At 36.9% G+C, this 144,179-nt stretch overlaps 1 protein-coding gene across 3 annotated transcripts; it reads left to right on the top strand.

Annotated features, from left to right (window-relative positions):
• The first annotated feature begins 14,279 nt into the window (after nt 1-14,279).
• PCDH17 (protocadherin 17) lies at nt 14,280-111,647 on the top strand. Of its 3 annotated transcripts, XM_051626475.1 has the most exons (7): nt 14,280-14,806; nt 16,536-19,592; nt 44,822-44,880; nt 45,045-45,217; nt 82,135-82,218; nt 98,569-98,643; nt 107,032-111,647. In XM_051626475.1, the coding sequence occupies exons 2-7, from the start codon at nt 16,977-16,979 to the stop codon at nt 107,712-107,714; spliced, it is 3,690 nt and encodes a 1,229-aa protein (XP_051482435.1). In that variant the 5' UTR covers nt 14,280-14,806; nt 16,536-16,976; the 3' UTR covers nt 107,715-111,647. The 3 variants fall into 3 exon arrangements, with proteins under 3 accessions (XP_051482435.1, XP_051482443.1, XP_051482450.1); XM_051626483.1 differs by lacking the exon at nt 82,135-82,218; XM_051626490.1 differs by lacking the exons at nt 82,135-82,218; nt 98,569-98,643.
• The last annotated feature ends 32,532 nt before the right edge of the window (nt 111,648-144,179 follow it).

The following is a 144,179-nucleotide window of genomic DNA, read 5'->3' on the forward strand; positions in this document are numbered from 1 at the left end:
AACATGTAGATTAGTTAATTGAGGGAAAAAATCCACTAAAATTATCTGTATCTGATACTTCTGTGGGAAAACAACCCCCCTCCCCAATTTATCAAAGTAATTGAAGCAGCAGAAGAGATAAAAAATGTGTCATCACCATAAACTGATATAGAAATTAATCTGCTTGAGAGCTCAACGTGCTATGCTGATCACTACCTAGCTAAATTCAAACATGCATTCACATTATTTGTGACATATACTCCACACATCTGAAGACCATAATGTATACCAACTCTTCATCTGTCTGCTCTAACAATATTGATAGAGGTTTGCTAATTAGTCTTTGTTTGAAATACAGCAATAAAGTTAGAAACACTGACATTTACAATTAAAACACATCTTGTTAAATTCAACCACACCTGTTAATGCCAGGTGTGGTTACACTGGTCCTAATGAAAATGTACCAGAGACTCTACTCTCCACTTTGTGGTGCTAGTGAGTCAGCATCGAAACGTCTAAATATTTTGATTGAAAGTATCTTACTTGAAAATAAAGAAATAAATCATCCACTGCAACAGACTACTTTTTCAGTATATGTCTAAACCAAATTAGAGCAATGTTTCAGTGTAGCAGCCAAGTGTATTTGCATACTTAATTTTAAATAATTTACATTACCTTTTACCGGGATACTTTTACTCTGGCTGGTACAGTAGAATTCATAAATTATTGATTGCAGATTAAATAATTGTTGTGCTCACCTGTAATAAGAAAACAAATATTCTGTTTTCAGTATCACAGTGTGCACTTTTGCTGACATGGTAGTCAATGGTAAACCTCTATCTGATTTCAGAAAGAAGGTAATTCCCCATGTTGAAATTTGCCTGTCTCCTAGACTTTCCTTTCTAATGAATTGCACGTTTATTCAAGGCAGATTACTCAGACCTGTTTATTTGACTGCAGATAAACAACATATAATTTGAAGTGAATTGTAATTTATGCTTTCACAAAGAATGTTGAATGGACAGCAGAAATGATGCAAAAAAAGCTTCTGATATTTTTATAAGAAGGGAGGGAGAAGGGAGAAAGGAAGAGAGGGAGGGAAGGAGGCAAGGAGGCAAGGGAGGAAAGAAAGGAAAAGTCTGTTTCAGGGAGGTGGCTCCATCCTTGGAGGTATTCAAAAGCTGTGTAGATTTGGTACTTCAGTACATGCTCCAGTGGCCAAGGTTGTTGTATGGTGGGGTTTTTTTTGTTTGTTTTGGTATTTTGTGTTGACAGTTGAACTCTGTGATCTTAGGGGTCCTTTCCAACCATATAAACTATAGTAGTACCTAAAAAGGTTTGACCAGATGATTCTTTAGGTCACTTCCAACTTGGCATTCTATGATTCTATGATTCTGTGATTCTGTATCACTATTTGCCTCTCTGTTTATGAATAATCTTTGTTCCCTTTATGTGATCAGGTCTGAACACTAACTATTGTTTTTCTTTTTGGTCCACTGACTGGAAGGAGAACATGTGTATTAGAATCTGTCAGAAAGCATCCACAGTGCCAACTCCAAATGAGCTTACTGAAAAATAATAATTTCAACAAACAGAGTAGAGAGATTAAATATTAATCTGAAAATGAACTTTCATTTCTTAGTAAAGGCTATATACTTTGTGTGTGTGGACATTTAGTAATGTATTGCTGGTTGGCCAGTTGTAACTTTGTATTATTTCTTATTTTAAACTCTTCAAGGTAGACAGGATAGACAACAATTTGGTCTCTTTCAGGTCTTTCAAAATCCTCCTGTGAATCTACTCTGTATTTTTTACAATTTTTCTTTTATGCACTACTGTATGATAAGTGGCTTTTCAGAAGTTTGAGCCTGATTCCCAGGGTACTGGAGCCAGTTGTTTGAGACACTTACTGTTTACTACAAGACAATAAACAATGGCCCCTGTTTGTGAACTGTTTGCCATAAGTGCTGTAAATAATAGAGTTTGGTATATGAAATGCTTAAGAATAGTCATAAGGTACAATTTTGAATTTGCCTCTCTCATTGGTTAAAAAAAACCCAAACAAACAAAAAACCTGAAAGAAGTTGTTCTTCAAATTTTATTAATTAACTAAATGAGTTCCTCTGTAACTTCAGTTGCTTGGGGACTTCTTAGATTTTTGTATCACACGGGCTAAATAATAACAAGATGATCATTCAGGTGAAGGCTTAAATCTGCCTGTGCTTCAATGTGCCTTTACTGGGAAAACTCCACAAGTGGTTACTTGGTAAAGTTCTGCAATAGAGCAGAATCAGTATTACAGCCATAATACCATCAAGGCAATTTGTCTGCTGAAGTGAACGCTACACTAACATGACCACAGCCTTTAAAGATCAGAGACAATGATCAGGAACACCACTTTGAGAAAAGAAAATAGCAAAGCAGTTTCAAATGCACTTCTTCAGCAGTTTTCTATATGATTATGTCTTGTAATAAGAGCTCAGTAGTGTCTGAATTCAGACATTTTGGTGACCTAATATATTTCTTATAGCTTAGGTCAGCGACCTAAGCTATATGACCACCTATTATCAGTGATTTTTATCTTTCTTTTGGTCCTATGTGGTCTTCTCCAATATACAGGGTTTTGATAGACATTCATCGCTGTAGCATGAAAACACCTAATATTAGTGTACCAAGCAGTACAAACGAATCTATTTTAATTTTGCTCTGCCATCCTTGCTTCAAAGAGAAAAGTGTGAGCTGTTTTGTCTTAATTAATTAAAATTACCTACATATAAATTTTGCTATATATTGCCATTAAAGCCAGCTAAGTTAAGAGAAACGCCTTGCATCTAAAGCAGAAACTTGCTGAAGTATAAAATGGTCATTGTTTCTCATGGGATTTCATTCCACTGTATAGAGTCTGTCCACTGAAGGTCCCTATCCAGACCAAATGTATTTATGGCAGACTGGTCTACTGGGACAAAAAAAGTAAAGTTGTCAAGCAGAATCGTCACAAAAGGACTCTGCCTTTGCAATACATTGAATCATTAAGCACCTTGAGATAAGGGTGAGATATTGAACTTGACTGATACACCCCGAGACAGAGTTCCTCTTCTCACACATCAGGCAGCAGCCAGACTTAGTGAGGAGTTGTACTGCATCACCCTGTCACCTTGAGTTCCCTATGCAGTCAGGGTGTATAGCTTCACAACTGTGGAAATGAGGATATAACTGGTGCTAGGTCATCAGTCACTCTAACAAAATGGCATACTCTTGAGCCTCAATGTGTTTTACATACTCTTAATTTAGCATGTAAACTAAGTAGTTCATTTAAAAGTAAATTTTACTTATTCAGTAAAAGTTTAAATGCTCCACAAAGCACTCAATTTAGGTGTAATAGGAGTTACTACATGATATTAAGAGTTATTAAGAGACATGGAAGTAAAAAAAGGATAAAAGTCAATTACATTGTTCTTACACCTGCATAAATATATTTAAAATAATGATGCTGTCGAAGGAATGTAACTGATTCATTTGCTCCAAATTAAACACCCGTAGTGTAAAACAAATCCAAATTTAAAATATTACCCATCTTAATATAGTACACCCCCCTTTACACACTATAGTGGACACATTTAGTAGAATAGGCAACTGGCAGAATTTAGCTCTTTAAATACTTAATGGTTGTGCACATTAAATAAAAACAGTGTGCAACATATATTTTGTAGTGATTTATTTGTAATTCAGATGTTATCTCTTGATGTACGTAAAGCTGTTATTTCTGCTAACAATTTATGATATTATGATAAAAGAGAACATTGTAGCAATTTATTTATCTTAATTGATAAATTCCTTAGGGAAGCAGCCATGAATACACTTTCTTACATAAAACTAAAAACTGTATTGCTCCCTAATAGATAAAACTTAACAATAGAAATTCTAACTTGGATTTATATCTGAACTGACTTGTTTTCTGTTTCCCTTTCTTTCTCCACTTCTTATGTAGGTAATCCAACAATATGTTTTGGTTTGGTTTGGTTTGAAGTGATCTTATGTACTCATAAATACAATGCCTTAAAGGACCTAATTTCCAGGACATGGATGCTATGCAATTTTAAAAATCAAGTCTCTTTAAAATGTCTTTATGAAAGACAGATAAATTAATTAAGCATTTTTGTGATCTCAAGGATACAGTACTTCACATTATAATTTTAGGATAATTTTTTGGTTTTGCAGCAGGTTAGAGGATTTGTCTAATGTTAATTTTGAACCTTGGTTTCTGAGGTTTTATAGCACTAGATTTTGACTAATCTTTTATGACAAGACTGTAAAGACAACAGTTCGCCTGCAGAAAGGGGGATGTATAGCAGTACTATCCCAGGAGCAAACAGATAAGGGAATTATGACTTTAGAAACATAATTTACTCGCTTGCTGGCCCCTGGCTCTAAGTGGGGGGAGGGTTAAAACTCCTACTGCTCTGTGCTGGCAGCCAACTGTCAGGTCAGCTCATCTCAGATGGCCTATGTGTTGGAAGGGATGAAGCCAAAGCCCTGTATATCCCTGGGTGCTGGCTGCCAATGCCCCATTAGGATGGGGACCAGTGACCCCACACAGGCTTCTGTCATCACTCTCCAACTTTCACTGTGACCTGCAGTCCCACCAGCTTATGCCAGGAAGCAAGCCCTCAAGTCTATCTTATTTTCCTGTACACTGGAGATAAGAGCATTTGACAACCCTGTTTGCCCATTGCGCCACTGAAACCAGTGTTGAGGCCTCAATTTAGTAGGCAAACAAGGCAAAACCAGGCAAAGCAATCACCTACCGCCCCATTAACCAGCTGAAGCTAGACTAGACACATCAGGCAAAGACTCTCATCTAGCAATTGCCATAAGCATTTGCAAATTCATCAGAACTGGGGCCCTCCCCAGGTTCTCGCCATCAGAAAATGAAAGGGAGCTTCATACAAATAAATGGGTTGTGCTGCATCTACAGACATGTCAAACTGAAAAGCTCATGTTCTAGACACCCATGCCTTGGTGCTAATTGGTATGTTTTTCTTTAAAAAGTGAAGATTCTAACCTTTTACTTGACAGATATGTGGGTAAAATGCCACATAACATTTTGAAAGCTTATCTATAGCCTGCTGTTTATGAGTCGTGTTTATGTTGGAGCCCACACAGGAGTATACAAATGAAAAGGGTTAGCAGGAACAAAACAGAATGGTTGGTTTCCAACAGATGTGTAAAATAGCAAAGAAAGGTTTTCACTTACAAAAAGTCTAAAGATGTTGCTCCCTTTTAAAAGCAACCATACAAATGCGACACTTGAATCAAAAGATTTTTCTAATGTCATTATTTATTCCCAGTCATGTCCCTGGATTTTTGGGGTGGAGAGTAGAGACAGTTTCATTACGTGTTTCTTTGTTTTGCAGGTTTTCCTCTCTTTTCAATTTTAGGAAATTGCAGCTCAGAGAGTGTAAATGGTATTCCATTTCTCTGTGAGATTTAGCAACAGAATTGTTTAAAGTGTTGCAATCAGTCCTGTTTAAAGTAAAGCTACTAACTGCATAACTGAATAAGGGAATACTTTGGAAACAAAAGGGCTGCATAACAGGCAAATTTAGCTTGCAGAATCTTTAGTATGCAGTGTGTGAGAAATTTCATAAACCCCAGGGAGAGTTTGCAATATTGTCGGTGGGTGCAAAACGCTAAGTTTGAAAAACTAAAATGACAAAAATATGTAAATAACTGACAATCAGGAAGCTGGCTTAATTCCTTTTTTGTTGGTGGTGGTGTTATTTTTTGTTTTGTTTCCAGTAGGAACTTTATCTCCCATAAATTTATACACACAGATTACTTTGCACTTACAGTTTAGCTTTAGTCTTTTCTGGAGACTAAGCACTGCACTTGGAAACCAGAAGTTTCAAAGATGATATCTTCATCCCTCCTGGGGAGTAACTATAAGAATACTGTCAGAAGTTAATTTATGTGACTGTAATATTTTACACCTAAGTTATTTTGGAGTCTTTCTCAATCCTCTGCTTCCGGTCACTATTTGTAGGTGGCAGCACCAGCTCTGAATTTCCACAAAGACATTGGTCTTGCCTTCACAAGCAAACTGATGACCTGTCTGACCTGATGCTACAGCCTTCAACCTCGAGAGGAAAAAATGATGCATTGAACTCTGCCACAATTTCTTGGCTACTGCAGGCAAACATTAGCTCTGAAACAGTTATAATACTGAAACACTAGAAGAGAGTGAACAATAACATCCTATCATTCCATAAGAAGCAACACCCTGATCCTTAAAATTTGAGAGAATGTTTTGAATAAGTGATTCAAACCTCCTGCAGCTTGAAGGTGTGAAATGTGGGAAGCCTGCGATGTTCCAGTTAAAAAATTTATTGCCACTGTTGTGCTAGCCAGAAATTCAGCTTGGCTCAATTATATCAGCCTGCTCTCAATGATATTGTAACTTAGAAGGTGTAACTATTTTCTTTTTAAAGGAGTTCCAGTGACATACTATATTGAGATTTCAGTGAATTCCAAATGATTAATTATTTTAATAATATTTAATATCTCTTAATATTATTAGAGATACTTCTGCCTAAGAAACATGAGAAATGTCCAGCAGCTTCCTGAGACTGTTCGCAGAATCACAGAATCCTAGGGGCTGGAAGGGACCTCTAAAGATCATCGAGTCCAACTGCCCTGACAGAGCAGGATCACCTAGGGTGCATCACACAGGAACGTGTCCAGGTAGGTTTTGAATGTCCCCAGCGAAGGAGACTCCACAAGCTCTCTGGGCAGCCTGTTCCAGTGCTCTGTCACTCTCACAGTAAAGAAGTTCTTCCTGATATTCACATGGAACCTTCTATGCTCCAGTTTGCATCCATCCCCTTGTCCTATCACTGGACATCACTGAAAAAAGCCTGGCTCCATCCCCCTGACACTCACTCTTTACATATTTGTAAATATTGATGAGGTCACCCCTCAGTCTCCTTTTCTCCAAGCTAAAGAGGCCCAGCTCCCTTAGCCTTTCCTCATAAGGGAGATGTTCCACTCCCTAAATCATCTTTGTGGCTCTGCGCTGGACTCTTTCAAGCAGTTCCCTGTCCTTCCTGAACTGAGGGGCCCAGAACTGGACACAATATTCCAGATGTGGCCTCACCAAGGCAGAATAGAGGGGGAGGCGAACCTCTCTTGACCTACTAACCACACCCTTTCTAATACACCCCAGGATGCCATTGGCCTTCTTGGCCACAAGGGCACATTGCTGGCTCATGGTCATCCTCCTGTCCACCAGGACCCCCTGGTCCCTTTCTCCTACACTGCTCTCCAGCAGGTCAGCCCCCAACCTGTACTGTTGGGTCAGTAATCTTGTTTGTTATGTCCTTCTGTCTGACTAGGTTTTTTAATGAAGAGAAAGATAAAGATTCATTCCATACCTAACCTCACTCTGCATAACTTTAAAGTCTGCTTGGTAGAGTAGCTTTCTTACAGTTCCATGCAGCACATGTGTGCACCCTTAGACTGCTCTCATGAAATACATTCATCAAGACTTTCATCAGGGCCCTAACTTTCTTTAACTTTCCTGACCTTTTGTATCATCAGATATGTTATTCTCAAAATGTTACTTCAATTTTGTCTTCCCCAAATCTGTCCTCTATCAGTACTTTTCCAGTACTTCAGACTACACAATGCATATAACTTAGTCAGATCTTTGAGATGGATCTGCTTTTACCGTTTCCTTAATGCCAAGCACTACCAGCACTCCCAGAAAAGGTTTAAGCCCCAAAGATCGTATTTTACTCCAAAACAAAGCTTCATAAAACATCCAAAGTGAGACAATAGAAACAGTGTAGATTAAAATCCCCTGGCTCATGCAGATGCAAGATGGCAGGTCTGCTTGTACATTTATACTCCTAGTTAAGCAGCTCCACAGGTTTGCAGAGGATTATGCACTGTCCCCTCCCAAAGCCCAAGAGAACATTTTCTTTCCTTCTCCTGTGAGACTTGAGCAGCAGTTCTGTTCCCTGTTTTTCTTCAGCACTTTCTAGAGTTTCTGCTCACTCTTGTTTTCTTTTTTCCCCTGCCTCCTCCTCCTTTTTTTATCCTGCGCTTCTCTGAGTTTCTTCACTTGTGCCATTCTCAGGAAAGGCACGATCTCCTCCCTTTCCAGAGTACAGCCTAATCTAGAGGTGAACATCTGTCCTATCCTGCCACATAAATTTAAAGGACACAAGAGACACTAACCCACAATAACTGCAGACAAACTAAACACCATCTACTAAACCAAGTATTTAATAAATTGTAATGACCTTTATACATTTCTAAACAAATATTTAAATAATAAGAATAATAAAGGGTGTGAGTGCTCAAATCCCTAACAAGCTTGTCAGAAATAATTCACAAAGCAGATTTTCATCTGTAAAGTACTTCAGTGAAACAAAATACATTGCTGAGCTCTGTAAGGTTTAATGCAATTTACCATTATGAAAAAAAAAACCACAACAAACCAGATTTAAGAAAAATCTATAAAATACTTGCTTCAGAAGTTTCGAAATGCTACAGAGAAAAATCTTTATTTGAAAATGCAAATATTTTCTATTATCTGTTACAAAATATTATGTTTGTATTTACAGAGTATATTCCTATCTCACTGGTAGTATCAGTGCATGAATTATGACAACATGTCAAGTTGCATCATATGATCATGTTACTGTGCTATAACATACCTCCAGGACTGGCAAAATGTTAAAATAAAATAGAAAAAAACCCAACCCAATAAATTCAATGTTCTAGGCTTTTTAAGAGGCTATGTAAGCAAACAAAGAGTCCACTTAACCATTATCTGAGTGTCTCTGTGTCATTCTGCCCAATAACTTTGTGACCTACTGGCTAATTTCAATCAAAATTTCCAAGTGGAATAGACATTTCAACAGTGATCATAGTTTAAATTTCATTTCAGTTGGTGGGTATGCATGGAAGAAAAATTGATACCCTAACAGAGAAGGAAAAATAGCCATTGTAACCTTCCAGGCAGCTGCTGCCTGGCCCAGCAGCACGTCCCTCTCAGCCAGCCATACACATCTGCAGGGTAACTGTCAGTGAAGACACAGGAGGAAGCTGGTAGTAGTGGCAGTAGGAAAATTAAAAGACACACGTGTAGGAAACCAGTTTCCATTAGTTCATTTGCTCTTAAATAAATTGCTTTTTTGTTTATTCATTAAGAAAACTTCTACTTAATCTGTTTGAAACACATGGGATTTGATCTCCAAGTGCGTCCAGTGTTTTCACTGTAATGTAAGAAAAAAGTTTCTGTATTCTGTGCTAAACAGTCATAGTCATTACATACCTGAAAAGAGATGTGAGTATCCAAGTCCTAAGCCACTTATCTGTACCTAACAAGTCACCCTTTCTGTAAGCCTAATGAATCTTCCTTGTGTGTTTGTTTGTTTCCAAAATGACACAGGTGCAACGGTAAAGGTAACACTTCACAGCTAGACAGCAGAAGTAGATATCAACTGTTCCAGTGACAACTCCAGGCTTATCTCCTACTTGCTAATTCCCTTTGCCTGAAGTCCTATTTAAAAACAGCTTTATGCCCCACCTCGCCCTGTTCTCCTTTCTCTCTCTTCTTGGCTCCTGCCCCTCCATTTGTCCACTAACATAATTTGCAGATCCTTCCCTTCTCTTGCCTTTACCTATTGTACTATGTAATTTCTTGTTCCTTTTCTCAGCAACTATCCTCTCTGCTAAGTGTCTTGCTGGTGTGGACTCACATTGAAATTGACATAAAACTGCTTACATGCAGAGAGACAAAACTAATTTTATCTATTGTTCTCTTGTTACTTTGAAACAATACTAATAAATGGAAGAAATGTCCTTTTAATCTATGCAAGTTGTGCTACTTTGCTATTATGGGATGAATTAAATCACTGGAAAGGTTTCTATTGATTTAATTGAGTTTCTGGACAGTACTTCTCTTACGTTTCTCGAGATGTCGTAGAATTTCTAATTCTAATGGCAATTTTAACTAATTTTCCTAGTAATAAAAGTAAAGCTTGTCATACTATAATTCCTTGATCACCCTTTTAGCCCTCTTAAAGGACAAATAGATTTTGTACCTTTTAATCCTCCTCACACATAGTAACCGATCTTAATGACTGCATATTTTTAACAGTTCATTTACCTCATTTTCGGATTCTGTAAGAAGGCTTGATGACTAGTATTTAGCTACATTCTTTTCACTCTTTAACAATCTCTCTGTTGACACCTCAGTATACACCCACATCTCATCTTTGTTACTAAAAAAAAAGTTGACCTGAGGAAATGTCTTAATTTGCTATGAGTACTAGAATACAGAAATATAATTTCTCTGCAATACCATTTCTTTTATAGCCAGCCAGCTAATTGGCCTGCTGGTTCTGTTGTGGCTTCCTAATATTGGTAAGGAATATATTTGGTCTTTAGCAGGTAATTCACTCTCTCATTCTCTTATATATGGATTATTTTTTCCTCAAATTCCCTCCTTGGCTTTTCTAATTTTCCTTCTTTCTATTGTTTTCAAGGTGATTGGATTAGGGCTTTCTCAATGATACATTTTAGGCTGAAATAACTTAAATATAGAACCTTGACATTTAACTATACTGATATTTTCCTTGCCTTCGTATTTTCTTTTATTTGTTTAGGGATATTTGTTCAGACTTTTGTGCTATGCTTAAATACCCTCCATGCTGAGACTAAAGATTTTCATTTCAACACTTCTGATCGAGGATATTTCTTATTTATTGCCTTCTTTTTCTTCTTTTTTTTTTTTTTTTATAAATGGAAAGGTTTACTTGTCTTTGCTGAGGACAAAATACTAAACCACTAGATTTTGTTCTGAACATTTCCCCACACAAGTCTGAACACTGTTCTAATATCTTAATGATTACAGCATTTTTTAAAAAGTTGGGTTTGAGGTATGTCCTGTTACTATCAGTTATTTTTGGTTGATATCAGACTACAGTTTCCAATAAGCAAACATTTCAAGTATCAGAAAGTAGTTTTCCAAAGCATAATTTAACTCCTCCATATACAGTTTATTGTTAGAGCTGTTATAATGGACTTTGCTCCTTTGTTGAACTTCCCCATGTGTTCTTCTCGATCTGCCAGACAGTATAAGCTTTCTATATGTCTATTCCTATTACTAAGGATTTGCATTTTATCTGTGTATTAGCCTCTCCACAGTATAGCTTTCTCACCAAGCTGTTAACAAGCATTTTTAAATTTTGTTTTTACTTTGTTTCATTTTTTTCCCCAGTAAGTATACACTGTTCATCAAATACACAGTGACATGGCACAGCACGTAAGTATTACTGGCACGTACTGGTATTCCCTTCATACGTTTGATTTCTGTCTGTTCTATGTGAAAAACACAGCAATTTCCTCATGAATGTATAGAAAATTAGGATGCCCGTCTAAGCTACCAAATATGTAATGTGTGCTACGAATTTAACAGAAAATGCATTTTATATATACTGTAAAATCATCAAACAAGTAAAATATTCACTACTTGCACAGGTAGATTAAAATCAATAAATGCCATTGTGTTGTTAGAAACTGTCTAATGTAAGAAACATTAGCCTGGCAGAGACATATATCCATATGTAGGCATAATTTTTTATCTGGCTTTTTCCAGTTAGGCACCTAAGTCTCTACTGGGTTTAAGCCACAATTTTTGTTAGGATGATACGATTTCCAATAAATTATTAGAACTGCTAATAATTAGCCATAATTGAGTATTAAAAAGTAGCTCTGTTGAAGTTAACACTAAAAACACAATTACTTGTAAAACAAGGGGTAAGTGTTTAATTTATGATCATCACCTGGTAGTCAGGCATAGGTTTGAGGATCTCATGCTAGTGAATCAGATTTTAATTTTTCACTAAGTATTCCTTGCATGTTGTTGGTATCAGTGGGATGCTGTAAGCTGCAAGATGTTGGGTTAAAAAAAGCAGACTTTATAAGCAAAGCTCCAGTTGCCTGGATAAAAGGTTATGTAGTTTTCCCCTTAATTCAGAGTTGCTACTACTCATTTTACAAACTGCAGAGTGCCCTCAAATGTATCGACTTCATTATGGAGTCAGAGTATTTACTGTGTAATGCTGAGTCATATAAAAGAGAAAGGCATTCACTAGGCTGAAGAAAAAAGTGATGGACACACCAGCCTCCTGGGGAAAAAAAAAAAAAAAAAAAAGTAACATTAATCTTGGGTTTGGGGTGTTTTTTAAACATAAGTAAGCCATGAGAAACATTACCAGAAATATATTACATAGTATTTGTCACTGTAGTAGTGAAATTATTGTTTTACCCTGGGAGTGCTCTCCTGCTCCCTCAGAAAGTAGTTACCGAACGTGTACACACCTCGGCACACAGACACGTACATACCCCAAATGCAGCAGTATCTCTAGCACACTAGAGGGAGCCATGACATAATTGCAACGACCCCTTTTTTTTTTTTTTTTTTTTTTTTTTTTCCCCAGTTACCAGAACTTGCGTAGGAAATCTGTGGACACCTCGAGAAATCCTACAGGTTTGGCACAGGCTGCCGAATAAGGAAAGGAAAGCACAGGACTCAAGTTACAGTGAAACGAGGTCTCCTGATAGCTCAGGGCTTACTCTGGTGTTTGTTCTATCTTTTTAAATTGTGCTGCTCCTATAGGGGACTTGTCCAAACAAGTGACTCAGACGAATACGCCGATTTTCATCAGCCAATCTGAAGCCCTCGTTCAGAAAGCAAAGCTCATTTTGTAAACATACCCTTTATTTCATCTTGTCTGTCGCTCTCACACAGAAAGTTGGCACGCCTGAGAGTAATGATTTCACACTGGCACTAAAGTATGTATAGTTTATTTATATGCTGCATTTTAACATAGCACTAGTTTTATCATGGTTACTAGCAGACTCGTTCTGCATCGCAAACTACCCCTATCAAATCTACAGAGGGGTCTTCAGAACGGGAAGATGGGTCTAGAAAGATTACTTTATTTGAATTCATAATTTTGTAAGGCAACTGGTATTTAGGGACATAAAGGATCAGAAAGGACTTAAGGTTGTCCCACTGCGCAAGACGAAAGAGCAGCTTCCTTAACTTAATATTTTAAGAGCCGCTCCTAAAATAATAGTCAGGAGCGTCTTGTAATTGCTCCGGAGTTGATTTCTTTTTTCTTTTTTCTTTTTCTTTTTTTTTTTCTTTATTTTCCGTCTAAATGATTCATGCTACTTACACGCTTGTCACTCACAGCTCACAAATGGCAGCTCCATTTCGATACGCGCGGGTCGGGACCGACGCTTCGGCAATCCCGAGCACTCACCTTTCCAGCTTCAGTCCTCCCTCCCCCACAGTGCCCGTCGCCCCCGGCTCCGGCTGGGAGCCTCCCGCTGCGGCGGGGGCGTGCTCCTCGCCGGGCGGGAACGGGAAGGGACGGGAAGGAAAGCGAGGGGAAGGAAAGGGCGCTGCTGCGGACCCCAGCCCGCCCCGCGGGACTGCCGCCACGCCCGCCCCGCGGTCCCGGGAGTATGCTCCCCTCGGGGAGGGTAAGACCTGCTCGGGGCGGCTCCCGCAGAGCCGGGGCGGGGGTGGCGGGGGCGGGTCCCCGTCTACCTGCTACCCCTCCCCATGCATGCCTGGGGCACCGGGCAGGGGGCTGCCCCGGGCACCCGGGCGGACTCGGGGACCGTGCGGCGGAGTAAAGTCCTCGCCCTCGCAGTACTTTGGAGTACGGGGACGCCGAGTCCCCCCGCCTTTCCCACCTGACATCACGGAAGACTTGTTAATATGTCTTAAAAATGAATAAATAAGAAGGAGCGGGTGAGGGGGGAGATATAAGTAAGGCGAAGCCGGGAGCAGTCGGGGAGGAGGGGCGGGGGCGCTGCGGTGCGGTGCGGTGCGGTGCGGTGCGGTGCGCGGCGAACCAGCCACCGCAGGCAGCCCGCCCGCCCGGCCGAGCCCTCCGCACGCCGCTGATCTCCCACCGACCCGATCTAATCAATGACACCCAGCGCCGGCCGCCGCCCCGCCCCCCGCCCGCCCGCCTCCTTCCATTGGCTGGTCCGCGCCGGGGCCGGTCGCCGCCGCCGCCGCCGATTGGCTGGCGGGGAATCCGTATCAATGTTTAAGCCGCGCCGTGAGGTGAATAGCGGCAGTCGGCGAGCGGCGCTGGGCGAGCGCGGCGCGGCGCGTCGGCCCCGCCAGTGCTGCAGTGAGGGAGGCGAGGCGGAGAAGGGGAGGGGGGCAGTGGGGAAGAGAGAGAGAGAGAGCGAGCGAGAGGCAGAGAGCGGCTCCAACTGTTGAATTTTCGCCGAATTCTCCACTTACCTGCGGGCAGCTGGTGAAATGGATCTGGTTTATCGGGAATCGGCGTTCAGTTCGCATGCTGTCTGGCTAAGACTGGCGACCGTCTGTTTGAAAGGGGCCACCCACCAATGAGGCAGAGAAGAAAATTTGTTTTTCCTTCTTTTTCTTTTGAAAGCCTCTCTACCACAGGTTGCAGAATTAACTGTGTACTTTGGGTCCGGACTCAAATAAAGGAGAAAAAAAACAGTGCAGAACTGAGACTCGGAACTAGATCTGTGAGCTATGTATTGGAAAACTATGTTTTGGGGCTTTTTTGTTGGTGTTTTTGGTTGTGTTTTTCTTTTTTTTCTTTTAATATGAAAGATCTCTGATTTATTTCACACATAACACTGAGGAAAGGTGGTTAAAAAACACTCAGCAAAGCAGGAGACAGACGCGCCTCTGTGCCAGTGAGTGGATAACAGCCTTGTTTTCCTGATCCTCAGTCTCCCGGAGAAAGAGGTATAGTAAAAGTGTAGCTGGATCCGACACCCTCCCCTCTCTCATTCTTTTTTTTTTCTTTTTTTTTTTTCTTTTTTTTTCTTTCTTTTTTTTTTTTTTTTTTTTACTTCTCTCCCCTCTTCCCCGCAAAATATAAATCTGATTAATTTTTTTTTCCTGTCTATAGAGTGAGTCAGAGCAGCGTTAGGAAGAAGCTGCAACTAATGTCTGAAGGGAGGAACATGAGGCGATAGTGAATGTGATTTGTTCTGCTGGATCTGACTCATCCGGCAGATTGAAACACCTGCATTTCTGGATGTGCCATTCATTTATTTCTAGTTGTTAAAAGAACCTGAAATAAAATTTAGTTACCCTTACCCAGTATTTGCCCTACACCGTAACGCTGGGATACATATCTCAGAGAGGGGGAACGCATCTGGCATTGCCGCTGCTACTCCCCGCCCCCCCACCCCCCTCGTACCAAGATGCCCAGAGAGACTGTTAGAGCTTGAAAAGACTGCAAAAAATGCATCACACCAAATCACGAAGCTGCATAGGTTCTATTACAACCGAATTAGTCGATTAAAAGATCTCCCACTCTATTCATCGCCAGGATTGTTTTTCCTCTTCTTCTCCCCTCCCCTAAATGAAGAGGACTAGGCGGCAGTGTCATTGGAAGGAGATGTTGAATAGAAAGAAAAGAGAGGCACTTGACAGCGCAGCCCTGTGAATACAGAGACTGTTTCCCTTTTAGCGAGAGACTAACAGAGAGAGAGAGAGAGAGTGTGGTGGTTTTTTTTTCTTTCATTCTCCATCCTCCCCCCCACCTCCTCCTGCCCTCCTTCTCTCTCTCGCTCGCTCGGTTTTTTTGAAATCTATGCGTCCAGCCATGGGTTGCCTGTTGATTTCCTCCCGGCTGAAGAGAAAAGCAAACTGGAATTAAACTGCATCGAGAAAAGTGCAGCTCCTCAGACACGCATACTCACACACACATAGATAGACGAAGAGAAAGGATGTGGTGGTGGCGGCGGCTACTGGCCTGTCTTAAAGAAACCCAAGTGTGCATCTGATTGAGCACAGGCTGCGATTTCTCTCAAAATACGTATTTACTGCTGGTGATGACAGTCAGCTAGTGGGTTTCTTAATTTTTTTTCCCCGCAAAAAAGGCTGGTAGTAGAGGGAGGGAAGGGAAACTACAAATCTGGATACTAGTTTTCACTGAGGTTGTTTTGTGTGTGTGTGTTTTATTTTCCCCTTTTGCCCTGCAATCCTCATTCCCTCGCGTTTTGATTCGGGAAGGAAAGAGTGAGGGTGTATGAGACAGAGAGGGGGGTAATACCGGTGGCAGCGAGATGCAGCTCTCCGCCGCAAGCAATGCAAGATTAGATCTCTAAATGCAGCAAAACACTCCCTGAAAACCAACAACCCCGCGGTGCAATCAGACATTTCACTGCCTCTCACTGCACACGAAGAGGGTTTCAACAACAAGCTGAGACTTTTTTTTTTCCCCCTTCTGTCTCTCTCCCACCCCTTCACTCCATCAATTGCATCACAAGCGATGAGTAGCAAATAAGATTTTCTACCCCTGCTTAGAGACCTGTGGCCACCCCCCTTCCCTATGTATATAAAATACACGTATTTAAAAAAAAAAATAATATTTTTGATCGTTTTTAGAGAAACAACTACTGCCACCGATTTTTTATTATTGTTATTATTTTTATTATCCTTTGTACATCTCCGGGGAATCAAGGATTGGGAACGCTTCGTCTGCCCAGAGGAGAAGATCTTTCAGAGATTTTCTGATTTTTGAAATCCTCCCACTACCAAAGTTGGACAGCTGAAGTAACTGCGAGGGGACTGCAAGCACGGCAAGTGCTTGCTGAAAGGCTGCTGAAGCTGCTCCCCGCTCCTCCGCCCACCCCCCCTCCATCCCCGATTGCTCCCTCCCTCTGAGCTACATGGTCCATTTGCTGCCTCTCATCCTGTGTCTCTGCAGATGTTTTAGAGCAACAGGTTCAGGAACTTAAAATACAGGGGTGGAGAAAGAGAAGGCAAAAAAAAAAAAAAAGGGAAAAAAAATATAAAGAAAAAATCCCAGCTCCGACGGAGGAGGAGGAAGAAGAAACCCAGCACGGGAGGCAGAGAAGAAGGTTGCTGCTGCAGCTGCTGCCACCTCCACCCCTGCTCGGGGATGTACCTTTCCATTTGTTGCTTCTTTCTCTGCTGGGCTCCCGCCCTGTCACTAAAGAACCTGAATTACTCGGTGCCAGAGGAGCAGGGAGCGGGCACAGTGATCGGGAATATTGGCCGCGATGCGCGACTGGCGGCAGGTGCGGCAGGAGGCGGGATGGTGCCCATGGAGCGCGGTAGCCCCGGAGGCGGCCGTGGCCCCAAATCCACCTTCCGAGTGCTGGAGAACTCGGCCCCCCACCTCCTGGATGTGGATGGGGAGAGTGGGCTGCTCTACACCAAGCAGCGCATTGACCGCGAGGCACTATGCCGGCGCAGCGCCAAGTGTCAGCTGTCCCTCGAGGTGTTCGCCAATGACCAGGAGATCTGCATGATCAAAGTAGAGATCCAGGACCTGAACGACAATGCACCAGCGTTCCCCTCTGACCAGGTGGACATGGACATCTCAGAAAACGCTGCACCAGGCACCCGCTTCCCCCTCACCAGTGCCCATGACCCAGATGCCGGGGACAATGGGCTGCGCACCTACCTGCTCACCCGTGATGACTATGGCCTCTTCTCCCTCGATGTGAAGTCCCGTGGTGATGGAACAAAATTTCCAGAGCTGGTAATCCAGAAGCCATTAGACCGTGAGGAGCAGAGCCACCACACCCTGGTGCTGACAGCACTGGATGGCGGTGACCCACCACGCTCTGGCACTGTGCAGATCAACGTGCGCCTCATTGACTCCAATGACAACAGCCCTGTCTTTGAGGCAGCCTCCTACGTGGTAGAGCTGCCAGAGAATGCACCACTGGGCACTGCTGTCATCGACCTTAATGCCACCGATGCTGATGAGGGTACCAACGGAGAGGTGCTCTACTCCTTCAGTGGCTATGCACCCGAGCGCGTCCGTGACCTGTTTAGCATCGATCCACAGAGTGGCCTCATCCGTGTCAAGGGCAATCTGGACTATGAGGAGAACGGCCTCATTGAGATCGATGTCCAGGCTCGGGACCTGGGGCCAAATCCCATCCCTGCTCACTGCAAGGTCACTGTCCGCCTCATCGACCGCAATGACAATGCACCCACCATTGGCTTTGTCTCCGTTCGCCAGGGAGCACTGAGTGAGGCTGCCCCACCGGGCACTGTCATTGCCCTGGTGCGGGTCACTGATCGTGACTCAGGCAAGAATGGACAGCTCCAGTGCCGGGTGCTGGGTGGTGGCGGCGGGCCCGGAGCCGTCCCTTTCACCCTGGAGGAGAACTATGACAACTTCTACACTGTGGTTACTGATCGGCCCCTGGACCGTGAAGCACAGGATGAGTACAATGTGACCATTGTGGCACGTGATGGGGGCAACCCCCCACTAAACTCCACCAAATCATTTTCTGTCCGGATCCTTGATGAGAATGACAACCCACCCCGCTTCAGCAAGAACCTCTACGTGTTACAAGTGCCCGAGAACAATATCCCCGGAGAGTACCTGGGCTCTGTTTTGGCCCAGGACCCTGACCTGGGCCAAAATGGGACCGTCTCTTACTCCATTCTGCCTGGGCATGTGGGTGATGTCTCCATCTACACCTATGTTTCTGTTAACCCCACCAATGGTGCTATCTACGCCCTGAGGAGCTTCAACTATGAGCAGACAAAGCACTTTGAGTTTCGTGTGCTGGCCAAAGACTCGGGTTCACCCCATCGTGAAAGCAACGCCACGGTGCGTGTCACTGTGCTTGATGTCAATGACAATGCGCCCCTTATTGTCCTGCCTGCCCTCATCAATGACACCGCTGAGCTCCAGGTGCCACGCAATGCTGGGGTGGGCTACCCTGTGGGCACCGTCCGCGCCCTGGACAGTGACTTTGGGGAGAGCGGGCGCCTCACATATGAGATCGTGGAAGGGAACGAGGAGCACCTCTTTGAGATGGACCCTACTAGTGGTGAGATACGCACCTTGCACCCCTACTGGGAAGAGCTCAGCCCTGTGGCTGAACTGGTGGTAAAAGTCAGTGACCATGGCAAGCCCAGCCTCTCTGCAGTGGCCAAGCTCATTGTCAGGGCCTTGGCAGGGCCCCTGCCTGAGGCTGGCGAGCCGCAGGTGAACGGCGAGCAGCATCGGCGACCACACTGGGACTTGTCACTGCCCCTGATCGTGACGCTGAGCACTGTCTCCATCATTTTGCTGGCTGCCATGATCACTATTGCCGTGAAGTGCAAGCGAGAAAACAAGGAGATCCGCACCTATAATTGTCGCATTGCTGAGTATAGCCACCCTCAGCTGGGAGGAGGGGGAGGCAGTGGCGGGGGAGGAGGAGGCAGTGGCAGTGGAGGGGGTAAGGGCAAGAAGAAGAAGATCAGCAAGAATGACATTATGCTGGTGCCCAGTGAGGGCGAGGACAGCCGGGGCCCCCTCAATGTCATGAACGTGGTGAGCAGCCCATCCCTGGCCACCTCACCCATGTACTTTGATTACCAGACCCGCCTGCCCCTCAGCTCTCCCAGGTCTGAGGTGATGTACCTGAAGCCCGCCTCCAACAACCTGACTGTACCCCAGGGACATGTGGGCTGCCATACCAGCTTCACAGGGCAAGGGACTAACGCCAGCGAGGCTCCCCCGAGCCGGATGTCCATAATTCAGGTAGGAGACTTTTAGAATACCCTGGACCTCACTTTAGAAGCTGATTTAACTTTACCTTTTGTCTGCAGTGAAATCTGCTGTAAGGCACCACTGAAGGGACCAACAGAAGTCACTAAGGAGAGGTGGACTTAATGAAAGTGGAGCCAGACCAGATCTGATGAGTCTGGTTCTACTGTCACACCAGTGTTTCCCATGTGATTCAAAAGTAGACACCCACCAAAGCAGGGTTATTATGCCAGTGCAAAAGAGGTGCATGTGAGAGTGCAGGTAGGCATTTAGTACATTTGGGGAATGCTAGGGTATTTTCCCAGAAGGCCTTTAGACAGAGGTGGGCACTTCCACAGGTTTCACTTCACTTTGGTTTGGGGTGGAGGTGGGGAAGGGCATTTTTGAAGCAGTCATATTACCTGCAGTAACTAACAGGACGTGGGAGAAACTCTACACACTGAGGACATCTATTGCAACAGTGTATTATAGCTCTCCAATCTTGTATGTAAATATGAGCTATCTTTCCAATATGTATGTTTTTAATTTTTTTAAATTTCCTTCTTTAGAATATATATACATAAATATTTATTTTTTGATGCAGAAGAGTAACATTGGGGCTCCGCTGCCTCCTCCTCTCCCCGTAAACAACCAGACCTTCAGTGCTGAAAATTCTGCTTAATCAAATAGAATATGTGTGTGGTGATTCCCTCCTTCCCCCAAATGTTAACAAAACTTACATCCTGTCATAAAACAGCAAAACAACTAGTCAGATTTCCAGTAGCCTGAGTCAATACTGATGATTACTTCATAGCAAAAGACTTACATGCTCTTTCTTCTACCAAAGCTGATTTAGAAATTATGGCTGAGCTGCATTCTGCTGCCAGTTATACCCACACTGTTCTCTACCGACTTCGTGACTGTGAGGAATGCTAGAATTTGGACCATTGGATACAGGGTGATAATCAAATAATGGCTTAATTTTTAGCAGTTAGTTTAAAGTCCAAACTCAGAAGATGTATTGCAGAGCAGTGAACTCATAGAGTGAAGGTGAGGGCAGAATTTGGCTCAGATTGATTTAATTTAAAGTATTACTTCATGATTAATGCAGCTTAATGTTCAAAAACTACAGGTATGTTCCAAAGTGATTTTTAACGTTTGGATTGAAAGCAGGCTCTGGATAATGGCTATTAAACATATTTGAAATGTCATATCTGTTTTATCCTGTGGTTCTCCTGATATGCTGTTCTGAGTCATAGAGGAACGAGCTGAATGTATCAGAAGTGACACAGACTCATTTTGTGTATGTGGCTAGTGGGAAAGAAGTTGCACTGTAGACACTTGATGTACCAAATGAAAATTTGTAATACCTTTCAGTTATCATACCCTGTGGTCTGTGAGCACCAAATGTTCTAGCTGCCAGTTGTATCTAATGTTTTAAACTAAACAGAAGTGACCATTGGGAACTGGTAGGTTAAGTAACCAAAATTCCAGTAACTGGTGGCCTGTAAATTGCATATTTATAATCGGGAAGAAAAAAAAAATGGAAAACAGGCAAAAAGGCTGGCTGTACAAGGTCACTGTGAACTAAACCTCAATCCACTATTGAGTTGTGTCACAGAAACAATTTCATTTTACGCCTATCATGGATTTGTGTTGCTATCAATTAAGTGAGTGGAGCAATACTTAAAATCTGAAATTGGTTTGAACAAAAAGTGACATTTCAGGAAAGAGTTTAGGTTAGGGCACAAGAGATAATTTGATTTATAGTTCATGCTTTAAAAAACAAACAGCTTTCAATGACACTTGTTTAAGTCATGTAAACTTTTTTAATGTAAAATTGAGTTGTCAGAATGCTGAAAAAAAAAGCAAGCATTTTTTTTTTCCTATTGATAAGTGTAATAGTTACTAAAAGACAGAAAATTATACTTTCCTACAATGATGTAATGTCTATATAAAGCAAATAATTAATGTATTGATGCTACTAAGTAGTAAAGATTCAATTGTAGTGTAAAATCCCTATGGAAAATATTATTCCTTTTTTTTACAGTGTTCACTGTATGATATCAATAATGATTTTTTTTTTTTTCTGAGATCTATATAAAGCTAAAAGAGGAATTTCCTCCCTTAAAAAGGTGTGTTGTGGTTTCTATAACAGTTTTCATTATGACAACTGTGGGAAATGTTAACTGTAACTTCTCATAGCACATACTGGTGTATCTAATACTGTTTTTACTTTCCCTGAACATCTGCACAGAGTGTTTTGGGATATTTAGATGGTCCAGCAGGTAGTTTAAGAAACATTAATTTTTTTCCCTAGTGAACAACCTGTTCAAACATACTTATTGATACTATATTTTGTGGTTCTATTGACAAAACAAATACGCAGTATGAAACAGAGTAGTTCGTTTCTATTTAAGAAAGGCCCAGATTTAAAGAAGCTAGATGAGAAAATCCAGTCCTCTTCACTATAATTCTGCATTACTAAAACATGCTTTGTATTCTCCATCTCCACATCCCTGGAGTAAATTTTATATAAAATTTGCATTTAGAATATAGATACTGCTTTGTGTCTGGTCCTGTACTTCTGCCACAGTTAAAAGCCAAACTGCAAACTTAGGGCGAAATGGTAAAGGATCAGAGATCTCTCTGGGTCTTTTATATCCTTGATGGCTCCAGAAAACCTGTGTCTGGAAAACTAAATTACACAGTTAGGAAGCAAAGGTATAGCTAGTGGAAAAAAGATAGAGAACCTACACAGCTTCTTTATCATCTCCTGTCATTGGTCAACTCAGAAAAGCAGTTTTCTTCCTTACCTCAGTGAGAGAAAGATAAACAATTTTGTGAGTGTTCTCTAGTGAACATTCACTTCAGTTTTTCAGATACATTACTGGGCCACAATAATCTCACACTGTATAATTCATACAACAGAGCTGCTTTTCTTCACTCTCATTTTCTTGACAAGTGTTTAATGGCAGACTTCTCTAGCAGGAGCCTGTTATTAAAACTTTATGTTTATATATGTATATATATATATACACACATATATCCATGGATATATATACACATACTAAATATTATATTATTACTTAGTATATCCAATTGAGTCTATAAATATTTAACATCAAATAAATAATTTATTTCTCAGTAAGATCCAAATTTTCTCTTATTCAAGGTGTGTAACACACCTTTTGCTTCTCAGTAAGAGCTGGTAAAATTGATATACTTCATGATTGCCTTAATTCTCATTAATAGTATTTTATTTTAAAAATAGCCCAATTTATGTCAATGAATACCTGTGGAGTAAAGTGTTACTTAGTGACTATGAGTTTCAGACTAACCTAAAATGACCAGGAGCTGAAGAAAATATTACCTGATAGGTGTAAGAGTGGTGTAATCTTACCTCTCATTTAGTGACTTCTGTTACCCGTTAGTCACACAGTTTAACAACTTGTGTTTACTCACTACTGTGTAGCATACAGCTACATGCTATGATTGCATGAGTTACCTATATGAATCAATTAACTTCTTCATTGCCATAAAATGAAATAATTTAAACATGTATGCTTATATATATGTATAAATTTTTGGATGGATAGCCAGGGATGCAGTACACTTCCACAGACCATTTGTGTTTTGATGTGCACATGAGGTTGATGTGGATGAAGAGCAGTGTTTAGCAACATACTAGGAAGCCAGAATAGACACACTTTAGCATGCTTAATTTCTTTTACCTCCAGGAATCATATTCTAAGCATACTTTAGAAACAGTGCTTTCAAATACAAGTAAGTTAAAAATATGTAAATATAGACTTATTGACAGATTCAAAATTTAATATGAGCTTTGAATCACTTAAGGTCCAAACTATGTTTTTGGAAACTCTGCATGGCTGAAAGAAGATTTCTGTTCACTATACACCTTAAAGGCTACTAGACAAATTCTGTTTGTCTTATTCTGGTGAGTAAATCAAGCTGACATACTCACCTGATGAAGAGAAACAGGATTTTGCTTTATTTTGAAGAGCAGACATTAGAGAAGTAAATACCATGTACAAACATACATATTTATTTTCATATCTCTGCTACCAAAAAGTTCTGAGTTAATCAGTTTGCCTTTCGCTGGGTGAACAAGTTGCAGTTTCTTCTTGCAGGTTTACAATAGACAGAAGATTGAATAAAGAGAAATATATAGTTTCCTTAAATAAATAGGTTCTATAAAAATTCCTCAATGTGATATAACAGTAGTGTAGAAAACTATCTCCATATGCAAGGTGCATTGATAATTCTAGAGATTATTTATTATTATACTTGTGGTGCAACTTGGAGAGCTTTGTAAATATACCAGGAATAAGATGGGAGTGAATAAAGAAAACATTGGCTGCAACTTCTGCTAAACAACAGCTAAAGAAGACTGACTGTGTTGCAGTAGGTCTCAAGCTGGGAATCACCATAGCTGCTGTACTAGGCAATCCTGTAGCATTTTAAGATAAAGCACAGATAATTCGTAATACTTCAGGCACCTGATGTTTATGATGTGTCAACAGATTACTGTCAAGTCCCAGTGCAGCTTCATTGCGAGGCATTGGGTAGTACCTAAGGAGATAGAATCTTCAGGGGAAATGAAAAACGTAAGCTATATTAGTGCCGCTCTGTCTCTAGATACACTGTTCCAGGCTTTACTTTGAGAAACTTCGGCTCAGAAATGTCAAGACTGCAGAAAGAAGTCTGCAGCTGCTGCACTATAAGGAAAAGCAGTTTGCCTCACAGAAGTTGTTTGTTCTTAGTGGTTTAAATTCCTGTCTGAAAACAGAAGTATCAGATTTTTATTTCTCTTATCTTCTACTGCAAATGAGGAGTAGTATTTTCTCTCTCACTAGAGCTAGTAGAAGTTAATATTTTGCACCAAGAGGATAATGGGGCAATTCTACATGTTTGCAGGTTTGTACTTAGTAATTCTCAACATATCACAGCTCCATATTCTAGGGCTGTGTGCAAGGACACTAAATTGTCAGCAGATGAAACTTCAAAACTGGCTAAGATGCATGATAGTAGATTTTACAGTGTTTTGATGTCTTAAAAATATCTATTGTGAATGTTTGCATTGTGTAAATATGGTCTGCAAGTTAGTATGATTTTGTGTTACATTTTTCTGTAGCTTTAGTTTTACTTATTCAGAGAAGTCAATACCATGTATTGACTCACCTGTGTAAGAATTCCAAGGCAGGATCTTTTCTATATTTTCATGAAACATTATTTAACTTTTCATCAAGATACACTGCATAGTACTTTGACACAAATTACATATATTTTAGGACCAGGTCTGGCAACATACTTCTCACTATGGCATCTGCCCTGGCTGCTGAAATACACAGAGGAAGCAGAATTGGGCTTCTGTTTTGTGTAACATCTACTCTGGTCTTGAACTCCTTGCCGGTATTGTTTATGGCAATATTATTTCAAAAGGATCATTCCTAATATATAGGTCCATCTGAGATCTAAAGAACTTTCCAAGATGAAATGCTGTAATATAAAACACTAAAAATAATTTTTAAAAAAAGGAAAATTGAAGAATCTGAAGTAGAAGCTTGATATTATGAGAAACAAACTTATATTGCCAGAATAGAAATTCTCATTAAGCAATAACTTAAGAATAATAAAATCTCCATAGAACTGACTGCTTTATAAAATACAAGAGTTACAGAATGTTGGTGTGATTAAAATAACATATGTGAAATAAATAATGCAGGATTTACTGGATCACAGCTCTCTATGGCTCTGGAATTTGTCTGAGCTAGGTGCTCACTGTCACTACCTAATCTTAAATAGGAAAATCCACACAAATTTGTGATTACCAGTGCAATTTTAATGACTGATCCTTTGAAGAGTTATCTTTTAACAGTAGATTTGTCAGGTTTCTGCTATCTTTACTCACATTGATGAATAGGCCTGTTCTTACTTGTATTTCAGTCAATAGCATAATTTTGACTTAATGATTTCAGTGTTTCAAGAGTAAATTGTGACTAAGAGCCTTACAAAGTACAGCTAGGAATAGTATGACAGGATCCTTTATTTTTAGGTTTTCAGTGTTTTGTGTTGTTTTCTTATAGCTCTTTACAAACAGGTTTTTTTTGTAAAAATATATTTTCATCTTTTCATATATTTTAGGTGTGCATTATTCTTAAAATTCAGCAAATATTGTTACATGGAAAGTTATCATTAGTACATGTGAAATATTTACAAATATCACTTGGCATTAAGAAAGCATAGATATAACCTGGCTTCTCTAAGGAGGCAAAAATGTCATTAAAAAATAAACTTCTTCCAAGTTGCCACACCTGGCTGTAAACCAGTTAGAATTTTACTTTTAAATGAAAATAATGAAATAGTAATCATTTCCCCAGCATTTTTTCTTTCCTTTCACTTTTTTCCTTCTCAGAAAAGATTAATATACTGGCTAATATTTACAGATACATTTTTAAAGATCCTGCTTGATTTATATTTCTTTCATTGTTTCTGCAAAAATTAAAATGCCTCGTCAAATTAATTATAGGTTTTGCTATGCAAGACATTTTGCATATAAAAAGTCTATGTATATGGATTGTTGTTTTCTTTCTGAAGAAAACATACAGGATCTATGGCAGAGTTCTTGAGACACTTCTTCAAGACTGAGGAGTGCCTGCATGTATAAAGAAAAGACATTTTGACAGTAGTATTAGTATTTTCCAACAGGTAAGAATTTTTTTGGTGAAAAGAACTTAAACAATGGTTTGTCGACCAGAGCAGAAACACAGCTCTGTTTTTATCATTAAAAGTATAGAAGCAATCCTTTGATGTCAGAAGGTCAGAGTAGAGCAATTGGGACAAATTTTTGCAGCAAATAGCCTGAGAGCTTTATACTTTCAGTTGTATCTGTACTTCAGCTGTAAGAAGAGTAGTGGTGAAATTAATGCTAAAAGGTTCAAAAGCATAGGAAAGAAGAGAAACTCTCACAGGACTGCAGGCTCTTACCTAATCTAGGGGAAAAAAAAAAAAATACTAAGAAGAGACTGGAAAAATTATTTTGAGGAGAAGTTCCTGGAGTTTAAGTGTTTCATTTGTTATGTTTTTAAGGGGGCAACAAGGAGATTGACTAGTGGTTGCTGCTTTTGCTGATATGATGAGATGAAATGCAGTAGTGCACAACCTGCCATAAATCTTATCCAGGGTGTACTCTAAGTTCTAGAAATGTATTTGTCATGGTCTTTTTAGCGCAACCTTTGTTTTTAGTCTGCTGTAGACATTTTTCTTTTTTTTTTTTCCACAGAAGAAGATTCTGGATTAATTACTGCAAATCCTATGAGTAAGAAAAAAATGGATAAATTATTAAGCATTTTAGATAAAATACTCAGTATTAAGTACTACATTCAAGAACAAGAAAATTCATATGAATGTCCCTGTTAATTAGGATATTAGGCAGTGCTTTAAATAACCTCCTTGAACAGTCATATATTTTCTATCTAAATCCCAAAGGCTGCTGAGACAATTCCTGCTTATTAAGGCCACATGAGAAACATTTCTTTCTTCTGAATTTCTTTCACAAGTTAATGTTGTTAACCGTGCAGAAAGGATAGCATAAGATCAGTTCATCTTTCACTTACTTGAGATGAGAAGACGGCTCCTTTTTTGGTGCTGTGTCCTCAAGAATTTGTGAGTTCCTCTACATATAAAGATATTATTGCATAGTTTCAGCCCATTATTAGTATTGGTTGTACTGAACAGCATAAAGGTCGATTTGCTTCACACTTTTGTGCAGTGAGGGGATATCTCCTCTTTCAGCCCTCAAGACAACCAGTCCTATGGTGATCTATTTTCAGTTTAGTATTCTGTAAGTGATCTAGGCAAGTAAAATATTTCAAATTAACAGTATTTTATTTTAGCCATGGACCTTTCTACTGACATTGTGATATATGTATAAGATCAGTGTTCCTCTGGTTCATAAAATACTTTTACCTGTAACAGAAAACTTTCTAATCTCATCCCATTCCCTGCTGGGTGGTTGTGTGCTGCAGTCTCCATGGCATGCCAAAGCAGGACTCAAAATGGGAAAGGAAAAGCCTTGTTACAAGATACAAATGCACAATTTCAGCTGTGTGGGTGGGACCTCTGATCGATGCATTGTAAGTTCTTGCAGTGATAGACATGCAAAATTGGTTTCAGGCAGTGTTTCAGACCATCTATTGATATATGTGTGACACGCTTGTATTTGCCTGTACTAGTTCTAGTGACACTATGATTACTGGTATTTGCAGTCCTTGCCCTGGAACACTTCCAGGCAATTTTATTGTATCGAAATGGTTCTTACAGTTCATTGAACATCCAGGATAACACTGCTGAATATGATTGGCGCGTTTGCATATATTTATTCCAAAAAAATCAGGCAGTTAAACTGCATAATTATGGGAAACCGAATCATAACAATAAAAGACCATTTAAGTTAACAAGCTTTGTGATCAAAGGATAAATACAGGTTGGATAAATGAGACTCTAGATGTGACTAATCTACACAAATAGGCTTTGGTCTGAGTAGAGGAAAATAATATATTAAAATAATCTAAAGGTACTAAAAAAGAGTTCTACTTCAGTACTTCTATAATGTCTAGTTTTATTTCATCATATTTTTAACATTTCTACTCAATAAAAGTAGCTGCGTTCAGTGATAAACTACTTTTATGTTGTTTCATGTGTTGATTAACAATGTTTATAGTGCAAAGAAAATCTAAACTATTAAGTAAACAAAAGTAACATCATAAGTTTTCATTCTAGTTCGAATGTGTCTTCTGTCAAAAACCTTAAACATATTTTAATGTCTTAATTTTAAAATTTTTAATGTTGCAATGTTTTTTGATTGATTTTTAATTAAAGAAAAACATTAAAGGGAACATTTAAAGGACAATTTCTTGTTTACTGTCTTTATCAGCAGAGAGCAGCCTTTGTAGTGTTTGAAAGCTGGTGCATTAAAAATCAATTTCAAGTCTTCAAAGCTATAAACTCTTGCTCGCTTTGTAGATATATACTGGTTTTAAGCTCACTGGAAGCACACTTGACAATTGAATTAAAAACAAAAGGTAAATAATAGCTTCATCAAAATTTGAAGGATTTTAATGTATTTTTAATAATAGCTAAAGGATTTTTTATACAGAGAAGACATGTGAATCACAATTCATAGCTTTTAAATGCGTAATTTGTTCCTAAAGACAGTTATATGTATTATTTTATTAATAGAATTTTGTTTCAGACTTCTTTTGGTGTTATTCTGTTGTTTTTAATGAATGCTGTGATTCAAACACAGAACCTGTCAGTCAGTTTCTTTACTTATTATATTTCTGTCTTATTCTTTGCTGATTGCTAAGCAACCACTTATGGTTAAGATTGTTTAGCTACAACTCAGTTTAAAAAAAAAAAGGTAAGCTGAAGTGGGTTAAATACATTTTTTATTAATTCTTAATGAAAATATTTAAATTCTATAGAATTCCAAAGGTGACAAAAAAACCCAAAAAAAGTTTTAATGATACTCCTCAGATTCAGCACTTGTGCTTTGTTCCTAGTGGTATTCATGAAAAGATTGCTTTTTCACAAATATATAAAGAGCAGGATCATGTCCTTAACTGGTACATAAGTAATTTCAAGACCTACGAAAACTAACTTATATATGTATAATTGCATTTCTTTCCAGGCACGGTCCTTAAAACATGAATTCAGTGGTTATTTTAATTTAGGTCAATAGCACCACTGAATTAAATAGATCAGTTACAGGAATGAAGTTACTGATGTGTGTAAGCATGTGCAGAATTCAGCCTAGAATCTGTGAGACTGTGTTAGCTGAACTGCTCCCTGTTTCTTCTCTCATTCACTTTAAAAACACTGCAAAGCTGCAAGGCTGTTCATTTCACTTAGCATCAAGCTGCATTCTACTACTCTGCTGAGATAGTCCTGATGTCTGAATATTTGATATTTTTGCTTTTTTGCATGGACTTGGGTAATTTGATATGTAGATTTGAAGATCATAAAAAACAATCCTGCTTTGATGATCATGGGCAAGATTACCAGCCACTGTTGTAAAGTATTAAGTCTGTTCTTTTCTGATCTCTTCATCATTTCAGTGGATCAAATGACATTAAGAATATAGTGGAATTTAGAGTGCTTGGGAAATAATGAATTTAAAGGCCTTTTAAAAATGGCAACCATGAAGCCTCAGAAACTATTTAGATTTCTAGACTGTATGTGAGAAAATATAACCACGTGTAGGAATACATTTGTGGAGATACATAGGTAAGAGAGCAGCATGGCTTCAAAATAATCATCTAGCTGGTGAAAAGGCAAAAGACTGAAGTGCATCTATTTTTTTTCTAATATTGTGTATGATCTGTAGGTACCTGTGTAACATTGTTTTGGAAGATGCTGTCAATCTGCACCTTTTGCTGCAACCTTGGAAGCGTCAAATTTAGAGACAGATGTTGTCATATTCTTTTTCCTGAGGCAAGAGTATAAGAAGGAAGAACCTCATTTTCCACTTCACAGTAAAAGTTATACATCTTAAAACTGTATCCCCCTATCAAACTTCAGGATTGAGAGTAATGATGAAAAGGAGGTGTAAGTCATGTGACACGTGAGAATAATCAGAACTCAATTGCTTCCATCAGCTGTGTTAGGTATTAAAAAGCACACCATAATTTACATCTTGTAGCTCTGAGGCAAGGAACCTATCCGTCAGCTTTGTAGCCATCAGGTGAAAAAGAGGCAAACCCAAAATCTTAAGTGTTATTTCTTTCAATGCATAGTCTTCATTTTTTCTAAATCTGTAAATGTATTTTGCCTGTTTAAACCACCTGTAGCTTCTTTTCAGGCCGAACAAGATATAGTATGGCAAGGGGCAGGAGTAACCAGGTGAATTTTAGTATCATTCATTAGCCACTATATATACAATCCTTTCCAACAGCGTATGCTTCATTATTGCAATAATGTGATAGTAAAGAAATAATAATTCCTTTGAATGTGAAATAACTATCTTAAAGACTTTCTTGTGCTCAATTATTTCAAACAAGCTTCCAGGATACTGAAGAAAACATTAATTTCAATTCATTTAAAATAAATGTAGACCATACACACTTTTCTCTTCATCCCCTGATACTGGCAAATGAACCTTAGGAACAAGTAGTTAGATTTCCAGATTTTGACCTACTTGTTAGTCTACTTGCATGGAAGCAAAGCAAGAGAAAGCTGTTTCTCTTAAGCAAATGTAAGCTTCAGGAATTTTGGCAAATATCTTTATCTAAAGATAAATTGCTCGCAGTCATGCTGGTCTTTCTGATACCAGTAAACGAAGAAATAGCCGTATAAGTTGAATAGCTATGGGAGGAGAAGAGTTTATTTAAAGGAAAGATTTTGTTCTGATTTAAATTTTTGAGCCATAAGTTTTCTACAGTATTTTATAATAAGAAAATTACATAGCAATTTGGGTTAGAATGCAAGCCCAGTTCCCCATCTCAAAACCCAATTTGTTACTACCTGTGGCTATTTCTATTAAAAAAAGAAACATAATTACTACAAGTCTCAGCAGTCTAAGAGTAAATTTTTGCAATTACAATACCTCCCTTGGGCAGATGTGTGAAAATGGCAGATTAATTCCTGCCAGTATCTGTCTACTCCTTGAACATTCTTAAGGTTGCTGGTAGCTTGGTTTATCATTATATTGGTGCTGTTTCTTATGTTGTGGTTAAGGATAAAGCAATAATCCTATTATCATTCTTTTGGAATAGAGCTCTGTACCATTACCTTGGGAAGTCTCTACACTGAAGCTTGATGCACAAGGTTCTAGCAGTAAGATGCTAATTCTACTTTCATGGAAAGTGGATGACTTGGACTTCACCAGAGCATATTTCAGAAGGGCATTTTGTATTTATTTGCTTTATGCCTGAGAAGATTTAAACAAAAACAACCAACAAACAGAAGTTTACCCATTCTTAGGAACTTGTGTTAAAGTTAATAAGGTTGCATGTGAATTGAAGGCCAGATAGTAGTCCCTTAGTGTTGTATGGCACAATAGTATGTTTATTTAGAAAGAGGCTCCTGTAAGTTAAAATGTTCCTGAAGTTATGTAAACCAATACCTTTCTATGGAAATAAGCTAATTCATCTCCTACTGAGCTTTTCTAATTGCAAACAAGTTTTGAGGGCATGTGTGTAGAAGAATTGCGTGCAAAAGCTCCACTCCTGGAGATTTCTGTCTGCAGCTAAGCACCTAACTCCATGTTGAGTTCCAGTGAAGTTGGTAGTTGGTGTGGCTTCATGTGGGCTCATGATCCACCTGCAGGGAGCAGCATTAGTCCGTGTTACACACCATCCAGTTTGAATATTCAGGAAGAGCAGTATCAACAATCACAAGTTATTTTTTTCCCTTTGCATGGGTTTTTGTTTGAAATTTCTTGTGCTGCACCTGTTGTATATTTGTTTCCCATTTTGAAAGAAGCTTCCCCTGACACACACTTCTGAATGTTGACTTGGGGACTTCTGTGATGTGGACATTATCTAGACAAGGTTGCATTTAACTCTTTTCTTTGAAAGTTCATTAATGAAAAAAAAAATAATTAAAATATATATGCATCCTTCAGTTGCCATGGCATGCATTCTATTTGCAAAATCTTCTCACATGTTGAATGAGCATGCTGCTAATTAGATATAGAGGTAAAATCATAAGTTAATCACTGAATTCTAACTAGACACTCAGTCAAATATTGACATTCATGTACAGTCTCCCTGTTCCTCGTGAAACTTAACAGCAGTGTTCTCGAAGTTGACAAACCAACACTGGTTTGGAACTTTTGAAGAAGAGTTTTCCTGATAGAGCAAACTGTAATGAGAGGGGTAATCTAGAATTTCTATGTTTTTTCCCCCCAGACTGTTGAGAATTTACAGGTCAAGGACATCCCTTAAATACCTATGAGCTCACAATTGCCCACGGAGATTCCTCGATAAGTGGGTGTTGTGTTCAATAGGAGATGATGCTATCAGGAAAGTTATTGTTTGGTTTTTTTTTTTGCTTGTTCTGAATCAACTTCATATAGAGACCTGTATGAAGTCATTGCAGTGGGTTAACACTGAAGTGACAGAGCTGTGGATGGTTATACAAAGCCCTATAACCAAAAGGCCTTTTTTTTTTTTTTTTTTTTTTTTTTTTCCCCTGCACAAGCCTACTTGACTACTGCTACTATATTCATGGTGTATTCAATCAAACTTTCTGTTTTATGAGGTACCTCATCATAGACACATGACTGTTATGACTTTAAAATATATTTAGGGATAGAACTTCTTGCTAAATTTGTGCAAGCCTAAATTATTTATCTTATGTCACAAATAATAAATCAACTCATCACCATTTTACAGCTGAAAATCTCCTTGCACAGGCATGTGAGGCCGTAAAGTTTGATGATCTACTATTCTGTCATAAATTCAGCCATTATTTTGGCAGCATATTTAGTGGCGTGTCTTTTTCTAGTGCTAAGAGGAAATAATTATGCCAAGGCATTTGTGTCAAAGTAGGGCTTTGTATTTGGTCACAAAATGTTTAGAGAATACTTTGTTGGAGATTTTTAACAAAATGTTGAAATAAATAGATAAATGACCAAAATGAGAAATTGGGCAGAAGGTCATAATGTAAGTTTTAACATCTGTGGTGTTTTTCTTAATTCCCAAGAAATGTAAAAGAATCATTGCTTTTCTGGGGAATGGTTTAGGAAGAGGAAGGTGATAAGATTGTAGCTTTAAAGAAAAGGAGGTGATCTAGATTTATCTCTGTTCTTCTGATTGTCACTAGGGAGAAAATTTCAGAGTTCCTCTTTATGTGTGTTTTCTGTGCAGGCAATGTGCCTTCAGAATCAAGTCCTGCTCTGTCTTTGTTGCAAACTTTTTTTTCACTCTGTAGGGAAGAAACATAGAACTAGAGTCTTTTACCATATACAGTGTTTGCTGCCTAGCTGATCACTGTTCCCCGTCACTGCTGTTACAAATCTGTTTAAATGCTGTCCATAGAGAAGACCGTATGCTGGGATAAAGGGATATTACATTTGCTTCTGCTTGTTTTCTATCACTATTGTAATCTTCTTCCTTTGCCTTTGCAGCATTCTTCCACATACAATACATCTATCTGTGGGAATGCAGCATGCTAGTAAAGAGTCGCTTATCCCGTAACTGAAGTAAGCAGGCTGATCCAAGGGCTATTCAAACCAATTTGAAAACATCCATTGATTACAGTGCACCTCAGGTCAATGGCTTATGGGAGTTTTATTGCTGCCTTTAGTGAGAATATGGGTTGGACAGATGAAGGTAAACATAGTGGATGTTAAGACAAACTTAAGTTTTAAAATATGTAGTGTCTCTGTTTCTCCTTATTAAATATTGTGAGTACAAAACATTTTGTCAGTGTTAAAAGGCCATAATTTGATCTCCTTCTTCACCATATAGTACTGCAGGGTATATAAGCTTTTATCTGTTCAGAAAATATTTGTGGCATGTTGCTCTCAGAAACAAGAAAGCAGCAGTGGTAAGAAAAGGACAATTTCTACAAAACTCACTGGCTTCAGTGAGAATTCTTGCTGAGTAAGAGTTTTCAGATATATCTCAAAAATTAAAATTAAAAGACAGGAGCTCTCAACTGCACTGCAGAATCTGTGTATGAAGGAGGAAGGAAGGAAGGAAGGAAGGAAGGAAGGAAGGAAGGAAGGAAGGAAGGAAGGAAGGAAGGAAGGAAGGAAGGAAGGAAGGAAGGAAGGAAGGAAGGAAGGAAGGAAGGAAGGAAGGAAGGAAGGAAGGAAGGAAGGAAGGAAGGAAGGAAGGAAGGAAGGAAGGAAGGAAGGGGGAAGAGGAGAAAGGGGGGAGGGAGGGTGAGGGGCTGGGGGGGAATGGATTATAACAAGTAAATTTATAATTACCTTACAGTTCAAGACCCTATTTTTTCCCTCTTAATTGTAATGTCTTAATTTCCAGATTCCATGTTTAAGATTGTAGATTGGAATAATAATAAAAAAAAAACCCAAACCCTAGTGCTATCAAAGATACACTCCCAAAGGTCTTGTTATTTATAGTTCATAGTATGGTATTCTTAGAATACGATGAGCATTGTGATTAGTGCAGATCTCATTCTGGATTGCTAATTGTAGTTGAGTCTGTTATGCAGTAAACATAATATTTGTTAAGAATGCTAAGGTAGACTCAACATGGTGGGAGCCATAGATAAAAGGTGCATTAAAGCATTTCAAATTCCATCATTAGGTTTCATTGCACCCACATGCTACCAGAAAATATAATTGGCAACTTGATTCATTGACCTTTAACTGTCATTTTGGACTGTGTTTTTAAAATCCATATTTTCAAGTTAAACCTAGAGAATTAATTTAATAAGGGAATGCCCAGTGCATCTTTATACAATTACTTCTTTTTTTTCTTTTTTTTTTCTTTTTTTTCTTAAACAAAAGGGTTTTTTAAATAGAATCAGATTTAATGGACTGTTGTATATTCTGCTAATCCAGTCAAAGTAGTTATTTAATATTGAATATGGTTAAAAGAAGCTAATGTTCAACTTCATTAAGGCTTCTATTAAATATAAGACTTGCTGAACTTCTACAGTTTCTTATGCATGAACTAGTACCTCTTATTAATTATTTCCAGGGGTTTCTGTTACACTAGAACTATATTTAAAAGCTTCAGTCCCATCAAGATTAAATAGTACACTATAAGGGCTAAACAAGCATTTGAAATTGTGGAATGCTTCATATTTTGTTCCTAAAATGAGTTTTTTCTTTTTGCTTTTGTTTACTGGAGCAGGTATCATCTTGTGCAGGTGGATTGGAATGCATACATCTCTTTAGTTCTCCATGTGTGGTACACAAGTAGATTGTCTTATAAAACAAGTGTTACTTAGAGCAAGTAGGAAACATAATGTGATAAATGAAGATGATTTAATGTTTTCTCAGCAATGGTAAACAATTATGCTATTCTGTCATCTGAAGTTTATGTAAAAAAAAACAACAACAAATGAAACATGATTACATGTGCTTCTTTACACAACAGGATACATATAGAGACAGTTATGCTCTACAGAAAGGATGCGGACAGGTTGGAGAGGGTCCAGAGAAGGGCCACAAGGACAATCAGAGGACTGGCCATATGAGGAGAGGCTGAGAAAACTGGGTTTGTTCAGTCTTGAGACAATAAGGCTAGGAGAAGACCTTATTACTATGTTCCAGTACTTAAAGAGTGTCTACCAAGAAGATGGAGATTCCTTATTTACAAGAAGTCACATGGAAAAGACAAGGGGTAATGGGCACAAGTTTCCGATTGGGCATGAGAGGTAAATTTTTCACCATGAGGACAGTCAACATTGGAAGAGTCTCCCAAAAGAAGTGGTAGATCCCCCCCATTGGACAGTCTCAGCTTGACAGTGATGAGTCATCTCATATAAACTATAGTAGTACCTAGAAAGACTGGACCAGATAATCCTTGAGGTCTCTTCCAACCTGGCATTCTATGGTTCTATGATTCAGTAGTAGGTAACCTGACCTTATAATCCTGTTTCACAGCTTTCCCAAATACTGGGGAGCTCGATAAATAGGAAGCTGGTTATATTGGCAGTATAACCCCATTAACAGGATTTGGATTTGCCTTATTGACAAGCCAGTACTGTTAATATGATCCAGTATATTAAATTGACAGGAAAACTGGAGCGATAGAATGTATCTGCAGCCTAATTGACAGGGAAGCTCTTTCAAAAGGTTCTTAATGTGGTTTTTATTGACAGAGGAGCTTCAGTAAGTACATATCATTTGTGAACAGTGTAAATATATTGGATGCAACTGTATTAGCAGATTCAGGTGAAGCAGTTAGTGCTCTGTTTCCCATACTTCCATCTTTACTTTGATATAAGTCGTATCAAACTCTCTCATAAGAGCTTCATTAATGCCTCTTAAAGCACCAATCTAACTGCACTGCTCACAGGCATCTGACAAGTTGTGTATTATTTTAGATTTGCTCATGATTTTAAATTAATAGAGGCAATGCAGACCAATGCAATAAGGCATCATGAATTTCATTATATTTATTATTGACACTGTGATAACAGAAGCAGAGCCATTGTATTTTAAACTTGAGCTCTTTATGCAGTGTGGTTTGGCATCTCTTCCTCCATCATGATCTTGCACCTTCTCCAAAAAGTAGGTCATTTTAAGAGCTCATATTACAATTACATTTTCCTAGTCCCATCTGACAGCTTTCCACATTGTCTTCCCAAACCATGCTAATTTCGTTAGATGCTTACATTTCATATTTCTCCAGTGCAAAATAAAATAAGGCTCAGAAAGCTGAAACCAGTGTGAAACAAAGAGCAATTTGAGTTTGGTCCAAAAAAATCTTCTTGATTCCCTTTTCAGTAGGAGGAAGCTTTTAGTTCAGCTTCCACATTTTTCCTAGTCCCATCTTTCCTAGGGAGAGAGGTCTGTCTATAAACACATGTACTGCATCTGCTCTGGCAGAGGAGTTGAAGGCTTTTACAGAAAAATCTGATCATTGTCAGGTGTCATCCATCTTTTGAGTGCCTTTCCTGTCTACTTTTTTTACCATGGTCACTTAAAAGTATGTTTCTCTATAGCGATCTTTTTAGTTTCTTTACTCTTCAGTCTTGATGCAACCATCAGAGGTGAGAGGAAGCTTGACTGGGCCTTGTGACTGCTAATCCTTGCACTGTCTTGAATTCCTGCAGTCTAGGCTTTTGTCTTCTTTTGTGCATTGTGCATTGCAGAGTAAACTCTTGTAAAAGCTTAAGAAATAATTGTGTTCATTAAGCCAGTAGCAGAAACACAGTCTAAATATCTGCAAAACCTTAATGTGAAAGCTTAAGCAATACTTTTTTCTTTTTTTTTTTTTTTTTTTGACAGTGTACGTGCTGTGACAAGATAGTACATAGACCAGGCATTTATATGGGGAGAATCTACATTCCTTCAGGAATGGAAAGCATGGTAGTTTCTGTCCCCAGACTTACACTTTTCAGAAGTCATTTGACAGAATGGCTCAGGACCTCTTTCTCTCACAGTTTTGCTTTTCTCACTCAAGAGAAAAAGAAAACAAGAGCCACCCACACTCTTCAATAAAGAGTGCAGCAGCCTGATGAACAATAATCCCTTATGGATATGATTAGTTTTCTTGCCCTGTGTTTTTAGTGTACTTTTGAAGAATGTTACATATATCATAAATTTGCATAAGCACAGTGTAGGTCTTGTAACACCAAAGTACATATTTTGCAGCAAGTGTGAAACTTACCAAATATGTACATGTCATAAAATTATGTCTCAAAAACATTTTCAAAAGAAAGAGAGTGGAGAGCACATACTAGGACAAGATTTGTTAAAGCATCCTATTTATTTTTTTCATTCAAAAAAGCAGAATAAGTTTGTAAAATTTATACTGAGTTTTGAGCTTTTGGGGTTTTTTTTGTTATTGCATTAATACATTTTCTTAGTGAAGGAAGTCTGGTGAAATCAAACCCAACTACTTTATGCTAAGTATAAACTCTCACTGGCAGTGTTCCACTGAGGAGACTGTGAAAAATTGTACTATGTTGAACACAAACTGTTCTTAACACAAAGAATACAATTACCTGCTCTTTCAAAACTAGATTTCACAGAATAGAATTCTTTTCTCTTGAAAAGTGATAGCAGTTGTATAAGATTTTTGTTTATGGGGGAAGGATGAATACTCAGAATTAAGATAATCAAGAAAATACACAGAAGATGCTAGAGTTAGATATTATGTGACAGTCTGATAAAAGGGAGAGATGTTTCATTTCATTTTTGCATTTAATGTTTAATTAAAAATAAGTTAGTATCAGCAAAGACATTTTGCTTTATTATAGTTCAGGTATGAACTATAAAAAATGGAGTTGCATTGAATAATTTCTGAAAACGTGATACTTGTTCTTGTAATTCTGAGAAAAAAATATGAATATTCTAGTAGCCTAACATTTATAAATCTGATTAATGTTTAAATCTTTTTCTTTTTTTTACATTTTAGAATACATCATTCCCATATATGACAATTATTTCTGGGCATAATTTGTCAAGAATACTTAAATATTACATTTCTCTCTCTCCTCTCTTCTTTTTCTCTCTCACTTTCCCTGTCTTTATATTTGTAGTCATATTGATTTTAAGATTTTTTTTTAAAATTTTTATTTTATTTTATTTTTCTCTGCTTCTAGTAAAACAGTATGGAATATAGAAAGGATTGATTTAAATCTTCAGAATTGTGGTGCAACAAATATTTCAATTAAAAAGAAGAAAAAAAAAGCTACAAACCTCTAATTTTTAATAGACACCCTGCTTTTTATAGGAATTCTTGAAAGCAGAAGCCTTGTGAAGTTGTCTGTCATTGTCTTACTGAGCAAGAGTAGCATGCCTGAAATCTGATTAATATGGAGATGCAGTTTTGATCCTGGCTTTAAAAAAAAAGTGTTTGTCCAGAGTCACAGTGGCATTCCTTTTTATTTATAAAAATAGCAAAATATTTCAAAGAAGTAAATACACTCACATATTCCTTATGAACATGAACTTATTAAAAAAAAAAAAAAAAAAAAAAAAGAAAAAGAGAGAGATTAATGTAATCTGTTGCTAAAAATATTCCCTAAAATTCATTGTGCAATGCTCTGCCCAGGCTCTTTCAAACTGTTTCCAGTTATGCAGTTTTCTCTTTCCCCCCCCTGCCCCCCCATGAGATTATTTAAGGTTAATTGATCCTATGACAGATTTGTTTCTGTTACTCTGTCCTCGGCCAGAATTTTTAATTTTCCTTTCTCTAAACGAAATCTTTGAAAATCATAACATTTCTAGAATTAATTAGTAGGACCTTAATTTGTGACTTTTAACCTGCTGAATGTTGTGTTGTTCTGTTGTTGTTTTTTAAAAATTTATTAAATTAGCAACAATTGTAGTTTATTTAAGCCTCTGTGTGGTTTTAGTACTCAAGCTCTAACACCTGTAATAGAATGAATGGTTTCAGAGACTGTTGACAATAGCACTTGAAGGAAGTTCTACATGTTGTTCATGCAAACATTGGTCAGTGAGTAATTCTTCAAGTCTCATTAAACTGTAGTAATTTTATTGTCACATCTGAAATCCCATACCAGTATAGGTATATTTTGCACAGTTTCAATTTGTCCATTCTTTTCCTTTCTTCCTCAATTCTCTGATGAAAAAGATAACAGTCAAACTGTAAAATATTTTCTGAAAATATTTTCTGAGAGGCAGAAACCCTATTATTTTAAATTTTGGCAGCTTTTGAAAGGTTTATATATCTGCTGGTCTCTTTCAAAATGGCATTTTTTATGAGCTTCATCCTTATGAGAAAGCTGTATTAAAAATGTGTAGAGAAATCCTCAGGACATTTCTGCAACATTGCAGTAAGGACATTGTTCCTCAAATTTCAAATTTGCTCTGAGGTCACATATGAGGACAGATAGATGGAAAAAAAGTATTTTAAGGGTGCTTGTAGCAACTATGAAAAAATGTATCTGTTTTATGGTTTAACAGCATACCCTCTTTGGAAATAAACTGGTTCCACTAATACGTGAAAATGAGCCATAAAACCAGGATCTAGTGGATCTATGGACATCACAGACTTTTTATTTCTCTGATATCTAATAGTGGCAGTTGATAATTCTTCTTTGCTTTAGTTGTAGGGACTATGTGTCCCCCTGTGTTTTCCTCCTAGTGAAGAACTTGCATCTTAGTAGTTGGTGACCTAACTTGTACTCCAGTCCTCAACCCTTAATCACAGAGACAGAAAACACACCTTTACTATTTAACTCTGGTGACTTTTAGAGATGGATTTTTTCTGGGGATTTTCTAGGGGTAGCAGAGGGCGAAGTTGGAGCCTGTTTTATTTTCTTCAAGAGGTTAACAGTGCTGGCATTTGAGTGATTTTTGGTTATTTATGAGGAGATTGTAATTCCACGTGCTTCACTCTTGATACGATGCATCTTACTTAGCTTTAGCTCTTACACCGAATGTCTTGCTTGTCATCTAGACTTCCTGATAGTTCTTGGAGAAAGTAATCTCCAAGGGGCAGTATGTGTCTAGAAGGTGCCAAAAATGGGCTCAATTATCTTGTATGTTTCTAATGCTTATAGAGGGATGTTAGCTATTTCGCTTAAGAATAAGTGACTGGTTTTTAGATGGTTATCAGCAGGTGAACTTCAACCTGTCTTAAAACTAGAGGCAAAAAGAGAGGCATGGTGTTTTTGAGTTCCTTGAAAGAGATGTGTGCCCAGAGAAGAACAATGACTTTATTTGCTATTGATAGATTTTTAATGTAGCACTCGTTTCTTAGAGTTGCAGCTATGCAGTGTAAAGAAGTATGGTTAATGCATGAGCTGAAATGTGTAATATCACTTCCATAGATATTCAAGTGTAAAAATTTTGAGTATATGACCTCTCACTTCAACTGGGGTTAACCAAAAGAAAAATAAATAAATAAATGTTTAAGGGAGTTAGACATTTATATGTCTATAATTCATTGTGAAAAGGATGCTTACCTTTCTAAGATTCCTCTAAACTTCCTAGCCTTAAATATAAATGTTTGTTTATTATCCCAATTTTTTGTATAGGCATTATTATACATGCATCAATTCTCTCTTTGCTGCCTGTGTCTCAGAATGCTCTGTTACAGCTCAACACCGGCACCACATTTTCGTAGTTCATAGGAGATTTAATGCTTTCAGAGCAGAAGGAAAAGAATTCAGCTTTATGCTCAATGGCTGTATATGGTAGTCAAGTATTTTCATTTGTTCTTTTGCAGTAATGAACTTGCTGTATTATGGCACCCAACTGTTTGTATTGCTGAAAAATACAATATGAAGGAAATAGGTCAAATTTTTATTGAGTTAAAGGTCAATAATGATTAGCATAAATACAGAATTTCTCAGAAGTAACTCTCATTTTTGGGATGGCAGCATAACTTCTATATTAAAATTTGTATCTTGGCTACTCCAGGGCATGCAAAATCATAGCATCATAGAATCATAGAACTATTCAGGTTGGAAAAGACCCTTTGGATCACCAAGTCCAACCATCATCCCTATTCTACAAAGTTCTTCCCTAAACCCTGAACCATATCTACCAACACCACATCCAAATGACCCTTAAACACATCCAGGGATGGTGACTCAACCACCTCCCTGGGCAGCCTATTCCAGTGTCTAACCACTCTTTCTGTGATGAAATTTTTCCTAATGTCCAACATAGAACTCCCCTGTTGCAGCTTGAAGCCATTCCCTCTTGTTCTGTCACTAATTACCTGTGAGAAGAGACCAGCACCAACCTCTCTACAATGACCTTTCAAGTCATTGTAGAGACTGATGAGGTCTCCCCTCAGCCTCCTCTTTCTCAAACTAAACATTCCCAGTTCCTTCAAGCATTCTTCATAAGATTGATTCTCTAGGCCCTTCACCAACTTCGTTGCCCTCCTCTGTACTCGCTCCAGCACCTCCATATCTCTCTTGAATTGAGGTGCCCAAAACTGGACACAATACTCCAGGTGCTGCCTCACCAGTGCTGAGTACAGGGGGACAATCACCTCTCTACTTCTGCTCCTCACACTATTTCTAATACAAGCCAGGGTGCTTTTTTTGCTATCAAAAAGGAGAAACTGAAAGTACAACCAGTTCTTACTGTGATCTAACTTCCAGATAAGGTCTTAGCACTACCTTTAAGGAAATGTTGTAATTAATTACAGGGCAAATGTCCGACTTTACTATAAGCTGAGAATTTATGAAAAGGCATTTTATAGTGGACATTTTGCCTGACAGTGACGTGAAGAATGAAAATGTTGATTCTAGTAACAGATGTGTTTAGGAGGAAGCAGATTTCTTATATAAGTAAAAACATAAGGTCAGCTTTCTTGAGCATCTATAGTTGGGATATTAGACCCAGAAAATACACATGAGTTCTGCAATTGTAAAGGTTTATTTGTATTGAGAAATACTGCCTCTGTGAGTGTCATAATGTTTATGGGTATACATGCGAGTTGGATTCCCTTTACACAAGAGAGATGCTAGCTTACAATTTGTGGCAAGAAAATAATAAATGGCAGAATTAAGGCTGATTCCAAAATATGATGTGCTACATTTAAGAGATTACCTGTAAGAATGATGAAATATTCATCTTTGCACCTCTGTTTCTTCCTTCTTTTTTTTTCTTCTTAGTGTTTGTTTATTGTAACTTAAAATGTGTTAAAATTTAAGACAACCTTGTAGTCTAATAGTATGTATTAAAACCAGGATCTTGTCTGGTTTTAAGCTCAAAGCACTAAACTGCTCCCAAATTGAAAAGGCCGGTTTTAAAAAAGTTTGGATACCTGTAGCTGAAACAATCAGCTTCTGAAACCATCAGCTTCTGAAACGCTAACTTGGAAAATCAGTGACACAAAACTGAGCATATTGTTTGCAGTATTAAAGAACTTTTATAAGCTTATCTTTTCATAATGCTGCTGAAGAACAAGTCTCTAGTTGGACATAAACTTCCAGATTTCCAAATTATGTGCAATTTTAATATGACAAGAAGTCACTTAGAAGTATAGGTACTTTTTGCTATACTTTGAAGACAGATGAATAAAACCTGATTTTTGTCACACAGTTTATCATAAAAGAAAATTATAAAACATCATGATTATTTTTGTAATGACCATGTCCTCCATAGCTTAAATTAGAAACAGCTTCAAATGTGAACACAATGCTTGTTATAATCCTGATTTTTGAACCAAAGGATTTAACTAGAAACAAGAAGAAAATATAGTGTAAATTGATTTCATACATAGCAAACAGAAGATAATTTTTTATCTTACATCCCTTCCCTAGATCACACAAGATATCTACAGGATATTAGCACATTTGTTTCACATGTACCTTGAGAGTGGCAGGTGGCTACCTATTTTTTATTGCAAACTGCAATGATTGTTAAATTTCAGATCTTTTCCAAGCTTCAGTATTCCAACCATGCAAGAGGTAGGAAATATTTCTAATTACCACCTACCTACGAAACCAAAACTAAAAAATGTACTGGGTATTGGCAGAGATAACAAAATATCTAAGAGTTGTGCACTTGTGCAACATGAAACCTTACCTTTGGCCTTCTGCTCCATTAACTGAGCACTGCCTGTGTTACTGATCCTGATACACTAGATCCTGTTGCAAAACTCATAGCTGCTATGAAGTATGGTGGTGTGATATGAAGTGATGCAGAAAACAGTAGAAGCTCTGTCACTAGGTCAGCTGCAAGAAGAAGTGACGTGTGTGAATGTACGGTATCAGGAGTTTTGTGAAAGATGCAGTCTTTCTTCCTCCCAAAGAACTTCAGCCGATGATACAAGGGGAATTCAGTTCCCTTTGGCAGGACTCCATGTTGGTCTGGATGCTGTAAATACTTCTGCTTCTACAGTTACTTAGCTCATGCTGCTAAAAATATACTCATGACAGGCTTAATGAAAGTATCTTCTTTTAAAAACTACTTGTCTACAACAATCATTTAATGTTCTTGCTGGCATGTGCGGTTCCCATTATTCTGACATAGCTATTAATACTGATGAAAATTAAAGAGAGAAAAGTCAAATATTTTCATACTTGCACTTTTCTAGTAGCATTAAAAAAAAAAAACACAAAAAACCAACACAGTTAATCAACCACAAAATTTCTTTATTTTTTGCAGGGGTTTTTTCAATTCAAGAGTAATATAGCAATATATGAAATTGTATTAAAGCAGTAAGGGCCTCAAGATCCCAGTAGATGATGTAGTTATGATTGAAAATTATATTATTGTATAATTCACTTTTGTAATATAAAAAATATATTTTTTTCTCATTTTCATTAACCATCAGTCTTAATATCTAACTAATGAAAAAAACATAAGCAGTGTCATCTCTCAGGTTACTAACAGAGAATGCCACTTATTGGAGTCTCATTGTTTACTTTAGCAGGTGATTTGTGGACCGGAATCATTTAATTGTTCTGAGCCCATAATTACATGCCAGCATTTTCCAATTTAATTAAAATGTACAAATCTGAAGATTAAGGGAATTTTTGAATTATTAATCATTTCTCCTCTAGGAAATCTTGTTGCTCTGCAGGAGATTTGTCCAGTGTACAACTATACGTATTTTTTTCCTTCTCTTTCACAGACAGACAATTTTCCCGCAGAGCCCAATTACATGGGCAGCAGGCAGCAGTTTGTTCAAAGGTAAGGCCTATTAAATAACTTTCTCGGCTTCCCCATTTGCGTTCTTGTCAAAATTGCTTTTCCAGAGACTACAATTCCACTTAGAACAAGTAAATACAACTCTCTTTCTCTCTCTCTCTTTTTTTTTTTTTTATTATTTTATTTTATTTTAATATGTATTTCAGTAGCTCCACGTTCAAGGATCCAGAAAGAGCCAGCTTGAGGGACAGCGGGCATGGGGACAGTGATCAGGCTGACAGTGACCAAGACACTAACAAAGGCTCCTGCTGTGACATGTCTGTTAGGGAGGCACTCAAGATGAAAACTACTTCAACTAAAAGCCAGCCACTTGAACAAGGTGAGTGAAGCCTCCAATGATTACAAAAGCATAGAGTTTAAGCCGTCATTATAAACCTATTAGTATTGCAGTTGAGGTTTATCAGAGCAGCATAGCCCAATGATAATACCATCAGAGAAAACAGTAAATCTCACAGGTAGCCCAGAGCAAACAATACTCAGTATCTTTCAGAATGAACACGAAATGAAACCTCAAGTATCCAAAAATAGACTTGGGGGGGGAAAAAAAAAAAAAAAAAAAAAAAAAAAAAGAGAGAGAGAGAGAAAATTAGTACTTTTCTAAAATGATTAGAATATACTTTATCTCCACTGGCATTGCCTGTGATATAATATATACAGTCCTTCTGCCAAAGCGTGATTTGGAAATTCAAACTAGACATGACTGCAACAGATAAAAGAACACCAGTCATTTATATTCCACATGTAGTCTGGAGAAGAAAAGAGGCTTGGGATATCAGACGAGTAAAACTGGATCAGAAGATGTTTTCATTTCATGGATATATTTTCCTATTTGTAATGTTGATTTCACAATTAATAGTAGTGTGAGAAGTGTCAAATAATAATATAATCTGATTTTCAGCGTAATTCCATTCACATCCTGTGAAGGCATCAAAAATGAGTGTCTGTGAAACAGCTAAAACAACTTATATTAGGACAATGACCACTTTCTGCAAGCATCCATTCTGACAAAGAAGCATATTTATTTCCTCAAACTCTGTGTCCAAATCATTTTTTTCCAGATGTATCTCTATAGTTTTGAGATCTTTTATTTCAAAAAAAGACACTTATTGTTTGGGGTTCTTTTTGGTGGTTCTTTTTTGGTGGGTTTTGTTGTTGTTGTTTTTTTTAAAGCATCAGACAAACTGATTATTCCAGTATTATTTGTGTTTGTTTTTAGCTTCTAAGCTATAAGAAATAAGGAAGAACAATGCTGAATTATTCTTCTATTTTTTTTTATATTTACTATATATTTTAATTTGTTGTGGAAAGATGATTCAGTGTTAAAGGCAGTTCAAATATTATAAAGTAAGTCAGCCTTAATAAGAAGCTCTATGAATAATTAAGCAGAAATACATTATAAGGTTTTATTAATTGTTGATTAATTGGACCTCGGTTTATTACCTCTTAGCCTAGTCTAATCTGTAGCACAGTCATCAGGAAATACATGTTCAACTTCATTTTTCTGTTTATGTTGAGATTGCAATATAACTTTTGTGCCATGTAGAATATTTAGAATGCTGCAGTAGAATTTATTCTGTATATATATGAAGGTTGACCTCATATATGAACTTATTTTCCAAGTAATAAATGACAGAAGGACTATTTTTTCCTGACCTTTTGCCACAGCAACTCTCTACTTGTAATTGGACATTGATCTGTATAAAGATGCAGTACTGGCTTTTTTTTTTCCTTTTCTTTTTAAGGAGTTTTTTGAGCCTGTGTCTAATTTTCTCAGTTTTATGTAAGAAAAAGACAAAATTTCAGGATTTCTATCAAGTATAGCCATGAAAAATCCTATTTACTATTCACATTAAAAACTTCTGACTTTTTTAAGAAAAGGACAGTATGTCCCAAGTTCATAGCAGCAGTTTTTCCACCAGCATCAAGCCCAATACTACGCAAAATATAAAAACTCTAGTAAGCAAATTAAGCCAACTATTCCTATTGCTTATTTTCATTGCAAGGCAAAGAGTTACATGGAGGTTTGCATGTGTGATTGGATCTAGATGAGGGACCCTATTAATCAAGAAACAACTTATTCCAGTGGCTCATAGGAATTCCTCAAATTCTTATGAAACATATGTTGAACTGTGAATGTTAAGTACTGTCAGCCACTGAACTGAAATAGCGAGTGTTTATGTGAATTTTCCTGAGGAAAAAAAAAAATAATCATTAATATAGAGAGACAGATTACTTTTTTCCCCTTTTTTCCCTTCTCCCTCCAAATATAACTACAAACAGTACAAATAGGCATTTGTTTACTTCTAAAAACCCTCTGTCTCAAATGTGTTGTAATAAACTCATTGACATATTATGAAAACTGAACCTGCAGCAAGCACCTTATGGGGTTATAGATCATTGCACTAACAAATGTGATGCAATATGGTGTTCCCAATGAAATCAATGATTGCTTGTCACTGAGCTTAGTATTATGAGGACTCTTAGCCCTTTCTCTTTTGAAAGAAGGTAAACAAAATTGCTTTCTCTAATCAGAAGGCAAGTCGAAAGAGGATGAGAAGTAAAATATGTGATTAGAATAGAAAAAGGATTGCATTTTCTTTATTTATTTTTTCCCTAGGAAAAGGAAATGGACAGCTTACTATAAACAATTGTCTATGGCAGCACTTGAAACAGTATCAGAAGTTGTAGTTCTGGCATCATTCTGGGTTGTGTATGGGGTTGGGCATTCACTACTTTGTAGTGGATTTTCAGGCTTGATTATTGTTGTTTAAAGATACTTAAAATATTTGAACTTCTGCTTTAGGAACTGTGCTAGTAATTCAATGTAGTGTTTTTGAAAAAAATGACCAGGATTAATTGTGAATTTGGGATCTTGATTTGAAACTCCTAATCTAAAAAGTTTGAGTTTGACATCCTCTATATATAATTCCAAACACTATTGTCACGGGTCCTGTTCTACCCATTACAGTAATAAGAATGCTAGTGGTGCCAGTAGTTTTGAGCAGTTTTGAGCAACTCTAGCCTAGACAGCTTGAAAATGACATGGTCATATTGAGACAAAAATTGTATCACTAGCACTTCAGCAATTGTGCTTCTATCAATAATAGGGAAGTAGGAAATTTTATGAAAAATAATTTTGCAGGCAAAATGTCTTCTTAATTCAGCATGGGTTAAGAAACAATCAAGCTTACTTTATGATTTGCATTAAAATTGTTAAAACAGAGGATGGTAAAGCTTCAGTAAGTTTACTAGTAAAATGTTTGATTTCAAGGAAGATACCTCCACATAGCAAGTATTGTCTGATGGTGATTGTAAGGAGTCCCACAAGTATAATGCAAATGACATATCTTTATGAAATGCTTACAAAAGCTCATAATTTGGCTTTAATGGAAAGTAAGGGGAAAAAAAACAACAACAAAAAACCCAACCCAGTAAAAGTTGTCACAACAGTAAATATAGTGTTAAAATAAGAAGGTCCCGTTTTAGTTATGTCACCCATTTATCCTCTTGCTGTGAATTCCAAGCCACTTTCTGCATAAAAATATCTAGCTGTCTCGTAAGCTTGCTTATGCTATCTGAATCAGCTGTCTTACTAAGCAGGTTGTTCCATATGTCTGCTACTCTTTCAACAGAATAGTTTTTCATAGGTTTCTTTTGTTTACCTCTCTTTTTCCATTTCTGTTGCTGAGACTTTAAACCTCATTAACTTGGACAGTTTGAGATCACCCTACCTAGAAGTCTTAGAAGAATTAATAGTTTTGAATACATCTGTCAAGTTACCTGTTTGTTCCACCTGACATAGCATATATTATTCACATTTAAATTTAAATAACAGAATAATCTTTTTGTTTGAAATGGCTTAAGTGTAACAGCAATAATCTGTATTTCTTGAAAAGATATCCAAAGCTGAAAAAGATACTGTAAACCATAAATTATATCTACAAGAAAGCAGTACAGCAGCAAGATATTAATTTCATACTTTTTTGGTTTTTTTACTAAATAAATGGATGTCTTTATCTTATAATCAGTAAAACTATATAAGGTTATGGACTTTCTTGTAGTTACTTGTAAATCATTGTCTTTGATAGATTTTCCCAGGAATTTTTCCTTTCTATTTATTTTGGCTTTTGCTCTCTGTGTTTCTTTGCTTTGGCATAAATCTTAATTTTCATTTAATTGTCAAAAATATCCAACAGATTAAGTATCTTCAAATTCGGTAACTTTGTCGGTAATTTTTTTTTCTCTATTACTGTGCAGTGCATCTTTCTTTTGACACATTTGTTTGTAGTTCACACCTGCATCCCACAGAGGAGATATTTCTGCATGTGCTGTTGCCTCCTTAACAGTTGCATGGATCCTGAGAATAAAGGAAAAGTGGAGGCAGCTCCTTGGGGGAAGGGTAAAAGAAAATTCCTCAGTGTTGGTGTCAGAGACTCCTCTAGGATTTGTATTGCTCTCCAGGCTTTGCTGTAGAACAGCACCATTTTATTCTCAGATATATATGACTAGTATAAAAAGACTGTAATGTATCTACAGGACAAAACCAAACGCCTAAAACTTAAAAATATAATACTTTTTTCTTTATTGTCAAAACAAAAATGCATTTGCATCATAACTGATGTAGTCCTGAGGTGCAACAGTTTTAAGAAGAAAAACTGTATCAGTGTTATAGAATCTCTATGAAAACTGATAACTCTGGAGTTTGTCCACTGAAATCATTCACAGAATGAGCCCGTAGTAAGTTGCAAATTTACATTCTCAATTTCTAAACAAGAATGATCCCTGAAATCAAGTATATGGCATTATCCATCTACAGCAGAGCAGAAATTATCAGAATTTTTTACCAAGGTTTCTTCTGAACTCTCCATTGATTTTCTTGCTATAATCTTGCTTGAGTCTGTAAGATAATTAAAATCCATTCTGTTTAACTGAGTGAGAATCAGTCTAGACTGATAAGTGCAGAAAGTTCATCAAGCGAATTTCTGCTGTCTGACATCATCACCAACACTTTCCATGCCATTGGGGATGATGGGTTCTTTTATGAGTACATCAGCTTAATGAGATAATGGAAAAAGAAGATTGTAGAAAAGTATTTCTTTTCAAAGTTCTCAGAGCTGGTGATGGCATCTGCTGAGAAACTGATGGAGGTGGGAGTCCCCCCAGAGATAACAATATTGTTCAATATTGCTTCCTCCCATAGTTTTTTCCCCCTAGACAGAAAATCTCCTGTCACATTGTCTCTGTGCCCAGAATGTGAATAACTGTCAGGAAGCACTACTTCTTCCAACACCACCTAAGAGTCTTTATGTCCAGGACTATCAGCCCTTCCAAGTCACTTTCCCCTAACATGCTCAGGTAAGACACTGACTTGCTGTTGTGTGTCAGGACTTGCACACAATACGTATTCTTCATTTTCATCTGATTAATTGTTATCTAAGCAAGCCACTTAGCTTTATTGAGAGTCTCTTTCCTTTTCTTAGTATGACTTAGCAGTAGTATCTCTTTCTAGAACTGTAAGTTCTGGAAACTGTTAGATGAAGTCCACAGAAAATGAGACGCTTTATTCTCCTTTCATTTTTTTCTTCTATATGTGTTTTTCTCCTTTTTTTTTTTTCTTCTGTGCTTTATGCAAGAACATGTGTGATGCTAGATGAAGACTAGCATAGGTCAAAGACTAACTTTTCTATTTTGTAATTGCTTCTGATTGACTAAATTTGTTATCAACACCCTGGATATATTTGATGTTGGCCTAATTTTTATGGTAGGATATTTATTTTAAAACTAAAATTGTATGTAGAACTACAGACTTTCATGAAGAGTAAGGCCATATTTGTTCAATGTCCACTCCAGTGTGTTTAACAAATTTATTATGACATATAAGCCACTGCTAGTACTTCCTCCTTACTTTTCTGCTTTGAGTACCTTATGTATGAGTCAGAAATTCTAAAGTTAAGAGAATTAGCAATATTATTATTGGTCTCATCCTTCTTATGAAGTCCTTCTTGAATAGTAATATTGAAACTTCTATTGGTATTAAACTCTTAAATTAATATATTTCACTTTTAGACAGAGTAATCATAAAAGTTTCAAATGTTCTAAGTGCCTTGATCTCAAAAACTCATTTATAGATGATCTAGGTGACACTTTTGCAAGACTTCCTTACTTAGGCTGAGCTCAGCTATGAAAATATTATGTAGTACCTTTTTTGAGAGATCAGAACTATATTCTCCCTTTGAACTTAAGTTAATCAGCTAGAGAGAGGAATACAGGTCAACTGCCTTTGCTGTGCAGATTGTCATAACCTTTCTCATGTTAATACTCCATAATCTATGATATATCTGTTGCTATATTGGGTATTGAATAAATTATATGGTGGATTTGGGCAAAACAGAGACAAAACTCTCACATCTACCAACTTTCATGACACTCAGAGTTTTAAAGATTTATTTTTCCCTTTGTTGTAGTTACATTGAATATCTTTCTCATTTCAGGTTTTATTTTCAATCACCTACTAGTCTACCATTTGATTTAAATTTACTTTTTACATTTCAGTTATTTCAATACTGAGTCTAGATTCAGGAGTGATACGGTGTGAAGGTAGTTTTAACAATAATCAGTTCTTTGAAGCAGATTTTTTGTGTGTGTGCTTTCTCATTAGGGTTGGGATTATTTCCAGGCATAGCTTCCCTCTGTAGTGTGCTCTTCTTGTAAGTGTATGTGCAGACTTGGATTTCAAGGTTATCCAGATGAAGAAGTAGAAATTGAGGAAGCAGGTGCTTGTCCTAAAAGAAATCAGAAAAGGGAGTGAAGTGGCATCTTAATGGAGAAGGGGTGGATTAGCTTACTGCCTCAACTGCTTACTGATCTGCCTTCATTGATAATAAATAGAAAAGCAGTGCAAACATTCTAGCAGCTGAAGAGACAGAGTGAATACTCTTTGCATCTTTGCTGCCTGTTATTGCCTATTATCCTACTTTTCAACTGGATTTGACTTTGGCCAAACGAGGTTTTTAATCAGGTGCATGTTTCAGCATCTGGCAGATTCTTTTCATAGTGTATCTGGTAGTAGTGAAGTTTTGTGAATATCATATCCCACATTTAACTAATGTATTTAGCCAGAAATCCAGGGGAAATTTTCTATAACTGACTTTCAAAACATGAAGAAAGAACTTTCTGTATCTGTACATACACAAAACATTTCACTGTGACACGAAAAAGGGATTATAGTCATTCAGCACAGCTTCATCTATGCACCATTTGGTTTGTTATGCTATTTTTTTTCAGGTAATTTGATTTTTCCCTACATTATTTCTACTTATTTTATAATTACAAAATAATTCAGTGGTTGAAAATTATCTATATATTTGCTCTGTATTTTATTTTCATTAGAAGCTTCACCATTTAATATATTTAGAGGCCATATTTAGACACCTTAAAAGTTTGGGACCATATTAAAAAAAAATAATGCATTTCAGAAGATCTTTGTATAATGAGGTTATATGCAAATTAATGTATAGCATGCACTTCAAGATCACAAGTCTATTACTGTAAGTCTCTGAGATGTGAGTGAAAATTCCAGTATTTGGGTGCTGTAGCTATTGGTCCTCATTTCTTCATGCTTCAGTTCAGAAGCAACAAAGCAAAATATCCCTCCCCTGTCACTAGTGGAAATCTCATTACTTCCTTTCTGCACTCTCTGCTTTGACACTGCCTTTCCTGGGGCTGAGCACAGTCATTGTACTGCAGTTTGTTCTTGGAAATCTTAGAATCCACAAGTTATCTTTTTGCTTTATTCTCACTTAGAAGAGCAAGAGAAGGATTTGCAGTTCTCAGTAAGATGAGGCCCTCTTATGTCAAAATCATTATCTTCAGCTAACATGTCTTTTTTCAAATTCTTTTTATAAATTGAAAGAAAAGTGGGGGCATAGAAAGATCAACAACTTTTGAAACAAGAAAATCAGAAAATAGACAGTTTTCATTGTTCCAGGCTTTATGCATTCCCCTGGGTGGTTAATGGATGTTCTCTACCTGTGCTTACTTTTGTTAATGAAAATTTTAGGACACATATTTATATATTGGATGGATACTTAATATCATGCAAACTGTTTTAACAGGACTAGAGAGCCTATTCCTGCTTCTTAGTCTGTGTCTGAAAGCATCCTTGTATGATGTACTTCCAGTTTTCTTTCAATTAAGCTTGCACAGAATTATAGTTTAAAAAAACATATATATGTGTGTGTGTTTATTCAGTAATATAAAAGAGAGAATTAAAATAAAGATAACATCTTCTCTCTGTCTCATTTTAAATCACCATTGTATCTACTCTTAATGAGTCAACAGATATCACAGAGATGATAAACAGTGATAATAGTTAAGTTTTAACACAATCCCATTGTATATTCCAGCCACACTCTTATTACCAAAAAAAAGGACTGTTCTGTAGATAGAGTTACTGTAAAACTGATACATTAGTTGGAAATAACTGTAGTTATCAATAGTTTTCTGTCCAGCTGGGGAAGACAAAAGAGAAGTGTCTTAAATAAGAGATGGGAGTTAATTATTCCGTTCAGTAATGCGTCAGTTAGAATAATACTAATTGTGTTTTGTTATTCTGGAACAAAGAGTATCTTCTCATTTCTGATACAGTAATCCACTCCATCTTTTTTTCCTGGCCTTTTTTTTTTTTATGTACATAGTACTATTCTCCTGTGTCCTGGTTTCCAGAGAAGGAAAAGTGGTACAATTTAATTTGGGCCAGAGTTGCAGCACACTGTAATTAGTGACACAGACTCTGTACTCAGTTTCTAGGCATATTTTTAAGGAAGATCTGGACAAATTCAAAATCAACAAAGAGGCAGAATAATAGCAGAAAATAGAGTTTTACAAAACATGGCCTATGGGTGAAAATTGAAAGAAGTGTTTGTTTGGAATTTGTGTTTTTTTAAATGAACAAGGACCGGGGTGAAACATAATAATAGTCTTTGTGTATATAACGTTGTTACAAATAGGAAGGTGGTTGTTTGTTCTTTTCTTTTTGTTTAATTTACTGGGAGAGTTATTATTTAAGTTGCATACGAGAGAGAACTTTGCTATAAAGACAGCTAGGCACTGAAGCTGTCTACCCATGTAAGTGAAAGAACCCCCCTTCTTGGTGGTTTTTAAAACAGGTTAAATACACATTTGCCAGCAATAATCTAGATTTATTTTAACCTGCTGTGGGCCAGAGGACCCACTCTAGCCCTGCTTTTTATGGTGCCATAATTAAAAGTGAGGATGCAATATACTGTCTAGTCCTGAGTAAAACATAATGAAAGAGAACATTGGCACTGACCTGTTCTGCAGCCTTTTGTCTGCAAACATCGTTTACAGGAAGAGCTCACCATGTTAGACAATCACAGGGAACACAGATTATGTAGTGCTTCATGACCAGAATCCCTCATATAATACAGTAGTACTTAGCATTTAACGCAGACTTTGCTCAGAGACAGAGCTGCAGCATGATTAACTAATTGCTGCTTGGTGAAACTTGGTCTAGTTTCTGTACATCAATGATACAGGCATGCCGTGTATCAGCCTCTGTGCACCTACTGGCCATCTTGATTTCCAGAATGGCAGAACAGCTGGTTTCCATTCCCTGCTGCTGCTTTCTGCTATTCCAGCTGCCGTACTCAAACAACCTCCCTTCCCCAAGTGGGCTTCATATGGTTTGAAAGGGACTTAATGTACCTCAGTGAATAGGGAACTTTAGATGCATATTTCATCATGTTTCAGTTCTTTCTGCAGGGAACACTGCATGTATAACAGATGTTCCCTGACTAGTACCCTTTCCTGAAGGTGACATGCCCTTTTTTGTGTTTCATCTCTAACGTATATAGAGCTGGTAGTCCCTGCATGGTACTAAAAAATATTGCTCCATGGCTGCCCCTGTGCTGCATGCCAAGCTATATTTAATTCCATCTGCTCTCCTCTGCAGCATGAAATGGAGAGGAGCATATGCCCAGTATAACCAAGCCATACTGTGGAAAGACAAATACCCTTTTATTTAAGACAAGTAAATATATATATTTTTTTAATTTAGGACCATATTATTCCAGCTTTTTATACATAAATGGTCTCATATAAATCAGTGGGGATGTGCATGTGGCTACGTGTAAAAAATCCTGCATTTCTTAATAACTTTTCTAATGTTGATAGTATATATGTACATGTAGCACGTGTGTTTATATATGTAGACACACACAGGCACAAACACAGAAATAAGACATTATTAACTGATGTCCCTGAAAATCTGATTCTGTAATTGATAAATTCCATATCTTAACAGCATGGAAAACTGAAGGCTTTAAAATGTTGTATGCTTTTTTTAGAGCTCCAAAAAGAGAATAATTCACAAATGTGTTTATATACGCAATATTTTAATCATAAAGCTTGCCTTAGGAAATTATAGTTATACTGAGGCAAAATCTGTCAATCAAAAGTACAATATAAGGATGAAAATATTTAAAGATAGAAGATTTTTTTTACATAGTTACTGTATGGTACTGTACACATAACCTACATATATATGTACATAGACATATATATATTATAACAATGATTGCTGTATTTGCTGAATTTTTAAAGGGAGGTGCACCTTGGATTTTTAGAGGGGAGTCTCTCAGCTTAACTGTTTCTCAGAGTTTTGAATTAAATTCTTCATACAGAATTTTATTATCTGACCCAATTTTTGCCTGAAAAATGAATGTAACTCTTACATAAAAAGTGCAATTTATGTTTCACATTGGGCATGATCTCTAGGCAGTTACACAGTCCAAACAACAAAACAAAAGTCTAAAACAGAAACAGAAGTGGAATTGTGTCTTTTCTGATACTGTAAAGAGACTTTTGCAGTACCTCTGTAATCTGCATGGCCTCGGGAAGTGTATATTGGATCTGTGTGTACTACTCAATATTAATAGTCCTACACTTCATGGGTGTGAACAGTTTTAACATGCAATATTTATTTTCTAATTTAGCAGTCCGATTTGAAGTGGGCATTGTGTTCCTTGACCCTATTGTATTTTGTTCTTCACTTGTTTGTAAGTGAAGTTCAGAGACAATGTAGGTCTATGTGTTTATCCAAAATTGCTTCTAATTTAAAAAATAAATAACTTGTCTTTTTTTTTTTTCTTCCCCTGAGATTGTTTAAAATTAATTCTGCACATTTATAATAATTTTAGAAAGTACCATGTTCACCCTTTTTTATAGGAATATTTTACTTACAGTATAAATTTTTGCATTATATAATGTGGGAAATTTGACCCTAACAATGTATCATTTTTTGGTGGCTAGTGTGAAAAGGTACCAGTATTTTTCTGCATGAAAAAACTGCAAAAGAGTCTATGAAATCAATTTTTATCAAATTCTTAGCATGATTTATTTATAGACTTAGTATTTTCCCATAGGAATATGACTTCTAAAAAGGCAAATTAAAAATTACTAAAATATTTGTAACATTTTTGTCTATGTTGTAAAACACAGAAAGTTGAATGTGACCCTGAGGTATGTCAGGTGCCACTTTCTTTTCTGTCTTATCTCAATTCAAAGTTTTATGACCCAAAAATACGTGTCTGGTATCCAGGTTGGAATACCTGGGTGCCTAGGAAAGGCAGTCTTTGAGGGGAAGTGCATTGAGTTCAGGAGTTGGAGGAAAAAACTACAGAGTGCTTCAGGCAGTGCTGTGAGGAGAGCTGTCAGTGGTCTGTAGCAGCTTTTTCTTCTCAAGAGTACTGCAGAGTAGCCACAGCACACTACTTACTCGGACCAGAAAAGTTAAAATAAAAGAGACCACATTTTTCATGTAATTTTGTGTACATTGGCATTTTTCTTAGTTTATGTAGAATAAGAGAAATATATATATTCCTAGAATTTTGGCACAGGAAAAAAGTCTCTCCAAGACAGGTTAGACAAACAGTGAAAACTGGCAACCCACCTTCCTCTTGTTTTTAAGAGATTTTACTCCATTGCTATACTACTATTTTTTTACAGTGATCTTAGAACGTGCAACCTTGATAAGTAAGGAAAAAAAGCTATTATTTAAAGCCTAAAAAAGTATTTGCTATTTAAAACCTAAATATTTCTTTAAAGATGGAGCTTCAGATGCCAGTAGCATTACAGATCATTGTAAATTTATTGCATTTCTGCAATTTTTCACAGGTGTACATAACAACAGTAGCTGGCTCATCATTTATTAAAAAGAACTCTTATATTTAAATTTTTTACTAGCACATTTGAAAGATAAGCACCACAAAGCTGATTTCCTTATTGTAAACTTGATTCTTTTTCTCATATGCAGAAGTATGGAAAGACAGAGAGAGAAGGAGTCACAGGAAAAAAAGAAAAAAAAAAAAAATTAGAAGTTTAAGGTGTGGGAAGATAACATGTAACACACACAGGAGAAAAAAAAATAATCAAAACACTCCAATTTCTTAAGAAACAAGAAAGTGCTACACCTTTGCAGGTCATGTGATTTTGCTGAATTTAATTCCCTTCCAAAAGTAATAAAAATGTGAATGCTTAGATATTGAGATCCAATGGCCCGGCCATGGGCAGGGACACCTCCCACTAGACCGGGTTGTTCAATGTCCCATCCAATCTGGCTTTAACACTCCCAGCAGGGGGCAACCACAGCTTCCTTTGGCAATGTTCCAGTGTCTCACCACTCTCACAGTGAAGAATTTCTTCCTTATTTCTGAACTAAATCTCCCCTCTTCCAGTTTAAAGCCATTACCCCTTGTCCTATCACTACATGCCCTTGTAAAACCTCCCTCCCCAGCTTTCCTGTAGCTCCCTTCAGATACTGGAATGCCACTATGAGGTCTCCCCTGAGCCTTCTCTTCTCCAGTCTGAACAATCCCAATTCTCTCACCCTATCTTCATAAGAGAGGTGCTCTAGCCCTCAGATCATCTTCGTGACCCTGCTGTGGACATGTTCCAAGAGCTCTATGTCCTCTCTGTGTTGGGAGCTCTAGAACTGGACACAGTACTCCAGGTGGGATCTCATGAGAGTGGAGTAGCAGAGGAGAGTTATGTCCCTTGACCTTCTGGCCATGCTTCTTTAGATGAAGCCCAGAATACTGTTGGCTTTCCTGGCTGCAAGTGCACATTGCTGGCTCATGTTGAGTTTCTTGGCCACCATCACCTCCAAGTCCTCCTCCTCTCAATCCATTCTCCACCCAACCTGTATTTGTGTTTGGGATTGTCCTGGCCCAGGTGCAGGATCTTGCACTTGGCCTTGTGGAACTTCATAAGGATGGCATGGGCCCACCTCTCAAGGCTGTCAAGGGCCCTCTGGATGACCTCCCTTTCTTCCAGTGTGTCAACCACACCACACAGTTTGGCGTTGTTGGCAACCTTGCTGAGGGTGCACTCAATGCTACTGTCCACGTTGCCAACAAAGATGTTAAGCAGCACTGGTCCCCTGTCCCATTACAGACCCTTGAGGAACGGCACATGTGCACTAGTAGTCAGAAACTCTGTCCCTAACATTTCACCTACCATCTTACCTACCTCTGAGCTAGTTACTCTGATTCTTTATGGTTAATTAGTTGATGAGTGAGGAGAGGAACAAGTACTTCTGGACCACAATTTCAGCGAAATAAAGCCCTCAATGCTCGTTCCTCTCTCCTGTGAGAAAAAGATTATTAAATCAGATATAGTTCAGCAATTGCACATATCTAAAGTTAAGAAAGATTAATTGCAATTCAATGTTTTTACAGGAACCAGCTTTTTGCACACTGACCATGGTTTATCCCAAATTTTTGTATTCCACGTCACAGAATCACAGAATCACCCTGGTTGGAAAAGGCCTTGAGGATCATCAAGTCCAACCATAACCTAAGTCCACCAACCATAATCTAATCTACCTATTCAGTGCTTAAATCATGTCCCTAAGCATGACATCTATATTTCTTTTAAACACTTCCAGGGATGGTGACTCCACTACCTCCCTGGGCAGCCTGTTCCACGGTCCAAGCACACTTTCAGTAAAGAAATTCTTTCTAATATGTAGTCTGAAACTCCCCTGCTGCAGCTTCAGGCCACTTCCTTTCTTCCTGTCAGTATTCACTTGGGAGAAGAGGTCAACTTCCACTTCCCTACAACCTCCTTTCAGGTAGCTGTAGAGAGCAATGAGGCTTCCCCTCAGCCTCCTCTGCTTCAAACTGAACAATCCCAGTTCCCTCAGCCTCTCCTCATAGGGCTTATTCTCCAGACCTTTCACCAGCTTGATATCACTCCTCTGGACATGCACCAGCAACTTGACATCCTTCTTGTAGTGAGGGGCCCAGAAATGCACACAGTACTTGAGGTGTGGCCTCACCAGTACCAAGTACAGGGGCACAATCACCTCTATACTCCAGCTGGCCACACTGTTTCTGATGCAGGCCAGGATGCTGTTGGCCTTCTTGGCCATCTGTGTCTCTTATTCATGTTATAGATGGTAATGGAACCAGCCCAGTTTTATTCTGGAATGATCATCATTAATTTATTCAGCAAATCTTTCTCATTTTATCAGAGTCATGAGGTAAAGAATCTCTCCTGCATGTGAGAAATATTATTTCTGGTTACACAGCTGTTCCCTCTTCCAGGTATTTGCAGTTGGGAGCTGTTACTTCACTCAAAATTAGATGCCTGTGTAAGCCTTATATTTCCTGACTTTTTTGCTTAAACATTAATCTATTTGGCTTTTCTTTGGGATTCTTATGTCCAAATTGCTGGCACCAGAAGCAATAAAATATATTGTGTCGGAGGATTAAAATTAGAATCTGAGATCAATATGTACCTTGGCTTCTAAAAAGCTAAATGTGCTGACGTTTTACTGAAGTGAAAGGGATGGTCTTAGATTACAAGGACTTCTACGTAAGTTTAAAGTAAATTAACATATTTATCTGACCACTGGAATTATTGTAATTTACGTTAATTAAATACCAAGGGATGAATAAAACATACTAATTTAAGGATTAACCTCTGTATAAGATATCTGTACCTTACATAGTATTAATCTTCAGTAAATTTTTACCATTTAGTGAGTTGAAGTAATTCATGATCTTATTAAACATAACTTCTTATTACACATAAGGCAGTTCTTGCATGTTCATTAAATAGCAATGGATTGTGGCATAGCTGTTAATCCCTAGCAAATACATTTAAGAATCAACTGGAATTTCATAAACATACAGTAGCAAGCCTATTAAATCTAAGTAAATATTTATATAAGATACTTGTGGTCTATTCTGTTGTATCACACCCACTGCAGTACGTGCCAGTACTGGTGGTAAGGTGAGGTTTATCTGCAGGACTACGCCTGTCACTTTCATCTCAACTCCATCACCAGAGCCAGCTGCTGGAGACATTGCACGTGCTGGCACAAAGAGGTGTTGTTCTGACGTTTTTTGCAGTGTCCCTGAAAGAGATAAACTAAATTAAATATGCATTCATATAGCTACATGAATGTCAGAGTTTTCTGCCAAACAGCTTTATGAACTGAAGTTGTTTTTTTTTTGTTGTGGTTTTTTTTTTTCCTCACACTTAGGTGACATAGCTTTGCCAGCAGAGCTTCACAATATAGATCTGGTCTCGCAAGCTGCTATTCAGCATCCGTGTTACTGACAGTGAACACAGACTGCTTTCTTACAAGACTCAAACAGATAAAAACTGAGCTGCATTTTCAGCAAATTGAACAGGATTGTCAAGAATGTGTTACGTACCTTCTCATGTTCAGAGTAACCCTAATAGTAACAATTTAACTCTGCAAGTGCCCCACAGAACTATCTCAGAGGGAAAATCTTACATGTTCTACATCAGTCAAATACCTTTGGCTGTCCTTTGCTTTCATGTGTTCTCTTTCAACTGTGTTAACTGTAAACAAGTGTGAAGTAAAGATATAATCTGTTTGGGCTTTTTAAACTATTTTTCATCTCCCCTCAAGGTAGCCAGTTTACTTGGGGATATTTTATTACTTTCTTCTAATGGTTTAGTTTCTTCTTTTCTTATCCACAACACAGCCTTTATTTTTTAAGAATTTATTACTTTTACAAAGGAAGAGAAGATGGAGAATCTGTTTCTTACCAAACAAACAAATAAACAAACCCCACTTTTTTAATAATTGAAAACGCCAAGATTTTTGTGAAACCCTTAAGTAGACATTCAATGCCTGTAAATTTCTATTTCAGCAATAATGGGAAATGTGATTCAGATTAAGATCCCATTATACTAATTTATGCTTTGCTATTCACAGTTAAATTTACACTTCGCAAAATACTGCAAGTTTGTCTAGTTTATAGAATGCGAAAGCAAAAGTGTGTATTACTGGAAGTAGTGTCAAACTTTCTTCAATTTACAGCTTTACACAGCTTTTCCTATCTCTGTATGATGTCTTTTACCAGTTATACATCAATAGAGTCAATAATGACTAATTTAGTCCCTTAACATTATTCTAATTTGGGCTTTAGATCCCTCAGGTTTCTGAAAGTTGTTTTTTATTTGCTTTCATATAAAATAACCAGAAAACTTCAATTTAATAAATGTAAGAATTAAATATTAGGAGTATTCTATTGTTGAAAACATTAGAACACAGCATTCATGAAGTTAGCTACATATGCATTTGATTTTGTGACACTAAATTCTTAATAAGGAATTATTTTAATTTTTCTGGTGTAGATATTTTAAAATCTTTTATTAAACTGAACTAAGCTAGTACTTAAAAATAGCTCCCTGACATTGAGAATAATGGATATGAAAGCAAGAGTAATAAAAATTGCTGGGAAGAGGCACTGTAAGCACTGATTCAGCGACTACCACACTGATTTAAACATTTTCTTTAGTGTGTAAGATATTAATTTGTAGGCATTTTAAAATATGTGAAAACAACCCTGTCTCATGAAGGTTGAGACATGGAAGTTACCGTGAGGTAACGAACTACAAGTCATCAGACAACTGGGCAACTGTACTATATGTATGCCCTTCACTTATACCAGCTCAAGGTAATTCAATCATCCCCCTCGATGCAACATCTGAGGCACCTTGTAGAATTTTCTGTCACTCTCCAGTGATTGCGTGAAGATTTTAGGACAATTACACCCCTGTGCAATTAAAGGTCCTAATAAAAGAATGCAAGAAAACAATAAACCCCCTACATTTTCCCATCAAACTTAGATGGATTTTTGCTCCACTAATTTGTCTACTTTTGTTATGGACCTTTGGCATCCAATAATATCCTGTGCAATGACCTCCACAACATACTTAAGTGTGTGTATAAACATACTGCTGCTGAGTGAAACCTGCCACCCAGTAATTTCATTGGCAGTGCCTAGTTCTTGCTTTAGGAGAAACAGTAAACAATTTTTTCCCATTAGTCTCCTCAGTGACAATCATAATTCAAAAAATCTTTTCATATTTTCCCCTTGCTGTGTTTTCTCCAAGCTAAAAAATCTTAGTCTATTAAATGTCTTCTCTTATGAAAGCCTTTTCATAACTTTGATCATCTTTACTGCCCTTTTTTATCTTCAGTTCTATTATCATCTTTTGAATATGGCATCAGCAGAACTACATGCAGAAGACTAGACACAGCAGCTGTGGATTTAAACAGAGCAATGTTTTGTGTTTTAATCTCTATTCCTTTTCCAATATTTATTTTTATTCTAACTGATCTCTTGATGAGCTATGAGCTGACATCTTCATTTATGTCATGTCCAGAATAATGCAAAGATCTGTTTTAGAGTCCATAGTTTGTGTACTGAGAGTTATTACTGTTTTTCATCATGTATATTACCTGCATTTTTTGACACTGTTTCTCATGTGCCATTTTACTGTAGTCATTCAGTAGCATGACATCTATCTGCAGCTCTTCAGAATCACTCTCAGATTTTACTACTCACATTTGTTTGGTACCAGAGCTAATTTAAGTGATAATATTACAACACTCCAATTTCATATTTGGGTTCCGTATGGTCTGCTTATAGGTTAGAAGTCATTTTACCAATTTTCTCTAAAACTTAGTCTATTAATCTTACAGTTGCAGGCAGGCAGTTTTTAATGACTCATTTCTATCCCCAGAATAACTCCATTGTGGGAGTCTCCCTGGGCTCCTTCTTTTCAGACCTTTTTTTTTTTTTTTTTTCCCCTGTGAGAGGTGGGTACCTTCTTTCAGTGTTGCATTATATACTCATTTTCTGTCAACCCTATTGATTCACTGATTCTCTGGCAGGTTTTCGTTTTTTCAGACTTTTTGGTAAAAATTCTCATTACTTGCTATGCCATGAACAAATTATCTTCAAAACATTTTTCATCCTTCCCTACAATAGTATAGCATTTTAATTGTTTGATTTATGCATTTTTCTCTTCCTATTTTGCAAACAATTCCCACTTTTTTCTTTAAGGGTATCTTTTTACTTCTAATGGCCTCTTTTACTCTGCTGTTTCACCATGCTGGCTATTTTTATGTCCTTTAAAAGTGTTTTTGATAAGTGGTATACAGTTACTCTGAACTCCCAATATAGTATCTTCAAGCAATCTGTCATGCTACCTGCAAGCATTTAGTCTTTTATTTGTCCTTTTCAATTTCCTTTTAAAAAGCTTTGTCATGTTCAGATGGCTCCCATTTTTTAAATTTAACATTACTGTCGTGATTTTTTTGCCTTTTTCTTTTCTTCAGAGACAATAGATTTGAGTGTTTTATGGCCAGCACTACAGTGTACCACATAGATAATTACATTTTCAACCTGGCCTGTTGAATGCTTAGAAATAAATCTAGTAAGCAATGTGAATCCTCTTGTGAACCCTTCAACTGGTTGTTTTACGTGTAATGTACTTCGTCATTCCTATATAGTTTGTATGTTTGCATTATAATTACACTGGGTTCCACTGGGTATTTTCTTCCCAATGCTTCTGTGAGGTATCTGTTACATCACATTCTCCACTTAGAACCGGCTGCTGCAGTTCTTATTTTTGAAACTTAAAAGATTTATAGAATAAAGTAAATATTTGATTTTGGTTTCAACCTGGTTATCAATTTTTATGTACCCTGTTCAACTGCAATTTTATTTGCTGAACTTTTTCTTTTCTATTCCCTTTCCAAATATAGTTAACTTCTACCTTATCCTTTTTTTTTTTTTTTTACCTGCTTTTCTATGCCTGTCACTTGTCTTTGATTTAAACACACTGTCTTATAACCAATTCAAATGTCACCAGCCTTTTTTCTATGCTAGCTTGTATGATGCCTACCCGTCTTAGATGTGTTCCATTCTTTACAAACAGTTCCTTGGCTACTAATTCAAGTATAACCTCCTCTTACCTAAGTCAATTTTAAACCCCCAAAAAGTATGTGAATTTTAGTGTCTAAAATCAGAAAGTAGAGACAAAATCTCTGCAGAACTATGGAAATTTTGCGGAAATGAGATGTAATTTTTAATTCTTTCTTAGGCTATAACAGAAAGATAGAAAAAAGAAAAAAAAAAAAAAAGAAAAAAAGATACATTTATTCCAGATCAGTTATAGAGATCTATAGCTGTCTCATTTTCATCTTGAATTTTATCTTATACTTGTGATTCAATTGATGCAAGTCTGTCTCTTCGTAATGAATTTTTATGAAAGATACTTGATAGCTATACTTGTTACTAACACTCAAGTTTTTCTTCCCTTTTCTGGAAGAATAAACCACATTATGATGGTAGTGTCAAATGATTGCCAACACTTTCATATTTTCACCTCCTGATTTTTGCTCTCGCGGTTCCTGGGAATTTGGGCAAATAGGAGTAACATTTAAGTATATATAGTGGCAATGTTCATTTTTACTTGATATAAAAATAATTATGCATATAAAAGTCAGTATTTTAATGATATTTTTATTGCTCCTTTGCCACACACTTGGCCAAGTGCCTACTTTAGGCTTGATCCTTACCCTGTTATCATTTTGACTGACATTTCCAGTACTTTGAAAAGTCCCATTACAGATCTTTCACAAGTCATTCTTGCAGAATTCCACCCAGGAATGCAAACATCCATTATTATTATTATTATTATTATTATTATTATTATTATTATTATTATTATTATTATTATTAATTATTATCCTCATTCTAGCACAAGTCATTTGCCTTTTTCTACACTGAAGCAGCTGTGAAAATTTGTCCAAATTGACATTATGGATGGGTGAGAAAAATAACTTTTAATCTCTGTGTAGATATATTTACTTGGGCTTGAAATACATTTACTTTGGCTGAGTTTAAATAATTTCCAAAGTGAATGGGAGCAAAGTGAATCAGGAGAATTTTAGTTCTGAATAAGAATAAAAATAAGGAAAAGAATAAAAGTATAACAATGAGAGGATAAGAATATCCACACAGTGGTTTAAACAAATATTAAAATTCATCTGTTTAATCGATAAAGATTAACTTTTCAGAGTGCTTCAGTGTAGCCTCAGACAAAAGTACAGGTGTCTTACGTGCTCTGGTGTTCACCAATGCACTGTGGAGTTCTTCCATCAAAGCAATGCTTTAGGCTGCTTTTCCACCCAATATCTACACCTGCTTTATGTTCTGTGCCAAGATCCATTTTGGTTGCTCTGGCTCCTAATAAAGTTGCCATAGCTTCATGGGGTTTACTGAAGCTTCATAGCTGGATCTGGTAAGTGGAGAGTCAGAAGACACGAAGTATGTTGGTAATCAGCTTTATTCACCATTGCTCAGATCCTATAAGATAACACTCTCTTAACCTTGTGCTCATAACCATAGACACTCTGACTTGCAAGGGTTCTCTGACCCTGAAATCAAGCTCCATGGTCTGGCAACAGACATACTTGTAGTCTCTTTTACCCTGCAGCACAGAAAAGTCACCTGCTTTTGTAATCATCAAGGCTCTTTTTCACATAGAATTTTTGTGAAGGACCAAAGTAAAATCCAAGAAGACCATTACACTAAGCAGAAGGATCACAGCGCTGTGATTCCTGACTTCACTGACTTCTGAATCATGTCAGAAATAGCCTGCCAGAATGATAGCTGGCTCCTAGGCCTAAGGCATGCCCAGTATCATTCCAGCCCTATGGACATTAGAAGTAGAGTAGTTACACGGTATAGACAGTTTCCTGCTGTGACACTTTTCACATTTACCAACTCAGATCCAGCCAAAGAATCCATAGAGAATTAATAAACATTTGGAGCTCCACAGAGTGTCAGTCACAAGGTAACAAGGATAGGAGTCTTTCAGTATATTGGAGAGGTTTCACATTTTTTTCTTAGTTTCTCATTCAATTACAATATATATTTATTTTAAATTCCTTCATCTGGAACCACAAGAAAAACAAACTTCTTTCCATTTCTGTTTTAAAAAGAAGTTGAAATGAAACCTGAAACTCGGGGAATATTTGACTCAGCCATGTCCTGTTAATAGCTTGCTTGCTGATTCAAACGAGCAATGCCATCATTTCTGTATTCAGGTTTTTGTTACTGAAAAGAACAAAACAGGTTTGAATGTAAAGCTATGGTACACTGCACTGTCAGGTTGAACAGCTCAAAGGTAGACAAGGATACCTGCAACTCTGTTCAGCTGAGCTTGAATTCCATCCTGATGCATGCTGAGAATTAGCATTATATGCTTTATTCTCAGTGGCGACTGCCAGCCGTGTAACTCTTCAAGCATATCCTGCCATTTGTTCTATGCAGCAGAAATGCTTTTGATTCTAAAGTAGCTCTTCCAGCTATTTTGCAGGAATGGTGTGCAAGGAGAGAGATTTTGCACACATAATAAATAAAATTTGAAAGCAGTGTTATATCAAACTCTTTCCTTGTAAAATGTGTGAAGATGCAAACAAAAATTTAGAATTATATTTCTAGTAAAAAAACAAAGAAAGATACAGCACATTCATTCACTAAGGTCCATAGGATTCAGATCTTACCTACCTCTTAATCACATTTCCAAGTGCCTCATAACACAGCTTGTGAGAACCAACAACCTCAATCATTTAGGTATCAACACAGCCTAGCTGTGAGACCTCTTCATGCTTAACTGCTTACTGGGAAAAAATCCTGGATGGGACCCCACACCTCTGTTGAATTCATTTGTCTCTCATTGTACCCTATTTTTAATGTAAAAATTGGAAATCCGGTATGTGGACGGGGAGTTAGAAGCAATAAGTACATCTCAGTAGATCTACACCATACATTTTTGATGTAGCCATGGAGGTATTCATGACAGGCTTGACTTTGCAGCCCTTAACCTATAGACATGGCAGGTTTTATTTACTTTGGTTTAGCTTCTGGTTTTGTTGACTTTCATTATTATTCTTGGCTTGATTACTTCCTCAGTGTAGGAGAATCTGACTGGAGCCCTTGTTTATTTCTTGTGATGTGTATTTTCCATCAAACAACAGCCATCAACTGAGAACATTTTATTTCTAGTCTTCAGAGCTTCACACTTGTGAGAGCGGCCTGGAGGGACACAGCTGTCTCATTGTGCAGTGAACAGAGAATTATTCTCAGATGCATTCTGCTCAGTAAAGCTTTAAATGTTATGGCCAGGTTCTTGAACTGGCATTGAAAGTTAGGAGAACCAGTGGAAAATATTAATTGTAGATATGATAGGCTTTGGTAGCTAGTCCTTTAAAATGACTAGTTTTCTTGTTCTGTCCATTTTATGCTTCTGTCCTTGACTGTGATTTCTACATAATGCTAACTACAATAGTACGAACAGGAAGACATCACTGCAAGAGATTGTTGCTATAAAATCCAACTTTAAAAAAAAGAGGCAATATTTATTGAGGTAAGAGCAAGGAATTCTTGTTCTTTTTTCTGGGTGTCTAATGAAATCTTAAGGCTTTGTACTATTTAAATAAGGATATGATACATAATTTGAGAAAGCGAAAAAAACTACATTCAAATATATAGAGCTTCAGAATAATCTTTTTTTCTTCCATCATCACATCCTTCCTCCACTAGAAGACCTTGAATCAGTTATTTTTTAACCTTCAGATTCTGTGACACCCCTGGGATGACTTTACTCCTCAAGCAGATGTAAGACTAAAGTCCATCAGTTTGTTGCTCAGAGTAGCAGCTTTACCTATGCTGTCTTTGTAATGCATACAGCAAGTATGTATCTTGTGGTCCAGGATTGCATAGGGAGTGCTCACTCTGAAGAATTTGTACCCGAGAAATCTCTTCTGTGACCGGCTTTCTTTGGTGGTGGAAACAAGGACAATTCCTAGGAAGGCATTAATGTATTTAAAACAAGAAGGAAACCTATAACTTAAAGGGAGGGATAAAAATGTGTCTTACTGTCCATGACAAGTGTTAGTTCATGATAAGCACATGGTCGTTCACAGCCTCTCCGATGTCAGAAAGTTACTTTCACAATTTTAATTGGTATAAATCAGATAAAACAGCCCTGGTTCCATCAACATGGTACATTCCCTTTTCTCCACATGGAGATTTTAAAAGAACAAAGGTTCATGCGGTCCTGCAGCAAGCTCGTTTATGAAGGTGAGCTGAAAGAAAACTATTTGGATTTTTTTTCTGTTCTTTTAGCCACTTGAACCTACTCACAGTAACATTCAAACTAATCCAGAGTGGATGCCAGATAGTACTAGTCTGGCTTAGTTTTATATATTGTGGAACCATAGTCTAAAGAAAGGAGAAGATTGCTTCTATCTTTCCTAGTGATATTTGTTAGCCCAAAAGATCAGCAATCCACACTGCAAAGCTGCTTAAAGCAAAACAAAAAGATAGCAACTACCATGGTTTTTTTTACACTTCTGGGTAAAAGTATTATTTTTACCAAATGAAGAAGGGGACAGTTACTTTAGTCTGTTGCAGTCTATACATCTTTCTGGAATTAGACACATCCTGGCACAGAATTTTTAATGTGCATTTTCATAGATGCTACAACAACAAAAGAAAAAGGTCTTAATTTGTCTTCTAAAAAAATCACGTCCTTTAAATAAAGGTTCCTATTAGGCATAGGTAAAATGTTAAAAGATAGTGTCAAACTCTACAATATCTGTCCCTTCAATTTTGTCCTATTTTATTTTATCTTCTTAATGTAAGCTACTTGCTTTGTATGCAGCATGAGTGAATGCTCATTCTCAGTATGCAAAAAATGTATGTCTTAAAATTTAAACAGAAGGTTAGATTTTCAAATTATCAAAATAGATCTACAGCAAGATGGAATCTATTATCTATTCATATCGCATAATATTTTAAAGGAAACATCTTAATTATAAATCTTATTTTCAGATGAGAGCTTAAAAGATCCACTATTAGTCATTATTTATTCTTCTTTGTTTGTATTACAGTCCTATTTTGCTAGTAACTACCCAAGCAAATGTATAGTTTCATCATTCTGAACTGAGCAAACAGTGGACTTCTGTTCATATTTTACTTCCGTTTAGAGTAATGACTCTACACTCTCCCATCTTAAATTGGACAATTAGAAGACAGATATCAAAGAATAGTGCATTTTCTTGCAAACTATGAATGGCTACTGTGAAATAATTTGTGTTCCAACAGCAAATTCAGACTTGTACTACAAACAAACAAGTTGAAAAGAAATTTAAAGATTCCAACATCTGTAGCAGCCAGATTTTGCAAATGAAATAAACAATGCACCTAGTCAAATGTATTAAAAATCCCAGGGTGCTAACAGGAAACTTCTAACTTATTTGTATTTAATTAGTCTAGATAAAGAAGGCAGACATTCCACTTCTAGGGCATGAGGTTTCTTAACATTTCTGCATAAGAGGACATATTTTATTAAATAATTATTAATGGAAATCTATACTGGGAGGAATTTCTAGTTCCAATAAGAGTGCAAGTCCAAAATTTTCTCCTTAGTAGAACAAGAAGAAAAATATCAGGCATGAGGACTGCCGGTACTTGCATGTGTTTAAATTCTTCCCACTTCTCCAGTTGATTGACATCTTCAATAAGCTGTTAATGACCCACTCCATTTGCTTTAAATGAGCCTTAAATTTTTAGATCTGGTGTAGTTTTGTAGGAAGTAGGAATAAAGTAGATTTAATTGGATTTTTTCAGTTTTTGTTTTTGTAATTCATCATTCAAAGGAATAGTACACTTTGCCATCATAATAAAGTTTTTCTGTAATCTTTTGCTTGATTTGAGTTCTATATGCAAAACTATGTACTAGTTATAATGAATCAGTATTCTTACCCTAACTAGGCTGTGTGTGTTAGGTACCAGTTACTTATAAAACAAGAGCTTTTCTCATGTGGGCTTTCAGTCTTTTAAAGTAGTAATTTGGCAACTGTCTTGGATAGGGCTGTGAGCATGCTGGAAATCAAAGGTGACTGGTTCTGTTCATGAGATCGGTTGGTATTGCATTTTTATTAGCATATTTGCTTTCCTTGTACTTTGATAGCTTTAGTCCCTGGGGCACAGAGCTGAGAAATTTAGATTGTAACTATCATGCCAGAGAAGGAAAACAACGTAAGTGATGATGCAAAATGTATTGTCTCTGACAGTGAACAAGCAGAGACTGGCTTGTGTAAAACAAATTTTTACAGTCTGACTGTGATGGGCTATTCTCACCACAGTGATACCTGCTGAGGAGCCGTGTTATATTTAGTTGCATTATAATAGCATTTCTTCCAAGAAATGAATTACATATCTGTAGAGAAGTGATGGAACAGGCAACCATGGCTGTTACTATGCAGTCAGCATTTCATATTCAGGCATGAATGTCTGTATTGGTGCCAGACACTACATAATCTGTGATTGCGATAGAAGAAAAATATTGGCAAGAGGGCTGGGAAGTGGGGAGCTGGACATCAAAGTGCCTAACAATGTAAGACTTTACTGCTGCAAAAAGAATAGCAAGTGATCTTTCCCCAGTAAGAACAAACAGAAACTTACAAGACAGGGTAAGTAGTGAGCTAGTCCACTTCAGTTCATGTTGGACATTCCTATGGACAGTGCTTCACAATATGAAACCTGAACTCAGCCTTCTGATGCAGACATACTAATTGCACAGTCCCTGAATCTGTGTGCACTCAACTTTCTACAAATATTTGCATAAGAGTGTATACAACTGCAGATTTTACATATGCCATGTGGAGATATAGAGAATGGCAGTCCATATGATCTTGAGCAGAGTACAGATGCCTATGCCTCTCTGCATAACCTCTGCAGTCTGTACCTCCCTTCTGAAGGAGGTTAGCTGTGGGTTGCACTTATCTGGTAGACCACACTTTAGCCACTGCACTTTAGAGAGACCGGAGTATGCCATTAGCTGAGTTAAAGTGAAATACAATATCTGGTATAAAGTAGTCGCTGTGCTCTCTGTGACCTCATCACTGCAAGGCAGCAGCTAATCAGCGTTATCTGCTAGGGTCCTTCTATTATGTCCCCTCTCTTACAATTCTTATCTGCTCAACAAATTACATATGTACTTTCATCTGCCTTTGTGCCTCCAATAAGCATAAAGTCTGATGGAAGCAGGGAAAGTGTGGAGGGGGGGCAGGAGGAGAAAAAGACCAAGGTTTTCGGCTCGATTACAGAGACAAAAATTTGTTTTTGTAATTAGAGCTCAGCAGTGAGCTCTGTTTATTTCACTGATAGCTCGGTGTAAACAGAACTCATTTTTGACAACTGTTTAGCTCACAGCACAGTTTTAAAGTATTAAAGGATAATGGAAGACTTATTAGATTAGCTTTTGCCATGATCTTTTAGTGTCCCAGATAATTATAATTTGTGATACAGCTGAATGGTTTAGGATTGTATTACTATTATACATGCATTTTGGTGTAATACTTCATGTACTGTTGATGGGCACAAAGTATGCATGAAGAAGTATATATATACACGTATAACTATACATTTAGTTAGATTGTACAAATATTAGTGGTGTTTTCAAATGGCTTAGATTGTTCTTTTTGTGAATTTTATTTAATTTTCCACCATTACTTTTCTTAGTTCCTGATTTTTCTTTTTAAAAACAAATCAGTTCATTTTTTCATCTTCTGATTACTCTTAATCACTCTTAGTAACATTCGTGTGACTTCTGGCACACTCCTTTAATTCAATCATTACATGGCATTTCACCCCTAACATTTTAAAATTAACAGTCCTTCTGTTTCACGTGTTTGGTGCTCTTGCCTAATTTTTCTTGCACTATCACCATTTCTGTCTTTCTGATTTAGTATTTTTGATCATTCCTGCTAATAATATACTGTTGTTCACCTTGCTATTTGATTTTTTCTCTTATTACCTCTTAATTATGGCACACTGCTTCTATCTCTGATATCATAATTAGCTTTTTAGCTTTTGATAATCTTTTTTCCAATTTTGTATAAGGCATGTCTTTTTAATCTTTTCACCACCTTTCCCTATGCTTTTCCCTTTCTTATTCTTTGTTCCTGGCTAAACAAATTCTATTAGTTTGACTCCCTCTGATCAGAAACATTGCTTCTAATCATATTTTCAATTTCTAGCAAGAATTCTATATAGTGTTTTTCCCTTGTTTACAGCTATGTAATTTTCTGTTTTTAGAAGTCTAAGTTTGCAACTTCGTGGCAGTTCTTTACAGATTAGAGCAATACATTTGAAGGTGATTACATTACATCCTGGACACAGCCTAAATTACCAGAATACATGAGCAATAAAAAAAATAAATCATATGAAGTTTCCACATTTGAATAATTGCACTTTCTCTTAAGGTGCATTGGGAAAGCAAGTCTATGTCAGTGACTAAGTGGGTACATTTAACAAAACATGAGTACTATTCCATGAGCGAAATACAGTTGTATTTTCATCTCAGTCTCCAAATGAACATTGGTGGCTCCTGTTATGAAAGCACAAAGATTGCTTAGGGCAAAGAGAATTCTGTCAAGGTTAATGGACTCAAATCCTTCCTTCACTAAACATCTTTTAATGTTGAGGGGGTTTGGGGGCTTTTCGGTTTGGTTTGATTTGTTTTTTTCAAAGTGTTTTTTTGTTTATGTTTTTACATTTGCTTTTCAAAACTGGAGTCCAACAGGAAAAAAGGGTAACAGTAACTCTGTGGTCCACCTCACAATTTATCTTTTATATATATTAATCTTTATGCTGCACTCATTCCAGAGTGCTATCATCCAGCAGGATGGTTTGTTTCTAGTTTTGTTCAGGTTAGTTAATTCATGCTTATGCTTAGCATTTTTGTTTGGCAAAATATAGTCACTTAAAAGCATCCAGGCCTTCCAGCCATGTTTTTAATTTGGAAGTGAAAGGCACGTATCTCTTTCTGAAGAAATAAGTCCTATCAGATGGGCACAGCTCAAAAGAGAAGGTTACTGTCATCATTTCATAGTCATGGTTAGTAGGTCAAGAGAGGTTCTCCTCCCCCTCTATTCTGCATTGGTGAGGCCGCATCTGGAGTATTGTGTCCAGTTCTGGGCCCCTCAGTTCAGGAAGGACAGGGAACTGCTGGAAAGAGTCCAGTGGAGAGCCACAAAGATGATGAAGGGAGTGGAACACCTCCCTTATGAGGAAAGGCTGAGGGAGCTGGGTTTCTTTAGTTTGGAGAAAAGGAGACTGAGGGGTGACCTCATCAATGTTTACAAATACGTAAAGGGTGAGTGTCAAGAAGATGGAGTTAAGCTTTTTTCAGTGATGACCAGTGATAGGACAAGGAGTAATGGATACAAATTGGAGCATAGGAGGTTTAAGGTGAATATCAGAATTTTTTTTTTTTTTACTGTGAGAGTGACAGAGCAGTGGAACAGGCCTCCCAGAGAGGTTGTGGAGTCTCCTTCACTGGAGACATTCAAAACCTGCCTGGATGCGTTCCTGTGTGATGCACTCTAGGTGACCCTGCTCTGGCAGGGGGGTTGGACTAGATGATCTTTCGAGGTCCCTTCCAACCCCTATGATTCTATGATTCTATGAAAACAAAAACAAACAAAAAAACCCCAATTATAAATACGTATGCATGGTATGCTGCCAAATTATCACAAGAAGAGCAGATAGTTTTTAAGAGTCAACCCTTTCCCACCTTGCTTTTACTATGTATTAGATATTCCCATTCATTCTGTTGATACTCATCACAGCAGTATCTGAGTACCTCCCGGTAGTGCATTAAGCTCTTGACTTAAGATTTTCATTTTTTTTCCCCAGAAGGAGAAAACAGCTGAGTGCTTCAACTTTAAATTAATGCATTTTTGGTAGCCTGTGTCTCAAAGGACTCCAATTCTAGTTAAATTTTCTAGTTCTGGTTGAGCTATGAAATGTCATATATTTTTCATATCTGAAAAGTGAAGACCTGAGCATAGGCTGATCATTTTTTGCTTGGCTTGACAGTTTTGCAACCAATCAGCAAAAAGAGAAAATATTATTTATAGGTTGTCTTTTGTAACAACTTCATAGTAATAAAGAATCAAGAAGCTAAGATAAATAACCTACATAAACATAGACCCATAAAGCTGTATGGGTTGGAATAGACCTTTACAGGTCATCTAGTCCAAGCCCCCTACAATGGGCAAGGACTCACCACCCTCATTGTAAAATATTTCCTCCTTATATCTAATCTAAACCTATCCTATTTCAGTTTAAAACTGTTGCTCCGTGTTCTTTCACCACAGCTCCTGGTAAAAAATCTCTTTCCATCTTTCTTAAAAGCACACTACATGCATTAAAAGGCTTATATTGATAAGGTCTCCTCAAAGCCTCTTCTCGAGGTTGAACAACCCAACTCTCTCAGCCTGTCTTCTTTGGAAAGGGGTCCCAGCTCTCTGACCATTTTTGTGGCCTTTCACTAGATCCTCTCCAACAGCTCCATGTATTTTTTGTGCTGGGAGTCCCAGAGCTAGACACAGTGCTCTTTGGGGGGGTCTCACCAGAGTGGAGCAGAGGGGCAGAATCACCACCCCTGACCTACTGGCCATGCTTCTTTTGATACAGCCCAGGATACGGCTGATTTTTTGGACTGCAAGTTCACACTGCCATCTCACAACGACTGTTTCATCCACAAGCAACCCCAAGTCCTTCTCTGCAGGGTTGCTCTCAGTACATTCCTCTCCCAGTCTGTACAGGTATTGGGGTTTGCCTAACCCAGGTGCAGGACCTTGCACTTGGCCTTGTTGAACTTCATAAGGTTAACGACTCTTCTTCCTCATTTTTGGTATCTGAATATGAGAGCAAGCTTACTCTAAAATTGTTTTTGTCTCTGTATTAAGAATTAGAACTGAATATCCCTCAAAAGAGCCTCTCTTTTTCTACTGAGTAGGTAGAGAATGTAAAAAGGCTAATTTCTTAATCTACCTATCTAAGCAATGTAGCCTCCACAGAACACAGATTATTTTATTCTTTATAGTGGTGCAATTTCAGTCCCAGGAGACTGCAGTGTAGTTGTGAGAGCTTTACTATACTTTTGTGAGTCTTTTAGGACCATTTACTCTGCTGAACTAGTAAATTTTCCTTCAGGAGCTGATCTTGTCCAAGTACCTCCATGGTGAAGGTAGCATCACTTTCCTGAGATAAGGAGAGGTAAAGCTGTCTGCTACATGCAAGCTGTTTGCTTTTCAGTCCATATTATGTGAACAGTATCACCAAATATATATGATATCTCATCTAATCATGATATATGACCTGAAAATATACTGAAACGTATGCTTTTCACCAAAACTGTGGGTCTTATTTGTGGAGGATAGGTTCTATTAGTACTAATTTGCGACAAAAATATAGCACATTTTCCCTAGCTCAAACAAGCTAGACAGATCTCATGTTTGACAGTATTAAATAATGCAGAAATTCAGGAGTATAAGAATAATAAATGTCTTGTCTTTCTCTTTAGATCAACAACCAGTTTACTATCAAGTCTGTGCCATGACCCAAGTCCAGACTGAATTTTCAAGAATATTAAGCTTGCTTAGATGTTTTATTAATTAACATCTTCATGAGCTTTCTCAGGATTTTTGTCATTGGATAGTGAATGTCAGTTTGTTACAGATGGTGAACATCTTAGAATTTACTAAAATTCTCTTTTTCCGAATAAAGGCAAGAAGACTTAGCTGACTGTTCTAGTTAAGATCAGTACCAGCCACTTTCCAGTTGTCATTGTTTGTCTTTCTAAGCTGCAAAGGGCATAATTCAGATTTTCTTGATCTTCTCAAGAGTATGATCCTCATTTATAGTGAATGTCTTTATTGGATTTTGGGACTTTTATAAGACACTGTCGTGGTTTGGACCCAGTGGGACAACAAAGAAACAGCCCCATGGCCACTCACTCAACTTCCCCACACACACACACACTCTGGGACGAGGAGGACAAAACTCATGGGTCGAGACAAAGGACAAGGAGGGTTCTTCACTGGTTACGGGCCTGGGCAAAACAGACTCAACTTGGGGAAAAAATAATTATATAATTTCACACTAATCAAACACACACAGGACACAGACAACACAAAGAGCAGGGCTTGCATGTGTTACCCCACCCCTCCGTTCTTCCCAGGCCCAAATCATGTTGTTCCCAGTTTCTCTCCCTCCTTCCTCCCAGCAGCACAGGGGGACAGGGGATGGGGTTTAGAGTCAGTTCACAGGCTGCTGGTTCTTGCCGCTCCTTCCTCCTCAGGAAGAAAGATTCCTTACAGTCCTTCCCTGCTTCTCCATGGGGTCTCTTCTATGGGAGAGAGTCCTCCATGAACCTCTCCTTCATGAGTCCTTCCCAAGAGGTCTGGAGCTGCTCCAGCCTGGGCTTCCCACAGAGTCACGGGCTGCTTCAGGAACAAATTCCCCCAGCCCCGGGGTTTTCCAAAGCTGCGTAATCAGTCCACTGGCAGCAAATCCACTGGCCACAAAATCCAAGTCTATGGGCCAAGCTCACCCCTCTTGGCACCTTCAGGGAACATTCCACCACGTTCCTCCATGAGTGCAGGGGGACAGCTGCCATCTCGCCACGGGTTGCAGGGAAATTTCTACTAGGGCCCTGCCCCTTCTTCCTCACCAACCACCAGCACTCCTCTCCTCCCTTCTCACAGCTCTTCTCCCCCAAGTGGTTCCCTGCTCAGCTCTTACCTCAGTTCTTTCGTATGTTAATCGCTGAGGCCCATCTATTGTCCCTCTAATGCATTTTTGGCTGGGTTTGGAGCAGGGGGAGCTTCTCAGCTTCTTACCAGAGCCACTGCTGTGGCCCTCCCCCCCGCTAGCAAAAAAAAACTAACACCAAACCAGCACAGACACATAACTTGAACATATTGCTGAAGCGTATTCAACAGTCTAGGAAGCCTTCTGAATATGAACTATGTTTTTAACAAACGTTATTGGTATGGTCGGTCTGAGGCATTTGTAAGTTAGTATCTTGTGTCTTGACACAGAAGGCCTCATGTAAGAAGACAATTGCAATGCTGAACTCTGACCATATTCATGTCAAAATGTCCCCCACACAAGATTTTTCTATTCCATTATAAACAAGGGATCAGTGAACTCTTTTTTTGATTATTTAATAAAAGACCCATAAATAGGGTCTTAATTTTAAATTAAGTTATCATGCCTGAAGATTTTTTCTGTATAGAAATATATATTTTATAACATTAACTTAATAGTTGCAGAGTTGCACGTATTTGTATATTTACAAGACTACAGATTCAAGTAGCAGATACCAGGTAAACCTTATTTCCTGAGAACTTTGACAACAATGGCAGAAAATTGTAAGCTGATGAAATCTGGAGATCTCCTGAGAGATGCCCAGAGAGGTGGTGGAGGCCTCACCCCTGGAAACATTCAAGGTCAGGCTTGACAGGGCTCTGAGCAACCTGATCTAGTTTAAAAGATCCTTGTGCACTGCTAGGGGGGCTAGACTAGATGATCTCTAAACGTCCCTTCTAACCCCACACATTTTATGATTCTGTGAGGTGAAAGGCAATTATCACAATATGTAGAGCAGCACAAATATTGAAAATAGAAAAGAATGTAAATGAAATATCAGAAAATAAAGGGGGAAAAGTTGAAGATAATTCAGGAGGGATTTCACCATGTGAAATATCAATCTGCCAGTGCACGTCATGTGTATGTCCAAGAAAATAAGATGGAAATCTTTCTTTGAGGGGGTTTTAGTGAACTGCAAGCTCAGTATAGAGCAGACTGACAGATGGAAGAAGAAAACAAAAAATACCGATGTGTCTAATTGAGGCTTGTCAACTTTTTAAATAACATATTTTCAAGCCAGGAAAATTTCCCTCATTACTTTCTTCTGCTGGCTATCATGTCTTGGTAGAACCTTGAAATGATGTTGTGTTTCTAGAGTAACTAGACACTTACTATTACATATGAAACACTGCTTCACAGCAATCACAAAATCTCTTGTTGTTGAATGGTAGGAAAAAAAAAATGAATTTCATATATAGAAAGGATTTTTTTTCTCACAAGAAGAAAAAGTAACAAGAAGCTACTGATCTCTGCTCTTGTACTTTAAATCTAGGAATGACTGGTTTTGCATAAAATTAGTTCCCTAGAATTGCTCTAACATATATCAGGTATGTAAAGTTTAACAAGTGGACATCCACTGTTGGTAGCAGTGTTGTGTACTGCTCTTTCTGATGTAATGAAGTAATGTCCTCTGGATATCTTGACAACATGACTTTGGTGATATTGTTAATTTTAAGACCATGTAATTGCTCATCTTTTTCAAATCAGCATAGTGATTAATGGGCCAAATATAAAACTGCAAATTAAATAATTGTAGTAACTTATTACAGTATCTATTTACTAGAATTCTTATCAGTAAATGCTGAAACTAAAGAAAGTTTTATGGTGCTTGGAAGAGGTTGTGTGAAGTTACCTGAGGAGGATCTAATTTGCAGTGCAACAACACAGTGCTGCATTACTGTTTTGTTCATACAATCTATGATCGTGTGCGGAAAAACCCTTCCAGAAACCATAGTAAAATTATATCATTCTCATACAAAAGAGCATTTTGTGTTTGTATGGAAAATGCTGTGGGGTTTTTTCATTTTTATTTTTCATTTTCTTTTTTTTTCTTTTTTGTTTTTTTAAATCACACACACTGATAATCTAAGAAAATTCACTCTAAATTGCAATCTGTCTGGATCAATTCCAAGAATCCAGATTTTCTACGCACACATGAGAGCACAGTAAATAGCAACACACTATGTGGCAGGTAGTTCTAAGCAGACTTCCAAGGTAATATCAGGATATACCAGATGCAGGATATTTAGTTTCTTCTCACATTTTTTTAACATCTTCTGCCTGCTTCCAAGCTACTTCCTCTGCTTTGATTCCTTTGCTGGGAGCAGGTGAGGACAGTGTGGAACAAAAAGAGTTTTCTGCAACTTTGATAATTTAAAAGTGAAACTATAAAGATAGCCCTTTCAAGCTTATGCTGAATAACTCCTTCATGAAAATATTATTTTTTCACAAGCAGAATTTTGCATTACAAAAGAATTTTTCTGTTACATATGCACATATTTATGGGTAACTTGACTGGGCACATTACAAAAGCTATCCATGTAATCTTTCATTATTAAAGCAGCTTCTGTTAAAAAAAATAAAAAATCAAATACTTTTTCTTACCTTATCACAAGGGGGGATTTGAAATTGGACTTTAGTTTTGCTGGGGGGTTGTTGGTTTTCTTTCGTTTGAAAATTATTTTTAACCTTTTTTAACCTTCTGCCAGAGAGGGAAAGCAGACATATTCCAGAAGAACAAAGGAAAATTAAATAATCTCATAACCTTTAACTATTTCACATATAATTTTGTACAAAGAAACAATGCTAATAATTCAGATTTTTTTTCTTTAGTCAAGAAGCATTTTTTTATTCTTCTGTGTCAGACCTACTTTACTACTGCAGTGTCATCATTTGTCTTTTACTTTAAAGCCTGCAGGTTAGAACCTGCAGTTTTGTGACCCTCTCAAAGAACAAATGTTTCATAGATAAACTAGGAATTCACATGTGTCTTCTCTGCTAATTTTTAACTATTCATCACCTCTTCTGAGAAAAATTAAATAGATAATATTTTTTCCTCCAACAGGAGCTATCAGATTACGTGATGTCTCATTAATAAAGCATAGTATCTCATCCAACTATAATATAATAAATATGAGAGTGAAATTCCACATAAATGCAAAATTTCATGCAACATGCAGGCTGGAAAAATAATAAAATAAACAATTTTTACATAGGTCTGCCAGAAAATATGGAAAATATACAATTGTTGTCTCAAATACCAAGAATATAAAATTAAACCAGTTACAATACCAAAAAAAAGTCTCAGGTCACTAAGTCCTCAGAATACAAACCCGAGAAGCTGTACGTTACTAAACTCATAGGAAAACATTCACCCTTATCATGCTTGTTTGGATTAATCTTTTATAAACCAATTCAACATTCATGGAATAATTCCAGCTAAGGTATTTATGTGAACCTGGAAACAGAATCTTCTAATTGCAATAGGTTGTATGTTCAATCACACTTACTGTGCTTTATTTACATGCATCACATAGAATGAAATCCATTCTATTTCTTCACAGTATTTTCTTTCTTTTTTTTTTTTTTCAAGTGAGAACAAAAGTTAAGATTTACCAGAATTTTAATACTTCTAAGTTAACCCCAACTTTTTAAAACCATTTTTTTTTCCAGATGAAATAGGATTCTTTATTAATCAGTGAACTCCTTGGAAATTCAGGGGAAAACAGCATCTTGTACCTTTTTCTGTGTGGTGGAACCCTTATATTTTAGTGGACCTTTAGAACACCTGTCAGTATAACGTTTTCCCATCTCTTTTAGACTAAATGTCTAGTGCTAATTACTGAAAAGTAGTATTGCAAAATGAGGAGTATTTATCATGGAGCCATGATTACTTTTGCAATATGTAATGAGTTTATGTCAAATACAGAAAAGCAAAGTGAACGTATTTTTGAGAAAACAAAACATAGACATAGACATATACTGAAAGACTGTCAACTCTATACCGAATTTCTTTAAAAGGCTTGGAACTCTTCCTGGAGTGAGTGTAGTGAGAAATTATACCACCAGATTCCTTTTGCTTTAACTGGACAAACTGAATTCACTCTCCCTTTAAATTAGCTGCCTATCACAGTAAGGGCCTTACAAACATGTGCACTTTCCTGACTGATCTTCAGGTATTTCCATATGTTGTGAGAGCATACTGCAAGATCAAGAAAGAAACAAATTAAATTATAAGGGAAAAAAAAGAAAAAAAAAGAAAAAAAAAGAAAAAAGAAAGAAACATCTGCAGGGCATCAGTGTGAAAAAATGTTTAAGCTGTCTATTACTAACTGCTCCACCTGTTTTATGCTGGATTTCTGCATAATTATGTTACAGAGGAGGGTGGTGAAGAACAGATGTTGAATAAAGATTGAAAATAAGAAAATGAGACTTATAAAAAAATAGTTGTGCTTCCTCTCAGCTAGATATTTTTTGGCAAGGCTTTTAGACAGCAATCTATTTCTCAAATTCATTGCCCATTTCTGCAAGATTAATGTAAAACAAAGTGTTTCTTTTTAAGTCTGATCAGTTGAACAATTATACAGCTCCAATAATCCCCAAGTCAGTCTTTCAGAAAGCAGTTGAATGTTTCCTTGAGCAGTTTCATAAATTAGATTAAATGAATATGATATCAGGTCAGAAACCCTATAAGCTCTTTTCATGGGAAGTTGTTGATAGCTTATGTAATTAGCTGTTTTTATCATGCTTTGCAAATACCCAAATAATCCATACAAGATACGTTTTACACAATCTTTATAGAAGAAATGCCACTAAACTATACTTGAGTGTTTTTCTGCCCTCTTTTCTCACATTTGTGTCATGCTTTAAAGCAAACAGAACCATAATTTTTAAGAATGTCTTGTTTTTTTTCTTCACTTAGTTGATATTTTCTGGCACTGGGTTTGAATGTATTATGAAATTGCTCTCAAGACAGAACTATCTAAAAAAAGGGCTGAAACTACATGCAGAGCTACTACACTAAATAATTTGCCTCACTATTCCACTGTACAGTCCCTTTCACCCTGAGTAGATTATGTACCTCAATGGGACTTCCTCCTGAATGTGCTCTGCACTGGCCCTTAGCTAAAAGAATTGTGTGATTTCATGCAACTGCTACAGCACTTTTTCAGAGATGGCTGTTCACAAAATTAAGATAAAATCAGAGACCATTTTGGGAGAGGGATTCAGATGTGATATGAATCCTTCCCCTAATGTTTTAATTTTCTTCTTGTTAACTAAAAATATTTTATTTTTCAAGCATTCCCGACTTTGCTTTCCTTTGCTATCCTCACCCTACATACCATCACAAGTAGACTTCAGTCTGTTGAACTACTTCTTTCAGGTGAGCAAATACTTCATCTGCTAGCTCTCTTCTCTTGTGATCCAAAATTTACATGTGAGATTATAAAGCTGTGTAGGGTTTGTTTTATTAGAAGTCACAACTTGAAAAGTCAAAGCTCAGAACTCATAGACTTTTATTTCATGAAGAACTCACAAGTAATTTCATGGAAAAACCTTTTATTTGTATGCATTTTTTATTCAAAGGGTTTGGCAAGAAATTTCCTTTGAAAAAATAATAAAAAATATACCACTGTCTTATTCTATTTGAGTCCATTCTGATAGAGCTTCTAAAAGAAAAGTTTGCCATTTGGAAGAGGTATAGATCTGAAAAAGTGACCATGTGAACTTGAATTATTTTGGATGTGTGGTGTGTGCATGCACATTTTCTAGATATATTCTAACTACAGATCCTTACTATAATTGCAAGTGAATAGCAGTAGCACAATATTATAGCATGTTTAGTACTGCACTGCACCATTACTACCAATCTCTACAGGAAAGTGTGGTTCACGGGCACCAGCGGGTTGATGGATCTGTCTGTGGAATCAGAACAAATCTTTCTTATGATTCATTTTTGCCACAGATAAGCCATAAAATAAAGACAGCAGATTGATGGAGGTTTAGTTTTTCTGCTCTTGTTTTAAACAGTAGATGTAGAACAGGTTCTTCTGTTTTATAGCCTGAAGCTGAAATGTCAACATAAAAGATGTATGAACTTAATACCTGGAAGCTGGGCAGAAGAATTTCTTCCCACTTTTTTAAAGCAGATTAAACACCACACAATATAGCTCATTACTGCCTAGCATAATTTTCATTGAAAAGGCAATTTTTGCTAAAGCATTACATACTTTGTCTTACTATTACCTACTTTACTGCAAGGCACTGATTTCAGCTGTGAATTAATTTTTTTTTCATTTACAATTTGCCTGTCTGCATTGTGAGAATTTCTATACATAACAAAAAATGTAAAGCTTGAAACATAATTTCTGCTTTTTGCCTGTGTGAGTGTATGTGACTGACTCCATGTTTCACTTGGGGTCATCTGACTGCAGTCAGCATACAATTATGAGTTTGTTAAATCTGTACTTCATGAGGAAAATACCAGAACTGATTACAACATGCAAATTAAAATAACCAAAGGTGGTAATAATTCACGTTTTGTTCAGCCTTCTGTGGCTTGTTTTTAGTTCTTGGTATTTTTATTCAATGGAACAGTAAATTTATGGACACTTCAGAAAACCATATATCTCATATCAAAAGAGCATTGTACTATGGGTTTTGAAGGAGGAACATGAGAGAGAGAGAAACATGAACATATGAAGAGAAAAACAAGCTAAGAAACAGCAGACTGAAGAATAAAATAAAAATTTTAACAAAATATTAAATAGTATCTTGCTTTTCACATATTTGGCAATAGTTTATGTTTCATGAAAGCAAACATACTTTTCAGAAGGTATTTCTCCTGTTCATCATTACAGATATACATTTCCAAAAGCAGATTCTCTAGATGTGCATAGGATAAAAAGTGCTAGTGTCTTAATTGCAGCTGACCTTCTTTTTGATTAAAACCCTGGAGGTGTGGATCAACTTAAATTAGGGCTTTGCTACCATCCAGTTTTGGACATCTTTTAAAATTAATAACTTTTTTTCCCCCATAAAGCAAAATTAATTATTCATTTTAGATTATAGAACTGGTTACATTTACATGTTTTTGCTATAACACAAAACCAATATTGATAAAAAGATCTGCAAGTAAAGATGTGCTGAAATACATGCTTGTTTACAGCTTGCTGGAGAAAAAACTTTTGTGTTACATAATTCTTTTTTCCTCTTTTTTTCTTACCAGTTTAAAGGGGAAAAAAAAAGCTAACAGAGCCACACCTAATGTGGCTGAGCTTAACCGCAACTATTGAAATAAAACTTATTAAGGGATTTGTGACTTAATGAGGAAAATAAACTGTTTTAAAAGGTGGACTGACAGGTTTTTTTTATAATCACTGGTTTTATTTTTATTTTATTTTGGTTTGGTTTTAATAGAATTTTGTCTTTAAGTAAAGCAAGTGTATACCAGATACGCCCTCTTACTGCATGTTTGCCAACACATATTATGTGGATACTTACTATTTTTTGTTTGTACTTTGAATACCATCCTTGGATGTATTCAAGAAACGTGTAGATGTGGAACTTGCCTGAGATAGTAGGTTGTGTGCTTGTGGTTTGTTGTGGTTTTGTTTTGGTTTTTATGGTTGGACGTGGTGATCTCAGAGGTTCTTTCCAACCATGACTATTCTGTGATTCTGTGAATTCTTCAGAATGACCTATTGATAAAAAGATATTTTCTACTCATGTAGAAAAAGGCATTCTTAAGCTTGCTAGGTTTGAAGTTTGTTGACCTGCAGATTTATACTCATAAATTTCCCATCCTTATGTGAACTGATCTTTAATGGTACTTAAAACTGTATCCAAATAAGTGATATTTATTGTGGGTTGAATGTTTATAATATAATGCATGCTGGAGAATGAGAAGTGTAAACTTGCCATTCTGATTTAGAGAAACAGCTCTCAGCAGAAGTATTGCCTCACCTTTTTGTATTTTAGCCCTCCTAATCTTTATATTTTGATCTGATAGAAATATGTTGGCCTCTTACAGTTAGTATTGTGCTGAAATCTCTCAAAACTTCTCTTTCTTGTCCTTTGCTTAAAGTGTAAAAAACCAATCTGCTCAATTTTTTTTAAGTAGCACTAGGAAATCCTTATCCTTATAGAAAGGATAGGAATATAAGGTAGTTTAGTTAGTTCTTGACTGGTGTAAGATGACATGGTTCTCATTACCCATGTGTGAGTGTGGAGCTGTGTGTTGTAATGCAGCTTGGCCCAACAAGCTGGAGCATGTCTTCCAAAACATCTCAAAACAGCTTTCTTAAGAGCTGGTGTGAAAGAGATAGCATGGTTTTGTAGCAAGACTGACTAATCAAAATAGGCCTGTCCTAACACAGAAACAAAAAGAACCCAAACAGATATCTGTTCTGCAACTCTGCACATAATCACTGCCAAAATTCTGTGCAAAGTGTCTTGTTATAGAAGACTAATAATGATGTATTTAGGGTAAGGAACTAGGTATTTTCAAGTCTTTATGCCTAATGTTGTTAACCTACATCTACATTCAGACATTTGGAATGCAATTTTGGTCCACATTCATACACCTAATTAGCAACAATATTCAGATCAGCTGTAAATATCTATATTAGTCTGTGCATGGTTTTGACTCTCTTAAGTAGGTCTTCATGTACGATAATGGGAAGTTAGACACCTATCTGTTATATGGACTTCTCCCTCAGAGGCATGCAAGTTTCAGAATCTGGGGCTATGTACAACATAAGTTCCTTAAGTAAGTGTAAATCTGTGTACAAAGTAGTACTGCATGCTGAGTGGAAGCATCTGAGTTAGGTCAACATCAAAATCAACCTGGATGCATTAGTGAATCTTTTTAAACAGGTAAACCCACTTCTCAATGAGAAATTGTTTAAACATACGTTACATAGACTTTTCCAGAAGTGGTATTTGAAAAACTTAGCCAATAAATAGCTTATGGTAGCATTTATGATCTCCTAGATGCCTTCCAAAAATTCAAGAAAAAAAATCTAAAACAGCTCCTATGGAAAGAGAATAATCTTTCAAGAATAGTTATAGAGAAAAAGAATTTTATTTTCACACACATTTTCAGGTTTTTTTTAGAAATAACTCAATGACATTGCAATCTGTGTCTGTCTGCTTCCCTGATTGTCCATAACTTTTGAACCAGTATCTATCCAAGGACACAGACCTCAGGAATAAATTTCCACCAATTTTGTGGATTAGACAGCTTTAATAGACTATATAAGTTCCCAATGTAAGTGAAAAACTGTTGACACAGATTAGTAGACGCTGAAGACTCCTGGCTGAAGAAAGTCATTAACAATGCCTCAGTTACAGAGAAAGCTTCAAGCAGACACATTAGATTTGCAAAAAATAAGCTTTAATTAGTTCCATTACTCATGGAACTATGTGGTATTCTTAGCATGTTACCGTTGTACACAGTGCACCAGAAATAGGTGTAGTGAGCAGAACTAAGTACAGGGAGGCTAACAGCCTTTTGGAGAAGCTCAAGGAGGACAAAATTATCATGGCCAGGAATATTAGTGGAAGAAAGATGACAGAAGGCCAGTGGATGGGCAAAACTGTTCAGAATTTTGAAAAAGTTTACATTTCCTTTGGTGGCAGATGGAAAGTCAGAAGATGGAATTGTCAATGAAATGACATTCCAAAAATCAGGAACAAGCAATCTAGTTCCTGAGACTCTTGAGAGGCTGGCAAGACATTTGATTTGCAAATAGTGGAAAAATATACAGGTACTTAATGCAGAGGGGAGTTGTCTTTTTCTTTCCCTTCTCATATTCATTAAGCAGACAGTTTCTATTTAGAATAATAAATTAGAGACAACTAATAGCTTCTCAGCTTCTGATCTGCTACCAGGTTCACTTCACTGAGCGGTGGATTTTGCATGCCCCTGGGAGGTCTCCATAAGAGAAAGGGAAAATGCAAACAATACCAGCATGTATTGAGAATGCTACAGATTTATTCTGTGCATGACAGATGAGCAGGTGGTTTTTGATATAATTATTAATTACTCATGATTATCACCAGTTGTATTCATGGGACAGGATACATTTCTATGATAGAAAAAGATTACAATATATGTATTTTCTAATAGATTTTCGCATCTTGTTAAATTATTCTCTGTCATTTTTTTAGCTGCTTTTACTCTTCTTCTTAAGAGAAAGCATTTTAACAGATGTCCTTGCACTCCATGATCAATGCTGTATGAATATAGAATTGTCTTCACACTTCTTATAATCACCTCTTTTCACCTCTTCATGCAGCGAACACTTCCAGCTTGTTGTCACTGTACTTGATTGCAGCATAGGAGGTTTACAGGGTCAAAGCTAGTCTTGTATCTTTTGTTCTGCGATGTGACTTGTGAGATTAACTCTCATACTTTCCATTTTAACATGGTTTCTTTCTATAATTAATGGAATAATTACTACTTTTTGTGTGACAAATATGCAAATGTATATATCACAGACCATAGAATCACAGAATTATTCTGTCTGGAAAAGACCTTTAAGATCATCAAGTCCAACCATTAACCTAACTCTACTGAGTCTGGTGTCAAACCACGTCCTTAAGCATCACATCTACACGTCTTTTAAAAACCTCTGGAGATGGTGATTCAACCACTTCCCTTGGCAGCCTATTTCAGCCTATTCAAACCCAGTTCACTCAGCTGCTCCTCACAGGACTTGCGCTCTAGACTCTTCATCATCTTTGTTGCCCTTCTCTGGACTTGCTCTAGCACCTCCATGTCTTTCTTGTGGTGGGGGGCCCAAAAATGAGCACAGTATTCAAGGTGCAGCCTCACCAGTGCCAAGTACAGGGAAACAATCCCTCCCCTAGTCCTGCTGACCACATTCGTTCTTATACAAGAGAGGTTGCTGTTGGCCTTTCCATGCCACCTTAGAGCACTGCTGGCTCATATTCAGCCAGTTATTGCCAAAGACCCTGTCACAACCTGAGTAGGGCAACCCAGGGAGATTCAGATTGGACTCCCTTGCTTTCTAAATTCCTTCTCAGAGAGGAGCCCAGATGCAGCTGGATCCAACCTGTGTCTCAGACTTGGTCCTTCCAGGGAGAGTGATTAAAATGTCGTGGTCCGAGGAAATGCTCGACTGTCCAAGACCCCTTGATCAGATTAAGGTGAAATGACACTCAAGGTCTGTATTTGAATATTAGGTTTAAATAAAGCTACAGAAGGAATACAGATGCTTCAATTATTATCTTAGGTTGTACGATCATAAAAGCTGACAATTAGATCGCAAGAATACAACACGTATATACTTAAGCTGCACAACCTGAGAAAAATTTTGTCTAGGCCTTGAGTTACTTAATGATGTTAGGAAAGAAGAAAGAGAGTAGGAGACAAAAAGTTTAGAGAGATAGATAACAGAAAATCACCAGTCCTGGATCCAGCATTGGGCCAGCCAAAAGGGGAGAGTTGGTGTCAGTGAGGCTCCCCAAGCCCACCATTGCAGCCCCCTGTTTTATAGGCCTAGTTTCCTTGTTTTGCAAGGATAGGCAAGTGTGTCTGAGTCATAAGTCTGAGCAGCTGGAGTGGACCTCCGCCCCCTCCACCCCTCCATCCTTATCTCAGTCACTGTACATGCAGGCCCCAGACCATATGCAGGCCATCAGCTTTGTCTCCATCCTCTCAGGCAGGCCTTTTGGGATGCAAACAAGACTTTGTTTAGGGGTTTACAGTGGAGTTTTGACACTCATTCCAGCAAATATAAGTCCTGAGGGCTGGTCCCTCACAGACCTCCAGGTCCTTTTCTGCCAGGGCAGCTTTCCAGACACTCCTGCCCAAGCCTGTAGCCTTGCATTGGGTTGTTGTGACCATTGTGCAGGACCTGACACTTGACCTTGTTGAACATCACGTAACTGGCCTCGGCCCATCAATCCAGCCTGTTCAGATCCCTCTGTAGAGCCTTCCTACCCTCAGGCAGATAAACACTCCCTCCCAATTCAGTGCAAATTTACTGATGTTGCACTCAATCCCCTCATCCAAATAATTGATAACAATATTAAACAGAACTGGCCCCAACACTAAGCCCTGGGGAACATCACTTATAACCGGACACCAAATGGATTCACTGCAACAGTTTAGGCCTGGCCATCCAGCCACCTTTTTCACTCAGAGACGTGTGCACTTGTCCAAGGTACGAGTAGCCAGTTTTTCCAGGCCAATGCTGTGTGAAACAGTGTCAAAGACACCAAGGTCCAGCTAAACAACATCCACAGCTTTTCCCTCAAACACTAAATAGGTCACTTAGTCAAAGAAGGAGATCAGGTTAGTCAAGCAGGACCTGCCTTTCGTGAACCCATGCTGTCTGGGCATAATGACTTGGTTTCTCTGCACGTGCTGCATAATGGCACTCTAGATGATCTGCTCCACAACCTTCCTCGGCACCAAGGTCTGTAGTTCCCCAAATACTCCTTCTGGCCCTTCTTGTAGACGGGGAGCTTGTACATGGGCATGTATTATAGACACAGCTTTGTCTCTATGATGTATATTCAAGAATATTCTTGTGAAGATTTATGTTTATGTATGTATATGAAGGTGATCTCTGATGAAGTGTCAGTGCAATACAGTAAATTGCCTTTGTCCTGTAACTTTGTCAGACTCACCCACCCTCAAACTAATAATCTCTTGCTGGGATCTGTTCTACAATTTCAAATCTATATGTACATCAAAGAGACACAGATAAAAAATAATATACTGTCTGATAATTAGCTTGCAAAAATTTGGGCAAGGTTGATTTTTTACAGATGAAATTAATTTTTGCCACATAGCACCTTTTGTGTGTAAAAAGTTCAGGAAGTCAATGCATCCATGTCTGATTTTAATAAGGCATGATCCATCTGAAAATTAGGAAAACTGTAGATTTGTTCTGAAAGACTACAGAAAGATTTAAAAATATACTGTAAACAGTTGAACAGCAAATTTGATAGAATTTACCCTAGTGAGCACCTAGCACACCTGAAGACATTGAAAGAGGACACTGGATAAGATGTTTTAAAATAATTTTGTTTTTTCCTATCCCAAACACCTGACATTTCCCATATTTTTGGTGGATAGAGAGAGGCTTTAGACAGGGGAAAAAAAATCTCAAATTCAGGTGTGTTTTGGTACCCAGGCTATTACTGTATTTTAAGATAATCATATGGCACAAGTTAAGGATTTTATCTATATTACAGATCTATTCTCAGAAGGCTTTACATCCCCCATAGCAGCCTTTGATAATTCAATTAGTCTTTCAAAAAGTTGGGAGTAGCTGATAAATTCACTTTAATGTTAAATCAAGTACCCCAGCAGGTTTCTCTTAATATGATCGCTTCTCAGGGAGCTTAGCTCTAGAGATGATACCTCCCAAATGCAACTTTCTGCAAGGAGTACATGGGCCTTTGGAACAGAGTAAAAGAACTGTCTGTACCAACATAGCTTCTCACTATTAATAAAGTCACTTCAGAACCTGACAGTGATCTCGTTCACTCAGATGGCCATCCTTCTAATTTAGTTTAATTTAATTGGCAGCCTGAGGTCCCTCCATGGAAGAGATTCCATGAATCTGTTCCCAGGAAGAGAGAATCTCATTAAAGAAGCTGAATTTAACCCTTCCCTTTAAACATTACCTTTTGGGATTCCTAAATCCTATTGGCAGACACTGATTGCTGAATAATAAGTAGGAGTGGATTAGCTAGATCTGCAGTAACTGTGTCTTTGGAGAATGCTAACAATAATGGCAGCTCTGTTTGCCTACCTCTAGGTAATGAACAAAGAATATGTTAGATGCAAAAAATGAACAACAGGATTTAGTGTGGCAAATAGATGCATGTCCCTGCAGAAATCAGATAACAAAGCAGAGAGAGAAAAATCCTAACCAGAAAATGGTGCTTCCTACTTACAAACAGTTGGTCTTAATAGGCAGATTGTCATTGACCTTCTGTACAGGATTACAGTTTTGCTAGAAGGAAGACTTCAATTTTAGATGTATTCATCCATGTCATCAAAATGCACATTGCCATCATAGTTAGAGCAGGCTAACTGTGACATGTCATCATAGTTGGAGCAGGCTAACTGAGACACTAGAAGCTTGTAGAAAATGCTGTTTTCCTCTCCAAAGGTAGAAAATAAAAAGTGCCAGAAATACACATATCCCTCTCTGTGTGAAATGCTTTATTTTGTATTTTTACTCCACTTTAATTTCCTGTTTGAAATTAAATAGCCAGTTATATTCAAAGATAACATTTGCTGATTGTTTTATAAAACAGATTCTCACAGTAAGCAAAATAAATAAATTGCTTTTTTTTTTTTTCAAACTAAGATTGTAAACAAATCCATTTCTACTTAATTTCTACTTAATTAATCCTAGGATAAATTGGGGAAGACATTTTACACAAACATTTAGATTTAATACGTTTTCTTCTCTCTTTTTTATTTTTAATCAGACTTATATAATAACTTCATTTTCTTCAGAGTGGTTAACCTGTTAAAGAATTGCCCTTTGTTTTCCCATGTGAGGTGTGTTTTTTTCATATAATATTTATTATTATTTTCTTTCTAATAGCCCTTAGCTTTTTTTTACCAAATAAAACCCCATGCTCTAAAACTGAAAATATCTATTGCAAGATGTTTTGCATCTCAATATATGTTCCGAATATTCGCCTTACTACTCTGTTCGGTCTGGCTTTGAAATACCTCTTGAAGTTTTGCAGGTGCAATGAACTGCGGATGAAAATGTTGATGGCAGTTTGTAACATGGAATAACATCACCAAGTTACACTTGAATTTATTTGTATATCATACAGACCAGTAGGCTGTAGTGGCTAAATGTAGCTGTGATAATATATCATGGGAACATCTCATAATGCAGATGCACTCTACAGGTTTACCGTTATTGGTTTTCCACTTGAATGTTTAAAGAAAAATTAACTGCTAAATAAGTGTGCCAGCTTTGTAGAGAACTGTGACTGATGTTTTATGAACAAAGTTGTTGACAGTTTGAGGATCCTTGTTTATCATCCCAGTCTGACTCTCTGAGAAATACTGATTCAACATTGTTGAAACAAATAGCACATGCCAATTTAAACTGAGAATTTATTTTAAGAAGGAATATTTGGGTTGATATTGAAAGCCACATACTTCATGAATTGAAGGGCTCAGTCCTACTCAAACTTTAAAATTAGAATTTTTGAGATCAGAATTGTTTCTGAGAATGGAATAAGTGACTGATCAGTGACTGGTGGGAATTCCAGGCATGCTACTCTATATCAACAAATTTTATTTTGTCCTTAGAAAGGAGAGAAGTGATGTACTATTATTCACTTTTGATCATCTGATGTAACTTTGAGTTTGACTCCAAAATCCAAGGCCAGCTATTCTGTACTCCCAGAAGGACAGATAGATAGTCATGAAAACTCTTGCATGTAAGTATGGGCTGTGATTCATGAAGATCCCTTCCTTTTCTTTTCCTAGTTAAACAAAAGATAAACATATGCTTTGGTCATATTTGCAGTAGATCTGTAGGTTTGAACTGTGGATGAAATGGAAAACTGGAATTTAGAGCCTCTGCAAGTATTCTGCTGTGTTTAGGATTCAGCTAGATCTTTTAGCCAACAGAGCCTAGGCTGCAAAAGCAAGGTACAGCTTAACGGAAGAGTTGGCAAGGAGGACATTGGCTCTTATACAACTCTAAATTCCAGCAGGAGCTAGGATGATGTCCTGGGCATACCTAATGTGCCAACTTGCTCTTTAGACAAAATGCAGTAGATCAGCTGGTCTGGATTTCTCTTGTTAAATTTCTGGAAATGAATGTTGAGAAAAAAAAAAAAAAAGTTAAGTCATATATATATATTTTAAAGGCCACTTCAAAGAATCTTAAACATCTTGCTTGCATAAAGGTGGCAGCACCTATACCTCAGCAATGCCACTCGCTGCTATGGTACTGGCAAGAACTTGGTTGGAGCCAGAGCTGTAGCTGCAAGAAGGGAGTGGATCGACTACAGTTTGCCCCCATGAAAAATTTCAATTGTGTAAAAAATGTAGCTTGGTATAGGCATGGTAGCAGAGTACTAGGGGAGAAGGAAAGTTGCTTTATTTATTTGCAAAAAAAAAATGGCTCACTTGAAAATAGCCAGGAAACTTGATCTGAATGGATACTGAATGAATATTCTGTGGAAATCTCAGAAGTTATATGTGCATGTAATCACTAAGTTATGAGTTTGCAAGAAGACAATTTTCCTACCAATAGGAGGATAATGAGCATCAGGAGCACATCTTAGAAATGGGGGCTCATGATGCTGGGTTACACAATTATATCCCATCTACATTATATTACAGAATATTAGGCCCTTAGATTCAAAATGACAATTTACTGTGTTGAGAAGCTTAAGACTGTTAACTGGGAAAGACAGATTGATGGGTATGTGTCTCTTACACAGAGGTAGATAACTTCAAAACGTTAACTCTAGTGTGCATTTAGTGAATATGGCTTAGTTTTAGGTGGTGCTGCGAGGTTCAAGGAATCAGCCCAGATGATTCTTATGGGTAAATCCCTTCTAACTTGAGATACTCAAAGACTCTATGATTCTAAGATAGGTAAGCCTATCTAGGAAACGTTTTAGATCTGTAGCCTGTCACCAACATGCTGAATGGCTCTTTGAGTCCATCCTTCTCCATTGCTTCTATGGACAGAATTCTAGCCTAATTTTAGTTGCCAGAAAATAGATTATGTGACTATATCTGTTTCTTGAATGAGAATATTCAGCATCTGAGTCTACTTCATGTGAGGGTTTTTTTTCAGTTTCTTGGATGACAACCCTTCCTTAGATTATATGGTTTACTTCCCTGTTGCAGGGTGGTAAAGCTTCAACAGAAGGGTTGAAAAAGCTATGGCCTCTCTTCCTGCTCAGTAGGAATAAGTGTACATGTCAGGAGGAAACTGGGATCTTCAGAAGACCTTAGCTGTAAGAATACCATTTCCACAGAATACTAAATGGACTTAGAGTTGCCCTAGGAAAGACAAAGCCTTACAGCCTTGCTCAAAGAAATAAATCTTAGTAAAAAAAGCACCTTGAACATTTCATTTTTGCTCTTATGAATTACATCAGATGTCAAATCACCAGCATTTTAAAATCATCTCTTTACAGGAAGAATTCATTTCTGTGTGTTTTTCTGGCAAGAAACATTTTTTTTTCTTTGCTGGGGAAAGGGGGTTTGTGATAAACATTGACACAAAAGTTAATATAACTTCAAAAGGCCTTCAATTTAGTTATATGCAGCTGCCTCCATCTTTTAGAGTATTACTGTTCTGCATGGTCTACCTAACCAAAGAACAGGATTTGCCATGCTCTTTGATCTTTTCAAAATACATTGAAATCTGAAATCAAGTGGTTTGCCTGAATCTTGACTTTGCTGGCAACAGTAAGCTGAATAATGTACTAACATGTAGAGTGCCCCTAATTTCACCTAAAGAAAAATAAATTACATATCTTCAGAATCAGTCCAGCTGTGATGTGTATAAAAGAGGTAGGATCAACAATAAAGGTCAGAGTGGGGGGATGCAGGAAGGAGAATATGTAGAAAAGGGAATTCCAGCTATAACAACAAAATCTGATAATAAGACTATAAGAACTGCCAAATGTTATGCTAAGAAAAGAGCATAATCTTCAAAGTTATTCAGAAGGCAGAGCTAAAATATTTTGCTGATAGCCATAGTGCAGAGCTCATTGCAGATCTTGCCAATAAAGCAAAATTTTCAACAAAATCACATCTATACTTTCATTTATTTCTTTAAAATTAACCATGTAGGTTAGAGGTTTTTTACATAGTAATGCTAAGGACAATTAAATCTGTTTAACACAGAGACAGATGCCAGATGTATGCATGCAACAGTTACAGAGGAAGCATATGCATAGTATCAACTCTACAAATAGTCAAGCTCCCTAGGCACTCGACAGTTTTGAAGCTAAGGGAGGGAATGTTTTTATGTTATAACATTTTCCCTTGGTGGTAGCAAATTAGCTGCCTTGTATCCATCTTCAGCTGGAACTGCAAAGAGTCACTTGAGAGCTTACAAATAAGTTTAGAGCTCTGCTAAACTGCTTCTTAGATACCTGAAAAGTGGGATATATACCATGCATATGCTATAACAGGTGGCATTAAAAAAAAAAAAAAATATTATTTTTTTTTTCCCATAAGACAATTTTTTTCTTACCTTAATTCCTCACAGAATTTCAAGGTCAAGAATTCAAGGTCAGACTGCTTTCAGATATGATGATTCACACACCATTTCTGTCTCCTTGGGAATTAAAGGAATTCTTTTTCTTAAAGAAAAACAAAGCAAAGCTATATTTTTATTATGAAAACCAGAGGCTTTAAAAAAAAAAACAAAAAACAACCAACAAAAACCAGAACATACAGTAGATATTGGGGCTTAGTTTTCTCTGCTTCTTGTGATCTGTGATACTAACAATTCAAGCCAATAATAAATGTACAGGTCTCTTGCCTTTTCTTTCCAATAGAGCAAAAAATCTGAGAGAAGAGACACCAATTAAAATCAAGTCATGGCAGAAAGCATATTTGAAACTGTAAATTAAGTAAATATTATAGTGATAAGTTCCAATAAATGAAAAAGTCTCTTTAAAGTTGAGAAAGTTGGTTGTGATTTCTGTCTAGACAAGGTTTTACTGCATGTCTGCCTTATTTTTGAGTGTAGTATCTTCATTATCTCTACAGTGTAAAGATTTTCTTAAAGGAAGTCAATAGATTGACACTGACATTCTGAATCCCTCAGCAGCTTTAAAGTTAGCAGCTACATCTTTAACTTGTTTTGCCAGAGCAATGTTTAAATTATCTAATGCCTCACTGTTGGGTTTCCTTTGTAGGGTGGTCAGATGAGTAAGCTGAGGGCACGTCTGAGAGAAATTACTCAGACTGCATCTTACTTGGTGATGATGTTTGTAACTAGACTTTATGTCTATCTTCAGGACTTTCTATAAGAATGTCTTGGGTGAAGGGCTGCTAGAGACCAGATACACAGTTAGCAAGCTTAAAAAATGAAGATATTAGTGAAAAAAATGAACACACAATGACACCATCTTTAAAATAGTTCCTAAATTAACTAGTCTTTCTTAAACATATGTTTTGTCACATCACAGTTGTACTGGTTTGAGCCAGGATGAAACCAATTTGACATCAATATGGAAGTTGAAGCTATAACAAATGCAAAGATGCAAGTAAAAAGGTGACTCTCAGTTGAGCAACTCATCTGCTGCAAATAAAAATAACTAGGAGAAGAGATTTTCTGGATTAGTGTTGTTAATAACTAACTTCTTGATCCTTGAAATATAATAAAATTATATGGAACTTAAGGTTTTGGTGAAAGATCTGGGGAAAGGAAAATGTGAATATTCTGAAGTCAGCCTTAGCAAGTTTCTTTCAGAAATTCATTTACAGTTCATGAAGAACCTGGAAATATGGTATTTAACCTGTTTACATCTAAAATTATTTTTGTCAAGCTAGTTATATTTAGAAAGTCAGATTTCAAGAAGGCATCCTTAATTATTCCTTCTGATTTATCTAATTGGAGCACTATTCAGGTAGAAAGCTATGTAGGATAGCATTATGAAACTCAAATTCCTAAGAGAATCTGGGTGCTTAATAAACAGGCAGAAGGGTAATCCCATTCTGCAAATCTATTTTGAAGGTGGTAATATAACATAATACCAGCTATCTGCTTAAACAATAGTCTAGGGCACCATCTAATCAAACAATAATGAATATGCTACTTAGCATAGCATAGGGGAGACTCTATATGAAACTCTTAAATAATTTCCTTTTTCTTAAGAATATATTTCTGTATGTTTATGTCCAAGTGAGAGTCCCTTAAGATACTTGCTCAATTTCAGAGTTTTTCTGAGAGCAGCATCATGAAAAGTGTCCTTCCTCCTGTTCTGTCAAATGCATTGTACCTCCCATGAAATCCCAGGTTTATGACCACCATACAACATCAACCTTTTGAATCAGAGCATGATACCCAGTGGGCTTTTCCATCTATCAGTAAAAACCAGACATGGACTCATCGTGTTTGGTAAAAGAGATTTTTAATGCAAATCCAGGCATACTGGCAGGTATGTAGAGTAAATTATTTTTTTTCACTCAAGTAGCCAGATTTTGAGTTGTTCAACATTCATACAGACTTTAGATATTTTTTTGTGAGACTTCATAAAGGGAAACAGATAGTATTTGAAAAGCTTTACTGCATTCTTTCTTCATTGGACAAAATCATGCCCCTACACAAGACCTGGCAGATTTCCATTCAAGAGAGTCTACCTATAGTCACAATGTAAACAGAGACATCAAAAGGACATAGAAACAAATTTCTTCAGAAGCCTGTCATGTTTCTCTCCTCAGCAGCACCCTCGTCAGTCAACGTCTCTAAACAAGTTGTCATATTGAAATTTGAGACAACCTTACAAAGCAAAATCTTTGGCCTTCTTTTGCCTTTACAAAGGCAAAATCTGTGCCTTCTAATTAAAGATTTGTATACTGAGATCACTGGCAACTGGTGAGGAAGGCTCAGTGGTGTAGTATATAGCTAATTGTTGGTGGCTTGATGGTGTGACAGATGGGTTTAGCTTCTTTAAATTATGGAGCTTTTATATTGGTATTTTCAGGAAATGTCAACAGCATGATTATATTTTCATTAGTGTCTTTCCTTCCTATTCATTACTTTTGTTAGTCATAATCACTTGTTACCTCTTGTCTCTAACTGTACGATCTATTAATATTTGCATAGGATGGTGCACAATGGGCCTGGTTAATGACTGGATTCCTAAACACTGACACAGTACAAGATACAGTGTTAGTATTTACTAAGTATTACAAATTATATATGGAAATTATTGATATTATAATTATGAATAGCTAACAATAAAAATAATTTAAAATGATATGAATATAATGGTAATTCTTCAAATGATTACACAAATTCGGTATAGGTTTCATATTTAAGTTATTGCATTTTTAGATGCCAGTACTGAAACAATTCCACTGTAAAATATGTGGAACTGCCTTGATCAAGAGTAGGAAAATGTGTTACATTAAAAATGTTCCTTCCAGCAGATCCACAAGTCTTCTCTCCTCTGTTAATTGCTACAGTTTTGTTTCTCTTCTTTTCCAGGAAACACCTTTTGGACTCTGCAACAAAGATTTACTATTTTAAACTATTAATATATTAGATTACTAAATTTCTCTATAGCATCTCAGCTAAGTGTAGGACTGGCGTAGCTAGCACTGTACTTAGAAGAGTTTTTTTTTTATTATGGGATGGGGGAGAGGCCAAAATACCTTTCTGTGTCTGTCATATGGTCTTTTTACTGCAAAGTAGAGCAGGTGCCAGTCTGACTTACAGACAAATGTTGGAACCCAAAACTAGGTGTCCATTCTCAGTCTCTCATCTTTCTCCTCTGCTAGAAAGAAATGAGACACACTTTTTCCTAGTCAGACATTTTCAGATCATTGCCAACTCTAACAGTCTGTATTTGTACCTTTGAGAAGCATAGTGAAAAATTTCAAGGGCTGTGAGCTGTGCCAGGGCCACAGATATAAATTGTTTTTCTGCTGTGAAAGTTTTGACGTGAATTTTGGAAGCAGAGCCTATCCTGTCTGTGACTCACAGGTCTGATTTGCCTCCAGAACAGCAAGGCAGAGGCCAAAGACCCATTGTTGGGATCTGTGGACCAGCCCGCTGTGAGGATGGAAAATTTTCAGGTAACAGTAATGTTTTCTTACACTTACACTGTCTTTAAATAAAAATATGTGATTGCCATTAAATCATAAAGATTAATTTAAACCATACTTCTGCAAGAAAAATGTTAAATGTTCTCTAGTGCTCCATATAATCCTGCAATATTTCTCCAATATTTATGGATTGAGACAAATATGAACTAGAATGAAATCCATAGTCCCACCAGCTTTTTATTGCTTTTGCTTTTTATGTCATATCAATTAAAAAAATATATATATTCTCCTTATCCTGCATCCAGAAAAAAAGCAAACAACTCAAACACAAGCCCAAACCATGGAAGCTCTTTATAAGGATTATAGACCTCAGATGCTTGCAGTTATAATATGGAATCGTAGAGTCCCTTAGGTTAGAAAAAGACCTTTAAGATCATGGAGTCTAACTGTTATCCTAACACTACCAAGTCCACCAATAAACTGTCCCTAATCACCATATGTATATGTCTTTTAAATACCTCTAGGGATCATGACTTAACCACTTAGCCACTTCCCTGGGCAGATCCAATGCTTGACAACCTTTTCAAAGGAGAATTTTTTCCCAATATCCAATATAAACCTCCCCTTATCAGGAAAAGACAACAAGATCCAAGAGGTTTAAAAAAGTGGCAGTCCATTCTCATTTTACCGCCAGTCGTTTTGCTAATCTGAGCTACATAATTGCTTTGCTTAACTGAAGGGAGCTTTTAAACAGACAAGCCAATATAAATACTCAGATTGGAGACAGCTCTGTGTAATAACAGCAAGCATGTGTATAGAAGTATTTGTTTACCTCTGCTCATTTATGTCAAAATCAATTGTAATTAAAGAGAAATTCAGCCACAGAAGTAGTGCTTTAGCTGATTGTTCTCATCAGAAATGTCATATAGCCCCAGTGTTCAGGACATGTCAAAGCAGCCTATGTTTTTTTTTTCTTCTGTAATAAATACCTGCTTACAGTCTGCAGTTCTTTAGGAAAGGCAATTGCCTGCCTCAACTGAAAAAGAAAGGAAGACATCATTTCATATCAATTCTAGGAGATTTTTTTGTCATATTACAGAACTTTCTGAAATTCTGAAAGGCAGAGTTATTTACATTCTCTATTAGGCATTAGATGCCACTTATTGTCCATCTGTCTACACATACATACAGAAAATACAGAACTTTCATGTCTATTCAAGGTATTAAAGTATATAAAACATACCTTATTTTGTTGGTCTACAGCAATTACTGGTGTTTTTTTTAGCGTAGAGTGTTTGTGATCACACCAGGGAAATAAAAGCTAGAAAGGACTCTACATGTTTTTTTCTTTATTAGGTGAACTCTAAATAGACATATTTTCAATAATTAACACAAATTCACAAAATAAGTGTGAAATAAATCTGTCTCCTAGGGAAGTTAGTGTGAACTCCATGCATACATTCGAAGTCAGATCTTTTTCTTTGTAATGTGAAAAAAATATTATATACATTTTGGAATGGGTTCCCTAGTGTATTTTAAGTTTAGAGCTGTTGGTAGCCCTTCCAGTCAAATGAGTCAGCCAATGAGCTATCCCTGACAACTAATGGTTATTTTTTAGCATCCGTATTTATAGAAAAGAAGAAAAAAAAGTCAATTAGAAGAGGTGTTTATGCAATAGTAAAAACTAGGCATCACTTGTTGAAACAGGGGAGAAAAAAAAAGAGTAAATAAATAACATATCTGAAAGATGGACTAACAGTTCCTAGGAAAACAAACAAACAAAAATATTTAAAAAGGTACTGACATTTTAAAATATTTGGTGGTACTAGTGTACTTATCTAGCCCTATTCTTCTTTCATCAGTGAACAAATGGTAATACAAATATATTTTTAAACATTTTTTTAGTAAAGAGTTCTTAGAAAATAATACATTTGAATTACTGTTTACCAGGTCAAATCTTATCAAACAATTTGATAACATCTTTTAAAGGATTTGTGAGGAATATGATTTCTAGCTCTAGGTTTAGGGCTAGGTATAGGTCCAGATTTGTGAATATATATTATATATATTACATATATTATAAATATAATTTGCTGGACTTTCACTATTACATTATGTGGAGTACTTTGATACAGAGTATAGTGTTCCTTACCTTATAAATATAGTATTTAATGTAATACACAAAAATATTTGTATGATGATGTTTTATGTACACGGATTGTTTACTTTTCATTTGCTTTTCTGCTTTGTGTATGTATGTGTAATTTAAATAATTAAGGTCCAATTAAATTAGAAAAAATGCTGTATTTATTCACTCAGTTTGGTTACATTGAGTCACTGCTTAAAAAGCACCAGTTCTTGCAATTCTTCTTTGTTATCATTATGCAAATTTAATATAATTAGTAAGTCAAAATAAGATATCTCAGTTTTAGCCATTGAAAGGCGCCAGCTATCTAAAGCATTATTAATTAACTTTATACTGTAATATATTTAGAGTGAAACCTGTACCGATATTTAATTTTGTTCACAAAATTTTTGAGGGAAGCAGAGGAGATTAAAGATAGCACAACAAAAGTATCTTTTTCTATAAGCTTGCTACAAAAGGCAAATGTTAAACATAGCTCATCTGTAAAACGGGATAAAATGTGTAAGATACATTTTAGGTTGCACCAAAATACATACCTTGGATAACATTTTATATGTTGTCAGGATTACTTTCATCCTACACCATCTTCAGTTTCTATCCAGTATACTTTTCCTATCTAGTTCACTGTTGTTTCCAGATAGCTTGTTTTGTTTTGTTGGTTTTGGTTTTTTTTCTGTGGCTGATAATTTAGCAGTTCTATTTTAGTGTATGTTCTTCCCTAAGTGCATAAAACACTTCTGACTGTTTATCCTTAAAGCTCCAGAGGGTTAGGAAAACCTCTAGGCAGCCTCTGTTTATTGTACACACTTGCACTGTTAAGGGTTTATTTTCAACAGGGGGAAGAAAAGTACTGAGATAAAGACCGATGGTGCGTATCACTCTAACACCACATCTTGCTGTATAGCACAGTGTATAACCTATTTTACATATATATATATGTATAAATTTACCTTTAAATTGATTATGTTTTTTCATATATACTAATTTGGCCCTTGGTGGTGATAGTTCACTACATGTTTATAGCTTCTGCTGCTAGTACAAAAGTGCCTGTTCGATTTTCTTCACTGTCTGCTAGCTGTAGCAGTCAAAATTACTAATGGTGAGACAAGCAGCATATAATGCATGATAATCAATACTCAAAATCCGTTTCTTATGATGTGACATAAAGGAGTGAAGGGAAAAGACACAGATTTTCAAGACTAGAGCACCAAAGCTCACTCAAAGAAGGTGTTTTTCACTTCAAGGTCGTTTGGTATTTTTTACTTCTTTTTTTGGCTTCATATTTAATTCAGTCACTGCTAGGATGCCCAGGGAGGAGAAATGGAAAGTTAGTCAATACTGTGAGTGTGAATGCAAGTATAAAAACTTCTTTAGCAAATGCAGGAAATGAGAAGGGGAAGGAAGATATATAGAACATTATATATATAACTTAGAGATTGCCAGCAAAGTTTGTATTTTTATTGGCAGTAATGAATAATGTAAATACTGTGTAAGAGTCATCCTCATACCCAGTGTATGTGAATGCATGTGTATAAGAGCTAAGAATTTAAAATCTTAGAACGTAACTTGGTTATAACAAAAATAACCTAATCAGTCTTGAAAATCTCAAGGCACTGTTTTTGGCACAGTACTGAAAACCTAGTATAGTTAACTTAATTACAGTGGCTAAGGAACACTGGGGAGGGATGTTTTACAAGGACATGTAGTGATAGGATGAGAGGGAATGGTTTCAAACTGGAAGAGGGTAGATTTAGATATTAGGAAGAAATTCTTAACTGTGAGGGTGGTGAGACACTGGAACAGGTTGCCCAGGGAAGTTGTGGATGTGGATACTGGATGGTGCTTTGAGCAGCCTCGTCTAGTGGGATGTGGCCCTGCCCATGACAGGGAGGTTGGAACTAGATGATCTTCTAGGTCCCTTCCAACCCAAACTATTCTATGATTCTATATTTCTCTGATTCTCTGATCTTTATGTTTCATATAAAGTATTTAATTTCAATCTCAGTTCAGGGAATATATTAAAAAAAACCAAACCTAAACAAATACAGTTCATTTGAGTTTCAGAATAATAGTTAGTCTCATAATAGAATTTCCCAGTTTTGTATTTCATATACATATATATGTTATCAATATAGATAGCAGAAAATTGTATATAAACATTTGTTTAATGTATTTTAAGATAGTGTGACTGAGAACAACTACCTGAAATGCAGGAAGTGTTTTCCTTCTACCAGTGGTCTTTTTGTGGTTTAATTATATAGGCTGCAATGTATTGAAATCTTCCCAAGTGTGTTCACTGATAGTCTCTCAATCCACTGTGAGCTCTTGACACATTAAATAATGTTTAGAATTTTTTTGCAGGAAATTTTTTTTCTTTTTTTTTTTTTTTCTGTTAGAAAGAAAGGAGCAAAGAGAAATTCTGCTTTGATGGAACAATTTAAAAGCAAGTGGCAGAGAGAAGTGTTGGTCCATTGATTGTGCAGGTCTGAGCATTTTATGGTAGCTAACATGCAGCATGTTTTTATTTTCATCTTTTGTTTAAAAAGGAACCAAAATTATTTACAAAAACTGATAAAACAGTTAGTTAAACTTAAAAAAAAATAAAACAGTTACTTGGAAAATTGATTAGAGAAACTTTTAAAAGTGCCAGATAACTTTTACTCAGAATTGGAATGAATTCCATATAAGAGAAAAATAAATGCTTAGAGAAAAATCTAAACACAACATTTATTATTTCTCCTTACTATATAGGTTCACTTTTAATGCTAAAGGCCAAGATTGCCACAAATCTACTCTTTAGGATTAGGAGGAAGAGAACAAGAATAAAATTAATTAATAGGAAGCATTTGCAATATCTAAAGCTCTGGAATTAACACTGAAATGTTTGCAGTTGGGACATTTTTTCTTTATTTCTGCTGGACTTCTGTGATAAATTGTAATAAAACCTGGCTAGTACTATCTATTGTCCACCCTGTGGAAGCTTGTAACCTTCCTCTCCAATGCCCCATGTGCCTTTTAGAGTATTTTGATTTAGTTTATCTTTGGAGTTTAATATTTTTCTGTTTGTTTTTTTTTTTTTTGAGAATGAGCAATTTCATTTGGCTGTTTCAAGCAGTGTCTGTTTAATGCTGTAGAAGCTCTGAAAAACTAGATACACAGAACCTTAGTGGAGGTGAACTAATAGCTGGAATGAGGTGTATAGCAATGTTGTTTATTACTGTTTTCATTAAACAATCATCACCTCATATGTTTTGTCTACATTTATGCGTATCAACGTCAGCTCATTCAAGTGAAGTAAAATCAAACACCACAAACTTAAATCTCTTCCTTAAACTCTTCCCACTTCTGTGACTGTATTACAGTCCAGAGTTGGGTTTGTGTTTTATTCTTGTTTTTCATTTTGATAATTCTAATTATTATTGTACACTAAACCCAGCATGCAGCTAGATTTGCTTACAGGTCATAGAATCATAGAGTGGTTTGTGTTGGAAGGGACCTTTAAAGATCATCTCATTCAGGCTCCCTGCCATGAGCAGAAATAATCTTTCACTAGATCAGATTGCTCAAAGCCCCCTCCAACTTGACTTTGAAATTTTCCAATACTGGTGCATCCACAACTTCTCTGGGAAACTTGAGTGTCTTATGACCCTCACATTCAGGAGTCTCTTCCTCATGTACAATCTAAAGCTATCATCTTTCAGTGTATGCAGCTCAGGATATAGTTGGCTTTCTCGGCTACGAGTGCACATTGCATGCTCTTGTCCAATTTTTCATCCACCAGTATCCTCAAGTCCTCCTTCATAGGCCTGCTGCCAATCACTTCATCCTCCATTCTGTACTGACACTGGTGACTTCCCCTACCCAGGTGCAGGACCTTGTATTTGGCCTTGTTGAATTTCATAAGGTTTGCATGGGCCCACTCCTGAAGTCTGTCAAGGCCTCTCTGGGTGGCATTCCTTCCCTCCAAACTGCACCACTCAGTTTTATGTAATCTGCAAACCTGATGAGAGTGCATTCAACCCCACTGTCTAAATAATTGATGCATATATTAAATAATATTAGTCCCAGTGTGGACTCTTGAGGGACACTACTCATTACTGGTTTCCACTTCAACATTGAGCCATTGACTGTAACTCTCTGGACACAGCCATCCAGCCATTTCCTTATCCATCCAACAGTCTGTCTATCAGTATCTCTCCAACTTAGCAGGAAGAATATTGTGGGGGACCGTATCAAGAGCCTTACGAAAGTCCATGTAGATGACATCCCTGTCTCTTCTTTTGTTCACTGATGTAGTCACTCCATCATCAACGGTCACTACATTAGTCAAACACAATCTGCCTATAGTGAAGCCCTGTTGTTTGTCTCTAATCACCTCCCTGTCTTCCGTAAGTTTTGATTTATCTTCCAGGAAGATCTTATCAGGCATAGAGGGGCAGCTGACTTACCTCTATGAATTTTATATTGAAAGCCTTTCTGTTGCATGCTTTTACTCAAAAATCACTGTGTTCTTCTCTCCCTGTACCTTGTTTTGTCTTACTTTTGTTATTTTTTAGTGCTTTCACCAGTCTTATTTTTTAAAATCTTCAAGGAAGGGAGTATGCATAGACAATGACACTTTTTCACAGAACTGTATCATTAAAAAGTTTAATTTCTGAGTAAGTTATCTCACCCTGATTCAACTGATCATTGTGATGTAACACAATTTTATTTAAATTGAAGTCATACATATTCATGTCTTTTTAGAAATGTTAACAGTTAAAGCTGTTTATACCATTGGATTCTCATAATCACCTTTGCTATTCTTTCTGTCAGGTTTCTTCAACTGTCCTTGAACGTGGTGGTGATACTATAAGATTATTAGGAATTTATTTTCTGATTTAGAAAGGTGTTGATCACTGATTTTTTCTCTATCTTTGGATCAACAAGTTTTTTCTGCTTTTCTGAAGACCTGTTGTGCATGTCTCTGTGTGTGTTTCATCCTTAAATTTAAAGGTATACTCAGTTTTTTGTCTAATTGGATTCCAGGCATTTTTTAAAAACTAAATTCCTCAAATTAGTATTTGAACCCATTTTGCAGAAGAAAATGCCAACTAGATAAAGAGCAGTGTATAACTAACTGAAAGCTAGAGAATATAAAAGGATTTATTCTATCAGTATTGACTAGATAGTACTAAGAAAAAATAAAACAGAGCAACTTCAGAGTTATGTTTTTATAAAAAACAGTTTTAAGATGTATTTCTGGAATTTTCATTATCTCTGACATGAGGTTAGAGTCATTAATGAAATTCTAAAATGTTAAATGGTGGCCCAAATGTATTCTATTAATGTAACATGACAGACAAGCTAAGGTTTTAAAGCAGAAAGTTTTCTTTGTGTCTTTGATTTGTAGAACAGGAAGTACCAAATTGTATGTTCTAAAAATACAGCGAATAAAAAAAAAATCTTATTTAACTGTATTCTTTGAAAGAAATAAGAATATAGAAATCCTATCTGAAAACATTATCAGTTCAAATACTGTGTCACACTTTGTCATTCTTCCAAATTGTAGATATTGAGCGAATCCATTTTCACTTACTTGCATCAAATCAAAAAAGGGGAAAACTGATTGCACGATCCATACTCATGTCTAATAAAATTGCAGTATGCACTTTTTGACAAGCTTATATTTAATGCATACTGATGGAAAATTCTAGTTCTCTGTTCTTAGCAGGAAATTGGGCTTTTTAAGAAAACCTTTTTATATTGTGACTGTCACACAACATAACAATTATAAACGAAACAGAGGTGACAGGAATGAAAAGCCAGCTTGCTCATTTTTATGAAGTGTTTGTATTTCCAGAAAGGCAGTCATTGCTCAGTTATTTGATTTGAAAAATTAATCCTGATAAAGCCTTCTGAGTTCCCTAAGTACTGTTCACTCTTTCCTAGGATGGGTTTTACAAAACAAAGCCTAACAGATTTCTACAGCAGATTAGTTTACAGATGAAGTTCAATTCCACTGAGAATAGTTCTCTAATGACCCCTTTATACTTCCATTGGGCTGTGTGAATGCTTTAATGCCTAGAGAACAGAGTTAAATAAATCTTTTGTCTCAACTAGCAGGTTTATGCAATCCTTCTGAAATATTTTAATTACAGCTTCTCCTTTTTCTCCATAATTAAGAAACCAGGTGTCAAGTAAGCCCATCCCATGTTGATCACAGCCTATCCATTAGTTTAAATAAATCCACTTATAATTAGAGTTTTTTCTCTTTCTCCTTTCTTTTACAGAGCAAGAAGAATGTGTTAACTGCACAGATGAATGCAGAGTGCTTGGTCATTCTGACAGGTGTTGGATGCCACAGTTCCCCGCAGCCAGTCAGGCTGAGAATGCAGATTATCGCACAAATCTCTTTGTACCCACAGTTGAAGCTAATGTTGAGACTGAGACATATGAAACTGTGAATCCCACTGGGAAAAAGACTTTTTGTACATTTGGGAAAGACAAGAGAGAGCACACTATTCTCATTGCCAATGTTAAACCTTACTTAAAAGCCAAACGTGCCCTGAGTCCTCTGCTTCAGGAGGTTCCCTCAGCATCGAGCAGCCCAACCAAGACATGCATTGAGCCTTGCACCTCAACAAAAGGACCACTGGATGGTTGTGAAGTGAAATCAGGAGCCTTGGCTGAATCAAGCAGCCAGTACTTGTCAACTGACAGTCAGTATCTATCGCCCAGTAAACAGTCAAAAGACGCTCCCTTCATTGCGTCAGATCAGATGGCTAGGGCCTTTGCAGATGTGCATTCCCGAGTGAGCCGAGACTCGAGTGAGATGGACTCTGTTCTGGAGCAGTTAGACCGTTCAGCCCGGGATCTAGGCAGGGAGTCGGTGGATGCCGAGGAAGTTGTGAGAGAAATAGACAAGCTCTTGCAGGACTGTCGGGGAAATGACCCTGTGACCGTCAGAAAGTGAGGGGGAAAATAAGGACAGGATGGCAGTTGCGTTCCACTTCTGCTGATTAAAAGTAAATAAATCAATCAATCCCCTGGTTGTAACAGATTCACAGGAGTGAAGGAAGACCAATGCTGCTTTAAGGCTTTTAGTGAACATCTGAAGTGCCCACAAGTATGTTCTTTTCACTGCTCTTTCTTTTTGACAGATAACACTGGTTTCATTTTGACCAAACTTTCATTAGGACAGAGTCAAGTACACTAAGAACAAAATGAAAGAAGGAAAGATGGTGCCATTTTGACAATCTGATAGGAAGGTGTGAGAAAGGTGGAATGGAAATACGTCTGATACTTTAAGACTGTCCTCAATAGCTGATGCTGACTTTACTGTTTACGTATAAACCCCAAGAAAAACAGGGTTGAATAATTCTGATCTGTGGTGGACTTCCAGCAGTCACCACAGCCTTCTACTGAAAGTCATAAAAAGAGTTCTTGTAGTAGTCCAAGTGACACCAAACATTAACATTCATTTGTGGTAAACATTTATGTACAAAGTTATCTGCCACAAATATGAGAAACAAAGCAAAACAAAACAAACAAAAAAACCAACACAAAACAAAACAAGAAAACAAATAAAAAAAAAAACAACATTCCAGATCATTATTCGACAAAACATATCCTGATCATTAGTAAAACACTTCATATCATATTAAGGTTAAATGTAAAATTATATAGTCCATCTTGTTCTGCACACACATAGCTGATTCACTTGATAAAAAAGAAGAAACAAGATTTTAATATCTATTTAGCATTTTAGTGTCCAACAAAACTATAAATAGTTAGTGGTAAGTTTTAAAACAAATTAAGCATATAAAAGTTTGAAAAAAAAAAAAAAGTTACCTTTAAGGGTAATACACAAAATAAATTAACATTATTAACACTTTTTTATTCATTTGTGGACACTAAAATAGCTCAGGAAAGTGAAAATGTCTTAGACATCCACAAAAATCACATGATCATTTAAATGTGCAAATGTAAGAAGATTCAGTGTGTTTACATCAAATGACATATTTTTATTGATTTATTGCAGATTCAGTGCATATGAGCCAAATTGTTGAGTGTATAAGAGCTATATTGTGTATTTTATTAAATTAATATATAGTTGTGTTGCAAAAATATTTGGGCTTATATTGTAAATGGCAAGTGTTGCCTCAGTAGCTGTCGAACTCTATGAGTTTTGTTTTTTCCTGCTTCCTTTTCCCCATGGATTGTGGGAAGCAGCGCCTCAGAGCAAAGTCTCTTGTTTAATGTATGGTCTACAAAGTACTGCAGTACATAATCTGTTCAAAATGTGTTTGAGTGAGCTGATGGAGCTAACCAAATGGCCTACAAGTACATCCATCAGTCATGGTTATGTGCAAATCCTTGTAGTAGCTTCTATTGCAAACCCATGTTTAATAACAAAAGCTACACTTGAACCAACATCTAGAACTTCCTTGGTTGTATTTGGCTTTTGTTTTTGTTTTTTCCCCAAACACATGCAGCCAGCCTGTTTAAGGTAGGGTATTTGACTTCTTAACAGATGCCACCATTTTGAAAGTTTTGCTATTAAGTTCATAGAGCCAAAAACCTGTCCGTGCCCTTTTGGCACGGACAGTATTTTGTCTGATTCATTAGCATGTGTAATTGCTCACTGCAGCTCTAGATATGCACTGTTTATTTTGGGGGGTGTTTTTAATGTGGTTTTCATTTTTTTCTGAAAAGTGTTTGCAGCATAATTTGGGATATAGTTTGTATTTTTTATTTAATTCAAAGGATGTTTTTATTGCATTTGAAAACCTCAAAATTGCCTTCAGATGGAAGATAAAAAACAACCCAAATTCAAAATAAACATGCACAGAACAAAAAGAAGCAGAAGAATAAAATTTTTAGCCCAGGATTTGTCCCTTATATACTTCAGATACTCTGTTGAAAATACCACTGTGGTGCATTGTTTAAAAAATGCTGTAAAAGGTTTATTACATTTAATCTGTACTATACAAACATATATAAAAGAGGCTGGCAATCTCAAATCCAAGAAAGCCATAGTTTTCATCAGTTCAACAGAGAAAGTTGATCCAACAGCCTGTTTTGATGTTGGGATTGCAGTTAAATGGTGATTTTTGCTAGTCAGTCCTACAATGAATTGTCTTTGGGAGACAACCATTATGATAGTTTGTGAAAAAAGTCCACAATTACATGTAAAAAAAAAAAAAAAAAAGGATCTTGTACATGTTTTATCAAGCTACTCTCCATGTTTTGGACAATTTATGTATCTAAAATGTGGTGTTGTCTGTGTTTTATAATTATTATTTTTTTTGGCCAGGAGACCCGAGATTGGTTTTGCTAGATAGCTTGAAATTCCATAGTGGAGAGGATTTCTTATTGTTTGATCAGTCTCTTATACGTATTTCCGTGGTGCCCATCACTTCAATGTTTGTGCACCAAGTCTTTAGCTCTGCCAGTGAGATCCATTATTCAGCAAAATCTAAGCCAATATGTAAATGCAGTCAAGTGATGGAGATTTGTGTATTTTATAAATGATTTTAGCACTGAGTAACCAATTGTACAATTCATTGTATGTTTCTGAAGACATAAAGCCACAACATTCTGAGAAAGGGCTGTGCCAATGTAAGAGGAATTTACCTTAAGGCTCTCTGTCACTAGTGATTTACTAGCTTTAGCTGTTTAACACATTATCTGTATTTAGTAGTGATTATTTATTTACCACTCTGAGGTAATTCAGAATTCATGACTCACAGCTTTATAGAGGAGTTTAGGAAATCTTGCTTTTATTTAATTTGGCTGACTACTGCCTTTTGTTGTGGACCTTTGGCATACTGCTTCCAATAAGGATATCCCAAGTTTAAAAATCTGTTTCACAGTTTAGAATTGATAGATAATGAACTAATAAACCAGTAAAATTTATACAACATGAGTTTTCTGGTTCCGTCAAAATTACCATGATTGTGTGTGAAGAAAGTGCTACACACAAAAGAATTTTAAAAGCATTTTTTCTCCATGGTATCTCTGGAGAAAGAGGCATCAATGAAAGATAAAATTTAGTATTTATTTCTCTCCTTCCTTATGTACATGTTTTATAAGACTGAAATAAAATATCTGTCATGTGATTATAAAGAGAAAGGCTGAATTAAGGGAGACAATTCAAGTAACTAATAAAATTGTACTGTACACTGTGAAAAACTAATAAGGCTTTCTATATAGTATTTTTTTATTAATGAAAGACAGCAACTGGGAGTTCCTTAAATAATTGGCCAATCAAATCAGGACTCAAAATTATTTTTTTTTTCTTTGGTGTTTTGTTCAGTTTTGTTTTATTTTCTTAGCATATTAATCAGGAAAGAGATTCTCCTGAACTGGAATTTGCCACTTGAGAATATTGGGTTTTCCCATTCCAAGTTGCCCCTAATAGTCAAACATTGCTCATACTGAAGCAGGGTACATCATTCAAATAAACTTTCAAGTTGATTGCTGTCCATTGGAAGGGAAACTGCTGAGGTCAAGAAGGAGTCTGAAGCCTAGCATAATATACGCCCACCCATTATTGTTTAATTACTTTCTTTTGACATCAGGCAGTGATTATTATTGCATTAATTCAAATGGGAGTTTTGGCTATCAAGATTTGTTGATTTGAAGTGTAATTGAATGAAACCTGATTAAGGTTTTTGACTTCTCTGGCCCAATTGTGATGCAGGTTGGCATTCACATTTATCAGCCCCTGTCTCCCCATATGGCTCAAAGTTGCACCAATGACTGGTGAATGACAAAAGAAACCCAACAAACAAAAGCAGCATACATTGTATGGATTATCTCAACCGCTATTGTTTAATGGCTGTGTTTAATGTGACCTATCTGGAAAATGAGGACTACGAATAAAAAGCAATTACTAATAGTGGTGTTGCCTGCTTTTGCATTCATTAACACAGAAGAAATGTGTTAAACACCGCATACCACAGGGAGCCTGATGGTAATTACTTTGGAAAACCAACTTGTGGCAATGCGGCTGCTACAGCTAGTTATCAGTTTGCCAAAAAAATGACAGTTCTTGCTTCATTTATTAGAAATGTGTAACCGTTTTCTCTCAACAGGAAGGTGGTAAAGAGATTTCATCAAGCTGGGTAGGTTTATCTTTTAAGCAGCTGATGTGCTGAATCCCTACAGGCTGTTATTTGCTTATAGAAACAGAGCTGAATAAGGACAGTTTGGTTTAGTACAGTGGTGTAAGTTCACCAAAAGCATTTTAAATGAGGGTATAAGTTCTCAAAGACTGTCAGCCCAACATGAAAGATCAAAGCACTTGAGTATACAAGAAAAATGTCTGCAGAATGTAAAGGGCTTTGGGTTGTTTTTTGTTTTGTTTTGTTTTGTTTTTAATATGTCTTCCATAAGAGCCTGAGTAATAGAGATAAATATTTTTTTTCATCTTGCTGTAAACAACATGACAAATTGTGAGGAAAAATATTACTAACTTCCATGTCTGGTTGTTTGAGTTTGCTGTTTAGCAATTTTGTTAACCTCTTTTTTTTTTTTTCTTTATTTTTTTCTTTTGTTCTGTTTGAGCACAATGATCAGTCCCTCAGAGTGTGTGGCCCTTTCTGTCTGCTCCCGTGTGATTGAGAATGACACAAAAAATAGTTTAAAGACTCCAAACTGGATTTTTTTTTTTGTTCTTGTTTTTGGTTTTGGAGGGTTTGGTTTGCATTTTTTCTTTCTTCAGGGTTTTTACCAGTAATTATGTAAATTGCTTTTGACACTGAAATAGAATTTAAGTTTGTTCTGAGTACTGTACATACTATGAAGATATGCGCTAGTCCTGCAGGCAGAATTACCTTTTGCTCATTGCATGTTTTCTGCAAGTCTTTTTGCCAGAAACAAAACCAGTCTGCATCTAATTAGCTGGCTATCCTAGGCACAGAAAACCCCTATTGTTTTCTTCCTTTTTTCCTGCTACATATATTTGTCTTTCTACAGGCTGAATTCCAAAATCTAGCAAGCTACTGTCTGTGCAGAGTCCTGCCAGAATGTACCTTATGCTGCTGAAGGCCTCATTGGACATGGGATGTTGCTGTCTTGCTGTCTTCAACTGTGTGTAATTCAGAGCTTGGCTGGATCCACAGTATATGCAAAACAAGTCATAAACCATCCTGGCTTTTCTTTACCCAGAATGGAGTCATTGATTTCTCATTTGGAAAGTGGCCAGTCTGTCAAACAGAGGTTCTTAGATCTCCTTTAAGCCAACTACGTATAACTGCTTCAGGGTGTTCACTCATGGGATAAATACCCTATCCTTATGCTTTATTGAGTCTAAGACATGAAAGCAGCTGAAAGCTTATTTCTTCAGTTACTAATGATTCCCTAAAAATAAAATTTCTCTGATAGAAAGAAGGGACAGGTCTCTGGTGTATGTATAGCTTGATTTGTGAAAGGTCACCTTAGTATCAGTAGCGCATGCAGAAATGTATCAGGGAATTAATGAGCCATCTAAGAATTTTCTGAGATGTATATTCCATAATGCATATGTTATGACTCAGGGAAGAGAGCATAGTGTCTTGGTTTATTTATTGCTGATGGTTCCTGATAATGCCTGGCTCACAAAAAACAATTAGTTCAAGTCACCACTCCATCTTTTTTTTATGTACATTTAAAATACTTTACATTGCAAATTTATCTCATGTAACGAATTTACTGCAGATTCCTCATCTTTCTTCAGAGATGTTCATACTTTTCATGGTACTTCATACCATGTAATTAAAAAACTATTAATCGTAATATTTATAGATAAGATCTTCTTTTATTTCCTGAAATTATTCGTTTTAGAATTTGATAGTATTAAAGTTGCTAGAGTATATTAAACCATTTTTTTCCAATTAAAACACTTATTTTTTTAATGAAAAAATTCTTCATTCACTATTGTGAGTTCAGTGGGAGATTCTGTTAAGAGGAGCATCATATTTCATAAACTATTTAGCTCTAAATCAGGATGTTTCCTTGATAGCTAAACATACAGATATTTCATCTTTAGTGAAACTGATTTCTTTTTAGATTTTTTAAAATTGAAATTATGAGAAAAAATCATTGGATATGTATATTCTGGATAACTAACTAGTACATTTAATATCTTCTAACCATAATATTGTTCATAACAGTGTATTTCATTATGACTACATGGTTAGGGACTGTCTTAGACCAGATGAGAAATTGTATCTGAATATACTTTGAGTTTCTATGCTTAAAGCTGTATTGGATATAGGAATGACCTTCTGTTCCCTTGTGTCTCAATCTAAATTGAGAACAAAATGAATATGTCACTGTTATACCATTTAATAAGGATTTGTATAACACTAAGTAAATATAGTAAATATAACAGCAAAGAATACATGTGAAACTATTTTAATAATGTTATGGTACCATTGTACTAGAAGAGATTTATAATAGAGTTTTAGAAAACATTTAGAATAGAGATTAACAACTCTTAATAAGCCTTTATTATTGACCACAATATAAACTGCTTAAAAACATTAAGGCTACAACCACATTTCAAAATCTGCAGTAGTGGGAAGTTCCAGAATAAGGATACCATCCAGAATCTGGGCTTGTTTCGTGCTATCTTCTTCTGGAAGAGACTCCAGAAGTTGGAAATTATGGTTCCATAATAACTTTTGCACTTCCATGCACCAATCTAAGTAACTGAGCCAAGCTCCCTGGTGCTCTCTGAGACTCTGATGCCACCTTAAGAGAGTCTGTTTGGTTGATTCATTTAGGGATGCATTGTGGAGAGAAGGTAGATTTGTTTAGCTGACTCTTTTTGTACATGTTAAAGATAGAGCAATCCTTTGAAAGGAAAAGAACAGTTACCCTTTGAAAAAGTATCTATCTTCCAAAAAGGCTCAGGAACCCAAAAGATGAAAAAAAAAAAAGGCGCCAAAAAAAAAAACAACCCAGGATAAATGGTAAATATAGCCTTGGTCATGGACAGTATTTCCTCCACAACTCAGCTGAGTAATGCTGATGATGACTGTAAATACACCACCATTCTTTTCTAAATACACTGTTCCAGTGGACTAAAATTGGAGAGAGAAATGGAAGATCTAGAAACCCAGATAAAGCCTGCAGAATGCTAGTAAGTGTATCCAGTATTTTTATTTCCAAATAAATCACCTTTTCTTATAAAAAGATTCATTCTCCAGCACTTACAATCTTCTCTGGACTGCTAAAGACCTAAAACCACTGCAACTCCAGAAGTTATTGTATTTGGAGGCAGAAGCCGAGATAAATGAGGAAAGAGAATAGGATGCTTTGGGCAGACTCTCAGTTGAAGTTGTGGTTTCTCAGTGTGGAGAAGAGAAGGCTCCGGGGAGACAGGAGAGCAGCCTTCCAGTACCTAAGTGGCCTACAGGCAAGTTGTGAGGCAGTTTTTATAAGGGCATGTAACCAAGGGCGAATGGTTTTGAACTGGAAGAGGGGAGATTTAGGGTAGATATTAGGAAGAAAATCTTCATTGTGAGGGTGGTGAGATGCTGGAACCAGTTGCCCAGGGAAGTTGTGGATGCCCTCTCCCTGGATATGTGCTCAAGGCCAGGTTTGATGGGGCTTTGAGCAATCTGGTCTAGTGGGAGATGTCACTGCCTATGCAGAAGGGTTGGAACTAGATGATATTTAAGATCCCTTTAACCCAAACCATTCTATGACATGGTCCTCTGATTCCTTCTATTTCTTACCCCATTAGCAGGGGTGAAATGTCAGGGAACCATCATATTACTTCAACAGAAGGAAAAGTAGGAATAATTGGAGGATGTCTGAATACAGTGCTCTTGTTCAAAAACATGAAGATAAACCAAACTTACTGTGGAATAAGAAATGTAAACCTGAGACAGCTCTGCTGATAACCAGTAATTCCACTAGTCTAAGGTGCTGTTCACATCACCTCCTGTCTGGAAGATTTTCTGTGCAATGACAACACTCAAGTGTGAAGAACCAACAGGTGCAGATGCCAAATCTTGAATCCCATAGCTTGTAAGTGAATGCCAGCTCTTCTCATCCAGTTTATTTCTTTCCTCCTGAGTTTTTTTAAAGAATACTAGAAAATGCTAGTCCAGGTTTCCAGGCCTTGAAGGGTGGTCTGGAGAAAGACCAATCCTTGTTCAATACATATGCTGGTTAGCACAGAATGCATTTTTGCAGACCGATAAAATTCAGTTAGAATAGTATTTGAAGATCCACCTGTATGCTTACTTCGGGGAGTTCTTTTATTCTTATTATTCTTTCGTTTTATAAATAATCCAGAAAATCTTCAACATCAACAAAGCTAAAAGCATGTTCATTTCTAACAGCAGCATAAATATTAATCACAACCTCCAGTCCAGACTGAGGATTTTATTTGGCATAACATGCACAACTATATAACAATTGTGTAAAAACAGAAGTTATTATGAGCTCTAATTAATCTACTTTGTTACCAGCTGACTCAAAGCACTTTGCTCAGCATCCTGAGCTTTAAAGACTGCATCAGAATGGTGCTAAAATGTATAGTACATTAAGTAGAGCACATCAGCAGCCCTAGGATTTCTTTTCTAGTGAAGCTTATCATTGCCATCTACAATATGTTTTGCAGACTGACTGGATTTTATTTGTGCTGGAGTCTTGCTACTTAAAAAGAAAAAAGACAAAAAGCCACAACAGTATAATTGCTGATTTACCACCACTGCTTAATCTAATTCAGTTCTTAATGGTCCATTTGCATAGCAGAATTTGCATTTTATTTCACAGAAAATGTTATGACTCCACCTGCCTTAGTTCACATAATATATCAGAAAGGGGAAACAATAGTACAAGCAAAGCAGTGACAGATTACTTACCTTTACTAAAACAACTTAAATATTGAAGGCAAAGGGAGTACAGGTGTACCATCTTTGCAAGTGAACCAAAAGTGCATCAATCCTCCCCATAACTCTCAGTTCCATCCTCAATTTCTGTTTGATTTGGTTTTCAAAACTCAGAACAAGTAATTTTCATATGTTCTGCTATCATGTGCCACTATCCTCATAAAATTTTATTCATTGTGATGACTGTGACAGAGAATGTGCAAATATACATGCAGGCATACAGTGTCTTATAAAACTGTAACATCATCTCCCATTGATTTGGACCTAACCCAGACACTAGAGATCACAGATAAATTACAAGCTATTACACCCAGCCCGCAGTGAGGTGACTAAAATACTAACAGATTAAGGATATTTTTTGATCAATGGTTTATATGTATTTCATTAAATTTTTGCACTTCCTTCAAGGCTCAAAACCTACGGATGACAGCTGTCATTTTAGAGGTGACTCATTACATTCATTTACAGAGTCCCATAACAGATGGAAAGGTCTTTGTTTCCCAGGGAACACTGACAGGTTATGATTTGCAGAGCTTTTAATCATTTTAACAAAACTTATACACATCTGTCAATTACTCTGTTCAGTGATGTTAATAATACAGCAATCTGAGAATGACAAAGAATATTTTTCTTTTCTTGAAACCACAACTTTTCCATCAAGACTGGAATAGTGGGAGAAACATACTTTTGAAGAGCTGCTCTCTTCCAGAGAAATGGATAGAAGTACAGTGTATTCGGTCTGGCTGAGACAGAGTTAATTTTCCCCACAGCAGCTCTCATAGTACTTTTATTTTATTGGTAGTTAGAAAGGTTTTGATAACTCAGCAGTGTTTTGGCTATGGTTCAGTAGTGCTCACATAGCACCAAAACTGTCTCTCCAAAATTGCCTCCTCACCCAGTAGGCTAGGAGTGGGCAAGGTCTTGGGAAGGGACATAGCCAGGATGACTGACCCAAATTGACCAAAGGGATATTTCACACCATATGATGTCTGGTCAGCAATAAAAGCTAAGAGGAAGGGAGAGGGGAGGGGGGGAAGGGGCATTCATTATTATGACATTTGTGCTCTGGAGCAACCACTATATGTATTGGAGCCCAACTTCCCTGGAAGTGGTTGGACATCACCTGCTGATGGGAAATACAGAATAAATATTTTTCCTTTTTTTTTTTTTATTTTATTTGCTTCTGTGCATGGCCTTTGCTTTTGCTTTTTTAAATGGCCTTTATGTTGACCCATGAGATATCTTCCTTCTTATTTTCTCTCATCTCTATCCTGCTGAGGAGCAGAGGGATAGAGCGGCTTGGTGGGCACCTGGCATCCAGCCAAAGTCTGCCCACCAAAACAAGTATTTATAATCATAGTAAAATTTTATTTTCATGGTGCTTGTCCACAGAGCTTTTTTCCTCTCCTCCCAAGATACAGTGAAGCTATAAATCATTAAAGCATACAACAGATAAAACATGACAAGCTGGAATCACATGAATAATTAAAACTAAAGTCACTGTGCAGAACTGATAATTTTGGTCAGGTACAGAATTAGGGCCTTCACTGTGGTGCTTTTTCTGGCCCTGACAGCAAGTACTTCAAGCTCCCAAGGCCTCAGAATACAGACAGCAGCAGATGTATGTGTACCAGTAGATGTGGTGGCTCTGCCTCATGACTGAAACACAGCTCATTAATTCATTCTAGACGCAAGGCCCCCGTCCTCTTAGGTAAACCAGATATTTTTTTGCAATGATATTACAGGACATCCACATAGCAGATACATAGTGTTTACAGAACAATGACACTGCTTTGCTGGGGGTTTTTTGTTTAGTTGGTTTTTTTGAGATCTATAGTGTTCAGTATCAGCAGAAATCTGAGCATCTAAAGGAACACCTTTTAGCAAAAACTAGAAAACTTATTAGTAAAAATATTTTCACATCTTACACTTCATTTGTTTTAGAACTAAATTGTTTGGTTTTATTCTAGTATCTACTATAAAAACTAAAATAGCCATAATCCTTTGCAATGTAACCACAACTTAACTGCATCTCAGTAACGGAACTGTTACAGCTTTCAAATAAGCTACATTTTTGAGATCTCTCAATGGAAGATTTTTGTGTCATCAGGCAGTTCTTAGTACTATTTAATACCATTACAACATAATTTGTAGACTCTAGAGAAGGAATCACAGCTTCTTTTATAAGCACTACAGATAAGTAGTGACATATTTTGTATTGCAAAGGTATTACAGAGGCAAAGCAAAACAGAACAAAACAAAACAATCCAATTATTTAAACAGAGAAAATCTTATTATCTCCAGACCAGTTATAGCTGGAGTAATAAACCTGATAATTTATAGGTTACAGTCTGCATGGGCAATACATTCTGGAGCTAGGAATTTAACTTGAAGTCCCTGGAATTCTAATCCACACCTTGAACTACTACAACCACCTTCATATCTTCTTCTGGAAGCCTAGATAGGTTATGGATCAGAAAGGTAGTTGCTAGAATTCAACCATCTTCTACAACAGTTTAACCCCAGCCTTTAACCTCTTCACTGTATATTCTGTATAATTTTTCTGCCATCCTTCCAGCAACAAAATAGTCAGGAAGGTGTTTCCCAGCATTTTCTTAGGTGCCTTAGACTTCTATGTTCCTTGATATCTGTGTATATATTCTCTTGGAAGGAGTGTGGACTACATTCAAATGCTATTCTGTAAAGTAAAATAAGTGGCAGCTGGCACCATACAGTTTTGTTATAATGAAAACATGAGGTGGTTGCCATTACACAGTCCTGCACTAATGAGAACAGTAGGAATCTAGTATTACAATGGTCTAATGAAAACAGGAAATTGTTGGCATTAGATTGGTATAATGAAAACAGGAGGTGGCTGGCATTGCACTTATACAATAAATAAATTAAGATTTCTGGCCCTACTAATCTCATCTACATTATATATTATTCCAGTGTGCAAGTGAGAGGCTTATGCAAAGTCAGGGTCAGTAGCAGTAAAAAGCATTCTTTCTTACACTTCAGAAGCAGAGGAGCATCATTTTCGTGCAATTTAGTATTTCATTTTGGGGGTTATACATCAGTGAAATAGGGATATGGTTTTAAAAATGTATACATAATCTACACAGATTCTTCCTTCTATTTAAAAAAATAATCAAAAGCAGTATACTTTCTCATGCCTGTCCTGCTAGAATGTGAAAGGCTAGAGTTAGGTAAATGGAAGCGAAATTCAATACAGCAGGACTTTTTAATTACGCTCCCACTTACCCCTCCCCAATTCGGGCTAAGTATCCAATGGATAAAAATACTTCAGAGTGTTTAATTTAATGTAGACAATGAGACAAAAAAGAAAAATACATTCCGAGGAAAAAAAAAGAAAAAACAGAAAAAAGTTAAGCAGAAAATCAATTATTCAGCTAATGGGCTTTCTTCTAGAAACAGAAGGGTCAGGTGGTTTTGTTCCTTGTGTTTCAAGCTAGCCTCTCTAGTTGAGCCTTTTTAATTATTATTGCAGAAGAGGGTCTTCTGTGTAGCTCTTAGACAATAAATACACAACCATCTTCCCTTTTATTGCAACTTTTAGGGCCATCAGAAACTGATTGATTCTCACTCTCCTTAATCTGGTCGAATTCACCATCAGGCTTGTATAGTTCAAGGCCAGTACATTAAGACACTGCATCAATCCACTCATACAGTACCTTTCAGCCCCTCAGTCTCCAATTTATCATCTTCAGGCTCAACCAAATAATTTCTGGACATTTTCCACTGAAACCAAGAGATGAAACGACGCAATAAAATGTTTGGAGTATGATTTTCAAAGCAGCAATTAGTGTGCCAGAATGTTCCATCATAAAACACTGTGCTTCATGCAGCCTGCTATTCTGCCGATAGCTTCAGTTTCCATGGTCAGATTGCAGTGAAAATATTCCAGTCAGGTAGCTCAGAGTGAAACAGCAGTGTGATGCAAATAAGGAACAGATAATCAAATCAAACTTTCTAATCGAGTTTTGCTATGCTGACTCTCTTATTTCTCTCTAGCCTGCAGTTTGCATGTTGTTTTACAACACTGCAGACTTAGCTTAAAGAGTAAATACTTGTGAGTTTATAGAATCCTGTCATGTCTCACATACACTGAAGAATGAAGGAAGGAAAATAATCTTCCTGTGTTGCTTCTGATATTATTTTAATTTCTTTGTGTCTTTGGTATGGTACAGATTGAATCCTTTGGAAGGAGAGGAATAGAAGATGAAGAAGAATCCAGGGGAGTAAAGCAGGGTGAATGTTTTTAACAATTTTTTTTTTACTTTCTTCTTGTTTTTATTTCTTCATCAAATAACAGAAGAAAAAAGCAAAGAAACAGTCATACCTTGCAGACCAGATTTTAAGCTAAGACGTATGGCACTGGAAGCAGCATATGCCTTAGAAAATCTGCTGCTACACGTTGTGTGTGCAAGCCACAGACGTGGCTTAATCTAGATAGGAGGCAACACGTGCTGTGCATCTGAGATTAGTGTCTGGCCCTCAGCCACTAATGCTGGCATCCCAGGAACTGACTCACTCCTCTGCCAAACTTCTGCTGGGATTTGGATTCACTGAATCTGACTCGCAGTCTTTAATCCCCTCCAAGCGCAGTATCTCTTTGAATTGTGAAGCTTGCAAAACATCCAGGTGGTGGTCCAGTCATGACACTGCCTGCATAAACTCAAGAAGCAGCACACTCTGTTTAAGATTTTCATTATGCAGAAAGCTTTTAGCCCTCTACTGTGCAAGTCTGAATGTCAGAGCTCACCTCTCTCTTTTCACTTGTGTTCTTTACACTGCAGAGAGAATAGTCAAACTGCCCACTGCACATGACTTCCAATATTTTTGAAATATTTGAGATCTTACAAATGTCATATGCTATAAATCTACTTGATGGGTCTCATCATTCCGTAAGCAATATTTTTCATTAACTTTGCAATAAAATGGCATTTTGCCCTATTTTCAAACTAACAAATTTTGTCAGGGTTGGCATCTTTATTACATTACCAAATATATCAGTCAATACCAGCTGGTGTAATTGAGTCTTGTTATATGATTCAGATAATTGCTTAAACTATGGATTTTTCAAAGTCAAATTTTCTGGCAGAAAGAATATTGTTTTAATAGACTTTTAGACAAATAGGTAGTGTGTCACTGTAACTACTAGTCTTGATATAAGATAATTAGTTGACCTCTCCATGTATAATATTCAAGATCATCTATAATTGTGTCATCCCTAAAAAGCTGTATAAAACCCATTTGATTATGCTTGCTTTCTGTTTTGTGCTGCATACCAAAACTGGCCCCTGACACTCACAGTAGAACATAAATGAGAATTACAGTAAAGTCCCTATAGGAGCCAAGGTTTTTAAGTTGTTTTAAATAATAATAGGGAATACGCTCATCTCTAGGTTTCTAAGCCAGTAAGGAAAATGGCATCATGAAAAAGGTGCCTATCTTTTAATGTAATGCAGAAATTAAAATTTAAAAAGCCTAGTGACACACACACACTGGGGGAAGAATCATGGGAAAGTAAAAGATTTAAAACTGAGTGACACAGATTCAGCTAAACCACATTCTGAGCCAAATCTTTTTCCTAGATGCATTCACTTACAACAAAGGAGTAATTCTGTATTACTACACAGTTAGCTAATTAAAAGTTTTCCATTTTCTTGTGCCTCTGTAATCTCATTTTGAACAGTCCATTAAATTACAAATATTGAAATAGCATCTAGACGTTATTTGTGTCCCTGTGATAGTTTTCTGCTTACATTTACAGATGGAAGAAAACTTGTAAAATATAAAATATTTAGAAAGCCCTTATCTTAACCAAATATAAAGACTATACTATAATCAACACTTCTGCATAATAGAAGACTTTTTGTCTTTTTCCACACTACTAATTTAATTTAATTTATAAATTACCCTCCCACGTTGCATTCTTATAGCTTTCCTACCATTCCCAAGGCAGATAAAATGCAGATTTACTCACTTTAAGGCCCTATATTTTCTTTAATGATAGACACTGAAAATTTGTAAACTGTATATGACCATGAGAGCTTCACAGTTAGATCTAGCCTGAATTTTCAGTGTACACAAAAACTATTTTACTACAGTATGCAGTTGTACCAGACCAAATCAACTAAGTGGAGCTCACCCTAGCCAATTTTTGTGATATCTCCAAGGAAAACAAAGTGACATCTAGTAAGTACACCAGACTGTTTACCAGGTGATACTGTCCTTTTCTTACTAAGTCAACATTAAACTAATCAATATTCACCTGAATTACTTCAGCTGATAAGTTCCCTGCCTTTTCAGAATTTAGGGCAGGAGCTCTGCTCTCATTCTCCCCCTTACCCTGTGATAAACTGAAAATTCTGGAGGATGGTAGTGGTGCACTTGGCCAGGTTGCCCAAAGAGGTTGTGGAAACTATGTCCATGGAGGTGTTCAAGACATAGCTAGTTAGGCTGATTAATCTAATTTTTGTGATAGCCCTGCACCAAGGAGTGGGTTGGAATAGATAATCACCTGAAGTTCCCTCCAACCAACATTTCTGTGGTTTTATGAAATTCCCTGTGCATTTCATGGCTGAAATGTGAGTGTTCAGAAGGTGAGTCCAGCAAAACTTCTGAGCTAGAGCTGGGTCTTGACGCTACAGATACATTGTATTGGTAGCTAATAGTGTCACCGTTTGACTCAGGTCCGACAACAATGCTCTCGATCCCCTCCCCCCCCCCACCCAGTCAGGGAAGGAGAGAGAGAAAAGGAGAGAGACTTGGCTGGATTGAAAACTAAACTACACAGCTTTAATTAAAACACTAATGAATCACACAAGAAAATATATATATACAATTATATACAGATATATTCAGATATGGGCAAAAGCCTCTCGCCTCCCCCCACCCCCAGCAACTCCCACAGCACTCCCCTGAACTGGCAAGAGTCCCGAGAAATCCCGGAGCCGCTGCTGGAGAAAGCGGAGAGTTATGAGGGTCAGGAGAGCTCGAGCCTAAGGGTCGGCGGTGATGGATGAGCAGAGTCCTCCCCGGACGCCGGCCATGGACGGAAGAGAGCGGCGAGAAGAAGGAGGAAGCTGTCTTCTAAGATCTCTGTCCTTCCTCTGAGCCTACGTAGATATATGGAATGGAATATCTTTGGCCAATTTTGCTGTCTGTCTAACTCAGCCTCCCACGGGGGGGTCAGAGATCTCCCCATAGTGCCTGAGCCGGCGGAGTGAAGGTGTAACCTTGAAGCCTCAGTAGTTAGAAAAACATTCCACTGCCTTATCAGCCTAGCAGAACACACAGTTGCTAGTTACAAGAAAGCTTACTGAAGGAAAAAAAAATCAGTGAAAAGAAAAATTGGCTTAATCCTGGCTCAAACCAGGACAAATAGTTATGGCATGAAGACCACCCTGTCTGCATTCCGTGAGGGCAGTGAGATAGGTTATGTTTGGTGGCCTGCTGCCCTGTCAGGCCCCATGGATTCTGTTGCCCACAGGAGCACAGTGCTCTAAGGATCCATCTCAGATGCATCAAATGGCTCAAAGGGGTAATACACTTTCTAGTTACCTGTCACCAAAATCACTGTCTGGTAAAATTCTGTTTTATGGGATTGTTGACATCCTTTGGATCTGTCTTCCCTCTTTTATACCTCCCTGGGAAATATTCATTCAAATTCATAACAGTTTGTATCCCATCATAAAAAAACAAAAACAAAAACACAAACAGCTACTGGGGTTATTTCTGCTGTTCTTTATCTTTATAACAATTTTTTTTTTGTCACAGATTTCTTTTCCAAAACCCAATACATGTAAACTGGGCATAACAGCATTAGAGTCTTGCTGGCAACAGAGAGAGAGAATAACTGATAGCAGAAACCTTCTGATATTACCAATTTCTCTCCAAAACAAAACTCAGACAAAGATTAGACAAAAATATTTATTATAAACCTGAAATGACCAAACATAACTATTACTGTTTTTCCAATAATTACTCCCAACAATTTATTCATTAAATCAACATGGTTAGCATTCCCAAATTTAATTTCTTTCTCACTTAGCTGTGCTTTCCAGGACTCCAAAGGTTCCTTTGCTAAGTCAGAGGTCTGAGCATACAGTCTACTAATATGTCTCACTGAATACAGTTGACATTTAGAAACCTGTGGATTTAATTAAATACACATGAGTATTTAGCACTATCTCAGATGTCCTGCAGCATTGTCTCATGATTACCTTTTTCTCTTTCAGTTTCTTCTCCCAGTGCGATATCTATCAGTTCTTTAAGACAATGGGAAGAATGATGGGAGGTTCCACTGAGAGAGAATACCAGATTTTCTTTCCTAAAAATATATTGTGTTAACATTTCTGCTTAATATTTCTAGTTTCAATAGCTTCAGAACTCAGCCAACTTAATAATTTACCAACCCATGCCAAGTGCAAAGAGAAGAAACAAGATAAGTGGGAGGCCTTGGATTTTTATCTGAATAGGACAAAACCTTTCAAATTTTTTTCTAAAGCCGTTTGTCTCCTTTGCTGAGAGAATGAAAAGGGAAGCAATTTCCACTCAGAATATCTCAAAGTGGATCTCTGTGTCTATTATGCTTTCCAAAGATTTATCTAAATCACCTGATAATATATGACCACACTCAACAAGAATCTGTGCAGCTTAGGAATGCAATTTGCATTCAGTGTTAACACAGAGTTCCATACACATTTATACAAATTGTATTCTTTGCATGTGCTTTCCCTGAATGCTTCCTATATAAAGTCTTTCAGTAACTAGCACCATCTGCTTCTTAGCCCCACTCAGCTGTACTGCTTTGGAGACACCTGCAGCAGAATACATAGAGAAAAAAGCAAACAGAAGACCAAAAAAGCCCAAAAAAACCCAAAACAAAACAAAAAACCACACTTCTTTCAATAAAGACAAGAGATTTTAGAATCCCTTTCATTCTTTATATTCCACAGACACTAAAGGATGAACTGCAGAGTGAGCAAGCCCTTCCCATCCTGGTTGCTACACAAATGGACAGGTAAGATGCATCTTTGAGCCCTTGGGACTTCACTGGCCAAAACTGTGTGGTTGCAGGCACAGTGAAATACTTGCAAAACTTACAGTGGATTACAGAACAGCGTTAACACACAATTGCTTTATTTGACAAGTCGGTACCTTTATTACGGCAAAGTAAAACGGTAACTGAATTTTGCAAGACAAAGTGGTGGTGTTCCAGCTAAAGAATAATCCAAAAATTTGTACCTTGCTAATGTGCCTTGTTAGTGCCAAAGGCAAACTTTTTTAGCTCCTTGAATTGCATTGCATAAGGGCAGAACTGGGAAGAAAGTGAAATTTCTAAAGCAAACAGTTGGTCTATGATGGTGTTTCCACTACCTATGTAACACACGCATAAGTTGACAAATTGAGCAACAGCTGCTTTATTGGCAATATTCAATGTTAAGACATGGATGGTGTGCCTTACAGAGGGAACTTTTCTTGTAGCAAACTACAGCTAAATGCAACATCTCATCCTGCTTGAACCCTAAAAGAAATTAAGCTGGTATCGACACTGCATTTTAAATTATCAAAATGGAGTAAAAGAGCAGCATATATTAGAAGTTTTAGCACAGTTCTCCATCCAAAGCAATCTATTTCCCAAACACACACAGACTAGGTTAGGTATCTCTAAAAAAGGAATCACTGGGTTTATACAGCACAAACTCACTCATCAGAAGGCTGGAGCTAGCAACTTCTGTATGAAACTGTGCATTCTTCTAGCTTGGCAAAATTCCTAACAAGGATGTAAGAGGAGTCATGAAGTGCCTTGTTCTCACCTTGATGAGCACTTAAAATGTAATTTACTGTTGCTCTCAATTATTGTAGATTCCACAAGTGTTTATTATTTTTGGCATCCTGGAACCTCACAGACAAATGATGATGAATGAATGTAATGATTTGTTCAGTTTTAACAGAAATCTGCTGGTAAGGTAAAATAAGACATTTAGGCTAATCAGCATGACTACTTCTTGAAACTTTAATAAACTGTCAAAAAGATGTGCTAACATTATGGTGAAAAAGCTGCTGCAGAATTTTTTCTAGGGAATAAGTTATTTATTAAAAAAAAAAAAGTAAAAAAAAAAAAAAAAAGTGGCATATTTTGCAAATATGTTATTTGTATTAATTATGTAGAAGGTCATCTTTAGTTGTGCAATTACATTCTCATCTAGTATCCAAGGAAGACATTCAAGTGCTTAGGAATTTGACAACTGCTTTCTGATTTACTCATTAGCCTCACATTTCCTTCTGTTCAAAAAAGCTGTGAAAAGTGTTCAGGAACCCTTCAGAAGTTTTAGCTATTTTTTAATGTCCATTTCTTCCATCCTCCTTTTGCATCTTGTTCTTTAACCATTATGGGAAGCAGCTACTATGAAATAAGATGTTAATTTGTTCCTTTCTTTAGTCCCGTTAGTATTAAATCACTTTGAGGCAAGTATAGCTCTACAATGTGGTTAAATATGCACTTTGTAGGTTCCTACAGGATAATATTTGGTTCTGATGGACCCCAGAAAAAATCCTACTCACTACTATTTGTGGTACTATACGGGGCCTCATATGCCATGTGAGATGAACTGAAATCTTATTTCCTTTAACATTTTACTACAGATAGAAATGAACAGTGAAAAAAATCAGTTTAATGTCCAACAACACCATGTGCACTTTCATTTTGTCTAATGCTTTTGGAGTATACCCTCTTGCAAATGAAGAGCAATTTCTCAGCATAGGCTTTGTCAAAAATAGACTCTACCTTTTGGCCCTTCCTTTCAGACTTCTGATATAAGTCTAAAGTACATAAAGGATGCTTTCACCTTCTTTCAGGAAGGAATCTTTTATTCTGACAGATAGTATTGCAGACTGCAGGAATATGGCATAAAAAAAAAAAAAAAGTTTTGGGAAGATTGGATTAGCTTCTGGAAATTTTCTGTGCAAAAATGTAAATAGCACAGATTTTCCTAAATAAATAGCTTCTAGGCTTGCAAAACCATCACTTCAAAAATTGTGTTAATAATGTGCATTCAGTGGGAGTATTCATTGAACATTAAGCAGACAATATTAAAATTAGAATTTAAAATAATAATGATGATGGGATTATTCAATCATACCAATCACTGTTCTTAAAAAAAAAAATCACAAAGCAAAACCAACACAAAACTGCAGTTGACTCAGATAAAATGGCTTAACTCATTTGTGAAGATAAATAAATTTTTCCCTTTCTACTAAGTAGGATCAAAAATACAAAACCCTGGTAATTTGCTTATGCTTTTTATTGACCTGATAGAGAAATTAGAGTGAAAAATTATCTGCAATATACAGAAGGTCAAGCTAGATGTTTTATAATAATGCTTTCCAGACAGCATTGACGAATCTCTGAAATCCCCATACCTTAGAACATGCTACGAATTCTAAATGATGACAGTCAAGAGGAAACCTCTTTAATGAACAGCTTATTCTATAACTTGTCACTCTAAGGAACTACTGCAACTTCCACTGAAATATTTGGCACTGGACATGTCAGAACAGAGTGTCATGTTAAACAGATTCCTGATCCAGAATGTCAGTAGGTTCACAGATTCATATAATCAGAATGCTACATGGAAGGCTTCTTAACACTGTTTTGTTTTAACAAAGATTCTGGATGGTCTCAGTTACTCTGTTCATAAATATTTGACAACTATATTTGCTTAGGCAACACAAATGCATCATTATTTAAACTAATCCTTAGGGATAATTTCTGCAGTTGCTCTGCTTTTTATAGTAGCATGCTCTTTGTATAATTTTGTTTTTGAATGTCTGTTATCATCAACAGTTTAAGGCTATACAAAGAGTATATCAATATACAAATGTCAAAGAGTATGTTTACATATTTTGTGGAGGTTTTTGTGCTGTTGTATTTTTGGGTTTTTTTTTTGGTTGGTTAGGGTTTTTTTGGTGTGGGCTTGTTGGGGTTTTTTTGTGTTTGTTTTGGGTTTTTATTTGTTTTATTTTCCATTCTAGTGCTTTAAAACTTCACCTTAAGAGGTGCCTCTTGATGTGCTGAGGCACAGCATTATACAGTGGCTAAAGGGTGCCATTTGAAGCTATTGCCATCTAACAATACCATTGTTTTTTTTTTCCTCTTTAAATGCACTTCTGTGTGTGTCCCTAACTCAGGCTATGCAGACTGTGTCTTTACTGCTAAATAAAATAAGACTGAGGCCAGTCCTGCACCTTAAAGCCCATGTTGCCTCATATTCACATCTTTCACAGAATCACAGAATTGTTAGGGTTGGAAAAGACGTCTAAGATAACTGAGTCCAACTGTCTACCCAGGAAAGAGGAAAAAAAGCAAATGAAAATCCCCAACAACCAAGCCACCAAACAAACAACAATACAGCAACTCCCACCATGCCCACTAGGGCATGTCCTGAAGTGCCACATCTACACATTTTTTCAATACCTCCAGGGATGGTGACTCCACCACCTCCCTGGGCAGCCTGTTCCCATGCCTGGCTACTCTTTTGATAAATAAATTCTTCCTAATATCTAGTCTAAACCACCCCTGATAGAACTTCAGGCCATTTCCTCTAATTCTATTGTTATTCACCTGGGAGAGGAGGCCAGTCCCCACGTCCTACAGCCTTCTTTCAGGTAGTCATAGAGAGTGATAATGTTTCCCCGCAGCCTCCTCTTCTCCAGACTAAACAGTCCAAGTTCCCTCAGCCTCACATCATAGGACTTGTTCTCGAGACCCTTCATCAGCTTGGTTGCTCTTCTCTGGACATGCTGCAGCACCTCAGTGTCTTTCTTGTAGTGAGGGGCCCAAAACAGAACACAGTATTTGAGGTGCAGCCTCACCAGTGCTGAATACAGGGGCATGATCACTTCTCTACTCCTGCTGGTTACACTATTCCTGATGCAGGCCAGGATGATGTTGGCCTTCTTGGCCACCTGGGCACACTGCGGGCTCACATTAAGCTGGTTGTCAACAAGCACTCCTTTTCCTCTGAGCAGCTTTCTGGCCACTCTTCCCCAAGCCTGTAATGTTGCAGGTGGTTGTTCTGACTGAAGTGTAGGACCCAACACTTGGACTTGGTAAACTTCATATGATTTGGTTTCAGCCCACCAATCCAAACTGTCCAGGTCCCTCTGCAGAACCTTCCTACCCTTGAGTAGATCAACACTCCTGCCCAATTTGATGTTCATCTGCAAACTTACTGAGGATGCACTCAATCACCTCATCTAGATCATTGATAAAGATACTGAACAAGACTGGCCCCAAAACTGAGCCCTGGGGGACACCACTACTGACCAGCCAGCAACATATTTAACTCTGTTCACTACAACTCTCTGGGCTCAGCCAACCAGCCACTTTTTTACCCAGGGAAGAGTGCACCTGTCTATTCCATGATTCACCAGGTTCTCTAGGAGAATGGTGTGGAAAGCAGTGTCAAAGGCTTTACTAAAGTCCAGACAACATCCACAGCCTTCCCCTCATCCACTAGGTGAGTCACCAAGAGACCAGGTTGGGCAAGCATGACCTGCCTTTCCAGAGCCCATCCTGACTGGGCCTGATCCCCTGGCTGTCCTGCTCTTGAGCTAGCTATCTCTTTTCAGAGTAGATTGTTTTCATGAGACACAAACCACTCAGCCCCAGGTCTTGTCTAGAAACTGTGATGCTTTTTGAATCCCAAAATATCATTAATTAGTGTGAGTTTATGAATGGAAGAGTGTTAATTCAAAATGTTTGAAGTAATATGTTAGGGGGTACCCTACACTGGAAGTTCAAGAATGTAGTATTTCTGAATTTAGGCTGATAAAAAGTAGGAGAATAATGAATACCAGAAGCTTCACAGAAAGCAGAAGACACAGGATTTGCAGAACAAACAGCTTTAAAGTCTGAAAGGCATAGTTTTAAGGGTTGTATTATATTCTTTCAAGTTACTATGCCCTGTTTCACCTTGTGAATAATTAGTCTTATGTCTAGTGCCACCTGCAGTAGTCATGCTGTCAGTCAGGTTACTCTTCTTAAGCAATATTGACAGCATGTGCTTCTCCCTGCCTTAACCAGCTATGACAAACCTTATCAAAGGGGAGATTCGAGGGAATGCATTCTCCAACCCTACCTCATGGAATTCTTTGATCTGTCTGCTGAAAATGCTCATTAGTGGTGATGGACATGGGTTCAGAAGAAACCTGACCATCATTGCTTTCCTTTGATGATATAGGAAATATAGATTAATATTTTTGTCTTTAAAAGTTAATATCTCTGAAACATTATTCTTTTTCTTCAACAGCCACAAGTCCTCAAAGACATAAATGGTATTCCAGGATACCCACAAGACTTTGGAAAAACTCTGAAACAGCAAAATCTGTGGGAGCTGAAAGCTCCAGCACAGGTGCACTAACTAGTCTCAGAAAGAAGTCTTAGAGCACTACAACCCTGAGAGTGTGTACAGGGATCTGGAAATAGACCTAGTGTCCAAGCTCTTTAGGGTCAGAAAAGTGATGAGAAACTGATCCTCTGAATTTCTCTGATTGTTATGGATTGTTATGTTATGTTGCCTCAAGATAGCAAGCAGCTGTCTTGAGAGAGGTAGCTCAGATCAGAGAAAAGTCCATCTTCTGGAGATATCTGTGATAGGACAACTCAGTCAGATTTTGAATTATTTTTTTAATATGAATTTCCCTCTAAAAGAACATGGGGAGAACATAATCCAGAATAATTGTAACCTGATGGCATCCAGAAAAGCTGATTTAGGAAATAAAGACAAGTAAAAAAAGCCAAACCCTTCTTTTCCTCACCCTCCCCTCTGCCCCACCCCCAAAAAAAAAACCCAACAAAAAAAACCAACAAAAAAGCAACAACAACAAGAACAAAACAAACAAGAAAAAAAGAAAAAAAGGAATAATATGGCAAAATAATAAAAAATATGCAGTAAATTAATAGATAACTTTCATTCACTATTTTTCATAACTCAAAATCTAAAGAGCACGTCAGGAAATAAACAGTTAGTAGCATTTTAATGATAAAAAAGAAATACCTTTTTCACACAGTGTGTAATTAAATAATGAATTTTATTTTCACAGGAATTTTCTAAATCTCAGGAAGTCCAAATTATGTTCAGAAAGTGAAGCTCCTATAGTAACTAAAACAGTGGCCTGGATGAAACTTCCAGTTCAGGAAACCCCAGAGAGTTGCTGCCTGGCACAGGAAAACAGACCAGAGAAAGTGTCACTTCATTCTTGCCATATTTGACATCTTCCCCTAATCATCCATTGCAGCCTTCAGAATGTTGGGCTAAATGAGTACTCTGATGTTTTCTGCTATGGACACACTAATGTTCTTAGGAGAGCTGTAGGATTTTCATAAATGCCATTCTACAGATTACATTTGGTACTGAATTTAACCCTCTCCCACTTGAGCTTGTTTTGAACCTCTGAATTTCTTTAAATAAATATAATAAACCATATAGTGTCACACAGTGGCCATGTCAATTGCTTGAATGCAACTACATCAGCTTTTGTGATGTTTGTGAGGGATACTGGCTTTATTTAAATAAAATATATAGACTTTTATGATCCCTACATCTGTCCTAAGTTGAACACAATGAATTAGATATCTTTGCGGGAATGAGAAAGACATCCTCAGTATTTCTCTATAAATTAAAACATAAGCTTAACATACTGCTTTTTGTGAGGAAGATATATTTTTTTCCATAGAGCTGCAACCTTTATATTGTCTTGCTGCTGTTTTTACCAACTAATTTCAGTCAAAAAGTGAATTTACTGTAGTCAGCATAGTAAAGCCAAAGTGACAAGCTGAATCCTGCCAGTCTGGTGATGACTAGAGTGATAGCCAAAGAGATTCATTGCCCACCCGGCACAGTAATGAGCACTCAAAGAGGCAGCTTTTTAAGAGAAGCTGCTTAACCTTAAAATCTGCAATTAAGAGTGTGGTTTCCATGGAGACAGCTGTGAAAGATGCAATGCAGTTGCAAAATAAACAAGTTGTGGAGTGTCAGACACATAAACTAGCCTGAAAGTAAAAGAAACAACCAAGAGCAAACAAGGTATGAATTTTTTTCTGAGCATAATTTTTTTGACCGTAATGTTCTTTCTGTAAGTGTAAGCAATTCAGTAAAAGCAAATACAGAGGATCATATTTACAAGAAATGATACATTTCATCAAGAGATAAGCATATCAATCTAGATAAGAAAGAAAAAAATAAAATCTACTGCATTATGTGATGGATGTAATGATGTCTGGGGTTCTTCCTTACTGTACAGTAACAGTAAGAAGAAATCTCTTAACTTTTTGGAATACAACTCTAAATGTTAAGAGATAATGGTTCATCTGCAGGCAGAATGTGTCATAAGGGGAAAAAACATCTGAAAGATAATAATTAAAGATGCATAAATCAAAAAATACCAAGTTACAAAGTGTTAGTAATGAGGTTGCTTTAATTCATTTTCATATTTAGATGTCTAAACAAGTGGAAAGAAACTTCCCCTGGATGCTTTCAAGGGCACTCAATTTATCAATTTACAAAACACTCATTTCAGGAGAACTGATTTACTGAACATCCAAAGCTAAGGCACAAGCTGTACCTGTCATTTACAGCAACTGGAACTCATCCTGTGACACTGTCCTCATTGACATAATCAACCATGTCACTCACTTAACACCTAGTTGGGGAGGATGCTCATTTACTATTCTTGTTATTCAAAATATGTGATGTAAAGCATTGTTTGGTGCACACTTACCAGGCCATGCTCTGGACACTGAGTTTTTAATTTTATCAGAGTATTTCTTCTCCAGAGTCTCAAACACTCAACAATCAACATGTGTTAATGGGATGCTATTTTACAGGTGAAGCCCAGCAGAAAAAGAATGTTATAGTCAAATATCCAATTTGAGACAGCTAGTATCTGATTGTTCAAAGTACTTGGCATTAAACTTCTGTTTCATGTGTTCAGAGCACAGCTTCCAGCACTTCTGCAAATGAGACACACAGATCTTGAATCAGATATGTAGAAGAGAGACAAGTCTAGGATGATTAAGTTTTCCCAGGATAATTTCAGAGCTTTATTCAGTGGCTGTAATGTAGAATGCAGAAGCAGGCTAACATCACAGTCTGCATCTCTTACTCAAAATGTTGCTTTAATGAGAAGTTCAAATCTCTATTTTCCATTCACAGAGCGTCACAGGGTCCACCTTCAAAAGAACTTGAAAAGCAACTTTATCTTTCCTACACTGTAAGAATTGTTCAAATTCTTCTCTCCAGCTTGGTACTGAGTCCAAAACTGCCTGTTTCCTGCACAAATACCAGCACATCATTATGAAAAAGGCAGTTCATTTTTAAGTGAAATTGTATTTTGTACAGCTATCATTGCTTTGCATGCATGTTAGGTTTTCTCAGAACATACCCGCAAGACTTATCAATACTTACTCTTCATTTATGCATCCCAAATGGTTTTAAACGAGCACTACCTAGATCCTCAGGTCAACCAAGACAAGACAGTGGCAGTTCCAGATGTTTTCCATAGTAGGACTAAGGTGAATAAGGGTATTTTGTAGAAGAAACAAGGACTCTCAGGATTATTACCATATTAATTATTTCTTAGGCTATTCCTCAAAACATTTTGGTAACCTTTTTGATCCAAGTATTTAATTGACTTATTTACAGAGGTGCCCAAGTCTCAGGAGTTCCTGAATTCCAGTTCAGGAACCAGACAGATCCCAGGGCATAGAAAATGTACTGCAGCACACGCTTCCTGTTCCTACCAGTACAGACCCTGCTTTCCCACCCCTTTCCAAGATGTTATCTGATCCCTCTAGAAGAGTGTATCAACTTCAAAACAACTTGGTAATTGGTCTAGGTAGTTTTGAAGTAATTATCATCTGTGAATCCAGAAATTGTAAAACTGGATATTAAGCAGTTTTCCTTTAATAATGTTTTTCACAGTACCTTCTCATCTTGATTGACAACTTTGTGTAATATTTCCACCTCACTGCACAGTCTTCTCTTCCAGATCATTAATAAAATGTACTTAAAAGCAGGGAGTTTAAAGTGAAACCTTGGAGCACCTCTGTTAATGTGCTGTCATTTTTTCAAAATCCTCCCGTTTTCTGTTTCTTAGCCAATTCTGTCAGCTTTATCTCCTTTAGTTTATCTTTAATATTAAAAACAATATGTGCTACACATATCACCTGTAATTTTCCAAGTTTTTGTTTTGGTTTGGTTTTGTGTTTTTTCTCTTTAAAACATCTTTTACCTGGTTTAACAGAGACAGCTACAATAGTCTAGATGCTGATATTGATCTAATCAATGAAAAGATGCTAACAGCCTTGTATTACTGATGCCTTGTGTTGGAGAAAGTTGTATGAAGAGAGCTGGTGTAAGTGTAAGTGACATAAAATAAATACTGTCTGTGCCTATGAATCTTGAATTTCTTCCTGATCATTCTCAACAATAAGAATGCCTATATCAATATCTCACATAGGATATATCCCATTAGTTAAGGACTTTGGGGTGGATTATTAGAGAATTGTGTTAGAAAGCTACCAGACTTTACAGAATTTGAGCCCACATGTCTTGCTTTTTAGGGAAAGCAGTTGTACTACTATTTAGCCCATTATAAACTAAGACTGAGGCTCTTACACTACTTTTTGGGATGAAGCCAGTCCTGATGGGTTGTGTTACATGTGCTCTGTAGAAAGTTTCTGAATTGAACCTTTTTTGGAACATAATAGGAAACACATCTAGCATCTGAATGCTAGCTCTGAGGTGCAATGATTTTTTCAGCCATACTAAAACTGGCCTGTTTTAATGCAGGGAATCTAAAGTGTAGGAGTTAGGTATGTCCCCAGCTTATAAACAGGTTGCCTAAGATGGGCAGGTGCCTAATTTTCATGCTGAGATAGACTGAACCTATCCCTAGGTAAATAGAAGAGTTTATTATCCCTAATAGTGGAGCATCTATGGATGTTGGATTGCCTTTGCAATCAGATGCAAGCTGTGTTTTTAGGAGCTAAACTTTAATCAGCATCCCACTTCAGGCACTTAAGTTCTGGTTTGGATTTGGCCAGTTGAGAGTACAGGACAAAACTTAAGCTGAAGTCAACTGATGCAACTGTACCAGACATTGGAGATTATCCTGGTTCCTCTGGCAACTAGAAGATCAATCTGCAGTTCACAGATTCATTATTCTACTCCCTTCACAAGAAGCAGTGCACCAAAAGCATCCTGGATATAGACAGGCAAATCTACTTTTCATTTTGACCTCAGTGCTGTGAGGGAGGTTTACAGAGGCTCTCACTGTTCTGCTTCCTTTCCTTTCAACTTCTTCCATTATACTGCATGGTCTCCTTCCAATACTACTTAGAAAACTACCTCCCTTTCTGACATGGGAATTATATGTTTCAAGGCATAACTGAACACTAACTAGTCTTAAAAGGCATTTTTAGGCAATATTCTAAAGCCTAGGAATTCTTCCTCCTTTCTCTGGTATGTCTCTTTTAATGTGACCTATGAGGGATTCACAGACAGCTTGGTACCTTCGGGACCACACATTTGTTTTCTTGATTATATAATTTTTAATTATAAAGGTTCAGAAGTTCACTGGCACAACAATTATTTTGATATTTTGCAGAAGATCCTAAGCAGATTGTTAAAAACCACTAATAGTATAGATTAAAAAAAATTATAAGGGTATCCACATTACAAAGTCATAGAATTCATTACATGTTACCATAGCTCTAAATTGAAACCTGCAAACTACATTTATGGATGGTTCTGACTGACAGTAACACGCATCACTATTTGTCTTTCTCATCTTTGACTTACACTTAGCCTTAACCAGTTGGGTTTATTTCAGTCTGAGAGTCACTTCACGTTCAGCGACCTACCTTCAGGCTCTGAAGACTGGTTAGGTTTTCTCCTCCAGCTCTTGCCAGTGGCAGAACAGACCGAATGTATCTAGGACGGACACACACACACAAAGACAAAATGAGAAAAAGAGCAACATAGCACAATATAATCTTATTTATTTGTTTAGTGAATTAATGTCAACAGATTAAGCTAACTGCAACCAAAGATGAAGTTGCTTATTATTCTCTCAAAACATTTGCTTGATTGTAAAAATTATATTGCAATACCTGCAATGGTCCTCAGAATTAGTTTTGTGTGAGATTAAGATGTCCATATTTTTTTGAGTGTTGAGCCATAATCTCTTCTAACAATTATTTTTGCTTTGTTCTAACTAAAAATAAAACTCACAAATGTTATTTCTTGATGTCTATATTTATGCATACTTTGTTGTTTGTTTTTTTTTTTCCATGTAAGAGCTGCCTACTCTGCCTGAGCTCATGAAAACTTACAGGACTATTCTGAACTTGTATAGTAGCAAAACTTGTTAGCAGTTTGTCAATGTAATAGCTTAAGGTAAAAATACTCTAGGTAAAAATGTATGTAAGAACATCTGAGAAGTGGACAACACCAACTGATTTGCCTACATATTACAGAATTTTGAATGCCCTATTGATGGTTCTTCTTTTCATAATGGTGTTATAAGTATTTTGGCACTGAAATCAGTCTGTCTTTGCCTTTGTAGAACTGATTTCACATTCACTGAATCTCTAGCAGAGCACTCATTCCCCATCCTTCCACCTCACAAATAAAATGAGACCAAATCCTAATAATTTTTTAAGCTATGCAATTTATGAACAGAAAAAAACCAAACCAACCAAACAAAAGAACCCCAAACCAAACCAAAACCAAACCACCAAGATATTGATTAGTAATGTTACTATTTACATGTCTCATTGTAGCCCAGGTTATTTAAATCAGGAGACTGAGAAAAAGATAATATACAGTTATGCCCAATAAAGAACTAATCACTACGAAGGGTACATGCTATATTATCTTCTCACAGATAATGTTAGAGTGGAGAGACTTAACAGCCTACACTGCCAAAGAGATAGTTTAATCTCATTAGGAAATGCCCAGAACTACACTTAAACAGAAAAATGGAAATCAGGCTACATGACTTGTGAAAGTAATTTTGGTGCTGTGCTATATAAATTGGGACTTATTTTTGGTTGATTTGTTCCTTTACATGTCTTAGTTCAGTATTATGATTTACCCTGATGGGTGTTTTACTGATCTGACAACTTTGCAGAGTTAATTATTCATTAATTTTATTTAATTTAGTCACACAACTGGATGGAAATCCATGCCAGTTATTTAGTCAAAGTCTAAACACTACAAAAATATCTATCCAGAATTAAGGACAGATTACAGCAAATAATCTTGTTGTGTTTTTCCTTTCAGCTAGATCTAGATTTCAAAGCAAGCGAAGAGTTCAGCCCAAGTAATAATTCTTTTAAAGGGAGTTCTTTGCTACGTGGTGATTTGAGATTATGGCTTTGAAATATGAAGTTCGGAAAAAAAAATAAAATGTCACATGTTTGAAAGCCATAAACTGTAAAGACAGAACCTCACATCTACTTTAGGAGGTTTGGCAAGTGTTGTATTCATTGATTTTTATGGTTATTTTCTATCTTTTTTTTTAAAGTTAAAATGTCATATGGAGTGCTGTAAAGCTTAACGCAAGTTCTTTACATGGCGTGGCCATATTCTGGTTTTTGAGCATCCTTTGACTGTCAATACTTACATCTGCTGCTTAAAATGCTATTCCTGGTACAATTGTTTTTTAAATGCAAACCCATATGTGCAATCTCAAGAGGAACTGGTAAATTTTACCAAATGGGCATCCCTAAATTACATGCCATCTGCAGCTAGTGATGAGAGGACTAAAGCCAGTCAGCTGTGATCTTCCACCACTGCATCTATCATTTTGATTGGCTCTAGGGAAATCAGCAGCTTTTGGCTTGAACTTTCCCCATCCCAATAGGTTATTATGGACTGGTTGAGATGTACTGGCTAAAGGATGATCTCTTTTATCTGCAACTACATCTCAGTTTTCTTGTGAAAATCAAGAGGAAAACTGCAAAATTCAGCAAAGCAAAAGTGAGCATATACTCTAGCACTGATTCAGATTTTATGAGGTATAAGAATACAGACTTATTAACTCAGAAAGGCTGCTGAAATATGTAAAATATAGAATAAAAATTTAGGAAACATTATTACCTATGTAATTGTAAATTAGTAGTAATAGAAAAAACCAATTAACTTTTCAGAACAGCATGTTTGCATTCTGAAGGAATAATTTCATTGTGTATGTTACAACACGTGAGAAATTAGGGTGATGTTAGAGAGAGGAAAAAAGTTAGGAAAATAATACATAGATGATACCTCACTGAGGAAAAAGCCCTCTGAAGTCACATTTATATCACTGATCTTCCACTATTAAGCGACCTACCTTCACTCCTACCTTACAGCAAACTCCTTTACAGTAGTGAGAGTTATAGTGAGCTAATTAAAACTGTAGTTCAAAACTGTAGCTGGAAATATACTGAGATACACCTTGCTTTTACCAACAAAAGGCTTGGAAAATGTGTTTAAACCTCATAAGCCTAACCGAATGCTTCATAAACTGTTTGTATTTACTCCCAAACTAGATGAACCAATAAAGTCAGAACACAAGATCTGAAAGTCCGTTCTGAAATAAACCAAACCAAAACTAAACACAAACCCCACCCCAAACCCAAGCCTTTATTTGTTTCTTATTTACTGAGCTCCAAATGCTAACTATAGCTTGAATTCACTTTCACCCATACACTTGCTGTGCCATTGGTTAGGTTTGTAAGAACAAAAGGCATGGTTAGGTTTGTAGGAAGGAAAGGCATGACACCCAGCATGTTAGGGAGCAGGATGAATGAGGTACACCCTGGGAGACACTGAAAGAAGGGAATGTCTGAAACACCACCTCTTTTTTTATTGGAGAGATGTGTGTGTCACTGAGATTCAAGATTCAGAATCCCTTTTGAAACACAGTAGTAGGTATCAATGTGCAGAAGTGCAGCCTAGGCTGAGCAATTCCAGTACAGAGAGACACCTCCTCTCAGTTATGCAAGTGATCAAGTCCTTGTAAAGGTGGGATGGCAAATCTTCTTGTTTATCTGCTGCCTGTTTTTATGTGTCACTATATCAGACAAACAAGGTGCTAGAAAGAGTGCCCTCCATCTGAGTGCAATTACTTTGGTAGGATTTGGATAACTTTGTGAATTAAGCATCAAAACTATAAGGCATCCGAATTCCCAGTGTTTGAGTTAATCTTTTAGTCTTTCAGCTATGTTTCTTTTCAAGTTCTGTCCTCTATGCTAGAATTTTAATATGCACATTTGACATGCTGTGAGAGTGTCTGTAAGATCAAATCCTCCAGGAAATTTAAGCAAAGGAAAGACTGGTGGCTCTAAATAACTTCATTTAATGGCTAGATGCTGTATTGCTCAAACTCTTTAGAGCTTAGGTGCCTAAAGTAAATATGCCACAATTCAGTTGCAGTTACCTAGGGAGATTGTTCTAAGGTCACAGAGTAAAGAAATTTCGGAATTTCTAAGGTATGCTGGATGGGAGTTCTAAGGATAACAACTTGGAGATTTTAATTACTAAATTACACGTGTATTCAAAGTTAGATGGCTGAATTATATTTTTGGTCTATTCATTAGCTTCTCAATTCTTTAGTTTCCCACATGTGAAATGCATGGTACATCTTTCTTCCTCAACAGAGTGCTGTGAAAGAAAATACTTCAAAGATCGTATATTCTTGTCTCTAATACAAGTCTAGTTGGTAGGAACTCTAATAAATACTCCAAGTTTGAGATACGATAGTGTTGAAGATTTTAAGATATATTATGAAAGAAAAGGGAAGAAAACCAGAAGGTGGAACTAACAAGATAAATGGACTGGGAGATAAGGCATTGCAAAAATACCTTTTTTCTAGCTTTTTGCTTTCTTGTTCACAGATTTTCTTAAAAGGTTCTGCACAAAGACTTATAGATAGTTCAGCACTAATAATCTTTCCATTCCACTTGATGTCTTAGGAAACTAGATGCCTAAATAACTCTTACAATATATTTTTTCTTCCATAAGTGGCTAAAGATTTCAAATTGAAAGGTTCTGAATTTGCTTTTGTACAATGCTTTGTGTGACATTCTCCCACTGAAGCCAATACACAATGTGTTTTCTCACTTCACTTGATTGCTCAGTGGTGTAGAATCAGTCCCAGTATCATTATAAGCATTAATTCTTTAACAAATTTAAAATTGTTTTTGGGGAAAAAGGAAAAATCAGTTACAACTAAAGAAGCAAATAAAATCACTTTTTCTACTAGGCTTATTTGCTGTATAAAGCCCTTGCATTATTGTAACAATTAAAGCTAAAACAAAACCCCAAAATTAATATCGTGACACAAGAGAAAGTAGAATCACTAGCTGAGAGCAACACATTCATTTGTAATAGTTTATGCACAGTTTGCTATTACCAGTGTACCTTACTAAAAATATATTAAGTGATGGCAGACTCTGACTACAAAATTTATCAAACATTTGCTATAAGTGTTTAAACATGACTCTAAAAGCAGCAAAAAAAAAAAAGAAAAAAAAAAAAAAACCTTTGGATGTTTAAAAATCTGTTGCAAAATAATGTACATTATTTTAGTCCCCCACTTGACAGAGCCAAAGGACTGTCCCAGTGTCTTTTCCAAATTCCATACTTTCTCCCCAAAGAATTGCTCACTTAGATGTCTGAACAAAGGTGAGACCTTTCTATTGATTTTTTCATGTGTTATTTGCTGCTGTGCATTCCTCAAGACCAATGTTAGCACCCTCTCACAGCTTTGCACCATTACCTCTATTTATTACAAGAAACGTCTTCTCTTTGATGTCCAGTACCAAAAGTCTGAATAGTTGCAGCAGCTAGAAAAAGCTCAACACTCTAGTGCTACCAACTACAACTTGAAACGTGACATGAAATCATTCTCAAAGTCAATGCTGAGAAGTGAGAGGAATGTTGGAAACATCAAGTGATTTTCAGACAGTTTTGTATTGTCAAAGTACAAAACCATTCCCCTATGATGTCAACAAGGACTTTCATTATTGACTTTGGTGAGGACTGGATATCACTCAGAATACTTTTGCTTCATAAGGAGAGATGGAGGGAAAAGAATGAGGAGGAAGCCTTTCAGTTATATTTTGTTTGAACTCTCTGCAGTTGTAGAATCTGTAAAACTTGCCTACACGTGCAAAGGATGAAGGCTAGCTCCTAACTAGTGAGGAAATTACATTCAGTCTATCAAAGATGGCCAAGATGGCAAATTTTAGCTAAATGAAAATTTTCTGCTTATGTAAAATTCCTTTGTGTCCCCAACGCTCAGTCAGAGAAACCAGGAGCTGTTGCAGTTTCATATCATAGTCCTGTACTCCCATGTTACGTGAAACTCAACTATCCTTGGGATGGATGATGGATGAATTGACACTGCAAGCACTTAAACAATGATCTTGAAAGAATCTCAGTATTTTAAACTCTCATTTATTGCATCATTTTTTCTGCCTTACAAGCCTGACTATACTTAGGATAAATATTTACCTTTCAGCTTCTATTTGAAGGCAATTCAACAAACCTTTTTTTTTTTTTTTTTTTTTTTTTTTTTTGGTAGCTAAACACTAGCAACTACAGGGAAATGGTGCTTTCAAGATTGTGTGGAGATGCATTTCTTGGTCTTAGTGCCCTTCCTATCAATATGAATATCCTGTTTCTGAGCTTTTATAGTATTTCAGTATGACAACTTGGAGTGAAATATTTCCTTTATCTGTATTTTTTGAAAAAAGTATTGAGGAATGGCAGTAGTTTTCTCTATATATTTATTTCCTTTTTCTTCTAATATCCAGAGAAAAATATTTAAATATGGAAAAGAAAGAGAGCAACTTTCACAAATGTAAAAATTAGTTTTATTTCCTTAAAATTTCAGAACAAATGAGAACAGGACTGTATGATTTTATTAAAAGTATGACAGTGATTTTTTTTTGTCTCTGAAGTTTTTCCTCTTTCCTTTGGTGCCACATCAGGTAAGATCTGATTTGCATAGTTTATTGCGTGTGTGTACATAAAAAATACATACACAACCTGTAGTTGTTTCTATAATTGTGATGCACTGCACCCAAGCTGCTCCTCTGAGACAAGGAAAACTTGCCTTGTCTCCCTAACCTACCATCAAACAGGACATAATTATGCAGATTATGTACACTGATCTTTGTTTGTGGCACACACAGAAGGGATGCAGTGTGAGCTATGGAGCATGGAAATCCTTTTCCACTCACTTCCACATAGAAGATGGACAATGGAGAGCCTTTAATAGAGTGACTGAACTGAAAAGCCAGCAGGGTGAATACACAGAACAGAGAATATAAGAAAGAAAACTGCGGGGGGAAGGCAGCGGGAAAGAGACACTTGCTGCCAACTCCCACTGCTTTGTCTTCACTCTCTCAACTTTGTCCACTATAATCTGGCTTTTGCCTTTATTCTTGTCATTGAATATGCCCTTTGGAGTGACACAGTCACCCTTTTGGAGTTTGCAAGCACAGCAGACGCCAGCTTGTGCTGCATAATAGAAGGGTACATTCTCATTGTTATATTCCAAAGAGGCTGCTCCTGCTGGTTCAAATAAAATGAGAACCAAACGTAGTCTTCACGTATGCCTCCATCCAAATTAAATAATATTATCATTGTCTATTTGAGTGTAATTTTCCGCAATGTAGCCCCACCTCTGATTTTTCTAGCCATCTGTACTCATAAACTAACTTCATGTGCACTAGTAGACATTGCAGGCAAATCAGCTGCGAATAGTTCAGGAAAACTTCTAGATGGAGAAGACCAAACTCATGACAGAGAATGTTCTAAAATTTGGTACCATAGATAATGACCAGCATCCAGACATATTACCAGATAAGCACAAAATGACTGGTATAAACACAGTCACTAGTTACCCTTCTATCTCATCTGTGATGAGGAGTTACTTCCCTAGAAAACTATTTTCTAACATGCTAGCATCACCTCTAAGTATGAAATTCGTGATCTTTTTCCCAGCCCACACAGAACAGGGTGAAGCACCATATCAGTAAGATCTAAGAATAAAGGAATAGCCTTTGGCTGAATTAACTTGGTTATTTAAATTAAGCACTTCACAGCTTAAAAGCTTTTGCTGTAGGAATCACCTTACCCACCTTCAGAGGTCTACAATGGGAATACGTATGTTTGAGCTACTATCTGCAAATTTCTGCAGTGACAAAGGAGACAAATTGCCACACTCTTCAGGTGTGCTTTAACTGGCCAGTTTTAGCTGTGTGCTTCAGGCAGACGGGACTCAAGTTCTAAAAGTGCCTGCTTCTTTTCAGCTGACAATAAGGGCAGACACTGACTATTTCAGACACAGCAGCAAGCAGCTAAGATGCAATTTACTGAGTGAAGAGACGGATACAGCTAAAGCACAGTCTGATTAACTCTCTCTGCCTTCATGTTTGAACAAACGGCTTA

This window comes from Apus apus, chromosome 1 (genome assembly GCF_020740795.1).
Source record: "Apus apus isolate bApuApu2 chromosome 1, bApuApu2.pri.cur, whole genome shotgun sequence".
Lineage (NCBI taxonomy): Eukaryota > Metazoa > Chordata > Aves > Apodiformes > Apodidae > Apus > Apus apus.

Excerpts from the sequence above, each read along its gene's own strand:
- PCDH17 (XM_051626475.1), top strand. The coding sequence starts at position 16,977 with ATGTACCTTTCCATTTGTTGCTTCTTTCTCTGCTGGGCTCCCGCCCTG. Across the intron at positions 44,881-45,044 it reads AGGCAGCAGTTTGTTCAAAG|TAGCTCCACGTTCAAGGATC; the intron begins GTAAGGCCTATT and ends TATGTATTTCAG. Across the intron at positions 45,218-82,134 it reads AAGCCAGCCACTTGAACAAG|CATTCCCGACTTTGCTTTCC; the intron begins GTGAGTGAAGCC and ends TTATTTTTCAAG.